Raw genomic sequence first — 136,196 nt, 5'->3', positions numbered from 1 at the left:
CAGAGCTGCTCCTGCCAGACCATCAGGAGGAGGCTGACCAGTCAGAGACAAGACCCTGTTTCCCAACCTGAGCAGCCCCCAACAAACCCTCATGGAAACTGCTTGTTCCTGTTGAGCTCGTAGGATTTGAACAGAGGACGGTGTCAGAGTTCAGGTTCAGTATCAGCATGTAGCATGTAGCATGGTGAGCTGCTGCTGCTTACACAGGCTTTAATGTAACTGTCAGAAAACACATTTGATGCCTTTAACAACCAGTGTTGACGAACAAAATGCAGAACTGTGATGTGCTAGCTCAGAATGTGAGCATCATCTGAGCCATTATCAACCTTTACCTGATTTTATAACCTGTTACCTTGTCTCGGAAATTTGAAACATTTCTTTAACATTATTTTTTTTATTTTAAAAAAAAAGGTGTTTACAGGTGGAATGCAACTATCATGGCTCATGATAGCTTTCAAGCTATCAAGCTGTAGCAGTTTTAATGTCACTGGATCATTGTTGCACTGTTCTCTATGGACTGACAATGTCAACATGAACTTCTGAATAATCAGTGATGTGACAGGCTGTACTTGGTATTTGATTCTTGTGATTTTGTGTCAATTTACCCAATAAGACATGACTTAACTGCTTGTCCTAATATGACCAGTAGGTGGCAGTGGAGGTCTGAGTTCCGTTAGCTGCATGTTTCCACTGTCTATACAGTGTTTGGAAGAAGTACTCAAAAAGAAATATTACTGCAGGAGAGGTCAGTGTCCTTACATGAAAATCTTGGTTAGGGCTAAAGTGTTGGCACTGAAATAAACAAGCACCAAAACAGTTTAAACATGCATTTGTTAGGACAAAGCAGACATGGACGTTTTTTAAAACCTTTTTTCATGCTCCACATTTTGTCAAAAGTGTCTGGTGTTGAAGTTAAAGAAGCTATCTCACAGTGGTGGTACCCTGAGGAGGGCTTCAAAATTAGGAAACGTTTTAATAGTAAACATTGTGGCTTCAAGTTAAGTAGTTAAATACTTAATTCATTTTTCATCACTAAATAAGACCAATAACTATGAACCAATAAAAAGGAGCTATTTGTAAGTTTTCATATTGCTACATAGCCAACATTAGCATTCACAGCTGTTTACACATCAGTCTTCACAAGAACTTCAGCCTTTGTTGTGATAACAATACAAGCAGGTAATAATACTACCTCTGAGCAGCACTACTTCTTCAGGGCAGCCCGGACGCCACAGTGACTCGGTATCGGAAAGTGACGAGATGGGCTGACAGGGCCCGAGCTAGCTGGTTAGCATGCTAACTTTAGTACAAGAAAAGAAGAGATAGAAACAGACAGCTCTTGGCGAGTCAAGGAATTAAGTTTTATGCTGAACTCGGGTTTCTTTTAGACTGGTAGTTAAACAGCTGTTAATGCTAACGTTAGCTATGTAGCAATAGAAAAAACTTTCATATAACTCCTTTTTAAAGACTATTTACAAATATTATTTACAAATTAATGATATAGATTTGAAATTCTGTGCTGTGATTACATCTTTATATTAATATTCAATCTCATGTCAGGCTGAGGATTAAAACAAATGTTAAAATCTGCAATAGTGATATTTATTCTCTTGGTTCTCATTCAGTTGCAAAAGGACAAAACACAAACAAGTATCAATTTGTGGAAAAGCCAGTGAGCTCAAAGTCAGACAAAGAAACAGACCCAGTCAACCGTGATGGTCTGCTCCTTGTCCAAATAGCAGCTCCTTTTAATCAGTTCTTCTGTCAACCATTTAAAAGCCCCTCAACACCTATAGTCCACCCACACAGTTGTTTTCACTTATGTTGCTTAATTAGACTTCTCAGGAGTGTGTAGGCGTGTGACAACCTGTGTTTGACATTAAGTGAAAACACGTGTGAACACCTTTCTCCCCTCACCGTGAGAGGATCCTTTTTAGAATCCATATGCAGCGCAGTGTGCGGAGTTTAATACGGCGTGTGAGGGCGATTCCTGTTTTGAAATGCAGGTTCCACTTGAACCGTGCGCCTTTTTTAAAAAACACTGTTTCAAAATTTCAAATTCAGCTTGTATGAACAGGGAAGCTGCTCAGCCTCTTCATAGTAATGATTTCATAATACACTTAAACATGATAGATGTTACCGCTGCAGGTTACTCAACACTGTGAGCGTGACTAAATACTGAATCTATAGGTGGAGGGAAACAGTCTAAAATGCCTCGGAGCACAGATGTTTAGCGATGCTCACCTGCGGCATCCACAACATATTCAACTCATCTACAAACCAAAACTGGTGCTGGAGCGAAGCGAAGCACCAACACCGTCAGAGCTGTAATAACAGGCAGTAATTAAAGCTCATTTCACGCTTCTGCAGTTTGTGATGCCACACACACACACACACACACACACACACACACACACACACAAACAGCTATTTGTCAAAATTAGTTGTGATGTGTGTGTGTGTTGTCTGAGAATCCCATCTGTCAATCAATCTTTCAAATCAATCTCTCTGGTCGCACTGATCAGGAACACTGACGCTGGCGAAGGCCGCGCAGCCGAGTTGAGGGTAATGGACAGGAAAAACGCAACTCATTCATCTTTGGAGAGAGCTGTCATGCTTTTAATGATGTGATCAGCCATGTTTTATCTTTTTGTTGTTGTTTGTAGTATCTCAACCTTCATTTTCTGCTGTCTTCTGTTTCTGTCTCAGTGCTCCAGATGTAAAGTATTTATTTATGTTAAATAATGAGAAATCATTTGGAAGGGAGCTCGGCTAATTTTCATTTATTGAGAATAAACCCAGAGAATATTTGTTTTTTTCTGCCTGGCTCTGTGGGGAAGGTTTTGACAGAAGCACTTAGGGCTTGCACATCTGGGATTAAAGTTCACTGAAAGTATAAATGAACAATTAACCAAATGAAGAATATAAGAAAAGTCCTTGTTTTATTTCATTATGGCGTCCATTGCCCGATCAGATGCAGACTGGATGTTGCATGAGTGAGAGCTGGTTTTGCTCGGAGGCGACTTACACAGTCGGTGCTTTAGAGTTAGGACGGCTGAGAAAGGAGGAGAGAGCCTCCATCACTGGAGGGTCACAGGGTCTATTACTCCACAGTTAATGTGTCCATCAATGTCACGGAGTCCTTCAGGGAAGCACTGAACTGTTTCCTGAACCAGAGCTGAGACAACAAGCTGCCCCTGATCTCTGGGTAATGGAGGGTACAGTGGTCATGTTTCCACACAGCTCTCAATAAATAAAACGTCCAAAACCAAATCCAGAAACAAACAATATTGTTCAGTATACATTGATTTCAGTCTCATCTCAGGATAAAAACAAAACAAAAAAAAAAGTATTATTGCTTCAACTAACAACATGGCACGATGGACGTCATGGACAATGGAGAAAGAGAACAGGTTCAGCGTATAGTCATGAACATTTCATGATTTTTAGAGCCACTTTGGACGCTTCAAACTAATGAAATAACTCATTTTCCCCAGTATTAGGACAAGTTTAACTATGCAGCTCAACTTCGCTCTTTCAGAAAGCTTTTATATTTGTTTCAAATCAATAACCCTCGAACCTCCACTCCCACACGCCCCAGTTGGCCAAACCAAATATTATTTGTACACAGTAGCTCACTGAAAGAAATGAAAGTGAATTATGAGACTAAAAAAGCTTTTTAAAACATGGTATATAATAGATTACAAGAGATTTTCCTGGAGATCGTGCGTCTCTCAGAAATGTGCAAAATGGAAAATGACTAATCAGCTTGTGGCGTCCAAATGAAGGTCTTTAAAACTCCTGAAATCTTTCTGAGTGATAGATGCAGGTGTAGTCTGAGTCTCTGGAGCTGATGGCAGTGACAGCTATCAAGATGCCTGACAGCACACAGACAGGTGGAGCAGGCTTATCATAAGGTGAGTGAGAGCTGTTCATGTGTCAAACTCAATGTGTCTTCATCAGTCAGACACGAATCCTCCACTGTCGCCGCTTCTCACAATACGACACGTGAAGGACAAAACAAAGGCTGAAATATTCACACCGCATAACTGTAGATCTTGTCAGTGTGGTGTTTGTTATGTACAGCACAGTCTGGCAGTCACTGTCAGCCCCGTGTCTGAAAGGTACAATTTTAACTTCAGCGTTTGGGGCTGATGTCTGTTGAGATCTGCTCAAGACATTGCAATTATAGTCACAACAATGTTTGACAGTATTCATGTGCATAATAAACACTCTGTCATATACTATATGGAAGCTCCACGAACAGCAGTGTATTGGAGCGCGCTAGCTTTCACTCTGATTTACACGGTCGTTCATACCCATACATTTAATAAGTAAAATGGTAATAACAAAATAAAAAGACTCAAAGTTCATTCTTGAGTTTGGAAACTGGAGTTGACAAAGCAATCTCACTTTCATTTAAAAGCAGTTCTGGAGCTTTCAATTACATCACATGATCTTCAGCAGGAGAGTTTGCTCAGTTATCATTGACTGAAAGCTCAAGAGCGTCTACTCTACAATACAGACTCACCTCGAGGTCCATTTAGTAAATCACAGTAAAGCACTCAGAAGACAAAGAGACGGCCTCCAACTCAAGAAGCCAGGAGACGACTGCCGCCTCGAGCTTCCCCCTAGACGCCATAGAAACGACACCGAAGAGCAGGCTCTGGTAACGGATGATGGCTACCAGTGCTAGCTGGCTTAGTAGCTGCTGTTAGATTAATGTTGCTCTTGTTGCCACTGTTAGAGTCACTGGCTCAATCCCAGTGTTCACCCTCAGACTGAGGCCTTTATTTACACTTACCGTAAATCTGCATTTCTGCAGACTTTGCCTGAGGGAATTATCAAAAGTTCATAGCATTGTGACATTAAACAAGGGTGTTACCATGGTTACCAAGGGTTGCCCAGAAGTGTAAAAAAAAAAAAAAAAACAGTAAACAACGGCCATTAAACTGAAAAAATGATAAGATATTATTATTTTGTTCACAAACGGAGCGAGGAGGGAATTAAAAATGTAAAACCAGAAGTCCCAAACCCACAACTGTAGGCAACATGTTTTATATGATATGAAAGTGTCACAAAGTGCTGTCCCATTCCTCTTTATACCATTTTGAGCCCTTGCAGCCTCTCACACTCAATCACTTACCAGGTGACGTCAATTAAACCTGTGAGGGTTCAGGGCCATTGTGTGATTCTCCACCTAAGGGGGAGGAGGAACCAGACGGACGGACAGACAGACACTCTTGGAAAAGATATCTGCAGAGATGAGGGAGCTCTTTCTGGGAGATGGACAATGACTTCAATAAGTTAAAATGACTTTGGTTGTTGGACCAGTGGGAGAACAATTGAGACCAATTTTTCATATACTCCATTAACTTCATAGTATATACTGTTAGAAGTATATTTCATTTTTGTATCTAGACCAAAAAACAAACAATACCGTTGTTGTGACTGATCGGAGGTTGGTGTGTATAATCAGTAGTGTATGTCAGCAGGTTTTTGACCCCGTCTTCAAGTATGGCCGTTTGGAAGAAGCACTAACACTTTTGCCTTTAGACATGGTCTGACGTCATTTGTTCTAGTTTACTAAAAGCATACCCCGGCCTTCACTCTCCATAGTTTTAGCAAGTGCGGGTACTTCTGCGCTAGCCTAGCAACCCACACCCATCTTTGGTTGATTTACTTTCATTATTCTTTAAACCCACAGCCTCTTCATCACCCAAACTGCTTCTTGAGCAGCTGAGAAATCTGGAGTTTGAGCTCCATCAGCTCTCACGCAGAAGAATAAGTTCACGAAGGGGGAGTTTGTCCCTTGCTAAAATCAATTGAGGTTGGAAAATTACATATGTGAAATTACTGGGGTTGACGTGTCTGCCAGTAAAATTACACCAGTGTTTTGAAAAGGTAAATCGATGGTGGAGGGAGAAAGACTTGAAAAGTGAGGACCACATGTAATCTACTGTAACAGAAAGGATGACTGTCCTTATCACTCCTGCCGCCGAGCTTCATTTTGATTCATTGGTGAAAAACTCATTCAGTCCAATAAACCATAAAAACTGAATTTCATCCCTGAATGAGGGACCTGAAAGGTGAGCTCGGCTGGATGGACATTAAAAAGAAAAAAAAGGAAGACGTACATTTGGCTTATATATTCCTCTGTGTGTGTGTGTGTGTGTGTGTGTGTGTGTGTGTCCCCTATATTTTCTCTTGCTTTTTTCATGACCATTCACAACTCAGACAAAGCAGATTTCTCAGGTTTTATATGCAGTATTATTCCTATTTGACGACCCCAGCAGAGTTATAGATTTCCAGCAGGGAGCAGTGTTTGTGTGTGTGTGAGTGTGTGTGTGTGTGTGTGTGTGTGAGAGAGAGACAGCAGATGCCTGCTGAGGTTTGTCCCAGTGATTTGTTTGTCCTGCTGAATGAGTTTGCTGCCTGTCATTAAAGCAGCCAAGCAGGGAGAAAGAGTCCGTCTGTTACAAAGCCCCAGTGTGGCAGCGCTGAGTTCAGCTCTCCCCCCGGCTCCGTCTCTGTCTGCCTCTGTCAAACTCAATCTCTTTTGCAGACACCATCTCCACATTTAACTCTCGGTGTCTAATCAATGTCCTCATGCAAAACAACTCGCTCAACTCAACTCACAGAATGGCAAAACAAAGATCTAAAATAAATCTCCAAGCAACAAGCAAGTAGTAGGCAACCAATAGTGCAAGGGAAGCTAAAAACAAAACAATATTTCATCCTTTTATGCCTCACAAACACAAGGGCTCAGAGGCAGGCTTTGTAGCTGGTAACGTCTCATTACTTCTACACACAAAATGTCTTTCTCAGCAAGAATGTGAGTGTAATATACATTTGGATGTAAGAGCCTGTTTATTTTCCATAAATGTTTTCCTAACCTCTTGCGAACACAGATTCTCCAGGTTGAGGGGAACAGCTGAGGCACACAAGCTTTATCATGCAGACACAAGAGATTTATCTGCAAAGCAGTATTAAAATAAAAATAACAGTTACAGTTGAACAGCTGCAGAGGCTTTTCTTGGAAATATCCTAGTTATTAACAGCTAAATAACTACTTTCGAAAAATTAGGAACGTTTCCAGGGAATTATTTGGGAAAATATTGATAAAATGAAGCATTATTCAACTAAGATGCAACATCAAATCATTTGGAGAAACTCATCACCTGGATTATGTTATGTCTACTTTTGGTGACAACAGCACTATCACATTTTTTTATGTTTATGTTTAGGAGAAGATTGTGCTCTGGTTTAATACAGAAGAAGTCTACAGTGAACAACCAACAACATGTTACATAACATTTAGCCAAAAGCACGATCTTCCCCCCTAGACTCACTAACATCGAACGTTTGTCAGCAATGGAAAAGGGTACAATTGGTAGTCACACCCGGGTTAAATGACTCTGCAGAATAGACGCACCAGTGCAGCTACACTGCGCTCAGGGATGAAGGAGTGAGCTGCATTTATTGTTTGGTGGATAGATGGCCGTACAGACGGCTGAGACATCTCAAAGTTGTCAGCATTGTAAACTTGGATTTTCGCTTTTGCCAAGTAGCGCAGCGTTGCGAAACACTTAATATTAGCACTGATCGGGTTGTTTCGGTTAGTAAGAGATGTTATTGCGTCCTTTATAAGCTCCATGACGATCATTATTCCCTCGCAATTCAGTCGTATCTTGTAAGTAATTCAGCATCGTGTAAGGTTTCCAAAACATCACAATGTGGAATGACAGCGGCCCTTTAAGATTCTTTGTGATTTGGTCTGAGTGAGTTAGGAGTCCTCTCCACTACTAACTTCTCCCAGACTTAGGAGCCACTTTTAGAGTCAAGTGGTTATGTGAATTACTTTGTCGGAAAAATGGGAGTCCTAAAGTTAGGACTGACACTCCCAATATTTTTTTTAGGAGTTTCTCCTGAATCAGCAGCTACTTTTAGCCTTAAGTTGCTTTGTGAATACGGACCCAGGAAGATCTGTCAGAGTGCTTTTAATGCTCTTTGAGTGAAACAGCCATATAGTTTTGGGCCTCTCCGCTCCCATTGCATCAGGGACTTTATTTTAAAGGGGTGCTGGCTTGTGTGTGTGTGTGTGTGTGTGTGTGTGTGTGTGTGTGTGTGTGTGTGTGGAAATAATAATATTCATTTCATTTCATTTATTCTCAAAGTAAATAACAGCTGTTTATTGCTGATTCCAGTGTGATCTCTGGTAAACAAAACCCAATAATCAGGGCATTATAGCTCATTAGGTGATTAAAGAGACTCAAGACACTTTAAAGTGTATAGGCTGAAGAAAAAACAGGACAGCCTTAATTTAAGTATTCTTATTTGTAAACTGAATTAGGGAATCAGGGCCCTTACCTGATTAAAATTGGTTTAGGTGGGCTACACACATTTACTTAACAAAACCTTTACCAAAATATATCATGAATAGCTCCACCACTATCAGGCCCATTTGCAAGAGCTTGGTCACTATGATAGGTAAGACCTCAGAGAATGTATTCCATGTGTCAGTAACATTGTGACTGTTACTATAGCTGAGTAAATTGTGATTAACCAAAGGAAACACCTTTTGAGTTGATATAATGAATTTGGTAGCCAACAGCTGCATTTCACACATAGCATACATTCGGACGTCCATCGTTAGTTCCGTTTTTGGTCTCTATACCAACTCCTGGAGGAAATATCTGGCTTTGCTAGTACTAAATATTCCACTATGTTCAGTGGTTGCTAACTGTTTCAGTCTGTGGTTAAAGCAGACCAAAGACAAATTGCCAAAAAGACTAAGGTAGTAAATACTGATGTAAGTTCTTCATTGTGACATCGTTAAAAAGGTCCTCACTGGTAAATGTCTGAAAATCTTTTGCGAGAGCCATTAATGGGAATCTTTAGTCAAAGTTAGAGCATTTAAAAACTTACATGTCACTCTACAGTAGAAGTCATTAACAGTGTGAATAGTATAAACCCCACCCTGCTCTCCTGCTGTGAGGCTCCAGCTCATTAGCTTCTGCTCGTCTCTTCCTTCTCTTCCACTTCAAACCTCTTTCATCCTCAACCACCTCTCGCCAACCTTCCTTCATCTGACACCTTTGCTTTAACCATCTATCCTCTCTTCACTTTTTTTCCTTGCATCCCTCCGTCTGCGATGGGAGTCTTGCCTTCTCTCCAGCAGAATGATGATGAGTTGGCTCCACTCCAGCTCATTTTTTCCCCCAGTGAGCAGTAGGCAGTAATTCAGTCCTGTGAAGCAGTTGGGTGTCACAGTGCAATCCCTGCTCTCAGTGTTTGCTGTCACAGTTTGTCTTATAACCAGAGGAGAACCCCGTTTTTTTTTTTTATATATATATATATATATATATATAAATGGAACGGGGAGTAAAATAAGTGTTTGCTGTCTCAATCTGTCTTGTAAATGCAGTGAGGGTCAGTGGGAGGGAATAAATTTCTGTGCCTCGGTTTTCTTGCAGATGCAAGACAAGAAACAAGTTTTACTGAAAGCAAAGTTAAATATTTATGTTTACTCTTAAAACTCATCTTGTAACTAAAGCTTATGTTTTTTTAATTGCTGGAAGACCAGATAAGCTCTAGTGTCTCTTACTTTGCCTTTTGACCCACAGCAGAATGTGGATTTAAGAGAACTTAATGTGCCTGTAGTGAGAAATGAAAAAGCCAGAGAGAAATCGACTTGTCAGTGCTGCTGCTTAGAGAACTGACTGACTAATGAGACACTGTGTGAATGTAGGGAAATGTTTGGGGTTTGTAGCAGCCATTAAACAAAGGTCTTTGTGTGAATATGTATTCAATTAAACTTTTTTTTACACAATTACCATTTTTTATAATGTGTAGAATTTTGGCTGGATCGCAACAGCGGGAACATGACTGACAGTGATTAGATTTCCACCACTGGTCAGCTAAATGCCACTTCACTGAGTTGGAGTTTCTGGTGCAAACAGGTTCTGTTAGGGGGGTGTTTAGAGCTGCAGTGTTGCCAACTTTGCTCATTCTCGCTTTATCCAGAGACATTTTTTTAAACAACACTGTGTATAAACCTAGTATATGACTTGACTGTGCATCGATGCCAACTAGGGGCTTAGAGCTACACCTCTTCTTACAGGCAGTCTACCAAGCCGCCAAGTCTACCAGGCTGCTCGGGAACTGCAGGGAAGCAAAGGAGCGCTTCAAATACACTGAGCCTTGCCCCCATTATGGCAAATAAACTACAGAGAGAACTCATTGGTAATGCTTAAGAAACGAGCTGATCTGAATAGCATGTAAGCAACAGAAACACCAGCAACCAGAAGTGACAATATGCTTACTGCAGCACAGCAATACAAGCCCTGTTTCTGCTCACTGAAACGCTAGAGGGCTTTTAATTTGAAATTATTACAGGAAGTGTTCAGTTTGTATTACCATATAATGCAGCAACTTTAACACGGCAGACGGGAGCAACCCAAAATGAGGCTTTGTACTGAAATATCAGAGTTAGAAATGAAGGTCTGCCTCCAATAAAAGTCTGTTACACTCTGGAGTTGAGGATCCCAGACAGAGGCTATGACCTGTGTGAGAGACACAATATAGATATATTGACCACAGGCGGTCCAGTCAGATACTAGGTTTTGACCTGGTCTTGTTTCTGAACATTTATGCATGAATATGGTAGAGGTTGTAGGAAAGAAAGTACATTTTCAAGATATTTAGAAAATTTCTATTTTGACCTGCAGGTGGTGTTAGAGGAAGAAATTAGGAGGAAATCAAAGTAGGAAGGATTCATCCTCCATGGACCATGAATGTCCGTATAAAAATTATATTTTACTGAGCTACTGATTCATCTCTAGAACCACAGAAAGACGAGTAAGCCAGTTCTCATGTTACAAAGCACCGTGGTGGGTCTGGAATTAGTTTCTCAGTGTCTGACCCTTCCTCTTCACCTTAGGAGACCCTGTATATTTTCCGTCAGCATTTCCAGTGAAGAGAGAAGAAATAAACGGAGCTGCTGAAGCTTGAAGACGAGCGTGCAGGGCTGACAGCACTTCAGACTCTGGCTTAAAAACAGGAAGATGACAGAAAAGTCCTTCTGCAGGTCAAACATTGTAGAAAAGCTCAAGTCGTCAGACCAGCCAAAGGTCATTCCAACAGCTTCTACAGAAAGTCCTCTTAAGTGCAGTGGATTTAAAGTTGCTGTGGCTTTTTCTTCAGACTCCACACTGCTTTCAGCCTTGGGCTATATTGGTCTTGACCTTTCCGTCCAGCTCCAGGCTGTATCCTCTGTCCAGTCCCTCTTCACTCATCGTTGTCAGTCAATCTAGTCCCCATTGTTATCATCCCAAACATGACTGATGGCGTGCTGGCCTCTCAGGGACACAAATTAACAGCCCGTGGTGCAGAAAGACCTTGAAACTTTGCACAAAGGTGTAAGAAACCCATGTGTTATAGTAGGCACAGAATGCCTCCAATACATGAGGACGTACTGTGGTATTTCACTCTTTACCACTTTTTTTTCCTCTAATGCAGTTGAATATTTTTGCATGAAAGTTCCCTCTGCACCTTGGGGCCCCATTGTGGGTGATTTATGAGACCCTGCAACTGAAATAATATTTTCTTCGCAATCCAGATGTGAAAAATGATACAGTTTGGTCAGAAAACAAACATATGTGCAGCCTGAAGCTGTGACAAAACTCTGCAGCACACTATTGTGGTAGCAGAGAAAGCAGATATTAGACAATAAGATTGACTGTCAGCAACACAGTAAAAATATATAATGGTCTTTCGTAAGAAATCTTGTCTGTAGAAGGGAGAAAAAAAGTTAGATTTAGAGGTGCTAGTAGACACTAAAGTCTCAGTAATTAATGTTATATATCTTGTTTGTTATATACATACACACACAAAAACTGGAGTGTTAACATGGGTTAGTCAGGCCACACATTTTCAAGGATTAAAAACAAGATTCTGAATAATGTGTTAGTGAGCTTTAGAGGAGCTGGTAGCTAACCAGCTAATATACAGCTATTGGCTTCATCTTTAGCGTACGGACATGAAAGTGGTATTGATCCTCTCGTCTCTTTTAGCAACAAAGCTAATTTTTCCCCAAACTGTCCCTAAGTTGAAAGAGTTGAAAAAAAAAAAAGTAATAAAGTTAACTGTCCAGATGAAAAATCATAGCAGTGACACAAACCCCTCTCAATGACACAAGTTCCGACACCAGAGAACAGTCTGGGTTCACTGAGAGAATGAAACTGTAACCCATCATGACCCTTCCCTGGGTCCAGTCCAGCCCTCTGGCCCACTTCCAGCCTTGATCCAAGCCCAGCCTCAACCTGCACCCCTGGCCTCAGACCTCTGCACCTTCCTGGGCATCAAACAACGCCTCCACCTGACCCCCACTTCAGCCTGAGCGCCGTCTGTTAGTCCTAACCTGTCAATCACCTGCAGCTGCAGTCGTGGATCCAGTGGACTGGTCGCTCTTGTTTTCCACCTCAGGCAGCAAATTCAATTAGTGTCTCCAACACTCAGCCACAGAGCTGCTCCTCAAGTTTCCAAACTGTTTTTATTTTCTTCTCCCCCTGACCAAAAACAATCTGGTCCATTGACCCGTGTCAGCTCAGGTCAGCCAGAGAGGAGATGCTGCAGGACACCTCAGTGTTGCTGTGATTCATTCGTCCCCGGACTGTCCAAATCAGATTCTGTTCGGCCTTTTGTGTTTCCAGAAAGGCTGTTTTAAGGTCTCTGATGAGGTTCATCTTCAAACATTTTCTCATCTACTGACTTAATTTTCCACTCAGAATAAATCCCATAGAGGATGTAACGATCACAGCAAAATTACCAGCAGAGTTAGTGTGAGCTTCCTAAATTGAGACAAGCAGACACAAATGACCCTTGTGGAACTGTTAATTTCCTTCAGCTGCATGTGTCCGTTTCATTTGCATATGAAATCTGTTTTATTGTTCTCTGATGAGTCTTTCAGCTCTGTGGCATTTAGAAAACTCAAGTTTCCACTTTTTATTCCATTTGGCAAACAGGTAGTAGTGAGTGAATGTGCAATGTCACGTTGGACCAAGCCGACTACAAGATGCCGAGCGTGACAGCATCCATTGTTTCACATGAATCATTTCTTTAACACGTCTTATAGTCGGGAAAAAGGAAATGTATTAAATCCCTGCCTGTGTTTTATTCAAGCTTTCTAATCACAAAGTGTGAGAGGTGCCCTGGAGGCATTTCTCTTATTTAGAGAGAGTCTTGCTTTATAATGAAATATCCAGTGTCTGTGCACAATTCATTTGTTTGCACCGGCATCAGTTGTTTCAAAGTCCTTAAATGACAACATGATGAATCTTGGAGCCTCTATATAATTTTTTTAATATTCTAGTTAGTGGACGGCAACCTTTTAAGAAAATCAGCATTTCCATCAACTTCCATTTTCTTTCACCTGCTTCTCATTCAGAGCAAGGTGTGTGTGTGTGTGTGTGTGTGTGTGTGTGTGTGTGTGTGTGTGTGTGTGTGTGTGTGTGTGTGTGTGTCTGTCTGTCTGTCTGTGTGTGTGTCTGTCTCTCTCTCTCTCTCTGAAGGAGCTGTATTGTACGTCTGCAGAGTGGGCGCTCTGATTACACTGTACATCAGTGATAGCAGAGGTAGCTGGAAGACAAATAAAGATGTTGTCATTGGAAAGATAAGTGCAGGTACAAACTCTTAACAAAGTCCTTGGGCGTAAAAACAAAAAAGTTACAAACTGGAGAGAATCAAAAATGGGGAAAAATGAAGAAACAGACCTTGAGTGCTTTTCACCGGCTTTCTCATTGTGCTTCTTTCTTCCCATTATTTCTAATCTCACCCATTTATCTGTCAGTCACTTTTCTCTCAAACCTTCCCTCCTCTTTTTCTGTACAAATCCGACTCAGCTGCCTCAGTGCCATAATCACAAATGCTCATAAATACTTTGATTACCGTTTTATTCCCTCCACACTAAACACACAGCAGCATTTCAACATTTCAAAATAAATGATATTTTCTGAATCTCTACCACTCCTCAGTTAACTGGAAAATTAATATGCATGCTATTATAGGGGAAAAACATTATTCACTGGTGTTTTGACCCCAACCATAATTACCCGCTATATGCTAATTATTCATTAATTTATTGCTCTTCTTTGTCCTTAATGTTAATTTGAATTTTAAATCATCCATAACAGATTAAATGTTTTGTTGAATATTCATCATTTTCCTTCTAAAAACACTTTGATTAGTTAAGTATGGAAGATGTTCACGGTTTCCAATCAGACAGTTTACATATTTACATTCCCCACACAACGTAATCAACTTAATATATTGTCTCTAAACCATCTGTCTGTCACTGATTTGGATTAATATATAGATGCATTTAATATATTTACGTTCACACCATCGATGCAGATTTTAAATGCAGCAGTTTTCCCCTTTTTATTTGACATTCTTTTCCTTTCTAAGTCTTGTCCGTCACTCCCTCTCACTATCTTTCCCTCTTTCTTTCCCCCCCGTAACAGGCTGCAGTGGGCTGATAGCAGGCCTTCGGTCAGAGAGGATGGAGCTGTGATGCTTCTATCAGTAGAGAGAAGAAATGAATGAACTTCTGTCTCTGAAACTACATTAGGCCCCCTCCTCCCCCTCCTCCTCCTCCTCCTCCTCTCCACCACTCTGCACTCTCACCTCTTCTGTCCTCTCCCTGCTCTCTCTTTGTCTGATTTGATCTTCCTGCCTCACTCTGACTCCTTTATATCTTTTATATAAACTGTTGCCACAACCAGAAAAAGATTTATTCCTGATTTCCTCATTGTGTGTTGTTCAGTATGAATCATATCAGATAGCCAAGTACTTTCAGTGTAATGAACCCAATGTATTTGTAATTTCCAACGGCTGGAAATGTCAGCATAGTTAACCCTTATTCACCGTACTGCTGCCAGTAAAGTGTAGTGTGCATTGTTTCTTAGACGTATATGGGTAGTAAGCTGTGACCTTCATCAGTTAGCATGGTGCTACCTTACCAGAGCCGTAAGTCAGTTAGCGTTAGCCAGCCCGCTTTCCATGTGACAAACTGGGCTCACCAATTCATTTGGGCAGTGGGAGTGGAATAGAGTGGAATTAGTGGAATACAGGAACATCACAGGGCCATTCGCTTGGCTGTTGTGTGCTGCAATTTACTTTATTGGACTAGAGTTTCCATCAATGCAGGACTATGTCAGACAGTTCAAAATGAAGTATGTTGGAAGTTGGGCTACTGAGGTGGAAATACAAGCTGCTGCAGATTTGTTTGTAGATATTTACACATACAGTCAGCAAAAGTGGTTAAAGTTTAGGTCAAACAGTGAGCAGAGTACAAACAAAGGGATTTATCTGAAACGCTGTAATGAGTGTCATTATGAACCCATTGCTTTTGTGAGGGAGAGAGACAAACGGTGATGTTATTTCCCCACGTAAAATGAGTAATGATAGGCTTGAGAGAAAAGAAAGAAATTTGCTGAGGACAGTGAATTCAGGCAAAAGGGGAAAAAATGAAAGTACTGCCGTATATGCTACTGACAGTGAATATAGACTAAGGACACAACAGGTTAGCATTGAGAAATATGACAATAATAAGGAGCATGCCCAAGAGTGCCAAAAAGAAATGATTGATGACTGGTGATCAGCGTATACAAAAGCTAATACAGAGGGGTAAAGATGAATATGCCACCAAATAATCAGTATAAAGACCAGCTGAAATAAAGGAGTGTCTAAAAATATACTTAAGATGAACAGCACAAAGCGAAGGTTAAAGACGTGTTCAGAAGTATACTATAGTCCTGATCATGAGATAAATCATAATGTCAGAGTTTATGAATGACCCTGTTTATGCATCGTCTATTAAGCAGCGTAATCAGCAAAGAACATAATGAAACACTGCAGAGGCAGAACACCGATGTTGTAATTCAACAACTCTAAGGAAAAGTGAAACATGGATGGGGATAAGTTTGCTGTGTGTGCCACAGATTATTATTTCACCACCATGTACTTATGTGTAAAAAAACACCAGTATAGAAATGAGGGTCCTGTGGTCGCTTCAGTAGCAGAGAAACGCGTCACATCAACGTATCTTTGTCAGTGTGGTGTGACGGCCCCTGTGCTTTGTTTCCTGCTGTGGCTGCAGACCAATTGAAGGCCTTAAATCAGCAGCATGGGACACGCCTCCACCCGGTGCAGTCTAAGAGCTGGGCTGCAACAGTGCAGATGCATGTGATGTTGACTGTATATTACAACTGACACATGTAGCTAAATTATGGATGTGTTATACCTGCCACAGATAAATTCTTACAGGCAAAAGTACCAGAAGAAAGTGGAGCAAATAATATGCAGTTAGATCCAATTCCTGAAGAACTACACACACTGGACTCTTTGGAACAACATTTAATTTCCCAGCATATTCCCTTCATGAAACTATTGCCCTTACCTATAAGGGAGGACAAAATGGTGTCCATGGGCCTGTGACTTGTGTTCCACCCAATAGTGATGCAGTTGCCAACGTTCTTCCCAGGTTAGAAAATCAGGATTTAATGATTTGTGTGAAATTAAAGAGAAAACCTGCATCCAAAAACGTCATTATGAGTACCAGCATGTCCATACACAAAGTGCACAGTGCACTTGAATATAAAAAAAAAAGTATAAAATATGGAATTTAAAAACAGATTGGACAAATCCTCATGAGAAAAGAACTAATGATCAGGAGTGTAATGTCAGTAGTGATAAATCTGAACTAGATGTAGGTGAAGATAAAAATGAAGCTGAGGTTTTAAAAGACAATGATGTAGATGAGCATATCAACGAGGGACAGCAGCATGGCATGTCTATGGATACATGTATGCAGCCGTGTAGATGTTGCACAGGAAGTACTGGATCAACACTTGTTACAGTATTTTGTCAGTAGCTCCAGCTGAAGGGAACAATCCTGTGAGGTTGCTTACAGGCACTGTGATACAGGTTATAAGTTTCTAAAACCTATTAGAAGTACACCTGTGTTTTGGCAGAGTTTACAGAAAGACTTGTTTGCAATGGTCAGGCATTCCTACATGGTTCTGTTTGTTTTCTTCAGCAGATTTACGCTGGACAGAACTAATGAAACCTTTATGAAAGTTCAAAACTTAAATGGAAATGTAGCTGATATGGATTGGTCACAAAAATGTAGTTTGTGGAAAAATAATCCAGTGACAGCAGCAAGAATGTTTAATCATAGGTTTTGCTGGTGTATTTATTTTTATATTTTTTAAAAGAAGCCATCATGTCTCCTGCGTAGCCAATGGGAAAGATTAGAATAGATGAAATTTCTATGGGTGATCGTAAACGATCGAATATCCATGGCAGACCACGACAAATTAAACTATCTGCTGTTTTTTCTCCCTTTGGCAATGTTTGTTATAGCTGTAGGAGATTTTTTATCAGCTGCCACCTGTTAAAGGAAGGCCTCTGTGCACAGAGCACATACAGACCAATCTCTGGGTCAGTCACAGAGTCACAGATCTGACAGAAATAGTGCAGCAGAAAAGTCAAGAGTTTGCCATGACTCTGAATCGTATCAGGAAACAAAGAGGAGAGTTCGGTAGTCGTTTATTCAGTCCAATTTCAAAAACACCAGGAAATCCAATCCACGGGGCAGAGGTACAAAATCACTAGGCGAGTACTCGGTATCCAAAAGGCAAAACCTGGTCAATAACACAAGGGATATAGATATATACGTAGAAAAAGGCGCTGGACCACTGACAGGAATCCGACAAGACGATCTGGCACAGAAGGGAAAAAACCCACCACATATACACACTGAATGATAACGAGGTAACACAGGTATATCACATTAGGGGAAGGGAGGCGATCAACAGGAGGGAAGGAAGCTAGACAATACAAGGAAGAACACACATCAAAATAAAACAGGAAGTAGACAAGACACAAACGCAAAACCTACCAAAATATATTACAAAACTACCTGGGCCCTGATAATGTTCGGATATATATACACAAGCTCAAGATTTTGAATAAAATAAATAAATAAATAAATAAATAAACAGTGATTTGGCACATACCTATGATAAAAATAAAATAAACTATTTGGATAGAATGTTAAGTGTTGGTCCCAAAGCATATGTTATGCTAATAAAAAAAGATAGACATTTCAGATGGAGTGTTTTTGGTTCTGTTTTTAAGTTGAAATTTGATGGAAAGGACAAATTTCCAAAAACAATTTATGTCAGTTGTGATGATAAAGATTTGCAGAGAACTGAGGCTTAGATTTCTGTGGTCAGGATGTAAAAATGCAACCCCAACAGCTGCTGATGAGGACAAAGTTACAACACAGTGGTGGAATTAGATGTCAATTTCCATTGCATCTAGCCTGGGCTTGCGCTATTCATAAAGTGCCAGGCTTAACCTTAGACAACAGCAGTGGTGTCTTTTTAAAAAGATTCTCTCAGCTGGGCAAGCATCTGTTGCCTTAAGTCGAGTGACATCTTTAGAAAATATTATTCTTCAAGATTTCAAAGCCACTGCTATGTATTCAAAACATGATATTGATGAAAAACTACAACAACAACAAAAAAAAAGCCAAATGTTCTCTGAAAGTCTGTCTACACAACTTTCAAGGGCTAGATGTTCACGTAGCAGAGATAAAATGTGATCGCAGGATACTGGATGCTGACATTATTTGCATCAGTGAAACATGGCTGAAACACAATGCACCAGAAAATAACACCAGGATGGAGAGGTCTCAATCATACAGCAACATGGCAATTTTCTTTACAGAGCGAACAACAGGGTATCTCTCACGGTTTAGGGCTGCAGTATGACTTTTACCAATGGAAAAAAAAATCTGGACAAAAACAATAGGGTCCCCAGCCCCCCCTCGGACTTGAACCCCTAAAAATACTTCTGTTTACTCACTGACACTTGATCACATATTACCCATTAGCCTCTGGGGCCAGGCTAAGGCATGAGTCGAAGGTGGTGAGCAAGTTGACACAGTAACAAGCTGTGAGCCAGTGGCCTTCTGGGAAGAGGCAGCCATTACAGACTGCGGGCTGAATGAGATCAACCAGTCTGAATGATGAGACTATGATTAATGTCTGCTGGTGGTTTTACAGCAGTGAAGAATATACAAGTGAATGACACGATAGGAGAAGCAGCAAAGTGGCTGGTATTAGAACAGATAAATGACAAGTATTATAGGAGGGAAATCAATGGAGCTGCAGAATCATTTGTTAATCCATATGTTTTGGTGTTGGGCTGCAGAGTAATGAGAAGGCCTGAGAAACCGGACAGGAATGACCCAACAAAGAGCCGTTCTGAGGAGATATGAGGCTCCTGGGAAATCAACATAATAAAACCTTCTCACCTGAAAACACAGACTGCAGAGCGATTACCTTTCATCTGGTCATCTGGATCAGATGGAAAACTGAGCTGGTGACACTGTGGACAAACAGAGCGGCCTTAGAGAGGAGGGTTTAAGAGGCCTGTAAAGAGATCTACCAGTGGTGGTATACAGTGTGTGTTAGTCTATAACTGCTCTGTTGCTTTAGAAGAATACACAGAGGGAAACATTTGCTTAGACTTATGTTGGCTGCTATAAAGCAGAGTGATGGGAACAGACTTAAAGGAGTAAAAAATACCTGAGTAGTAACAATGGAGTGAAGTGAGCAATGTGATGTTTTCGATCTATAATAAAACTGCCATCCAAAACAGAGTGAGGACTGCCAGCGGCACATAAACTGACCGCTGGGGAACATGGATGTAACACCCGACACATGTAGCTAGACTTTAGAAAGGTGGACTATAGCCAAGGTCCCGCATCTTAATTGTAGTTTGTTGCTCTAAAACTGCAATAGTAAATTAAATAAGTAGCAGTAATCTTCCATATATAAGAAACATTGCCTTTACTGGTATCAACAGTTCACACCAAAGCTGTGGTTACATCTATGTGGTTGTTTTGTTTGTCAGTGGCTATATGTGGGCTACCATTGTTGAGAGCTATACTATTACCATTCATTAGCATCACAGCTTCTTCACACTGCTCCAGATACTGTACTGTGTTGAACTCTCTGCAGATCAATCAGGTTGGTGTAAATCTGCTTTAACTGAAGTTACTGACAGGTTCACTCTTTACACGGCTTCATCTGCTCCGCGTACAACTCACCTGCGCCCCGAGTCTGCGTCAGAGTTAAGTATCTGGCCGGCTACAGGTAATGACTCCTCACACAGAGAAAACAGTCACATCCATCTCTGACTGTAGCGAACAGGAATAAACCACCAAATGAATATGGAACAGATAACATTGTGACTGCAGGTGTTTTCTTTCAGCTGTGTGTGAATTCATTCCCTCTAATTACCTGTGTGTGTGTGTGTGTGTGTGTGTGTGTGTGTGTGTGTGTGTGTGTGTGTGTGTGTGTGTGTGTGTGTGTGTGTTAGAGAGAGAGACGAGAGCAGATTCCAACATGGTGTTAAATACGTGGCACTTTTCATCTGGGCAGAGAAGGGTGTTTGGTGTCAGACGGCTGCTGTTCCTCCTGAATGCGATTGTGAAATAATGCACGCCCAGATCTGTGCCACCTGCTCTGGTGGTTTCACTGGTTTTTATGGATCAGAGGAGGCAGAAATGAAACAATGGAAGAAAAATACTGTAATGAGTGTGTGGGTGTATGTGCGCATATCCTTATCCATTTGTTATTTGAGGGGTAAGAAAATAATAAATTCCACATTCAAGCTTTCTGCTCTCGTTTCCTCCCACTGAGGAAGCTTGAGCAAATTTTATTTCAACTCCTTGACAGACAGGTTTCGTCTTTTTCCACCGTTTTCTGTTGAGATCAGTTAAAATCCCTCATGATTCCCCATACAGAACTTTCAAGAAACCCATCTTTTCTGATCTTGCGGTCATTTTTCTGTCAAACTGTTTGTGGTGCTTTGAAAAGTGCGAGGAGCGCTGAGCCGTGCCAACTCATCAGAACCCCTGACACCGGAGCTGAAAATAGCCAAACCACAGCAGGCCCGTCGAACAAGCAGACATGGTGGTGATGGTTCATGTAACAAGCTGCTATAATGTGCAGGTGTGTATTCAACCGAACCGTGACTGGACATGAAGAGTCCACAGCAAAAACTGGTTGTTGTTTTCCTTCTCAAGCGATTCCCCCCAGAGATCTCTCCTCTCACTTTTCATACAAAACACTAAAAAGATGATTGTAGAGTTGAGAGCAAACCGGGGCACAAACAGGAGTTAAAGTTAAAGTGGTGGGGAAACAGTCAAACCGCCAGTCATTTTGAATGTTTGATTCAAATCCTTGAAGATGCCTGTTCATTTCAATCTGATAGATTTCAAGGGACTCAAACACTATGGAAAGATTTTTAGCTCTATATTTTCTAAATTTTCTTCCTCAGTATTTCTACGTTGAACGGCAGTTTGCCATTTCATTGCATTGGTGTGGAGGTAGGCAGTTGTTTTGTAGGGAGGACCAATGTTTCAGACCTTCCTCAGGCCAAACCGCGCACGACTGCCACACTTCCCTTTATAAACCCAATCTCCTGACACAGGCGTGGGTCCCTATTAGCAATCAGCCAAGTGACGCACCTGACACACTTCCTGTTTCTTCCATATATGGTCACAGAAGTCTTCTTAGATATACAAAAAATGTTTAACATTATGTAATTGAAAATCACAAAGAAAAAGAAATGTTTCTTTTAATACTATCCACTGATTTGTGATTAATGGCCATTAAAATGTGCATCATGAAGGAGAAAGTTAAAATCACCAATAAAAATGACACCAGAGGTAAAAGTAAATAAAAGTAAAGGATAACTACAACCACCTTGATTAAAGGTTTTACACACAATCCTAAATAGTCCATATATTAGAATATTAAATATATTCACCAGCTCTTTCCATCGTCTTACACCTGATTTTAAAAACTCATGTAGCTGGCATCAGCTGGCAAGCTGTTCCAAATGTTGGCCTGTTGATCTGTGAATCTTTTGTCTCGTATCAGCATCTACTACACCACAGTACCTGTGCTGGTCTCCAGTGTGCTAAAGCACTTTTTATTCTGTTTCTTCAAAGTCTTAAGACTCACTGGCCTTGTTATCTCCCTGTAAAACCACAGTTTTACAGGGAGAAAACTGAGAAAACAGGAAGAGGACATCACACAGACTGGACTCAATATTTTTTCAGGTTTGAGCACATAAATTACCATAAATGAAGTGGAAATCTGGATTCTCTACTTCTTTAATCAGGGAGCATTGTGGATACAAACAAAACATCATCACATTGATACTCATGCAGGTGCATCTCAGGTATTTTCTTTAAAAGTAACTTCTAGACAGTTTTTAATTTAGTTTTTGTAATAATATATGATGTTGAGTTGTAGTGTGTATTCTTTAACTCTGTTAGATTTTTAATAAAAGGAGCTTTTGTTTGAAATTGATACTAATTGAAGGCAGGTGGAGCTACAGGTGACACAGATGACAGCCTGATCACACACAAATCTTTTGTTGCTTCGTTTGATTCTCACAAACAAAGAGTCTGTGTTCAACATGCTGCTGAGGAGTTCTGGGAATATTACTCCAATGTGGAGAACCTTAAACTTTTGACTTTTCTTGAGTGATTATGCTTTCAGATAACTCATCACTTTCTGCTGTGGAGGTTATGGATTGTAATGCAGCTTTACATCCAACTGAGCTTTGTTCTCTGAAATGCTTCAGGTTGGTCAGATCACACAACCTGTCCAAACTAACTTCCAATGCATTCAACCAGTGTTAACTGCATGAGTTGCTAAATCTGGCAAATGAATAACCTTTTTTGGTTTAAAATGGTGGACGTACCTTTTTCTAATACTTGAAGTCTGTCGATTTAGAGCACAATGTGTATATGGCCAGTTTTTTTTTTTTTTTTTTTAACCTGACATGCTTGAACAATGAATTGTATGTGGTCTGGGTTGGGGGGGGGGGGGGGCTGACAAGTCCAAAGGAATTACCTCCAAAATAACCTGTAAAGCTACAAATGGGGGGGGGTGTATATCAGCCTGGTAGCAAATGCTCTGAGGCTCAGTGCTGGTCCATGACCTGGGGGCTGGAAACCTTCATTATAGATAACTTGCAGGATTGGAAATGCGCTCTAAAAGAGCTCATGTTGGGACGTCTAAAACAGATGTTGAAATTAAATTGCATCCATTTCTTTTACAACCCCCTTGGCTGCTGCTGCTGATACTCGCATTGTTTTGTTTTTGTGCATTAGCAAATATTGACATGGCACCTTTTTTTTTTTTTTTTTTTTTTTTTAATATATAAAATTTTCTCATTAAAAATCAACAGACAGTGAGTTTTGGTGTGATGTAAACATGACACCTGCGCTAATGCGTCGCTTGCTCACCTCCCCCAGTTTTCCTTTACACATGTTGTATATAAATGTATATCCAACAGAGGTGAGAATGCTTTCTTAAACTGTCATTTCAACAAGGCCAAATCTGCCCTGTGGGGAAATTAATCTGAGGCTGTCGGCTCCACCTCAGCTGTGCTGCTCCCTGTGTGAACACACAAACAAGCAGAGAAAACCTATCTTGGTTTAAATAGATCCATTTGCAAATACATTATTCATGTTCCCCTGGTAAGCACTAATATATTTTTACCTGCTGCTATGTTTAATTCATTACTCTGAGACATTTCTCTTGCCTCTAAACTGGGTGAATAAATTGTGAGATGTGTGATATTTCTCAGAGGCCATTGTGTCCACTCAGTCTCAGGCCTCGGGTAGCACTAATGATTCCTTCAGCACCAGAATCAACTTTACTTTAGCAGGATATATTTATCCAGGGGCAACCAAACTGACGACTGGCAGGTGCTACAAGTGTCGGTCTGCGGCATAACTTATTTTCCCCTGAAAGCCAAGATATGAGTAAATGAGGCACACACACACAGTATCTACCATTCTGGGGGGGGGGGGGGGGGTTAATGAGACACCTAAGTGGAGGAGCATGAAGATCTACAGAGAAATAAGAAGTTGGAGTGAAAGCAGAAGTTTTTCATGACGTGTTACAGGGTGGGGTTTTTTTGTTTTTTGTTTTTTTTTTTTTATCCTTTTAGCTTTATCAAAAAATCCTATGCAAATAGAAACTATCATTGACTTTAACTACTCTTGTCTTGAACATGTGCTCCTGTGCCTCCTTGCTGCAGAGCTGCATTGTTCAAAAACTAAATTTTGTATGGCCATTGTAATTTATTCCCCTCAGCACTGCAGCAAAAATAATTCATGAATTTAGGGGAAATGTAAAACAGAGTTACTACAGCTAATTTAAGTGTTTGTTCACAGATAAGTCTGGAGAGTGGTGGTCTGCCAAGGGCAGTTTCTAAACCAATGAATGCATTTCTGTGGACGGATTAACTGTAAATGAGCCATGCGGCACAGAATCTACACAATTTTTTATTTTTTTTTAGACCAAGATGTGAGGGGAAAAACACAAGGCAGCTGAACTTTTGCATGCACACATTGCAATAATTGGTGCACAAAAGACTGCACTGTTAGACATGGAGGTAGATATGCAGCTGAATCCAGGAGACTAGACAATGCTGTGTATATAATTCACAGGTACAGCTCAGTTAAAGTGGGCAGACCAGTGTCAGTTTTTGCGTCTGCAGTCAGTAGCTCACACACAATGGGTGACACCAAAAGTACAAGCGAAGTCAGTCTTACGATCTCAAGCCTGACTGTGCAACTCTGGAGGACCAACACACACACTCAATCGACCATCCCTAGCAACGTCATGTTTTATGGTGACCTGTAGGCACAAAGGGACAACACTCTAAGCTTAAACGGCTGCTGCACCCAGCTCCAATTTCAAAGTATCCAGGGAGTGGAGTCGTCCAACGGGACTGGGTCAACTCATGGGATAGGTTACGGTTAGGTTATGGGATTACCCTCAGAGGGCGTATACAAAACTTTATTGTCCAAGGCGTTTGATTTCAATCAATCTATTTAGTAGCAGAGGGTGTATCTGAGCAGACAACATTGGAGTGTCGAGTTGCTGAGGAGCCCTTTAATGGCAATGCTGTGAGATTACATGGCTGTAAGAAGGAAGCCCTGCAGGAGACTTGGAACTTTGGAAGGTTATTTGTCTTTGCGTTTTTTTATTTCAGGGTTACAAGTTCTTTGTTTTAGACAAATCACCCTTTTTTTTTTACATGAGCTGAAGCTGAGAAGGCATGGATGCATTACAGGAACAAACCCAGGGGGGTCCTGGGCCAGAGCATTTTTTATATGAAGTGACTGGTAATATTTCTTGACATCAGAGGTTAAACGACCACAATTACATGCAAAAGAGAATAAAACAGATTAGTTTGGGGGTCCTATGTAGGAGAGGTATGGGCCTTATCTGTGCCAACCGTCCCATTTTCTCATAATCCATCCATGGAAGACGGCTGTATAGGATCCTTCAAGTGTTTGTTCATCGAACATCAGTAAACAGGAGGTGTTCAGAATTCCTCACAGCTCTCCACCTGCCTCACGAGAGTGTGCAGACGTGAAACTGAAATGTTCTTGGAAAATCAATTTATTATTGGATAGCGAGGCTGTAAGGCGGCTCGGCTGTGATAACTGCTATGTATCACGCTGAACACTGACTCCTCTGTGTGGAGGCAGACGGAGAGGAGAAGCAGTGGATAGAGTGAGTGAGTGAGTGAGAGAAATGCTGTGGAGAGAGGTGACGAGTGTGAGGATAATCCTTTAAAAGCGCACGTCGTCTGTGGACAGCCATGTTTAAAAAGTTGTCCTCCGCTGTTACTTCTGTTACAGATTAGCTCTGCTTCTCCAGGGACTATTATTTTTCCATTGGAGATTAAACATGTGTTATCTCCTAAGAAGGAAAGGTGGGAAGAGTCAAGGTCCTCTTAAACTGAATCTGAGACTGTAGAGGAATTTTGATAAATATTCTCTGCAGACGTACAAGACACCAACTTGATGTGTTCCAGGAGAAATCTTCCCCTCAGTTCTCATTGCTTGTCCTACTTCTGTCTCCTCTTGCATGTTCTCCTTACCCAAGACGTCAGGTGGCGGCCCTCGGCCATGGAGATGTAAAATAATTCACTGAGAACATGGACCTGTGTTCAACGTCATTACAAGAATATATAATAATATTTGCCCAGGCCATTGGAATATCAGCTGTGACTGGATGGCAGGTGAGCTTCAGAGCCAGACATAACGGCATAGCTTCTTTTTTTTTTTTTAATTGATCTCCAGTGTGGAGTGGTCTCGTTGCTTCCCCCTTTTGGAACAAAACCGTGGGTGATTCTCCTTATCTGCATCAGGAGACAGTAATGAGTCCATTTCAGCTTGGCTACCAAATGCTATCAGAGAAGGGGTGTCCCTCTCTATCTTCAAGCTCTAGGAGACTCATTGCATCTCTGCTGATTGTTCGTAGTGTATTTTCATTTTATTTATATATTTATTTATTTTTACGATTAGTCAACTGCAGAGAAGACAATCTGCTACACTTTACACTGGCTTGCGCATGCCCAGTGTATATGATTCCTCAGGTGTGTATGTGTGATAATCTGGATGGAGGTTGTGTCACAGTCTGTAATTGGAGAGAGTTTATGACTTTGTCTGTGTTTGCTCTTTAATTGTTTTTTTGTGTGAACATTGTGTGCTGTGCCAGTTAACTCTCCCCAATACAGCTGTGATGCATCCCAAAATTAGTGACGACACACCATATGAGGTCTCCCCAATCAGTGGCTGGCAATCTGATTGGACTGAGGATATTATATAAGGCCAGAGGATCTGGCACAGGAGGGCCCTTCTTTTTTCCTCGGGTGGCAACAGAGAGAGGGGTCTGCCTGTGAGGGGCAGCCCAGCCGGTGAGAGCGACTGTGGGTATACGGAGGGACTACGCATAGCCTGTTTCGAACAGCACCATCCGGCCGGAGTGGAGAGGCAGCCAGCTGAGGGCGTGGCCAGATTGAGCTCCACGAAACTGATATGCTTCAAGCCTTATTGGCACCAGGCTGATAGGAGCAGTCACCGGGGATCCGGAGAGAGAGAGTGGTCTGCAGACGGGCAGACCTGCTATGCTCCAAACTGGTTGACACCAGTTTTACTGCGGGCTCAAGAGACGCTTCCAACTTGGCCACGCACAGCCACGCACTCGAGACCTCCTCCCCAAGGACGCATGGAGCTGTGATTGGCCAGTGCACAAAAGTATAGGAGTAGTACCAAGGACTGTGCCCCCTTTTGGTTATCCCCACACTAGACAATTTTTAATTCCCTTTTTCTAGTTTTCTAAGGATGGCCCTCTTTTGAAAATAAATCGTACAGTGACTTTACATATTCGTGGTCTGTGTATTCTTGTGATCCAGAGATTTTAAAGAACCTTTTGTGACAGTTGTTCATTTGAAAACACCATTCTAAAATGAAAACGCAGTAGAGTACTAACCTCCTGAGGGGGTCCCTGGGCCAGCTCCTCTCAGCGGAGGCCCAGACTGATGCACCATTACTTTGGCTCTTTACTTGCAATGTCTGAACTGAGGTCAACACTACAGGTCCCTGTAAAATATATCATTTCCAAAATGACTGCACTCGTTAATTTTGGAGGTACATCAAAAGATTGTACACCCTCACAGTAGGACTAGTACTCGGCTAATATTTTCAATGTCACATTCTTAAATGTTAATAGATTTATGAGCTGTTGGAGTCGAGGCAGGTTCTGAATTAACAAACCCACATGAACAAAATGAGAGGTTGTTAGATAAGAGAAATGTGTGGGTTGATAGTGGACTGACTCCGCTCTCTCCTGAATACTGTAGGTGGGCTGATGATGAGCAGGACGCACTCTGTCATCTAATTACTCATGTGATTGAATTCAAACTCCACAATGAGAAACATCTCCACAGCCGCTCAGATTGTAAACTGTAGGTGGGCTGGATAATTACCAGCCGCCTGCTGGGAGAGAAGCGAGCTTTTCCCTCCAGCAACATCATGGCAGAACCATCAAGGGTTTCAAGCTGAAGCTGAAGGTCCACTGTTTCTCTCACTGCTGTGTAATGAAACAACCACCCCAGCCCCCACCCCCTGACAAATACTTTAAAACAGGAAGTTGCATCCAAAACCTGAAAGTTGATGCTTCTTAAAGGAGAAAAAAAATCTGTCAAGACTAAAATGCATCTTCAATCATTTAATAAAATAATCCTCAGTCAACTCACTAACTTTTTCCTAAACTTCAGCCACCTGTGGTTTTCACAGGAAATAGTATTTTGTTCTGAGCAAATCCTTCCACACATCTTAAATCGCCTTTTTTCAGACAAATTGTGTATTCTACACAAGACCAACATCTGTTTTATTGTCCCACAGTTTTGCATCTTTCAGCCTTAAACTCCACTTCTTTGAAATGAACTCCCTGATTCTTCTGTTGCTACATCTCCTGACCTCAGTCCTGTTTACATAAACATTCTCACCTGTATGTTTGGTATTCTGCCTGGATGTGTATCTGTATCATTAAATATATTGTTGGAACTCCTGACAACCTTCCTGCCAGAGCTCTTTGGCAAGTATAATAGAGATGTCTTGTGTTTGGTATTGACTGTCAAAATAACAGCATAGAACATTTGTCCCAACAAGGGCACAATATCACATTTTCACTACATGATTATTGTGGCCAATTCAAATAATATCACACTTTTTTTTTTTTTTTTTACTTTCTCTTTTGGCAAATGAATTGATTGTAAGGAGGTGGAGAGTCTGTAACCATAACTGCACAAAAGCATAGAAAAAGAACAAACACGTTTACCCTTTTTCTGACAGTGAAATATAGCTCCTAACCCATATTGTGTAGGCTTACTTGTTCCAATAAATCCTGGTAATTCTCCATCATGGTTATATGGCGTGTGTGCGCCGTTTTTCATCCACCACTTAGAAATAATACTTCACTGGTCTCAAATGTAGTTTGACGATTACTTTCCCGTATGAGAAGGGTATATAGGGCTACAGATTTTGGTCGTTTTTCAATGAGATCTCAATATCATAAGTGGTCGATTTAGACAGCGATGTGTAGTGTGGCTTGTACGCCGAACCTCATCCGAGACATTTGTACAGCGGAGGAGCGGCACATATCTGTCACCCACTAATTGATAATCCAAATTGTACAAAGGCTTAGACTTCTGCTGCTTAGCTGTGCTAGGAGAGGTTAGGCCCAGTCAGTTAACGTTACCCAGTCCTTGGAACAAAACAAAGAGGTCCTTTCCAGTGTAAAGTCCAGTGAGTTGGGTGGCTTCCTGGTGGAGTATCGTCGTCCTGTCTGGTTGTGTGACTTCTGCTGTTACCCTCCTCACGGAGTTAGCTGTTCCACGCTAAATCTGCTGTGACTCCTGTTGCTTGGAAAATCAGCTGGCTGACCTTGTGTTGTAGCCGCTGATTCTGAAGAGAACTTGGTTCACCCTCAGTTAATCCTAAGCAGGTCGCTGCTGTTGAGGGGAGTGTTGCAGTCTGCTGTGAGCAGGCCGGTAAGAGCTGTTGTCTTGGTGCTCCATGAAGAGCAGAGAGGGGAGAGGTTGGTCTCCTGAACAAGCCAAAAAGAGAGAAGACAAAAGGAAGATCTGGTTTTGTTTGGTGACACCCTGGGGGTCACATGAACACTGACTGGACAAGGAGGTCCCTGGGGGGGAGGGTCATCCCCAGGTGTGAACAGTGAGGAACTGTGGCGAAGTGAGTTCCTTTGTCCGTGGGGTAAAATCATGTAGTCTCTTGAATGAGTCCCAACACAATAATTTCACACTGTTGCTGTAGCTTCCAGTAAAAAACACCTGTGTTCAACCTTTACTGTGCAGCGTCTTTAGCGTGCTGCAAAGCTGTGTACCTGGACGCACAGTGAAGGCAGACGAGAGGATATCAATGCAAGAACTCTTGTTGAACTGATATACATTGAAACGACATTGCCCGATCTCTCCAAGTCGGACACTTCGGTTTAAATATTTTAACCTTTTTTGATAAGTTTGGGAGTGAGATCAATACAAGGAGATGCAGATCCATCTTATCAGTGCATGTCATAAAACAGGTCTCATCTCTAATGCCCGACAGCTGACAGGAGGTGATGTTGATACTTTTCACTATGAGCGGTCGCTCTAAGGAACTTTTTAATGTCACCTCAACCTTCTGGATAACTGATGATCCAGTCTGATGTGACACTGGAGGTCTGGGTGTTTAGAGTCTGTTAGCTTGTGAAAGTGGTTCACATAGGTAGTGATACAGCCTGTCACACTCCAGCTAATTCACCCTTCTTTGTGTATATTTTATTTTTGTTTTTATTTTTTTAAAACCCGTCATTTCTGAAGCTTGACTCCTGTCTTGCCTGGAGCAGCTGATTAAATTCAATTCTAAAGTGGACCATTAGATACGCAGTGTCCCCCACCTGTATATCAGAAACAATATCCTATGATATTATGACAGTGTGGCACCGTGTAACTGCAGCAATTATCCTGAAATGGTGATAGCTGGTGGTTGTGATGACTGTAGATAAAACGGACTGAAAATGAGGCACAGACGAGAGTAGCTTCAGCTCCTGAAGGACTCACGAATCAAAACAATGGATTTAACTGACAGCAATATTTGGGGTCTTTCTATTACCACTTACTTACCTGTCCTGTTAGCATGCTAACAAGTGGAATGAATGTCACTGATTTTGCACTTGTTCACTCCCACTATCAAAACCTTTCACTTGGTGACACTGGAAAAGTTGCTCTGAATAGACGATGATAAATAGTGATAGTGGGGCTGTAATTCAAAGAGAAAATGTAGCCTATTCCATCAGGCTGTATTAGAGTGTCAAACAGTAGTTCTGTTCATTTCCTTTCAAAGACACTAAAGGTTTGATCATGATCTTTAAATTACTTTTAAGAGGAAATACTGCGTGTGTTGCAGCACATTATTCATCAGTAGTATTCCAGCAGTAAATGTTGGCTATTTAAGATCTCTTCTGCTGTATTCGGATAATTCATCGAGTTTTCTTCTTCCACCTCAACGAATAAAATAACAGAAGATTTCCTTCACTTTTACATCTTTAAGTCTCAAATGAAAACCTGTGTCTGTACAGATGAATGAGCAGGTGTCATTCAGCAGGCGCCCTCTGGGTTCCTAATGTGGGCTTCAAGAAGTGCTGATGATGAGAGGATTGGCCCCCTCCTGCGAAACATCTGCATCATCTGGAGAGCTGAAGAAGAGCCTCTGATCAAGATTAGCTGTAGGGAGATTCATGTAGAAGGAAGACAGGGAGAGAAACAGAGGGGGGAGATTGACTCCTGGATCTCAGCAGGATTCAGATTTCCTTTCCTCTGCTTCATTAACACTAAGCAACAACACAGCTGTTTATTGCATTGCATCGTTGGCAGATTGCAGTTGTAGCTTCTCTTAAAGAAGAAATCATGTCATGGTGTGAGTAAATATCAGATGGGGCAAATTAAGTTTCTGGGTGTAAAGCACTTGGATGTGGTGGTTGTAAAAAGTTAGCACATCTCAAACAGTTCAATTACTTGTGGTAAGGCATCCCAAAGGTGCAGAGTCTTCACAACAGAAAATCAGAGTTCATGGACGTGCAACTTCTCGTCCATCCATCAGTTAACTTCGTGACCATTTTGACAGAACTGCAAAATAAAATATTTGACCAAAGAGCCATATATAGGTCCATCTTAACAACTGAGCAGACTCCCTCTATTTGAAGACCATGGGATGGTGGCTGAAAGCTCTGTAGTAGCCCTTGTGTTAAAGAATATTGTCAAAACAAATCCCACCATTTTCAGTTACCCTCCTCAACCCCTTACCCATTTTGATGAGGATGTTTTACTGAGCACATTGATGCTGTGGATCTTGTTGTTGTTGTTGTTGCTGAATAGTTTTGTCTGTTATGAAAACACAGCACAGCAGAGCTGGGAATTGCATCCATTTTAGATGATTTGGTACTTCACAATTTACATCCAATTCCACTCGCTCGCTCTCTAACCTAAACCATACCATAGATGCAATGCACTTGATTTCAAAAATGACACAAGACATAATCTGTGATTTTGCAGCATCAGTCATTTCAGCATAAGCCACTAGGTGACACATTTAAAGTGATACAGCCCCCCAGTGGCCATAGCAAATAGGACCAGGGTGCTCACAATAAGGTCAGGGTGGATGGAGGTCTGTCTTTTAAAATCACAACCATGTTGCTCCCTAACCTTAACCCCGTGTTTAGTACTGTGACCCTGATGATTCCCCCTAATCTTAGTGAAAGGGCTTTTTTAACTCGAACCATCTTTCCCAAAACCTAACAAAATATTAGGCACAGAAATGAGTTGGTTATCTAATTTTGAGAACCTGTTGGACAACGGGTTTGGAAGACATATCCCAGTTGGAGTCCACTGTCCTGACCTGAATTGATACTGACCAGCTGTGGATGACCATAAAGACTGGAACTCCAAATTTCTCACAGCGATCAAATGACGGACTCAAATTTTTGACAATGATAATCAGGCCTCCATGAAACTTCCAGGGATTTGGTCTCGTCCATACAGGTGGAGATCAGGGTCCATTGTTGCTTATGCTTTGTAGATGGAGGCGATCTCAGGCAGTTAAATCAGCGTGTGAGTGTTCAAACAGGCAGAGAGGCTAAAAGGCCCTTCAGAGTTTCACATTGACATCCTCTGCTCCTGAATGCTTCACAGCTCTGCATATTTCCCTCTTCTCTGGTCTGCAGCTAAATGTGTGTTAACAGGCATCAGAATTGACAAGTTCCCATGCTAAACTGACAGGAAGAAACAAGGAAAAATGTAAAAGTTAATTGCACTCACAGAGGAGTAAATTCTTGCTGTGTCGGCCTCATTCAACAGAAACAGAACTCAGTGATGTGAAACAGTGATGTGTTTTTCTTCTTACCCTAGATTTTCTCAAACAACTGGGATTATTACAAGAAAAACATATGTTGGATACTTGTCAGATGTTTCCTATGGCACAGATGTCAAAACATTGTAGTGAAGAACAAATTATTGTACTGGAGGGAAAAATCACGTTGAGAAATGGTTTCATAAAGCACTATAATAACTTTTATGGATGTAATACAGAAAGTATTACAGTGACCTCTTCAGCTGATGTGTTTTTTTCTGAGGAAAAATCCACCTGATTCATTGAAAATCATACTCGTTCTCTGAAAAAACAACTTTATTTTCATCAAACAGGATTTTCTCTGTAACCAAACGACCAGAACATGGTTAAAATCTTCTGGGTATTTTTATTTATTTATTTTTTTGTATAATGGCATGTCACTCAGACTCACTTACATCACTCACCAATAATATGTACCATCAAATCATTATTATTATAGCTACACTGATCACCAACAAGAAATCAAACCATCAGAAAAATCTTGATTTTTGAAATTTCAAATTGAACAGTGTACAGATGCACCTATGCAGCCAAATACAACATGAAGACACTGTTGTTCTCTCCACTCATTATGGTTTGACAGAATCTTTACCTCAGTTATTATCCGCTGACAATTCGAGTCTGTTTTCTGATTGCCATATTGGTATGATCAGGTGCACTTTATTGTGTTCTTGCCTTTTTTGAAGGATTTTTTCAAAAGCAAAACCATCATGACAGAACTGGAGAACAACAAAGCTGGGTGAGTTTCCTGTCGTCTGTCTCAGATAATCAATACATCTGAGACGGACACAGCCACGTAAAGGATCGCGTTTAACTCGTGCAACCCCCAAGCGTTGGACTCAGAGCAGCCAAAAGAGGGGTGACCTACATTCAATACGGTCCCTGAAAGCATCGCGTGTAAACTGACTGAGAACTGCAGTTACTGCTGCTCTGCTAACGTGCTGCTCGTGCTACGCCACCCGTGTAGACACAGGAAGTGAAGCTTAAAGAGTAGCTCAATGCTCACATCAGCATGCTAACATGCTCACCATGAAAATGCTAACATGCTGAGGTTAATTTTGTAATGTTTAATGTTGTTCATCTTCTCTACCAGATTAGGGTTAGCATGCTAAATTTGCTTATTAGCACTAAACACAAAGTAGCTACAGCTGAGGCAGATGGGAGCGTTTGGTTTGTGACCAAATAACTGAAGAACTAAGTATCGAACAAAGATGAAAATGAAGTGAAGTTATTGCAATTTATTCTCTGGGGACCATGAATTTTAAAGCAATCAATCAAACAGTTTTTCTATATTTCATTAAAAAACAAATGTCAAGCTCAAGTTGAGACTAGAGGCAAAATCAGGGGATCACCAAATTCTTTAGGATTCAGTCTGGGCACGAAAAATGTCTAAAAATCTCTCACACAGTGGTTATTTCAGTGTGGACCCAAGTGGTGGACGGACTGACATGACACCCACACATGCTTTTAAAACGTTTGTTTTGTCAGCAGATGACAAAGATGAAAATAATTAGTCATTTCAAATTAGTTGGGTTTGTTACATTACCTCTTTCTGAAGGGCAGAAATCAGCAAGGTTATTACTTTGGTTTTACTCATCAGTGTGAGTTGGAGTGAGCTGCTAATGCAGAATTGATGCACAGCGGTGGTGAGCACTTTATAAAATCAGGGACAGAGAAACAGCTGAAAACAATGCCCGCATCAACTCCTTGTTGTGGGGTGAAAAAATAAATAAGATGCACTTTGAAGTTTTAGCAACTTTTGTCATTAAAATCCCATCTGTGCTTTGGGGTCTCGCAGAGAGACGGTGGTGTATGTTTGATAAACAGCTGCTGTCGATGCTCTTTCTGCTTCTTGGCTTCCCTCCATCAGCAGCACTCTTTACACATGAGCTGAATTATCACATGGAGGGATTTGCTTCATTTTCAGTGTTAATATCAGAATGTGTTTTCATTACATCCATGTCTGCCTGACACTCTGTCTCTTGGATTATCTCGCGGTCTCATTCTGATCATCTTACTGCTTTCTATCGCGTTACAATCCACCTGTCAGACCGAAGCAGATTAGCATTTCAAAAACACATTAACTGTCTCTGCGTGCAGTGAACGAGGTGACAGACAGCCACAGTGTTACAGAGCCTGCGCTGCTGTTGCTGTTAAAAGCTTCACTGTTCAGAGAGCTGGGGGAGGAAGCTCCCAGCAGGCGGCATGCAGCAGGGAGGACAAAACTGAAGTGGGGGTAGAATGTGAAAGGGAAGTGAATGTAATGGCTTTTGAACAAACCGCATATGGTAGAAGTCTAAAAATGATCAGGATTCGTGAGTGTGATGAGGTTTCCTGCCTATGCTGTGTCTCCATCTTTAGAGGAGATGATCTTTATCTGCCACAACCTGAGGGCCCCTGTCAGCCCACCTCTACCCTGATTATGGCTCAGATTTCTCCAACTGTCATTGCAGGGAACTTTCAGTCATACACATACAAAACTCCTTATAAATTAATCCAAAATACAGACTAGGAACCAAAGTTTACTAGAACAAAGTTGTTCGAATCACTTGAACCATGGGACGGTGAGAAGTCTCACTCCGGTGGTAGAGTTTCTGCGAGAGAAGCAACTTGAATTCTTCATATGGAAATTTTCAGAAAGCATTCCTCAGGCTACATTACATAAGTGAGGCAACTTTTGATTCACTTTTGTCCGCCGTTATTCAGAGATCTGCAGTTTTAATGAAACCTTTTGCAGTGTTTTGTGTAACTACAGGGGTAAAGGTTAATTAACTGATGTTACAGCTTTCTGCTGACCGCTTCAAGCTAAGTTTTAAAATGTATATTGTAGCTGCTTGGCGTGTTTATTTACTTCTGGTCAACTGAATCCACTCTGCCCTTTTTTAAAAGGTAAATAACAGTAATGTTGTGTTTTCAAAAGTGAAACATCACGACTGAAACTAATATCTCAGTTGTACTGATTTGTGCACGCGGACAGCTGTGGACCCCACAGAGGCATAGTTGTTTTCATTTACATATAGTTTGTTTCGTAGTGCACTTGCCCGGAGTACGTAATCAGTCAAAATGGCGACATCCATGCAAGAAGAGCTAATTTATCTGCTGTACTTATTATTTTAAAGATGACTTATAGAGATGAAGGTAGCAGCCGATCTCTTCACACAGCTTCTCTTCAAACAGCGTGCATGTTGGTTTTCTACCCTTGCATAGTGATTTATGTCTGTGCAAACATAACAAATTGGTCGCTACACTGATGTACACCCTCCCATGATGAAATTCACATAACACAGACCCTCGTGTACTCATGGAGGCAGAAAGTATAACAATAGTGTAAGTGTCTGCAGCCATGACGGTGGCTCTGAGAGGGCGGGGCTTACATTTATATAAGATTTTCATTACATCAAACTCATTTTTTGCTACTGTTTCGAGCAATAGCCTTTCAGTGTATTCACATTCATGTATTTTCCATTGGTGTCAGACTCTTCCCGCCCTTTTACCTACAATATGAGGTTGTTTGGCTGCACTGTAAACAAATACACCAGTTGCTTCTCTGTTATGACAAAGCTGCTGCTCAGGGAGTGTTTGCTGCTCCTGTAACCTCGCATGTCACCAACTCGATCTCGACTGAAATATTAAGGATTCTATAAAGAAAAGAAAAACCTTACTGGAAGTTAGAGACCATGTAAAGGTTGGGGCAAAACCTTCCAGGAGAAATAAAGCAGCTATCTGTTAATTGGGAGTTTGCCTCCGTCTCTACATATTCCCATCTCTCCAGGAGAAACTCAACCACAAGAGGGTGTAGCTTCACATTTTATGTACTGATACACCATAAAAATACTGATACCTCTACTATTCAACATTTCAATATGACAAAGTGACGTTAGCCAGAGGTTGTTACAAAGACTTGAATCAGCATTTACATTTTTGAATGTTTACACATGAAACGACGATATCAACACCTTAAAGTCCGACACTGTTTCCTGTTTGTATCAGTATTCACAATGTAGAGAAAAGCAAAACAAAGACAACACTGTGTATTGTTCGTTTTTGCTTTCCATATAAAGAAGAGCCACTTCCACCAGTGAAGTCTCAAGTGTCTCTGAGTGCAGTGTGAAGTCCTGAGGCGTGGCAGGACACTCCCGGTCTGCACCCTCAGCTCCAAAAAGTCCCCCAGTTCACCAGGCCTTTAGTTAAATGAAATACTCCTTTCGGCTTTCGCTGGAGACATTTTGGGAATCAGTCGTTTGGTTGTTGAAAGGAAAATCTTGGCTGTCGTCCTGTTTGACTCCCTTCACTTCCTGATTTCTATACGTCTCTTTTCTCCGGTAGAGGAATCTGGCAGTTATGGCCAGGACAGTCACAACCACGAAGATCACCACCGCTATCACACCTGCAGGGTTAGAGGACATTTCACAATGTAAAAGGCTGAGATATCAGATAATTGTGTGTGTGTTTTATTTAATTTCAATATGCATGAATGCTTCAAAGACAATCAGAACGATATCTTTCCCCTGTGGTTCAGTCATTTCGTTTCCCAGTGTTCTGATTATCTTGCTAATCTAAAAGTACATTAAACATCATTTTAAATCTATTGGGCTCCAATGCTCTGTTGAGCACATTTGGGGATATGATAGCAGATTGCATTTAATTGGAATCCAAAATACATCTAAAATTTGATAGCACATTACATTATACAGAGCCTGATTTTTAAGATAACGGCAAGAAAGCTTTCCCATCAGCAAGTCTTTCCTGCACAGGTTTAATTAGGTGAGCTGCCCTCTGTGCACTGAGACAGTCAGGCCAGTTTAATGGGCAGTTTTAAATGACTTTTCTCAGGGTCTCACCTTTTTCTTTCTACAAGATTATAGATTGAAGCTTTTCAGTCTTCACTTTGAATCAATCTGTGCTGGCAGGGCAACAAAGTTTTAAATGAGTTTTTAAATGGGATCTTGCCTGGCACATCACTTTACACGTCACCTTTTACTCAGGTCAACAAAGTTGTGGACAGATGTTGAACTCAGAGAATAAAGTCTTGTGGCATCCATCAAAAACAGCAACAATTATTAGGTTATAGATGATCATTATTACAAGATTACAGATCAGTATAATCAGCTTAATTTAATATTTAATTCAATTTAATTAAAAGTTTTCCAAAAACCAAAGTCTTGGTGTTTACACAAGTGAAATTGGTCCCTGTTCAAGTACAGTGAAAGATGGTGAAACAGTTCAGTACCTCCAATCAGAGCCGAGTCAGTCCTGATGGCATTGACTAAAGGTTGACCTGAACCCACTGAACCAGACTGGTCTACAACAGAGACAGAGAAAAGGAATGGAAGGAAGGAGGTTATAAGGGCAAAATGGGGGAAAAAAAAAAAAAAGTCCACCAAGAAATGTAAGAAATAATATTGAGGGAAAAGAAAAGCAGAAATAATATAAAGGAAATATGGGAAGTAGGGAAACCAAGAAAATTTTTTTTTATAGGGAACAAAAGACAATGGAAGGAAAAAAAAACAAACGGATCAGATCAGGAAAAAAGCAGGGGAAAAATCCAGATAAGAAGATAATCATTCAGATCAGACAGGGAATAACTGCAGCACCTCTCCAACTGACTCTAATAAAGCATCACAAACTGGATGAGAATTAAACCAGAGGAAAGAAGTTGCAAAGGAAACTCCCCCTCCGTGGTCTGAATTAATTAAATCATTGTTCACACTGTCATTAGTGTCCCCAAAACAAGAAGCATACTGTATGCCATTAATGAGCCCCTCATGAGCATGAAAAGCAGCTTTCATGCAATTTACACACACAAACTGAAAGGCAACAGGAGGTGCACGCCACTAGATGAAACCCCTGAGCAGACGGATGGGGAAAAAGAGTTGAAATAAGCACTTTCCTCTTTTGAACTAACTCCTCATCAGTGATGGTTAAACTATATATAATAAAAACGTCCTTGATTTAGAGCAAAATAGTTCATTGGGCGTGATTTTAAATTTGTCGTTACTCAAGTTGCAGAGTGTTAGCAGAAGCAAAAAGCCATGTCAAATCTGAATGTGTTGAGCAGAACAGCTTGTCATGCTACATAATAACAGCTTCAGGCTTGACGAGTTAAACCAGACATTTTAATGACTCCCAGTCTTGCATACAACACCCCACCATTGTTGTCACTGTCAGCTGCACTGCCTGCGGCTTCTTATTTAATACTGACGGACTGATTCTCTAGTTTGGTTATTGTCAAGACCTTTCATGAAAAGACCGAGATCAACAATGTATTAGTTCGTCTCTCAGTACGTCCTGTCACACTCGGCGCCAAGCCCACTGGATGCTAATGAAACCCTAATCCTTAAAAATGGGTCAAAAATACACTTTCATTTCTTGTGTTAAAATGCATTACAAGTTTAATTTTGAATTTCTCAGACCAAACCGACTCCACCACTTACCTGACAGGTGGTGCGTGTCCTCTGCTGCGTAGGGATTGGCTGAAGCCGAGGAGCCACAGTTGGACTGCACTAAAGGTCCAGTGATGACGACGGGGCTGGTGTCTGGATGGAGCAGAGCAGCTTTCAGAGGGCTGATGGAGTTAAAGTGGACCACTGACAGACAGCCGGTAAAACCCAGAGACGCCAACCTGGCCAGGTCTGGATCCAACTCTTCCGACTCTGTTGAAGAAATGTATCATTGTTTCAAACCTGTCATTTGTGTATACTTAAAATGCAATTTTACATTGTATATTTGAAAGTTGAAAATGGATGAAAAGCTCATTTAAATATGATCCTCGACCTTTTTTTCTCCCTTCAAGTTTCAAGATGTTACAAACTACAAGTTAAGTTATAAATCACCAACTGATTCATAACTTCACAGATAAAATGAACTAAAAGACTAGAGCCATGTGAGCGGCCCTGTGAGGATGTACTGTGCTTTGAGCCAAGTCCATGCTAACATGCCTACAATGATGATGCTAACACACTGATGTAAAGCAGCCACAATGTTTACCATGTTCACAATCTTAGTTCAGTGTGTTGGCATGCTAACATCAGTCACACAGAACAGCTGCTGGTGTGAATGGCATTAGTGTTGCAGGTATTTGGCACTAGCTAAAAAGTGAGTAGCGATGGCACTGTTGACAGATTGACTGAGGGATAACAGGCGGCTGAGTGGAAGTATGTTGACGTGAACTGACTAGTACAATAATCTTTTTCAGTTGTATGTTCATTCTCCTGAGTGCAGCTGCAGCAGCGGGACACAAACTGACATCATGTCAGGATCAATTATGCTCATCCCCCCCTAAACATACAGTCACACACACCCTCATTACAGTAGACAGACTGTCAGTGATTCCAGCCTCCGGTCTCCATCTATCACTCCACGAGACAGATGTGCACTCTCACCCTCTATCTGTTCATTTTATTGACTTAAATCCCTTCATTATTCACTTCCACTCCTTCACAGCAGTGTAAACGGCAGCTGTGGAAAAACATTACCGCGGGAACCGGCTGCATCACTGTCAGATGACTGAGAGGTGACTATGGTTTTTACCGGGACACATCTGCATGTTGACGAGAGCGGGCAGGAAACATTACTGCAGCCTGTAAGCTCCGCTCAGCTGATCCACCCCTCACTCCATCACCTCTCTCCCCCTCTCCGTCTCTCTGTATTCCTTCCGGGTCCATTAGTTAGGCTGATGGATGATAGGGTTGGCAGGGAACGACAGAAAATCCACTTTCCTGCTGCTTTTCTGATCCTGATCTGACTCTCTGCCTCCTCTGGTTTGACAGAGATGAGGACCGGGGTTCAAACACACTGTGCTACACCCACTGAGTTACTCACTGAGGATTTACATCCAAAAAGACGAAAGATAATCAGAGAATTGGTATTTGTTACACCATCAAATGTGTGGTGTGCATGCGTGATGTAAAATGTAGATTTATTTGGTTAATATTGTTGCTTTAAGTAGTACATAAAATTTGTTTTTGACTGATATGGATATTTGAAGGCAAAAACCAGAACTGATGTTTTTAGAATGAAGCTACTGATGACAATTCTGCATTCAATATTTTTAATAATGATCAATTTCATGCATAAAAACTCCAGTAATTAAGACTTGAGTGCCGATTGACTGTCTCAGGCTGTAACTGATGTTTCAGAGGCTTTTTTACTCAAAGTCTCTATTGAAGTTAATGAAGAAGAACAAATAACATTTTCATGCTTCGCACAACTGGAATGCTGAATAGTAGAGAGAGTGCATCATATCAATGAAAATGGAAAATATTGATCACTTTCTTTTTTTTAAAGGTCAAACTTTAACACTGAAAACTGTATTTTCACATACAGTACATTTTTAGCAATTTGCAGTACCATGTTACAACAGCACATTGCTGCTTTTTATCTTGCACATCACTGTTACATGATTATAGTAAAGGGCCATAAAACACTGACAGGATACACCTATGCAAAATTAATCATCGTCTTACTCGCTATGACTTAATACTGCTGAAGGACACCTGGGGAAAGCTGGTAGAAAAAGCTGACTCAACTATTGATAGCCGATGTGTTTTACTTTTTGAATTGACAGTGTGTTGCTGTGACTTGGTCTCGGGGAGCTGTGACTGCGGCCTCTCAGCCCCTCATGTTATTAACAGCTTATATCTGAGTGTGTCTCTGATGGCTCTGCTCACAGAGAACATGAATAAGTCATGACAGAGCCAATTACTGTCTCATCCCAACTCTGTTACATGTCCCTGTCCAGGACTACACAGCTAAGTGGATAAAGCATGGCACTAAAGCACCCAGGGTTGGTGAAACCTTGTAATAAAGTATCCATTATATAGACCCCTCTTCTGTTCACTCCTGTAGAAGTGACGAGGAAGAGACAGCATGTGATGACAGTTGGAGTTTTACAAAGGAAAACTAACGCTGAATATTTGAGGCTGCCAAAAATGCAATTTTGACAGTCTGAGTCCTTTAATTAGTGCTGGACAATAATCTAAATTTATGAAATGACATTATGGATCCATTAGTGCATAAATATCCAAGTAAAAATCACATATACAACAAATGATATCTATCCAGAAGTTTAAACTAACAAAATCAATCACGCACACATATTACTCTTTGTTGTAATTTGAGCATGATTGTCCTCGAAATCAAAGGTTTGAACTGAGGTTCCCACAATGTTTTGGGGAGTCAGTTAGTTGTGGACTACAACTGAAGGCATGTTTGCTTTCCTTTTGTTATATTTTTGCAAATTGGCTCCATTAAATGTACGCTGAATTTGCTGTTAGTTGTATCAAATGTATCCATGGATGTCCAGACAAACTACTATCTTTGGTTATACTGAATCTAAAACTAGAGACCATCTTGCGATGGGGTCACACCAGCTGCGACACCCATCAACATGTTGATATTCCAGCTTGACAGAAGTTTTCTGTCGACATCTCAGCTCAGCCCAACTTGGCACATGATAAAGTGATTTTAATTATCTAAGTACTAACAGCTCTGGCTGTGTTTACTTCTGTAGATTTTCATAAACACATGTCAGAGAACTCATCAACACTCATTTGATTAACAGCTCTAAGAACTTTGGCCTGATCTAAGTAAAAAGGCTTTCTTTGTTTTTACTGCCTCCTCACTTACCGTGCACCCTGCCCAACACCAGTGACTTGATGGCATTGAATTCTCCGTCTGATGTCAGGTTGAAGTCCTCTCTGACATTTTGGTCGACCTGAAACAACCAACACATTCCCCTCATTAATATTGGGGAAAACATTTTAGTTGTCTCATTAGATGCTTCGAAGTTTTCTCAGTGTAGCGTTCAAAAACTGCAGATGTCTGAATTTAAAACTACACTTGTTCACAGTTGAATTTTTTGGAACAGTGTTCAGATTTTCTTTTGTTTCATCTCACCAGCTCAGTGGGAGAAATGAGCAACTGAGTCCAAACTTTCAGTGAAAAACATTCAGTCATCTGGGGCGAAATTCTCCACTGGAGATTATTTTAGTGAGAGCTGCTCTACAGAGACTCGCAGTGTGTGGCTGTGGAGAGGAAATCTAGTCAGAACCAAAACTTTAAAACTTAAAAGTTCCAAAATAACGTCAGCATTTAAAGGACATTGACCACCAAAGCTTGAGGAAACTTTATTATGGGCTAATACTTCACTTGACTTGCAGACCAAACAATCAGCTAGTTTGATGCGCATATATTTGTGAAGAATGAACTTTAAGCGGTACAACTGGTGCAACTCGAGTAAACGTGAGTTCTCTGTAAGATGGTGAGTTGTGACAAAGACATGTCTGTGCAATCTTTTCACTGTAGTTGAAAAATTTGCATGTAACCTTAACCTGTACGACTTCATGAATAGAATAAAGAGTAAAAAGGAAAGAGGGTGGAATAAAAGAGAACTGGTGCCTTCATATAAAATCTGTCAAAGTCTGAGACTGAGGTACAGATTCAGGCCCAAAAATGTATCTCTAGTGATGAATACAGATGGTTGCAAGGAAAACTTATGAGAAATTGTAGATGTTGCAGAGAGAGAACAAAAACGTTTAAGAACTTTTAAAGGTACAATTTTCTAAATAGATATGATTTATTTTACAATAGGTTTCTGGATATTATATCCTGGAGTATTTCTCCTCCGGTGTTTTGAACAGAGTTGACTAACTGGAGCATGTTGTGAGATGAACAGGAAACCCTCAGAGGAACAAACTGCACTCTGGACTCTCCGATAACAGTGCAGGAACAGAGGACACAGAGTATTAGTAGCCCAGAGTGAGTCATTTTTCACCAGGACATGTGCTCAGGGAACAGGTTATGACACTGTCCACTTGTGAGACCAGTGGAGAGACTGGACGCTGCTGGCCATCAGGAAGCAGCTCGGTGAAACTCTTGTCGAGGTTCAGCTGATGTCCCCACAGTATGTCTCTAACGACATAATGATTCAAGGTGATGGAAATCGCCAAGATGAGGTGCACCTCATATTTCATTGGAGCTTCGCAAAACAGTGACTCAGGAGGGTGAACCAAAGCAATATGAGGTCACCTTATTTCATCTCATTGTGTTGATAATTATGCAGACGTCGGGGCTGCTGGCCCCTGGTTAGATGAAGTTAGCCTCATATATCATCTGATGTTGTTAAGAGATTCAGTAGATCCAGATATGATTTAAGACGCTTCATATTTCATCTGCAGCTGTTTTAATGTGCAATTTGTCCCTGCTGCCCTGCCGTAGCTCTGCTTAATTATACCTGAGGGGAACAACACAATGCTGTAAAGATGGGACTGTTTATTCCTTCCTCTTTACTGATTAATTATACACAAACACACACGTGATCAACCATGTGTTTCTGGTAGATCATTAGTTCCAGTATTCTGACATTTTAGTCTACACTATCTAGAGCGACAGCAGGCGGCTCATTATCACAAAACTGGGAAAAACAAAACATTTTAAATGCCACATGCCGTCACTTTTGGGTCACGTTAAAGGTGTAGTAGTTTCTGTCAAACTGTTTTTGTTTTTTTGGGGGGTTTTTTTTGAGTGAGCACAAAACCAAAAATAAAACTCATAAAACTTGATTCTGAGCAGGAGGGCCCTTGCAAACCATTTTCAAATAGCAAAGTGCAACAGGATGTGTCTACATTTAGACATTATCAAAATTGATGCCTGGTGAAACAGGGTTGGAAACCAGTCAAAACATTTTTATTTCTTAAATGATGCAAACCATATTGCTCTTTGTCTCTATCTGGTAGTTAAAAGATACCCCTGTTCCAGCTTTTATTTTGAAAGCAGGAGGAGGAGACTAACAAGAGGGCCCTTTAAACAGAACAGGTTACTCTCTGCTCTGTTTCAGACAGCTGAAAGTGAGTAAGCAGTTTTGATAGTAAGAAACCTTATTGATCACTAAAATGTAAAAGACACAACTCTTTTTGCAGGTTCAGATCATATGCTATGCTCATAATTTTGTCCTTGTGCACATGCACGGACGCACGCACACACAAAAATCTAATTCTGCAAATCTTTGCTTGCACGCTCTCAAATATTAATTTGCAGACTGAGTATTGCTCAGGATTAGCATTGCACGCTCTCAAATCTTTTGTTACCTATACACTTCCATACATTTCAGGAAAATCTCTCTAAACAATGTATTGTGTAATCATTCAACTCTCTGCAGCAAAAAGTATGTGGTGTAAATGGTGCGTGTGTGTTACCTGCACAGAGACGGAGTCCGTCAGTCTCCTGATGGTCACAGTGTGAAGTTGTCCGTTGGCCAGACTCCTCACTCTGCTCCTCAACACTTCAGCTTCTCTGCTGCTGTCCAGCTTGTACCGCACCTCCAGCTTATCTTCACACACACAGAGACACACAAATAGTTTCTTTTCAGTTGAAACTTTTTCTCTTGATGAAAACGTCCAGGTCTGCTTCTCTAATCTTTACTTATGTTTTGTTTGTTTTTTTGCCTCAGTGAAGAATCTGAATGACAAGTATCTGATTTAATACAGCTTGAGGATTGGGATTTAATTCCCTATCAATAACAAAACAAATCTAAATTTAAATGTAATTAATCTTAACTAATATTCAGAGTATTAAGAGCAGATTTAATGAAAGCCCTGTGATGTCTGTGCACTTTTAAAATTCAAAAGAAGGATAAGAAATCACACATCGTCCTTCAGGTGCATACATAATAACATTTAGCATAATTTTCAAGTATAGTAATTAATACCACAAAGAATATCTCATTAATACGATTCACTATGTTCATTAGATGTAGATTTACCATGAAGGAATAATTATTTGTTATTCATGCAGTTTGTTTAGGAATACATGTATTTATTATCTGAACAACAGAAGTCAGTGATTGACAAAGAGCTTCTGTGTTTGGTCTGAGGATGTTTAGCTGCAGCAGAGGGCATGAGAAATAAATTAGCCCAGCAACACAAAGCTCTTAGGGATTTAATTGGACGCTTCAGTTTAAGAACATTTACCTGACCAGTCCACGGTCACCACGAAACCTTAACGCTCTGCTGTCCATCAGCTTTGAGTCATTAACACCAAAAAAAATCCATTTACAGCTAATCTAGCAGCAAGTGCCGGTTTTATTAGACTCCTGGACGGTGAAAATGTAATTTAAAATTCAAAGTGCCTCCTACTACTCTTAAAAGCCAAACTCTCAACATAATTATTTGACTCAAAAGTTTCTAAAACACATGAGTGAGTTTTCTGCTGTTTTATTCAGCAGCACATTGACCGGCTACATTAACATCCCACCAAACCTTTATTCCCTCAGCATCACTCATCAGGTCTCACCGGTAAAACCAGAGAGCACTTTCTTTTTTCAGCCGGAGACAAAACACAATAGCCGGCCCAGCTGGACAGATTAAAAGGCAGTAGAGGCTGACGGGGTGAATCCAGAGAGAGGAAAGGTCTGACAGATCCTGATAGATCTGGTAAAGCTGCAGAGCAAAGGACGAGGAGGAAGGAGAGAGGGAGAGGAGGAGGAGGAGGAGAGGTCGATATCATGAGGAGATGACAGGAATGGGAGAGATGATGAGATGGAGAGGGGAGGAGAGGTAAGATGAGAGGCTGGGAGGAGATGTGAGGAGAGGAAAGTCACTTAAAAAAAGTTGAGGGACGAAGAGGATTAGGAGAAGTCTTGACAACATTTTTGATTCAAGGGTTGAAAATATGGACGAAAATAAAAGAACAGAGAGCAACAACCAAGAAGGAAAATTAACTGATGTTCAGAGGGTGAAAGACGACTCGGAGGGAGAAACAGGAAGAGAGGATTACAAGAAGCTTTTTATAAATAACAGGACAATCTCAAGTCTGAATGACCTGAGCAGACAAAAGGATGAGAAAAAGCCCTGAAGCATGGAGGTAAATAGGAGGAGAGGAGTTTAAAAGGGTTTTTACAAAAACATGATGCACTTAATCTTGTGTTCAATCTTGTTAAAAAAGCATTTAAATAAATAAAAACTGCACGAAACCGAAGTCATGGTGGGTAATAAGATTTAAAAACTACCACACAAACAAACAACCTTCAAAATAAAAGCCCTATGTCCTGCTCACCGTGCTTGTTGATGAGCAGGGCCAGGTACTCTCTGTAGTAGGAGGTGACGTAGAGCAGCAGAGCCGGACTCTGGCTCGTCCTGAAGCTCAGAGAGACGTTCTCTCCTCTCAGCGTCATGTCAGAGTAGATGGAGGACGGCAGGGCGCTGCTGTTCCTGATTAACTCGTACGGCTCCTTGAAGGTGTAGCTGACAGACGTGCCTGACTTGAAGGTGGCTGACACCTCTGGAGGAAGAGACAGCCACAGAGAGGCTCATGACAGACTCTTTTTTTTTTTTTTTTTTTTTTAAGCAATATCAGGAATGGAAAAGCAGATTTTACATTCAAATGACGTTCTTTGATCATCAAGGCAACAAGGCAACTACCACATTAAAAAACTTAAAAATATTTTAAATTTTACATTAAAGACAAATGTATTTATCTCTCAAGCTTCAAGAGGTTCAAAGGTTTGCTCATGTTTTCAGAGTACAGCCACATATTTTTCATCAAGGAGATAGTTGTTTTTCTTTCGTTTTTTTAATACCTGTATATTTTTATTTGGATGATTAATCGGTGTCATCAGGCATCAGTGTGTTTATGTGATCTAACAAATAGGCAATCACCCACCGAACTGCTATGGAAAGGTTAACCAGTCCTCCTCTGGTGTTCCAAATATAGCTGTCAGGGGGTGGTAGCTATGTGAATGTGAAATACATTTCCATAGCTTTTAATATTTCTGACCAATAGTCAGTTAACCTCGAGCAGGTCCTTAGTAAGTGGATGAGATTGGCAGGGAACTGTCACTTACTTCTGGGGTAATCTTAGCCAATCTGGCATTAGTGTAGTGAGTTTTCTGGAGGATCTTGCATTGCATAACACTGCCTTGTAGAAATAAAAGAGGACTGAGCGAGTTTTGAAATGTGTTTCCATTTGACGTCAGGCAGTTCCATTCCCAAGTCGTCCTCCCGTGTTCTTTTAAAATTTAAAGAGCATATTAAATTAAAAATAACTGAGGTGAGATGTCTTTGCTCGAGATCAAGATTCAGAAGGATATCAATTTTACAGTCAGGGTTGCAACAGGGGAAGTGGGGAAACTGTTTCTGTGCCTGTTCTGAAAGAAACACAAAAGATGGCCTTTAGGCAGGTGAAACTTTCAGCGAAAATTCAGCGAAGGACAAGAAAACCTCACTATTATGGTTTCTGGGTTATACCGCAGTATTTAGAAATCCCAAAGGTGCGAGCTGGGATGGATGGTTGCTGTCGGTGGAGAAACAGAACTCCCTGTTTGTGAATATTTTGGGCTCAAATCTGATGATACAGATGAGTCAGCCAACATGGATGATGCTATAGGCATTATTTGCTACAAAAAAAGTCAAACCCTTATGGTCCAGGGGGGCTGGCAGATCATGTGGAGTATCTGATCAAACATTCAGCAAAGCGGGGAATGCAGTCTCTCCATAACACTCACATCTAAAGACAAAGAAAATGTCTTATCAAAAGCTAGATGATCAGGTCCCCTGGGGCTTTATGCACTAAACCAAAGCTTTTTTTTTAAATTACTTTTTGTCTTCTTTTATATGTCTAGGTTTAGGCTAAATGACTGCGTATGTTTTTTTTCTGGAAATTAGGGCTGAAGAAGTGGGTCTTGATCGTCTTGACAATTACTGTTCATCAGATATTGTCTTTGTAGAGGACCGTGTTACATTTGTATTCTCTCCATTCAGAGTGTTGCATGATGAGTCCTTTGTAGCCCTAATGTTGCTGGGCTATCGTGTGTTTTTAAGTCTGTTTTATAGTGAGTCAGTTAGTCAGCCCTGGAAAGCATCAGGCTCCTTCTCTGGAACATAGCATCCAGTTTTCTAACAGTTGAGCCTGATGTTTTAAAACATTAAACTCTGCTTCACCTACACATCACTCATGGACTGGAGATATTTTATATTTCATCAAGCCTGAAAAAAAGTTGTTTGTTTCTTCCATATCAGTGACTTTCCACTTTTGTTTCAATATTATAATGAATTGCTCTGGGTCATTTTAGCTCAATCAGATATTTAAAGCATATGAACAAATTTATATGGCCTAATTAGACTGCCAGAGAACACAAGGCTGTTCTCAAAATACCAGCACAAAATCAAGAAAAAAACCCACTTTAAACCAATTACAGAAAACGGTGTTCAACAAGTTTCCTGACAACTATAAACATAACTATATCCATGCGGTGTTTCACAGATGCATCAAAGCAACTAAAATGTACTCTCTGTGCCTCACCATGCTGACGGAGATGCAGATAAGTGCATTAGATGGATGGACAGAAGAGGGCATAGAGAGTCCTCTTAAAATCGCGGACTAACTTAAGTTGTTGGATCCAGATATAAAGTTCAACTTGATGATGCAACTAATTTGACATCAAACAAACTACTTAAATAGACTCCAACACATCAAACAGACACTATTTGCATGAGACATTTGATTGCAGTGAAAGATACAGTGGAATGACATGCAGTCTAAACACAGCAGCAGAGAAACACCCCCGCAAACTTGTTCTCAATAACAGTATCTGTCTCTTCTCATCTTGTGTTGACTGTTATTTATATTTGTAAATACAATGAGAATTATATCTTATTGGAGTCCTATAGAAATGAAGGCTGTGTGGAGATGCAGATGTTCAGGGTTAACCTGCTCTGACTCTGCTCAGGCAATAGCCGGCTTCGACTCTTTCGTTCTCCTCCTGAAGGAGCCACGAGCTGACACATGATGTCAAAGCAGCTCTGACCTTGTCTGGTGAGATATATGAGCAAACAGTAACTGTAAAGCAGAGCGGGGGGGTTCGGGGGTGGTGGCGGATGTGGCAACATGTTGTCAAGTGGTTCGACAGGTCTCACAGAGACGGGTCAAGGCAGGTGTCCCCACCATTGTTGTCTATGGAGAAAAGTATAATATAAAAATGGCTTTGGTTTATATGAAGACTGTGATAACTTTGTCAGCTGAACTCTTCCAGCACTTTACTTCTGTCTGTTTTATAGATATGGTTGTCACAGTTACCTCACAGTTAACTCCTCCCACATTCATTTTTATTCAGTACAAAAGAGTCTCTTAAGTAACTTCCAAAGTAAGTACATTCTCCAGACAAAGAAAACCTTTACAGCATGATGACACTGGCTGGTATACTTTGCCTACAGCCCTAAGATTTGAGGTTGAGTGTCTTGCTCAAGGACATAACATGTGGACAGTACCTGTATGGCAGAAGACTCCGGTGTTGGCTGACAGGCCACAGTCACAGTGGAAGCCGTTGACCCTCTCCACACAGCGGCCCTGGTTCTGGCAGAGCGAGCCGTAGCTGCTGCAGTGACCCGGGCAGCCGGGTCGAACCCCGGGCGTGATCTTCGCCCTCTCCTCCAGGTCAAGGGTGACGCCGTTCAGCTGCAGAGAGCGAATACAGCCCCGAAAGCCCTTCTGCCTGGACGCTGTGCCTCCTGTCAACATCAAAACAGAGAATGGTCTTTAATGCTTTATATTTAATGATTTTTTTATGTTTCATGTCGAGATGTAAAATGCTACACTTTAAATTTCATGTGTAGCTGAAACTGCAAACATCACAATCAACGAAAGCATGTAGCAATCAAAGCTAGCACTGCGAGAACAAAGACAGAACAAATCTTCCTGTCTGTCTTCTTTTCACCCGCCTTTCTTTCATTTCTTTGGGTGCTGACAAGTCTGTGTGCTTTCTTTTCTCTTTGGTTTTTCTTCTCTCCTCCTCCTCCTGTCATCTACAGCAAATCCACGTCGCCTCTGCTCCTCCAGAAGCTCCAGACTGTCAACACTCTTCTTATGAAATGACACAACGATGAAACGGCAATGAGGCAACAAGCTGTAGGTGGAAAACTGATCTGGGAGCATAACTTTCATCAGCTGTTTTCAGGTCTGTCTGAAAAGCATCATTCTAGCTGTTGACTGGCTAACTAGGTGGTTGGCTGCCATGCTAAATTTCTGCCTGGCTGTGTATCTGGTCATACATCTGTCTGTGTGGAGCAGGAAGGCAGATCTCCTTCCCTTTCCATCACCTTTCCTTGCACATTCTCCCGCACCTCACTTGCAATTTGTCAGATTTTTTTTTTAAATAATGGCTACAAACCAGAGGACAGAGAAATAATATCAAAAGTACATGTCCACCTTTACACCCACACATACTGTAAACTTTTGCTGTGCCATCACATATGAGAGCAAACCAGACAACCTGTCATTTCTGCAAGGTTCACAGGGTGAAATTGTGCACTTTGCTCTCAGCGCCCCAAAGCTGACATCTTCCTACTGCACAGCAGCAGCAGCTTTTCACACCAATAACTCACTGAGCTCTGTCAGACTCCTCTCTCTGCTGTAATACAAGTCACAAACTGTAAATTATTGAAATAGGTTTGAAACACAAAGGGGGAAATACCCACTTTTTTTTTCTTTTTTTTTTTTTTTTTTTATGAAACAGGGAAGAGAACTTGAAGTTGACTGAAGCATGGATTCAAAAAAGTTAATATTTTGAAAATATAAAAATGAATCTTTGGATGAGTATTCTTTAACTAAGTTGTTGGCTAACAATGAAGAAACATGCAATGTTTGTGACTAAACAAAACAGGAATCACTTCCAGGATGGTAAGACTGTTTATAAAAAGCATAATGAGGGATTTGTGGGGTGAAGATCAAAGCAAAGATCAAAAAATCCAAATCCAGATAGCCCTGCTCCTTTGGTCAGAGGTTATCAGTGAGATCTTCAAGATCAGTAAGAATTTTAACCTCCTATACATCCTCAGCTGTAACAAGATGATTATAGCATCGCTATATGAGATCAGACTGTGAGAACACACTGAGTATACGGTATGAGACAGGACTGTGAAGGGAAAAACAATTAGTGGAGCAGAGATCAAATAAAACCATCAAAGGCTATGTATGTGGCTCAAAATACATAGAACCTTAACCTGCAGGTCCAGAAAGCAAGAGCATGTACAGCTCCTGTAGCTTGGAGCAGAAAATTATAGTGAACATGAAAGTAGGACATTATGCAATAAAGCACACACAGGATAGGTCCATCTGCCTCATATTTGTGGGGTAGAGTTGGTTTGTTCAAAACTTTAGTCCAGACTGAAATATCTCAACAACAATTAGATGGACGATGAGATAATGACATTTTTTAGACATTCCCCAAAAGACAAATGCTAATGACTTACGATCTAATTTTCTACCAGCACCATGAGTTTCATATGGTGCAGACTTTTCATCAAACATCATCTTTCAGTCAAATCTTGATTTGCCCAAATTTTGTTTCGGACCAATTAGCAAATGCTAAAACAATGCTAACACCCTAAACTAAGAAGCTGAATATGGTAAACATCACACATACATCAGCATGTTAGCACTGTAATTGCAAGAATGTTAGCATGCTGTCGTTAGCATCACTTAAATGATGAATACATTTAAAAACATTTTATTTTAATAGATTTTCTGTTGATTTATGATTTGTTTTAGCACTTATCTGGACTGCAGTGTCTACAGCAGGAAAAGCAAGAACATAAAATATCTGTACATCATCAAGTATGAATAGATTAAAGGATCTAACGATGATCGTCCACTGGGATGAAGATTTGCTGGAATCCAACAATACCTCAAAAGCCAGATGATTACACCAGGTTTTTCTTTTGAACTAAGTGGAAATACTGTTTTCATGCCACCACTCACAGGATGCAATGCAGCACCAATAAACTACAACTTATCTATCCAAACCAGGCAATACAACAAATAATGTGAAATGCTGCTTGCAATGAATGCGAAAATCTTTCACTTGAAACTGCTGCATGTGGATATTTTACACCCACAAATATCAGGCAATGAAGAAACTGCAAAAGTGATGTTATGGCTTATAAATCCCTGCTAGGCAATAACACAAGTTATTAATTGCGACAATGTAATTCTCTTCCTTTATAAATCTGTACGATGAATACTTAAGGCTCATAAATACAATGTTTGTGGAATTATGGCTTATGTATTCATACAACACTGTGCCTTTTATAATAAATAGTACACTGACTTAAAAGTCTGTGTCTCATAAAGTCACTGCACATGATAACATAGCTTAACTATTCAAAATGCATGCAAGATTAGAAATCCAAACAAAAGTAAACATTTTTCTATATGAATTTGTTGGAGGCATATAATAAAATGCATATAATATTATAGCTCGCACATCATTGTAGTGGCTTTTTATTGCAGAAAAGCTGAACTGATATCAATGCTTATTTTTACACAAGTATATTGTGTATTTTATATTTATATTTCGGGCATACAGCCGATGCTCTGAATAGCTCAAATCATGATCATCAAGTCAGATATTCTGCACATTCCCATTCAAACACACAAAGCTGCCAATATTCCATTGTACTACATAATTCAGAGGTAAACACATGCGGGTTTCGGCTGATGGCGGCAACCTGTTGGCTATTCGGAGTGGATAATTGGCTAAACACATTCAGCCAATCAATCTTCACCCTGCTGCAGACGATGAAGCTGAGATAAACAGGGTATTGATCAAGTTGGATATCCTCAGTGTGCAGTGTGTTATTTACATGACTACTGATGAATAACTTACAGCTTCAGATTCATTTACAGATTATTTAAAGACCCTCGCTGCAAGAAATCACACCACACACTATATATAATCACTGCTCCCTGCTGCATGTTTATTTATTGAATGCGATTATTGCTCAGTGTGGTCAGAAACCACCGACTCAGCGCTTTCATATCTATAGTAGCAGCTGGTGTCATTTGTCCAACAGCAGTTTAGGATTCTTTGAATCAGAAGTTTCTTTCTCTTCCTCAGTGCGTGGGACTGTGAGAGGAGGTCAGACTTGCTCCCGCCTTGAGTCCTGGATCTCAGTCTATCAGGAGTTTGTATTGTGGGGCCGTGGATGAAGAACTAGTATAAGCCCTATAGAATAGATGTGCAGACTCAGCATCTTTCATATCCAATACCGCTGAGCAGACAACAGGATTCAGCCAATAGCAAATTAACATATGTAAAAGAATATTTTTAGCCCTTTTTCTGAGGATTTAATCCCAGTCTCATGGGGACACACAACACATCCTGTACAAGCTGTTATTGATCTCTAAACTTTACTTTTGGTGTCCGGTTTAGATCTATGGAGAAGTATGGTGTCAGACCCCCCTATATGTAAATGTGTCAAACTGGTATCTTCAGTATTTAGCACCACTTGATAAGTGGAGTCAGACTAACAGTGTCTCTCTTCAAAACCAAACAGCATAACCTCCATTTACTTTCAAACAAACAAAAATGATCTACTTTTCTGTAAGGCTGCCTTTTTTACGTATGCCTAGAGGGTAATACCTGGCAAACCTCAACCTGATTAAACTGGTTTCACAGGCTGCTTATAATCCTTTGCAATTCACCTTCACAAGAGTTGGTTAGCTATGCTGAGTATTTTTGTGTCCTTTGTTTATTAAAGGTACCCAGTGAAGCTTTTGACCAGTAGTTTCACAATCAAGCAACGTTTTTAAGACTGGGTTCCCATATTGTTTGGTGCTTGTACACATGAGATATAAAGTCCTAATTTTATGCTATTTCAGTGATCAGCAGTTGGTGACAGCAACATGCCAAGGCAATGTAGAAGAAACTAGCTTAGCAAACGTTTTGGGGAAGGAAGTGCATTCAACATGTTCACTTGGCCTTGAGAAAATATACACTGTGCTTTGTTGAGAAACAGTGGATGTAAAGATTACTTTCTTAACCTTTAGTTAGGGTACCTTTCATTTTTTTCCTTCTCAGTAATTTTTTTTGATTGTGATTTACAGTAAATAACCTTGACCTAGGCTCATGAGTGATGAGTGAACGCAGAAGGCTCCTGTGTAAAAGCTGAGTAACGAGACACAGCTCCGAACCTGTCTATGGTTCATAAACTATTGTCTGGTGAGAGGTTAAGAAAGAAAACAAGTTTTACTTCCAAAATAGAAAGAAATTGGACTGAAAAGTTCTGTGATTAAAGCTAGTTCAGGAGCTGCAGAGACAGAAACACTGAGCTACTGGTTCTCTCAAGAGCAAAACGGATAAAAGAAACGAGGCAAGTAAAAGACGGAGAGAGACTGGTGTTGTTCCAATCCCAGAAGATTTAAGAAAGAGCTTTGAACCCATCAGCCCTGAGACTCAGGCGAAAATTCACACAGAAACAGAAAAAACTCCAGTGTAAAATTAAGAGCGGTTGTTTTTGATCACAAACAATGAAACTCAATCGATAAAATATGATGGTTCAGGATTTTCCTCCTTGCTTGACTGTGAGGTCATTTGATCGTAACAAACACAGAAGAAAAAACACGCCTCTCACCTATGAACAGCTGGCTGTTGAGCTGCAGGTGGAAGTGTCCGTCAGCAGGAGCCTGCTGCGTGGCGGCAGGAAGCTCGTCCAATCGAAGTGACGCCTCCTTGACGTTGCGCTCGGCTCGGACTCGATGCCACCGGTTGTCGTTGAGTGGGACGCTCGACTCCACGCGAACCTCCAGCGGGCCGTTACCCACATCGAAGGAGAAGAGCACCAGAGTGGAGGCTGAGGGAGGACGAAGGGATAGAGGAGACAAAGAAAACACATTTTAATAGAGGGAGAAGGTGAAGATGTAGATAACGGGGAAGAAGGAAGAGGACATAGGGAAGCATCAATAGAGAAAGAAACATAATTAATATGCCATGTGAATCACATTTAGATGAGTATTCAACATCTTGAAACAAAACCATACAATTACTCTGTTGCCTGGTGAAGCAGATGTATTTCATTGTGTGGTGATGTTTTTGAATCCTTATACAAATCAGATTACAGATTCAGATCATACAGTTTAATTAAAGCAAACATTTTCCAAATTTAATCAGGGAGATTGATTTAGGTTTTTCAATCACCCAAATAATTTGTCACAAAATACTGAGCAGTAATGAATTCAATAAAGTAACTTTCAATGAGGTAGTGAAACTAATTTAAATGCTTGACAGAAAAAAAGCAGGACAGAGAGGTCTGTCATTGCTACTGTTAAGGAGACAATTTAAATGTTTAGAAGCTACAGACCCAACACAATCATTCAGTTTGTGCAAACAGGACATGTCCACATCTCAATTAAAGTCCACGGGACACCTATGCTGAAACCTCCATTTTATGATTTAGTATGGGGGCACAGGTGTATCTTTACATAAAAAATCTTGCCAAGTGCAGCTGGAATGAATCTTCATTTTACAGCTGCATATTTTCACACTGCTCCAACCATTCATCTCAGACCTGCCAATGCCACAACTGGGAACACAGACAAGAGCTTTAACAAGCAGGTAGGCTGGACCCAAGTGTATGGAGACCAAACAGGCAGACGGGGGGAGGGAGGTGCAGGACTCTCTGGATTGAAGTTTAATTACTCTCTCACAACAAAACAACAAACACAAAAGCCAGCAGAGCTTTCTATCTAAGAAGACTGGGAACAGTTCTCATAGGATAACAACAAACAAAAGACTAGAGACGATGTGCTGCTTCTTTCCAGATTCTTATAATGCTCTTCGTTGTAGAACCTTGCTAAGCTTTACAGTTACAGTCTAGTAAGTTAACATCAGGTCTACCATTATCCAGCTATAACAGTAAAATGCTATTTTTGATACCTGATACCATTTTATTGATAATACTTTAAAAAGTGTGTGATGATTTAAGTATAGCTCTGCAGTGGTAAGTGGCCACAAAATGTGTAACACTCTCTGAGGTGTCCTGATGTACAAAATTAGTTTCTGTATGGTAATCACTCCATTGTGAGTACTTTATTTTCATACATCAGGCCACCTCATTGTATTTTATTGCTTATGTGCTATCGTTAGGTAACCCCAGGAAGTGAGTGCAAGTGCATGTGCTCAAGTACCCTACCAAAGTAACTGTACTCTCCAGGTAGTTCACTACAGTTCATGAGGAAATATTGTGCTATTTCCTCAGCAACATTTACCTGGAGACCAAATGGACAATTGGACACAATGAATGGTATCATCATCATCACATCAGTTATACACTTTATTTTGCTTATTCAAATGTTAAAATAAGGAACAAATTTTGATATAGTAAATTTAGCAAAATTTTAGTCAGTATTCTTTTACTTTTATTTGTACTTTATTTTGTAGTATTGATACATAAACCTGCAATAAGCAATTTTTTTTTTTTTATCCAATTGCAGTCAGCAGTGTTGTGGGTAAAACATTCCCATATCATCACATTCAAGCTGATTGGAGATCATTCATTTGGACTTAATGTAAATCCAATATTCACTGTCTTTTAGCTGTTTTTGGTCTCTACCAAGTGAAATATCGGGCTCTTTTGCTGGTGAACATGTGGAGCTGAGACTCACTGTCGAGCTCTGTTTCCCCTTTTCAAATTGTCTTCACATAAAAAAAAAAAATTTAAAAAAAAAATTGACCCATTATAGCAGTGGTCCCCAAACTAAGGCCCGCGGGCCGGATACGGCCCGCCCCCACATTTGGCCCGGCCCCCTGAACTATTATTATTTATTTCATTAATAGTGTTATTATTTATTTCCTGACTTTTTTTTCTGTGAAGAACCCGGAAAGGGTTATTTGGTTATGTGTGGCTTTCTGGAAAACAATAAATTTTTACGTTTAGGCACCCCTGCGATCGTCACACTTTTTCTGTTACAAACTGAACCCGGCCCCCCATCAGAGAAGGGAAAAGTTATGTGGCCCTCACAGGAAAAAGTTTGGGGACCCCTGCATTATAGGATCTGAATACTTCCACCACTGCCCTCAGAAATGTTTCACTCTGAGCCCGAGCATTAGCTTCAGGACCACGGCCAGCGCCTCAGCTCTGTTAATGCAGCCCTGGTTCAGCACCACGGACAGCACCTCAGTGCTGCATGACTGTATTTACTCCTTGAGCTGTCTGCTCAGCTCTCTTTGTCCTCTCCACCAACAGCAACAGATTTAGGAGGGTACAGACAAAACAAAACCATCATTCTTCATGTTGTGCTGGTGGAAGGTGAGGATGTATTACTGTGGGACAACAGAACAAGATGAAACAATATCCAAACATCCTACAGTGACTTCATTTAGAAATTGTTTTCAGGCCTGGCCACAGTGTTACCGAGCGACCACACTAACAATAATTTCCAGAGGAGAGAGGCGTCTGTGTGTGTACCTGAAATCCTATTTTGTAAACAACTTCCTCTGAACTTCAACACAACACGAAAACAAGCAGCAAACAGAAAGCTAATCCAAACTAAAAGGGTGAAGTGAGGTGAAAGAGCTTCAAAAGGCAACCACCGATGTCTCTAATACCATAGATTAGAGACATCAAGGCATCTATACATGCCTCACTAAATGACTCACACCATTGCTGCCCATAAATGTCTACTTCATACCTTGCTGCGTTACTGTCATAACCATATAAGCACGAGGTCACCTTGTTGGGTAATACAGCTATATTTCAAATGACACAATCTATGGTAGGCTATAAACATACATCTCACACCTCGCCACATTTCCATGGCACCCATAAACTAAATAACACCCTGTTGGTTATTACTGTCTTAATCTAAATGACACACTGTGGTGTGTGCATAATGCAGGAGACAGAAATTAATGGAGGGTCATGGCGAAAATGCCCCTGGGAGTTTACAAAACAAATGTAAAATTAAAAACAAGGTTGCAAAAAAATTGCCTGAAGTAATTATGAGTTCCTCTTTATGGGTTTAATCTTGTTCACGTTTTATTGGTTGTGTGGTTAATACAAGGCTGTCTCCTGTGGGCCAGAATGTGCTACCCACAGAGGCGTATACAATGCATTCAACTGCAGTCTGTGTGGGGAATTGATTCAAACAACAATGCAACCTAAAGCAGAAAAAAATAGAGGAAAACAAAAACTCCACACAATCCAGCCTGTCAGTAAAAAAACTGAACAGCCGGTTTCATTTAACCTCAAAATTTAAAGAGTAAATAGTTGGAAAATGTCACCACCCTCCACTATAAGGCTTCCAGACAATTTCAAACACTTCAGCATGGGGAAAATACATTAAAGCAAATTGTAAGGATACAAGTGTTTTTGTGAAATGAAAGTGTTCACAGTTTAATTAAAAATAAAGAAAAAAGGACCAAACTTGACCAAAAGTGAATAAAGTACAATCCAAAGTAATCTTCTAACTGCATCACTAATAGAGCAAAAAATAGAAATAAAAGAACATTATTAGTTTTGCTGGCATACTATAAATCACGCTGCCTAAAGGGCTTTAAAATGCACACGCACATTCCCTTTAAGTGTGTTTGGATTTAGCTCCTACTCACAGCTCAGTTCGATGCGGATGAAGTCTTTGATGCCCAGGTTTTCCAGGAAGACACCAGAGGAGGCCGTGGTTTTGAACAGGAAGGAGATGTCCGCGCTCAGCTCCCCGTGGAAGGTGGGAAAGTGGAGGTACGATGTTTCCTTGTCGAAAAATGCAGCGTTCCAGAAGTTCTCTGAAAAAAACACAAATGCACTTTCACATCAGAAACAAATGAGCCAAGCAGGCTGATTAGATGAAAACTGAGTAATTTTAGCAATGCTTTGGCATTAATAGCGCATGTATCAACTTTTAGGTACTTAAGACTGCAATTACAAAATCATTTCAAAGAGGAAAGAGTGGTTGCCTTGATGAGCTTGGAATAAAACTCAAAAGTCTCAATGATGTAATGTTGCTCAGTGACAGTTGGAATACAAACACATAGAGTTTGTGTCTCCAGGGGAAACACAAACTGATGAACATGCTCTACCATGCGAGTTTGTATAATAGACTACAGCATTATAACATACACTATAGATACAGTATTTACTACACAGTAACTGTATAGCAAATATCTGCATTAATATTTAAATCTTGGTGACATAATGTTAAGACTGTCATATACCAGTGTTGTTTAGCTAGAAAGCATAAGAAAGTGACAACAGTACATAATAGAAGGATTTCCTGATCTGATCTTAGAATCAAGTGTAACCAGGCAACTGGAGTTTTTGGAGGGCACTTACTGTCTCCATGACAACGGAGCGGTCCCACCCTGTAGGCGGCCTCTGACCCTGGCCTCTGGATGTCACCCAGCACCAGAGTCCTGACTGGGAGGCTCTCCCTGTGGATAAGCAGGCCTGAGTCTTCAGCCCTGGTGGAAGAAGGAAAGGATGAGGAGGAGGAAGTGAGGAAATAGAATAAAAGCAAAAATAAAGAGGAAAGAAAAGAGATGAAAGACGAAAAAGGTTTACGGAGGAGATAAAGGCAAAGATAAAATGAGGAAAACGATGTAGACGAAGAGGAAGCAACAGGATGAGCAGATAGATTAATATGTAAAAGAACAAAAAACTATGCAGAGAATGAACAAAAACACACCAGTCACCGAACCCAAATCATGCTCATTTTCGTGCATAGATTTACTGGTGTGTATATTTTTAATGTTACATCAGTCTTGTGACAACATTACATGTTGCCACAAGCTGATGCAAACATTGCAGTGTGTAGGTGTAATCTCTCAGGAACCTGTTTATTCCAAAACCAAATCATAACCATCCTGACGCTCAGCACTTTATGGAAGTTTATGGAACAGCTACTCCCAAAACACCTCCTGTCCATCCAGGCCCACACCCGGCTTTATGCACTGAGGATTAATATGAATGTTAACCTTGTTGCTAAGGAAAGCTGTGGATAAAAATACATTCAGCACTGGAAGGACTGACGTATGCAGCAGTTTGAGGGTCTGATAAAATATTGAAGAGCAGCTATGGCAGCTGAGGTATGTAAAAATAGAGGCGCCACTGCACAAACAGTTTGGACTGGTGGTAGAAGAGTGACAGAAGACATGAAGTGAGGCATGGAAGGAACCTTTACAGCATGAGGAAACATTAAAGCAGTTTTGTTTTTTACTCTGCTCAATTTATCCCCGTCGACTGGATGTTTGCCAAAGTTTCAAGTTGAGCAGGGACAGCATGTTTGTTCAAAGTCATCAGACATGTTTTCATTTTCCTGAGGAAATTACATTTAGTCAGACGACTTTGCACATATGTTTTCTCTTCTTATGTCTCGTGTCTATTTTTTGTATGTGTGTATGAGTGTTCCTATTTTCTTCAGCCAATCTGATATTGACATGTTTTGGTAAGCAACACAGATTTTCTTTTCCTTATTATTTTGTGTATTTTATAAGAAATGAAATCATTTGATGAAAAAATTTCATCAAATGATCTTCACTTTTCTTTAAATTGGTCACACTGAACAGATTTCTTTTTCTTCTTCTTCTTTTTTTTTTATGTTAATTCTCCCTAATAACTTTTTTACATTTTCTGGAAAGGCCAACACTGTATTACTGAACAAACTGCTATGTAAACTTTTACTTTTCCTTTACTTTTATGTCAATATTCTATTATTTTTTTCCTGAAAAGCGAGCATGGTACCAGTTATTACAAAAGAAATTGACCTTGTGTAGCAGAGCATTCTGCCCATAGTCTTCTGTTTTCCTTTCATCAGACATGATAGTTGGTTGATGGTGGATGCTTGAAAGAGACACTTAAACTTGAGGTGCGTGACCTTATAAGCACAAAACACACTGAAAAAAACATTACCTTATGACTATAAGTACTGAGAAAAATATATGAATACATGTAAATATGAGTTTATTAATTTCAGTACCACTCCATGCGGTCAGCGTCACAGTTGCAGTAGTGTTGTGGGTCCACACAGTCGCCCTGCAGCCCGCAGGCACACTGCTGACTTCCTGGTTGAGCTCCGCCCCAGTAAGTCTGGACCCGACCGGAGCCGGGACCACCGAGCCACCAGCTGAACGGAGACCCCTCTGAAACACACACGACAGCTGAGCTAACACATGAGGAACCAGTTTGTTGTATCAGATTCAGCCTTCAGTCGCACTACTAGAAACATGCTGCTGAGAGAGGATATCGTGCTGTGTAAAACTAAGGAGAGAAGCACATTTACCTCTGTAAACAGTGCTAGAAACACCCCTACAAAACCCCAAAGTTACAGTATCTCTCAACATTTCACTGGCAACACTACATGAATGCTGCAGCACTATTTACGAGGTAAATGTGTGTTTCCTCAGTTTTATACACCACAACATCTTCACAAAGATCACTCAGTTATTTTCTCTCAGGTGCACATTTCTTTGTCTTGTTTCCAAAGAAGACACATTTGTGTGAGGAATAAATAAGGGAACAGAAACTTCTCCTTAGAAAGGCTGCCAAGTATGTCTTGGCTTTTACATACTGAAAACGCTTCTTGGACAAAACATTGTGGCCACAATATAAAAAAATGTCTTGTATTGTAAGTTGTGAGCATCATTAACAAGAGAACATTGTGGGTGTAGCTACTTTTTCTCTTTCCATCCGTTTCCTCATCCAAAAAATAAAACAATCTCCCTTTTATCCTTTTGTTTACATTTCATGTGTTTTACTGGAACACAATACCCCTATAATAAATCCTAAAATACTGTACAGACTGAATCTTTTGCACCAATGCAACCAAGGTACAAGGTTCTTCATTTGTCACATGAACAAAGATACAGAGTAAAATAAGCAGTGAATGAAAGCAATATAATCTAGTCAGAAGATAAAATGAACTAAACTCAATAAAACTAAAATAACTATATAACTATATGAAACTATATGTATAAATACAAATCTATACAAACATATAATATAGATTGTATAGATGTGTAGAACTCTATACACATACAACAAATATAAATCTACCAGTATTTACAGTTAGAGTGTGAAAGTGGCAGAATCAAACAGAGGATGTGGATGTTTTAGACATGTTCACATGTGTGTGGAAGTTTGTTAAAGTGGAGAGTGTGTGTTGAGGATCTGGTCTTTCGGTTTAGGTCATGTGACAGCAGAGGTGTCCCCCTGACCTCCACAGTCTTAAGAGTCTACTGTTGGGGTGTGTAGTGTCTCTCATGATGTTCTGGGCTCTCATCTTCACCCTCCTGCTGTAGGTTGTCCTGCAGGGGGGCTGTTCTGGTGGTGTATTCAGCCGATCTCTGCAGGGCGCCTGTCATGCTGCCTGTCAGGACTGTCTAAGGTTTTCAGGATGGAAGCTGAGACCTTGAATTAGTGCAGCTGTCAGAGGAAGCAGAGCCCATGTCTGGATTTTTTTAGTATGTGCTGGGTGTGAGGAGCTCAGGTGAGGTTCTCTGTGATGTCTACACCCTCTCCAACGACTCTCTTGATCTTCAGCCGTGTGCGTGTCTGCTGATGTGCTGTCTCCTAAAACACTTTACTGTAAGCCCCTCTAAAACCACAAACTGAATGCCAAGTGTTGTGGAAATCTTGTGAGCTGGAGAAGAAGACGATCACCAGGAGTTCAGATGTCTCAGGCAGAAGTATTTACGGTAAACTTGGCAACAAGGGTGAAAATGATGAGCAGTACAAAGCCAGCATGTGAATCGAGTTGTGAATCTTTCTGAAGCTGTCTGGTCTGTATATATTCCTAGGAAGCACATGGTTACAACACTATTCTGTAGCTTACCCAAATGAGGGTAAACTACAGTCTAAACCTATGTGTGTGACGACGCTGTCGGCCCCTTTAACCTGGTCACTGTCACATGTTCTTACCTTATGTTACATGTGTCGTGCCCTTTGCCTCTCTTCACTCATCCTTGTCTAGAACTGGATTTGGGCAGTTCTCTCTGAGTTATGCTTTTCCCTGCCTCCTTATCTATAAGACCCTGGTTTCCCTGGTGACAGAGGATAAAGATGGTTCCATCTAGACATATCAGTCATAACAGGAGTTAAACATTGAACCACTGTCTCACAATGTGAGTTCTTTATGAATTCTTGGACTCAATTTCAATATAAAATAAATAAACTGGCAGTTTCTGCAACATGTTCAAGTGGAAAGACCCACTAGTAAAAGGGCAACATGCACAGTGTGCAAGGCTCCAATTTCAAGTGGTGGCACAAGTGTTAGGACGAACAGGGTAGGAAGTGATTACATGATTTACATCAAGACTTATTTCTTTATGAATGACAGTCATATTAGATAATAAAAGAGAAGGCATTCGTGTGTCCATGTTTTACAAAGGGTTTAACCAGAGTCACACCATAAAGGAATGACAGAAATCATACCACATCCATACAGGGTTAGTAATATTCAGCTGTTATTCTTTTATTTTTTTATATGTAATGTTATCGGATCAGTACTCAGCCGATACACAAGTATAAAAAACGCTATTGGAGCATCTCTATATTCTTTCCTTAATCCATCTGCCCTTAATGGTTCCAGCCTTGTTTTACTGCAAAATGGCTGCAACCAGAAAGAGGCTGAACAGAAGACATTAATATCAAAGATTATCCCAGTGCCCTGCAGCAGTTTTCTTTAAAGTTGTAAAATTAGAACCCTGTATGCTGCTTGAATGCAAAAAAAAAATTCAAGATAAATGTTGAAACTCTGTCTGTATAATGGTGGTCATAAATCATTTCCTAACCACTTTCTCACAGGCAGTGTTTGCCACAAGAAAAATTCATGTCTACACACTTTTGGTGGTTTAACTGATTCTCAGTCACAGCGTTAGGGTCAATTAATGACTTGTAAGACCATGAAAAAGCATTTGAGGAAAAACAAAGAACAAAACTCAGACAAACTAATTGGCCTCAATGCTGAGTCTAAAAGGAGGAGACATTTATACAAATCGTACACAGTCCATTTGTCTGACTCGCTGGTAAATGGGAAGAAAATCCTTGGAACCTGATTAAGTGTGCAGCAATGAGCGTAACAATTATTTTGTTTTGTGTGGTAGAGCGGGAAAAATGTGTGGAGCTCCAGGGAGTTAAATTGTTTTCTCCAGAGCTTTTGGTTTTGTTCAAAATGATGTATGGCTGATACATAGCCCGCTCCTGTTAAATTGGATTCAAAGGCGAGTGTGATTTAGTGTTTATGACTTCAGTGAATCAAGCCCTTCAAAGACAAAGATAAATAAAAACATGAATGCATACTTGACTATCTTAAAGCTAACTGATAATCTGATCTAGTAGGAGTGGGTACATCCCAGTTTCCTTATTTGATTGATCCTCAATCCCCCAGTCCTCCATCTTGAAGGTTGTCCCATAGCTCTTATGAGTGAGGATACACAAGACCATGGTTCACAGCAGTCTTTCAATGGTCTGACACAGCCTTTCTGTTATAAATCTGTCAGTCATTCAACACTGGAAACAACGTCAGTGTTTTATGCAAGGAAAAAAGGCTTTACCTGGAGTGTTGAGGAGGCGGGACTTCCTGCAGTGGTAGGACAGTTCCTGTTCACAGTGATCTGATTGGCTAATAGCAGCCAACAGCTGCTCCTCTTTAGTCGAGTAGTCAAAGTGAACTGAATGCTGGTTCACACCAGGAGACGGTCGGACTCTGGTCAGGTCTGTGTTGTTGTGCTGGATCACCATCCACGTGTTCTCCTCTGGAGAGGCAGACACAAGGAAACACAACCATTGCTGTGCTGCTAATGACACCGTGTGGTAAAAGATCATGGAAGGGAAGGTTTCTCTTGTTCTTTCCTTTTTCATTTTTTCATTTTGAACTTGAACTTTTCTGTTCTCTCTCTATATCTTGTTGATTTTTTTTTATTAAAAAGATGGAAGAAATAGGGACAGAGAAAGAGATGAATGGAGGAAAAAGAGAGACTGAGGTAAAGATGGGAACAGAAACGGAGCCTTGTAGGGAAAGGAGATGACATCATCATTTACAATTATGTAAATGTTCATCATGTGAAACGCTGAGTGATGATGGGAGGATGAAGGGGAGTGAATGTGTGTGTGTGTCACCTGTCATGTTGCAGTAGACCAGCTGTGGTTTGATTGGTCCGCTGCCGTCCACGTCGATGTAAAAATGTCCCGAGGAGTTGCCGTTGTGTTTGTACGCTTCACAGGACTGTTCATACACAGCTGGGAGGAAAATAATAAGATCAGCTTCAACATTAATCACATCAACATCAGCACATCTGCTGGCACACAGGAGCTGTGAGGGGATGGAGATCACACCCTGTGGAGGATTATGGGTGCTTCTTCATACGTATGTATCACCACTGAATCATAACCAGCATGAAGTGTTTTATTTCTGCAGCAGCGTCCCATAAAGTCAAGATCAGTCCAGCTGGAGAGGACAGTAATGACTGATGGGAAGTCAATGACTCAATAAATAAAACCTTTATCAGCCCCACCTCTTCCTCTCTATCTCCACAAGTCTTCCTCTTCCTCCTCCTCCAGTCACACACACACCTGTTCTTCCTCTGCAGCCACATAATCGAGCCCTTCAAGTCAAATCCATATCTAAAGGTTCCCACACTCTGCTCACCTGTTTATCTCGCTTCTTCTCCACAGCCAAAGGCCTTTTATTCATCACATTGCCTCAGTGTAGTTAGAAAAAGGTTTTCACAGAAGCGTCAGCAATAAAAAATGAGAGCAGAGGTGAGGTGTGTGGGAAACTCTCCTCTTTTGGTCTTGAGGTGTTTGGCTCAAAGGGAATCGGCACAGAACCAGTAAATCCCACCAATGAGCTCACCTTACCTCTGCAGTTTTATTTGTTCATTCTGTATTTGGAAATTTAGTCACAGCTACAGACTCATTAACCTCCATCAAAACCCTCACACACAAACAGGTTTTAGAGGTACTCTGCAGTGGGCAAAGAATATTATGCAGGCATCACATGAAGCTTGCAAAGAGGTTGCTTTATTTAAAAAATGTCCCCAGGCTGCAGCCGAAACAAAAACCAAGAATTTAAATTTTTTTGTTCTGACAAAACTCACACTTTGCTGCTCCTACGCTAAAGGGGGAAAAACCCAGTACAGCTGTAATTACTGGGCAATATTGCTGTTAAATGCATCTGTGATTGCCACCCTGAGAATAACAGGTTTTCTAGGTCTTGAAGGTCGAGCTGTAAATGGAGCTGCTGCCTTTAAGAGTCAACTTAAGAACCCTTCACATGAATGATAGAGAGAACTGACGTGTACATTAAAACTAGTAACATTAATAGTACTCCCCAGGCTGTTTTTATTCATTCATTTTTAATCTCCGTGCTGTCTCACTGAGTGCTCTATTTCTGTTATTTCATTTTCTCTTCAGTTTGCCTCTGTGCTAAAATCCAGTTACTGTGTGTAAAAGGAAATTCATTATCTGCTGCTGTTGCTCTTTCTCACATTTTACCTCTCCATTGATTCTAATTTTTCTATTTTATCTGTCATTGCTCTCTCGCTCTCTCTCTCTGTCTCTAATCCTATCTCCATGCAATATACGAGTCATTTCAACCGAAAATATATCTTGGGAGAAATGTATTGCCACCGTGATTATCTTTTTATATCCACATAATGAGGAACTAAAGCAAGATTAAACTTTTTTTATGGTTATGTTTAGATTCTCAGAGCACTTGGTTAAGGTTAGGGGAAGATCATGGTCTTGGTTAAATATTGAAAAAAAGTGATTTAAGCATGAGACAAAACAAGTTTTATTCATTAATATTTAACCAAAACCCTAACATTGTCTAAATCAAAGTGCTTTTGTCACCTAAGCATAACCACACCATAGTAATAGTAGTAGTAGTAGTAGATTTGCCAGAGTAGAGTGTGCACTCCTGAATAAACTACAATATAAAGACCCTCAAAGCAAGCTCTGTAGTACTACGTAATCTTGTGGCTTTGTGTTTTAATCTTATCACTGTTGTTATAATTCAGTTGATATTATTATGTTTACATGATGCTCATTCCTAAATAAAGGTCTGTTCAGTAACTGACACACAACTAGTATTACCACCTTGTGGTTGTTCGCCTTTACCAACCAGTCAAGTTGCAGGAAATTTGGTCATTATCTTTGCAGAACATTATGATGTCAGAGTGAAGGTGACTTTTGACCATTTGGATAAAAAACATCATCACTTCATCATCTTATTTCACATTTGTGTTAAACTGTGTCATACCTAGCAAAGCAATTAGCTAGTTATCGCCAAAAACATGTTTTGAGAGGTCACAGTGACCTTGACCTTTGACCACCAAGTTCTAATCAGCTCATCCTTGAGTCCAAGTGGATGTTTGCGCCAAATTTGAATGTTAGTGAGATATTGTGTTCACGAGACAGATGGACAACCTGGTAACATAACGCCTCCAGCCCCGGCTATCGCCAGTACGGAGGCGTAACAATCCTGCAAAGTACTAGTGTGCTCTCTAGCGGATTAATTCCTAAAGGTAACAGATTAAAGTACAGTGCACAATGAAAAGAGATCAGGAGGAACCCGGGGTGTCAAATGCTCCAGCTCGATAGCAGGTTAATCCGGCCCTTTTGTCCAAGAGCCATGTTTGTCTGACAGGTGACTTACAGCTGTGGCAGGTGGCTCCGCTGTAGCCACTGTCAGAGCAGTTACAGTGGAAGACGGTCCAGGACTGACTGCAGAGGCCGCCATGTTCACAACGACTGGGAGAACACCTGAGAGAGAGAGAGAGAGGGAGAGAAAGAGAGAGAGAGAGAAAGTGTTAAATAGTCTCCATAGTTCATCGTAAAGTTTCCCAAGAATTTTATTTCAGTCCCCAACTGATGGACTCGTGTGTGGGAGGAACTTGAAGGTTTCATTTCTGCTGTCAAGAAAAAAAATACAGAGAAATGTATTACAACATTCTTCTCTATACTGTATATTGAGACAGCAGATTTACAAAAGAAAATCAATGTTTGTTTTGGCAGCCTGAATATTTGGGAACAATTCACCAGGTTTTGCTGCCAAAAATCTGACATCAAGGACAAAAGCAGTCGATGCCAAAAACCAGCCCTAATCACTTATTGTCAAGAAAAGTCCACTTTTTTGGTTTGTTTCAAAAGCAGCTGAAGAATCTTTCTATATTTCAGCTGAGTCATTTATCTTACAATGAGTGAACACACTCAGTGGATAAATTTCAGACTTGGTCTGTTACATAAAGCTATTTTCATTAAAAGGGACAGAAGGCATTTTATATTACGCATAATATTCATTTTATGGCCAAATGTGTGTGTAGGAGGATCAGAGATAATGTAACTACTGGACGCAGAGAGTATTTCATTTTTAACATCTGGAGGTCATATTTTCCATTTTGGCAACATGTTGTTGTGGGAGGTTGTTGAACTGAAAAAGAAAAAACTCTGTTCTAAACATTGACTGGAAAACCACTGCACCCTTTCTGCAAAAGATTAAAAACTTTGTTATCATGCATCTTGTGTGGCCTGAGCACCATTGCGGAGCACAAATCTAAGCTAAACCTTGTTAAAACATCTTGATAAATGTATCAGGACAGCTGTGATTTAGAAAATACCTGCCTTAGAGTTTGACTGGATAAAAATAAACTCCTCCAGAGCATATCACTCCACGGTTCATCTGCTCTCTTGTAACATTTTCTGTGCTTGAATTTCTCCAAACATCTGTCACACACTGTCAAGCTTTAGCAAGATCATCCATCCATAAATCCATCAAGGTCTTTTCTTCTTCATCCATTTTTACACCATGTGTGCCCGTACATCAGACGTGTTTCATCATTAGACACGTCATGACTGAACTCATTTTAAATCCTTGTGGTGTCAAATAAGGAACAAAACCTTTTACATCAACTAATTTTACCTTCCCTTTACTTTTACTTTCACCTTTGAGCATCACTATTTGTTACATACACTTTTTCCTAAGGTGTTGTCTGCTTAGTTGTGACCACATCCAGCTGTGATGTAACTTGGTACTACAGCACACTATCCTTTCAATCCCACATCAGTAACATTACCCGGTCTGCCTACTTCCACCTACGAAACATTAATCGCCTCCGCCCCTCCCTTACCCCCCACACTGCCGCCATCCTTGTCCACAGCCTCGTCACTTCCCGTCTGGATTACTGTAACTCTCTCCTCTTCGGCCTCCCTCTTAAATCCCTCCATAAACTTCAATTGGTCCAGAACACAGCTGCCCGTATCATTACTCGTACCCCCTCCATCCACCACATCACTCCTGTCCTCCAACAGCTCCACTGGCTACCGGTTCAGTTCCGTATTCATTTCAAAGTCCTTCTATTAACATTTAAGGCCATCCACAACCTCGCCCCCCCATATCTGTCCGACCTCCTTCATGTTCCCACTCCCTCCCGCTCCCTCAGATCATCTTCCTCCACACACCTGTCTGTCCCCTCTGCCCGTCTCACCACCATGGGGAGTAGAGCATTCAGCCGCTCTGCTCCCCGTCTCTGGAACCTACTACCACCCCAACTCAGAAATATCGATTCATTCCCCCATTTCAAATCACAACTCAAAACACATCTGTTTAAAACTGCCTTTTCCATCTGATGCCAATTGCTCTGTCACTTTTGTATTGTTTTTATTTTTATATTTCATTTTTATTATTGTTAATTAATTAATTAATTCTTAATGTGTTTTAATCTCAATTTGTGTAACTGTGTACGGTGTCCTTGAGTGCCAAGAAAAGCGCCTTTAAATAAAATGTATTATTATTATTATTATTATTATTATTACAGTGCCACCATACATCACAGCTGAGTGATGAAAAACACACGATGTCACCACTAGTTAACAGGGTCAGCCGGATTGTGAGACTGGGCGAAGTTACTCTTTAAAGTCCCGCTTCACTTGTTTGGTTGTTGGGCTCTTGATTAAGCTCAGGCCGATTCTGAGATGATAAAACACAGTTAACATTCTAGGCTTATATATATATATATATATATATATATATTACCCAGTGTAATGAGACTTTTCTCCAGGTTGTGTTAGTTTACCTGATTAAACATAGCTGAGCCTGTGGTGTACACTGTCACTGAAATGATAAAGACCTCACTCTACTAAACAGGGGTGGGAGAACCAAACAAAAGCAGATAATAGGTCTTTGTATTTCTACATGAGGAAGCATGGTGCCTGAATGTTACATTAATGCCACTTTGTCATTTGCTCTCTGTGCGGTTTTGTTGACTTGTGGGCAATAGTAGCTTTGTATTGTAGTATAACTTTGTAAGCAGTGTGTTTTATATTTATCCTGTCTTGGCCTCACCCTGTTGCATTTGGCTTAGCTATTTGTATTCACATGGATTGCCTCCATTTGTTCCAGCAGGCCCGACTGATTCCTACAACAAGGTTTAACTCTCTCTCTCACACACACACACACACACACACACACACACACACACACACACACACACACACACACACACACACACACACACACACACACACACACACACACACACACACAAACAACAACAGGTCTATCTTTGTGAATGACTTTGTGTGTTGGTAGTTTGTGGGGCGGGAGACTTGACGATTCTGTATATATCGTAATATTAAGAGATGCAAGTTTTGAATACTAAATATAAACGTATGTGACAGTGTGTGAGTGTTTGTTTGCTCAAACCCAGGCAGGAATATTGAGGAGAAAACAGATGACTGTACAGAATCTGCAGCTTCCCTTTTTATATAGATAAAAGCCCTGAGTCAACAGCCTGTCAACCTGCTACAGGCTGATTTTTACCTCCATCTATCTCTATACTGCTTTAATCTAAAGTCAGTGAGTTAGCATTCACATTAATTTCACCATATTAACCCAAAATACCACTTTATGCTGCTGACTTATATTTTAGTGTGTGTACAATGTGGGTTTTGATTCTTGGAGTGGCGTTCATTTCTTTGAAGAGCCATGATTACGATGCTGATGATGACGATGATGAAGAAGAAGATGCATTTTTAAGACGTAGAAGGAGGAGGAGACTTGACTTCTAGCCTAATTTAATGAAACACCCCACAGAAAAAGAAGACAAGAAATAAAAACCCTAACCCCTGCCCCCCAGTCTGCACACACCAAACAAATACACACGTCCGACCCACACATGCAGGTGTATACATCATTTTGGGTACCTCCGATGAGATTACTTTCTTCAGCTGTTAATGCATTCTTGCTTTTATTTCATGAATTTAAAAACTAGAAAAAATTAAATGGTAATTTCAGCATGTGCAAAAATTTGGGCACCCTACTAAGTCAGTACCTAACTCCCCAAATCCTCCTTTGGCAGATATCACAGCTGACAAACACTTTATAGCAGCTAAAAGTCTTTTTATTCTTCACTGAGGAATTTTCGCCTAAGGATCCTTAAAGATAACTTCAAAATCTGAAATATTTTTACGCTGTCTTGGACACACAAAATCAAGATCTACCTTGCAGTCAGGGGAGCCAAAAGCTTCAGCTTATGTTTCTTGGAGTGGTTCATGGTTGATTTTGAGCTCTGCTTCGGATCACTGTCCTGTTGTACAAGCCAGCCTCTTTTCATTTTCACTTTCTTGACCAACTGCAGGACATTTGTATCCACCATCTGCTGATATTTAGTGGAATCCATTCTTCTTTTGTATTTGTGAAATGTTTCCTGAGCTACTGGCTGATACACAATTCAAAAGCAGAATATTTCCAACCCCAGTAAAGTTAATGAAACAAAGTAACTGCACATTTGTATTTGAAGAAAGACTCATTTTTAATATCTGTTTGCTGCAGAGTCAGTTTTTACTTCTATTCATTTCAATAATCAATAAAATATGTAATTGCCCAGCGGTGCCAAAAGTTTTGAAAACAACTGTATTTCATAAAAAAAGATAATTTAAACCAGTTTCTTTCACAGAACCAAAACAACAACAGTGTCACAGACTGATAACTAGTTAAGTCCACACTCAAACTGCATCACAGCCTGATCTATGCCACAACTCCACTGAAATGTCAGACACAGAAACACAGACACACACTCAGCCCTGAGGCCCTCACAGAGCAGCACTTTAAACACTGACTCAGGGTCCATCAGCTCGCTATCCTGCAGCGCCATGTGAGCCAATTTAGCCTGACAGCACTTTTAACTTCAGTCCTCATAGACCACATTGATCCCAGTACGTACAGCCATTCAGAGAAGCCTCCTCCTATCTCTGCTGTGCTCCATGTGTTTGTTGACAGTCAATAAAAACCTGGTGTGCACGCTCAGAAATTTAAAACAGCTTACGGTAATCATGTTGATGGCAGTGAAACACAAAAAAACACACACACTCCGACTCACATTTTAACACTGATTTTCTGATGTGTGTGTGTTAATCTAGCATTTTACATGAACTCAAAATAATCAGGCAGGTTTGGTATAAAACAAGGTGTTGATCCGATGATATAGTAAAGAGGCTCCTTGTTCCATAGGTGCTGTTAATGGAGTGTTTGCATTGGATAATTGTACTCTTTGGTACCGGCAACACACCCAAACACACCCATACACACCACTGCAGATATAATAACCTGGTCTGAAGTACTGCCACAAATAGAAGCCGTGTCGTGAGTCCATTTTCCACCTGACTTTACATCTCATGGGACCAAAATTCAATCAGCAGGATTACACTCGGAGAATATGGGGTAGATTTTTTTTTTTTCGTCTTTACTGGAAAACAGGATTTTTTTTGTAGGTTTGTTTCAGTGATCAGTCAGATCCGTGCAAGAACTGCATTGTACTGATTTAATAATCTAATGAATGCAGAGAAAGGGAGACATTTTAATTAAAATCACTGGAGCAGATTCTCTTTATCTACCAAAGATATGTGGTCGGTTCAATGTTGGTGTTTATGGTAGTGCTTACACACAATATGCTGTGTGTGTGTGTGTGTGTTTGACTGTGTGTGTGCTATGCCCTAGAGGCGAGTGTATAATTGTTGTAATTGTCTCATTAATTGTGCTGCTATTTGCCGTGACTGTTCTCTCTCCCTCCCTCCTCCCTCTGCCTCGCTCATCTGCTGAGCTTGAAGTTATTGCTCTGATCCTGCGCTGTCACTGACTGTCATTTATCATCTTACCATCCATGAATTACACCCAAAATATTTATCATGAGGTCTAAACTCGATCTATACATCATTTCATTTCAGTTCAGCTCTCTGTTCACTCTTTGACTTACATGAATTTTGCTGAAACACAAGTGCCAATCGCATTAGATAGTATTTAAAATCTAATCATAAGTTTAAAAAAAATCATAGAAGACATAATCAATATCTTTATATTAACAATTGGTCACATGGCTACTTGTATTTAAGCTCTACAGAGCTTTATAGCGACTTTCGGTTTTACTGTTTCTTTACTGATTTGTTTCACTCTCACTGCTGTCATCAGCCTCATTTCCAGCCACAGCAGGCAGTGAAAAACAACAGCAAATCTACTGCACACCACCTGCTCAGCCGCACACCGTAGACACACAACGTTAGAGACTAGCTGGTGAACATAGCGGAGCATTAAGCAGCTGACGAGCCAGATATTTCCCTCAAGAGCTGGTGGAGACCAAAACACTGAGCTAAAAGGAGAGTGAATGTTGGACCTGCATTTATCAGATGGACACAAACACAAACGTGAGTCCAAATGACTCTGTATCTGCTGAACGTGTAAATAAATCAACTTCAAAGGTGATGATCAGTTTGACCATTAAAATTTTACGTGAATGTCTTACTTGTGATTGTTTCTACAATGGGAGAAGAAGCACATCTTTTCTGCGTCTCATGTCATTGGACACAAACATCAGATAGACACAAACACACCTCTTGTGTTCCTGTCTTCTGTTTTATAGGTTGAAAATGTTTTTTGTTTCTCTTCCTGTCGATGTTAGTGCTATGATGTTTGCATAATTAAAGGCCCCGAGCCCACCTTTCCACCAACATATCTTTATCTCTCCCTCTGCCTCCGAGATGACTGAAATGACATTTACATAACTGACATTATAACTTGACATTCTTTATATTTGCATTAATACTGATATATGGATCAAGGTGCCAATCAAAGCCTCTAAAAAAACTCTATAATCTGACTTCCAGCCTTTTGTCCATCTTGCAAGTTGTTCATGACTGGTGGGTTCTAGTAGGAACAGAGCAGAAGTCCAAGTGGAACAGAAATCAGCAAGAATACAATTGTCACACCACTGGTCTCCACTGAACAATAATTCTGTATTTCCCAGAGGAGGTACTGTGATAATGTGAAATAATAGATATGATATCTTATGATTCTTTGTGTGTATCAGTCTGTGTGTGTCCTACATGGTTCAGTCTCTGTTTCTCAAATGTCCCCCAGCTTCAGCTCACTTTTAAACTACTCTGCCAGCAGAGAGAGAAGGGAAGAAAAATGATCTACAAAAAAGTTGCTTTAAAAAATTGTGTTAAAAAAGAAATTAAAGAAAAAACAACTCCAACTTTCATGGTAAGATGTTGTGCCACCATGTGCTGCCAGAGCAGCTCCAATGCTCCTTGTATAAGTTGCTGAACTCTACTGGAGGATGAATGTTCCCTCAGTTGGTGGTCGAGAGCGCTATCTAACACGTCGGTCCAAAATCTCCAACTTGTGTTCAACTAGGTTTACATCTGGAGACTGTGAACATCAATGCATATAATTAACCTCATTTTCATTCTAATTAAACCATTCACTGACCCGTCATACCCTATGAATGGAGGCATTTGTCTTAAGGACCAATGGACAAATGTCCTCATGGTGTCAGATCTCACTCCCAATAATTTTTCTATTGAAGGCTTTCACTTGGTTACTCCGTAGTTTAGACACTGAGACTAAAATCCAATCAAATAATAACTTGTAATTTCAGGTTCTAACAGTTATTCCATCTTTATCGTCAAAAGTTTTTTTTTTTATTGATTTATGTCACCAGGATGGCCGAGTGGTTAAGGCGTTGCACTTAAGATGCAATGGACGCAGAAGTCCTCGTGGGTTCGAATCCCACTCCTGGTAGATGGTTTTCAATTACTGGGACAATCACTTTTGTTATATGTATAACTATGTATTTTATATATATATATATATATATATATATTTAATGCATTAACTTATCACAATATATTATATGAGAGCTACATCAGAGGTACTAGCAAAGCAGCAACAATGCCATATGCATCTCAAGAAAAATATCAACAATAAAGGAAAATTATTTGTTTTTTAAAATCAACATGCAAAGACAACTGTGTTAACTGACATATAAGAGAGACCGCAGTTATATTTTTCTTTAACAATGAAAGCTAAAAACTGCAGTCACGAGGATGGCTGAGTGGTTGAGGTGTTTGTCTTATGAACCAACGGACAAATGTCCTCATGGTGTCAGATCTCACTCTTACTCATACTTTTCTAATGAAGGCTTTCACTTGCTTACTCTGTAGTTTAGACATTGAGCCTAAAATCCAATCAAATATTGACTTCTAGTTTCAGGGACTCAGTTGTTTCCTCTTTATTTGGCAAAAGATGGTTTTTGACCTGTTTGCTTATGTCACCAGGATGGCCGAGTGGTTAAGGCGTTGCACTCAAGATGCAATGGACACAAAGTCCTCGTGGGTTCAAATCCCACTCCTGGTAGATGGTTCTCTTTAAGATACAGATGGAAAAACCAACATAAAGTGGTGCTGTGATGCTACAAATTCCAAAAGATATTCCCTCATTTGGTGCTTTAATGAAGGTGGCAGAAAGTGCTGTCTAACATGTCGGGCCAAAATCTCTCATAGGTTAAAACTAGATTGGGATCTGGTGACTGAACGCCACAGCACATGATTCACTTTCATCAAACCATTCAGTGCACTGTCACCCCTTTTCAGTTACTCACATTTGTTGCCTCTTTATCATCAAAAAGTTGTTTTTTTTTGTTGATGTCACCAGGATGGCCGAGTGGTTAAGGCGTTGCACTTAAGATGCAATGGACACAAAAGTTCTCGTGGGTTCAAGCCCCACTCCTGGTAGCTGAATTTTAATTACAGGGAGTAACAATGAATGAATGCATTAACTGAATGAATGCATTAACTGAATGTCAGACAGATGCTGCCAGATCTCACTCCTCGTAATTTTTCTATTGAACATTTTCACTGTAGTTAAGAGCCTAAAATCCAATCAAATATTGACCTGTAGTTTCAGGTACGTGCAGTTTTTTTTCTTTATCTGCAAAATCTAGTTTTTCGTCTCTTTGTGTATCTCACCAGGATGGCCGAGTGGTTAAGGCGTTGCACTCAAGATGCAATGGACACAAAGTCCTCGTGGGTTCAAATCCCACTCCTGGTAGGAGATTTCTTAATTGGGGCACTTAAGAACAGAGGTACATTATCTTTGCCTGGTGACCAGCAAACGGCAGAGCAAAATTCATTCATCCTCATAAAACAGTTTCACCTGGAACCTTTGTGACTGCTTGTTGCTTCCCTCGGAGGTCAACATGGTTTGAAACGGGTCAATAATTCCTCTGTCAAAGTAAGCCATTTATTATTTCTGTCACCTCCACGAGTGAATGTACTCATCACGGAAACTAAACTGATGTGAAAAAGCTCATGCTGTGCAGAACATGAGGGAAAGCTTATATCAGCTGTAATAGAAAAATAACAAAAATGTGCCTTAACACACTGAATATTATTGAACTGTTTTTTGGAAACTGACCTGTCGATAATTCCACACATGTCAATCTGCAGGTTGCTGTAGTTTCCCAGCTGCTTTTGCTGCACCATGATCAGGTCCACGTTTCTGTTGTCCACAGTTAAGAGACGCATGCAGCCCTGGAAGACGTTAAAAGGGTTTCTGCATTCCTGACTGTCGTCTACAGCAGGACAACCTGAACAGAAGAGAGAGGAGTTAGATCAGTTGGATGGAGCGCACATGACAACTGTTAGCTGATACTGATGGATATTTAATGATAAACTGGGACATTTACTGTAAATATTCTGGCTGAGAAATATCTATATGTTATACCCAGTCTAGTGTCGAGCAGCTTCCATTTGGCTGTTTGACGCGTGGCAGATTTGAATTGTTCACAAAGATATAGCTGACCTATTTTACACTTACCACCAAAGAAGAGGTGACTTTCAACGGCGACAGGAAACGAGGGGCTGGCGTGAGCGGAGCCTCCTTCCTCTTTATCCACAGCGATGGTCAGACGTCCTTCTCTGGAGTTCAGCTCCACTGAATGCCACTGACCATCATTCAGAGCAGAACCTGGGAAACCAAAACCTCATTAACACACACTGCTGTGGGAAATTAGATTTGTTTTTTTTTCTCAGGTGTTCATGGCTGCACATGGAGCCATTAAGACCTGCAGCAGATGTTGCAAGAGCATTTTTGTTCCAAGGAGGAAAGGGCAAGCATGGGCATTCATGTAGTAATGACCAAATTAGATATCCGATCACTCCACAGCCTGCCACACAGGCACCATGTTGCTATTTGGAAACAGCTTGTAAATCATGTCTTTCTCACAATGAAACACTATTTAGAAGAATATTATGAGGCAAGACCAAAAAATAATTTGCCCAGACAAAGCATCTACCTCCTGCATCCTCTGTGTCACTGGCTTCATTCATTTTAAGGTTAACATGAAACTATGGGGTATAACTCTCATAAGGCTTGAAACAGCAATACTCCATAAGAGTAATCACTAATTAAACTGCTAATGGTTACGGGGATGATGGATTAAGGTTCTGGGTGTCGCTACCTTACCTGCACTTAGCTCCAGCAGTGCCCTGCCAGCCTTGTGGATCTGTAGCCGGAGCATGGCTTCACTCAGGTACAGCCATACCACTCCCCCTTGCTGAGGGAGGTCAAAGGTGAGCAGAAGCCCCGCCTTGTTCCACGTCCTGAATTGTAATCCAACAGACACGTCCCCTGAAGAGGATGCCGTCGCACCCGGCAACTGGAGGAAGCTCTGGGGGCCGGGGAACGTCACTGCGACGGAAACTGGCTCAGCACAAGAAAAGGTCACGTTGCCCTGAGATGGAGAGATGCAGAGTTGAGAGAGAGAGAGAGAGAGAGAGAGAGGAAGTGAGACAGGAAAATGATTATTAGAGAGATAAAACAACATGAAACATGAATATTAATCAGTTGCAGAGGGCGTGTCGGTGTGACCTCATGTCGCAGTGATCTCATCAGCAAGTCTCCTTAAAGAGGACATCAGTATTACCATAATGATAACAGCAAAGCTTAGGATAAGACTAGGAAAGAAAACTGAAAATACCAAAGTCACCTAGCTTGGATGTAAGAGAGATAAAGACTGAAAATGAAAGAGGGAGAGCAGACAATGTGCCCAGACCTGCTATATCTTGACATCTCTGTTACAGTCTATTGTTTTGAGTAGTGGTAATGACTCCAGGCCCATTGCTAAAGCTGCAGCAGTAATATATTACAGTCCCAGCTCTCTTCTGGGAACATCAGCCTGCTATCATCTAAAAGCCCTTTGTGGTGAAGTTAAAGTGATGTACAATAATTCATGTTGGAGTGGGATGTGCTACCCCACAACACAAAGTAAAAAGTTACCTTAAAAACCCTGAAAAGCCATAAGACTCCAGCACCAACACACCAACCCTTCTCCATATACATCTATTTTCTTTGTACTAATTCCTCCCCTTGCAGAGCCACATGAAATACTATTTAGTCCCTGTATTAAACTGGACCATAACTTTGTGGCAAGGAACCTTAAGAGCCATAGCATCATTACAAAATGGCCTCTATTAGATCTTCAGCCATGCATGTGAATCTGTGTACCTCTTTACTGAGAATTCATGTTTTTTTCTTTCTGCATTCTGGATCTTTACTGTAATGAGAGAGCGTTTATTACTCCCTGCAGAAACGCTTCACAGCCTCTACATGATGAGCTCGCTCCACTCATTGTGAATGTAGAATCATCTGAAGGTCCTAATGGCCAAGATGAGGAGGTATTAGTGAGAATCTAACTGTCTACACTCCTGTGCCCTTTATTAACCTGCCAGCGGCTGAGTGGTAAAGCCAATATTTCACCACTAAGATTGAATTCCAGTGGGTCCAAGGGGAATCTAACACATACACACCAGGGGCATTCCTACAGGAGTGGCCAATAAAAAAAACAGATAAATAAGCCAAATACAACCCAAAGCTAAATAAAACTGAAGAAACCAAAGACAATTGTAAACAATAAAATTTACAGTATACATGCTGCTCTGTGGTTATGTAATGCACTGGTTATAGATAATTGTTTAGTAGTTAGTAAACAAGTCACAAAAAAAGCTTCAAAAAACACTGAACAGAATATTGTGTCACTGAATTTTATCGACAGCCACACTCTGAGACAGACTTGCAGATTTTGGTTTCATCGGCCCTTCTCCAGTGATTGATGCTGCACTCTCTCACACAAAAGCCGAACAGCCAAGAGCATTAGAGAAAGCTTAACTTTAAAAACACAAAGCTGCTTTTCTCTATTCATGCTGGATAGACAGACATTGCATCGCAGTAAATACTTCAGTATAGGATACTATACTGTACCACTGTGAGTCCACACAGGGTAAACACCAACATTTTGTCACCTACATTGTCTAGACAACCCCATGTTTAGCTAAATGAACTTACCATAAGTGTAACTTGGTGGTCGTTGTGTTTAGCTCGTTCTATTAGGTTGAGGTTGTTGAAGAGCAGGTTTTCCAGGCAGCCGTGGAAGGTCCTCTTTGAGATGAATGGTTTCTGAGAAGTGAGGCTCTGGACTCCCCCTACACTCAGCTGTATGGGCACAATAACACAGAGGATTACATGCTCATGCATTAACATAAGAACAATATCTACGATTATAATGTACTGTAGCTACAGTAGTTTTAAACTTTAATAGTTCTTTGGATTCCTTAAAAAGTATTGTGCAGTATGTATCTGTATTCTGTTTCACAACACCTGTTCGATGTCCCAGTGGTTGAACTCTGCAGGGATTTGAACCCTCTCCATGTGTTTGTCCACAGTGAGGTTGAGGTGAGAGCTGTGTCTCTCCAGTACTACATGATGCCAATACTGATCATCTAACAGGCTGCCCAGCGAGGCAAGGCGCCGGGGCTCAAAGGATGAAGTCCCACCTGAAACAGAGGAGGTGGAGGAGGAGAGAGCAGTCAGCGGGGTGAAGCTGATATAAAAACAGGATTTTCTGATCTCACTATTAAGATTGTTTCTCGTTGTTTTATCTGACCCGGCGAGAAGTGAAGACCAGCCCAATAAAAGCCTCTTTACTGTTATGAATACTTAAAATTTTTTCAGCATCCCACAGAGAGGATCACACTGAGGTCACCGTTCCTTATCTCATAGGGGACTACTGGATGTCTGCATATTTGAGTTTGAGAACTGAAGGCAAATATGTGATGAAGGCTAATCTGAAAAACTGCAGAGGAAACATAGTGAGACATCATTAATGATAGATGAGCACCAGCAGGTCCAAATTAGTGGATACATTTCTGCATCCGACAAAAAAAAAAAAAAAAAACTTTGTTCTTCTGCTGAGAAAAGGAACTGTAGAAAGAGCTGAAAACAGTCAGTCATTAAAAATGTATTAGATATTCTTCAGGGAGAGACAATTCCAGCTTCAGAGAGACAAACACAGACAGTTTGGAAGATGATGGACAAATGTATATTTGATATTTCAGCCAGTTTTTCGTGAGATCATATATATTTGCTGCTTGGGTGAGAAAAATAACTTCATCCGAAGAAACTCAGTTAAGATGTGCACGTCATGATGAAGTGGAAGCCTGTCCTGTCAACACAATCATTGTGACGAGTTATTTGATCACAGTCTGGGCGAGTGGAAAGAGACAGTGCAATCAATATGAGAGGAAGGATGGAAAGACTTAAAAACACATAAGATCGCTTTATTAGCACTGATTCATTGAATAGTTATTATGTTATTGGAGATGGAGAAGAGACAGAGAAGACTTTCTGATTGTGTGTTTCATTGGATGGATGATTTGATTACTTGGTGAATGGCTGAGAAGAGAAAGAAGGAATCAATATGAGAGATCAGTGGGAAGGCAAATAGAAAATTATATTAATATACAGTGCTCTCTCTCTCTCTTTCTCTCTCATTCCCTTTCGTTGTTGCCGTTTGTCTTTATTTTCCTCTGTAGTTTTTAGAAGTGTTGACGAGAAGAAATTAATCTTTTCTTAAGCAGCAATGATCAAACATGTAGGTTTATGACTGGGCAGGCAGTCAGTTTTATTTTTTTTGGACCATGTGAGGAAAAAGTGTGGTGTGGAATATGAAACAGCAACTGTGTCCCCTGTGTAAAAGCTACTGTCAGTGAGTCCTTGAGCATGACTGTTATATGAATTGAGATGGGGGTCATCAAAAATCAATAGATCACTTCCTGATGGGAGCATGAATGTGCACAGAAAATAATAACAAGCAACGGGTCAGCAGATACGAAAAATGTAAAGATTAGTGTGCTATTGGCACAGAGGGAAAGTCATGGGGTCTTAAAAAATCAAGACATGTTTAATCTTCAGAGCATGAATGTGCACAGGAATTTCAGTGTGGTATGTTTTCAAGGTATTGGTCTTACTAGCTCCTCACTAAAGTGGCCCAAAGTCAGACTGTAGTTGTGAATCAGGATGTGTAAGACGATACGAGGAAGTGTACTGCTGAATGAGAGCGAGCACGTTCAGCAAAATCGAAAAATAAATAGCGGATAAAAAGCTGCTAATGACTACAACATTTTTTATGTTGAGGCGGGTCAGACTGGACGTGTTTGCCTCTGCTGAACACTCTCTGCTTTTTCTCTCCAAAGTAGCACAGTATTATATCCTGTCTACAATTTCATTAAAGCTGTTCACTAGATCTGATTACACAGGAAGACAGTGGCCTTTATCGATGGTTGCTGTAATCAGCTCCAAACATCATTTTTAAACTGCGAGCTACTGCTAGCGTTTGCTCAGTTTCTTTCTCTGATAACTCCAGACGTCCAATGACTAAAATTGTTAATCCAGTTAAAATATATAATGTAAAAACAACCAAGATCTAAACAGTATATTATAAAAAATAGGGCTTAAACCTAAAACTCAAACTATGTTTTGACTGCTTCTGTCAGGAAACCACAAATGCTGACACACACCAAATGAAACGGACCGTTACCTTGATTAAAATTACAGATTTCTGTAACTGCTGGAAACATTTGGGACAATGTCAGTGCATAAAATAGGTCTAGTCATTTTTGTAAATTTTAATTCAAAAAAGTTATTTTTCATTACACCTTTAATCAAAGCAGTGCCTAGGCTTACAGCTAACATCAAGCACTGGAGCAGGACCCTAAAATTACTGAGGTAACAGGAAAGGACTGGCTGAGTTATGAGCCAACAGAGACACAATATACCGACCTGACATTTTGATGAATGTAAAGCAGAGAGGGAAGGGGATGGTTTTGAACAGCAGACATAAATCTTAAAAACCAGCATGTTTATTCTAGCTGTTTAGACAGCAACAAGCAGTCTGAGCTGTGTTTAATGTTTGCAGTGAAAAGCTTCTGCAATTTAGTTACTGGACTGGATTCTCTAAAATTATCACTGAGTAAAGATCATGTAAAAAAAAAAAAAAAGACGATTTAGATTTTGGTTTGATTTGTGGACACAAGGCTGAAGCAAACAGAATAAAAGAAGAACAATTCTCCAACAGGACTTTTATTTAGAGACCCTGCGGCTCTTTAAAAAGGCATCTCACTTGGAAAAATTTGGTGAAAAAATGACAACATAAACGAAGGTATGTAAATGTTGACAACGAACTTCACCTCACTTAACAGTTTACTAAACATGACGAGACAAAACTGAACTGCACAAGAGTCAAGCTCTGACTTAAAACTGTTTCATCCGTCAGTTTTTTTGTCAGTGCTTTGGTTTCTCTGTTTTCCGGGACAGAGCTGCTGTTTCTGTTTCTGTGCAGGGCGGTTTCTCAGAGTTGCCTCATAAAGCAAACCGCAATATGTTCGGGCCTGGATGTGTTAGTGTTAACAGAGCGGAGCAGAGCAGGCCATGCATGAGCTCAGGGTCAGTGCACACAGCAGATGACTTAAATTACACAATCAGTAACCTAAAAAGCCAATGTGGAGAAAAAGAGAGAGGGAGGGGGTGGGGGATACACAGAGCGAGGAAGACAAAGAGGAAGGTGGAGACAAATAATGAGAGAACAAAGATGAAGGGCATCTGACCATGAAAACAGAGGAGAAAAGTGTGAAGAATTGCAAAGAGACAAAAACACACAACAATGTCATGAGAGAAAAACAGAAATCACAAGACAGAAAGATGGGGAGTGAAAAGCTGAAAAGGGCAAAAGGCCTCTTCTGATATGAAATAAATAAAGTAACTGGAGTCAAGCAAAAGGAAAGGCTGGCTGTACTGTAACATGGCACAGTCTTCTTCATGGTGGAACACTGACATTTGGTTTTGTTTACGCTGACACAGACTCTCTCTGTGACATATCTCCACAGGAATCAGAAGATGTGTGCAGATTGTAGTTATGAGAGGGATTTAAATTGAATCTTTCCGGTTTGATTGGCTCACTCATATGTGGGTGTGGTTTAGCGAATACAGCAGTGCTGCAGTGAAATCGGGATGAGGACAGGAGAGACATGAATAAATTAGACCTAACCACCGTGCTCTTTTGAAAATGTCAACAACGTTTCGGCCAACTAATCTCCAAACACAGACACCTGACCCATGATAACGCTCTGCTGCTAGTTTTATACATTTCTCTATATGCCCCCAAGTTGAAGATAAGATATTAAAAGCATTTAATGTCTTACAGGAAGAGAAAAAATAGGAACTTTGATATTAAAACATACTTAAGTCATTTTTTGACATATATACAGTACATATATTTGGCATATACCAAAAGAGAGTTAAAGAGCTGGTACAAGGAAACATGATTAGTATGTGTAGGTGTGGTCTCTCTTCAAGATGCATGTCCTTTCCCTTAAAGGGATAGTTTCGGGTCACTTGAGGGTTGTGTGAGGTTGACTACTTATCTATAGTCAGTGTATTTATTCTTTTATCCACTTTAAAAGAATATCCACTCAAAAAAGCCAATATCAGTTTAGGTGTACGCTATATTTTTAATATTTTTACCCCTTTATATTGCAGACAAACAGCCCTTTCCTTTGGAACAACCTTTTCTCAACTGTTGCACTACCATATTCCTATGCATAGCTACATATAACTGATCTGCGTTGTAATATGGCGTACACGTCAACTGATATTGGCTTTTTTCTGTGGTCACACCAGTACATCATCCGCTTCTGTGCCGGTACTCCTGCCTGCCCTTCCAAACTGAGAGGGTGCCCATCCAAATCTGCTGCAGCTAATACACTGACTATGTATAACTACTTCACACAATCCCACATCAAATAACCCGGACTATCACTTTAATGTGCTGCTGTCTGTCTTTACAGGACTTTGTAGGTCTTTCTGCAAGAGTTACAAGAAGTTGGATACGGTTGGAGGAAGGGTAGAAAGATGGATGAGGGAAGAAGGGAGGAAGGGGAGAAGCAGATGGAGGAAGGAGTGGTTTGAAAGATGTGAAACGGAGAAAGAGAGAGAGGAGGAGGCAAAGAGAAGAGCCATATGGTGATGATTCAGCATGGCAGCCTGACAACCTCTGGTTTAACCCCGTTTACACACACACTTACACACACACACACACACACACACATACACACACAACTCTGTAGAGACAGTAAGCCATGCATGTAGTCTCTCAGAGCCCAGCCCTAACACATGCTACAGTAAACGGGAACCATCCATCACAGCTGTAACTAGACAGAGATGCAGCAGCAGAGTGTGAGCCAAGATTTAAAAACCAATCATGTGGTGGCGTGCGTGCCGGCCACCTCACCCAACCAAAACCAGTCTAAAGTTATTCCAGAGGGTTCATATTGTCCTAGGCCTGATACAGATATTTTTGTGCCAATATAACCATCAAGTAATTCACATATTACAAGAAATAAAATGTGTTATTGTTGATCAAACTGTTTCAGCTGAAGGTTTTTACTGGAGAACAGCAGAAATGTCTGGTGGATGACACAGATGGAAATGACATTCATGTGTTTTTCTGCAACATTTTCCTGTTTTTTCTGAAAATGTCAACAATATAAATCTTCTTAAACTCGGCATTTCTCCTAATAATGGTAGACTTGGTTTAGGTACCTTTATCTCCCACTATCCTTCTACCGATAAACCTGGTCTCTATACAGATTCTCATGTTATTCTCCAGTGCAGCAGATATGTATATATAGATGTCAGTAGATGTCAGTGTCTGGTATGTTGGACCTTGTCTGAGCAGCAGCTGTAGCTTTCCTCTCTCTAACTCCAGACTGAGGCTGAGGCCTTCTCGTCCCTCTGCGTGGAGCAGCATCCCAGCATTCTTCAGGGTTTTAAACTTCAGTGAGACGACTTCTCTGAACGTTTTCCTCGGGCCGGGACTGAACCTGTACACCAGGCCACTGCTGCCACTGTCAAAACTCACCATATCAGAGGCTGGAAAACAAAACAGGAAGACGGCCATCAGGACATTGTGGGTATGTATCAGGTATGGTATATGGGAGTCTCAAAGACCAGGAAATGCGTCTCTCTTCCAACACAAGGAACATGCACACCTGGAAAGTTTTGTCTGTTATTGTGATACAGTGTTTTGTTGATGAGGGAGAATCTCTGAGGTAGAACTGGATCTGTATTCTGTTCAGCACATAAAATAAAAATGTAGTACCCTCCTTTAGCTGGGGATTTGAGATGAGGTGAGCAGTCAGTGTGTGTGTGTGTGTGTGTGTGTGTGTGTGTGTGTGTGTGTGTGTGTGTGAGCAAGAGATTACTTCCCAACTGTGAACCTTGTGAATCCTAAAAGAGCAGCGAGTGACTTAAACATCGATTTAAATTTCCAAATCAACACAGAGCCTCAAACACGAGAACACACACCCTCCAACAAGTCTACATCAGAGCATTTTTGTAAACAGTGCAGTTCCTGTTGACTGCAGATACAAATACGTGCTACTACATGTGCAATGATGCAACGGTATAACTGAGTGAAGATTTGTGGCACAACTGCAAAGTAACTGAATCCTACATTTATCAGGCCCTTTCACACGGAGCAGGATTTTTGGCTAATGAATATGTTGTTTAAAGAAAAATCATATATAGATACACACATATTGTACATATACACATAAGGTTAGAAGGTTCAGTCAATTGTCCGATCAAATTGCAAAACTACTGACATAATGATGTGAGAATAGTCTTAAATTTGTGTTACAGTAGATATATTTCATATTTTTGTGCCATTCATCTGTGACACAGCTTTTGATCTTTGCTCAACAAATTAAAGTGACTGCATGTTTTTTGTTTAGCATAAAAAGACAACAGAGGGTGTGAAATGTGGTCATTTTAACTTTAAAAGCAAAAGGTTGATGGATACAATTGAGAAACTGATTTTTCCACTGGGAGTAGTAGTGATATTAAAAGAAGGTGAATGAGTTAAACATATGTTTTTGTGGCTGAAAAAACTGTGTGATGTGGGTTTATTTTCATTGTGTCGATGCCAGAGTTAATACATCAAATCTGTTGTAAAATACTCAAAATGGAAATGCAACCAATTAAACTGTTGACACAGTGTGTTTCCTGGCTTAGGGGAGAAAGGTGTGAAACACGATGGCTGTCAGTGTTGATTACAGAGGTGGGAATTAAAATGTGGAGAAAGTGTCAAGAGTTGGCAGTAAACCTTTGTGTTTCTTGGTGTATGGAAATACGGAAGACACACCAAAATGACACCGAAAGGAAAAGGCATGACAGATGATGTGCTAATGTAATGATGTAAAAACACAATGTAAACCGATAATTCAACATTATGAAAATAAGAAGGTTATACTGTGTGAAAATCAAGAAACAAGTGAACATAAGGCTCTAAATCATTATACAGTATCCAGAGGATACAAAGCATCACTGTAATTATTAAAGTGGGAATCAAGCCAATTAAAAGTCCACCATATGAAGCACGCACACACACACACACACACACACACACACACACACACACAACACACACACACACACACACACACACACACACACACACACACAGATGTATGGAAATCCTGTTACTATTAACAGTAGTTTGGCATTTGATGTCTATTGAATTGGTAACTTTCTCTTCAATTAATTAATCAATTAAAAATAATGTGGCTAGCTAGCAGTTATACATTCATATACATTACCTTTACTTACCTTAATTTACTGATAGTCACTCCAATAAATAAGATCAGACTTACTATAAGGACATCCGTAAGTCTCCAGCCTGAGTCCGATCCGCCCGCTGGGGTTCCAGTCCAGAGGAATGAGTCGGAGGAAGCGAGCGATCGCCGGCTGCTGCAGTTTGTACTGAACCACACTGTCTGCATTACTGTTACCTGGAAAAGACTGAAAACACACAAACAAGGATGACACTTTGACTATGTTCAACTTACATGAAAAGGCTATGAGACATGAATACCGCTACTTTCTTCTCACTTTCATCTTCAGTTCAGTGACTAAACATGAACTCTTCTGATATAAATCTGACATGAATCATTTCCTGTAGATTCCTGTTGATATTTTGCCATCAATAAGGAACGTATACACATACAGCACACAAACACATAGCCATTACTGCAACAAGACTAATAGTCGACTTTAACTAACATCAACATGCTAACGTGTTCACAATGACAATGCTAACATGCTGATGTTAAGCAGGTATGTTTGCCATCCTCACCATTTAAGTTTAGCTTGTTACCATGCTAACATTTGCTAATTAGCTAAGTATTAAACAAATGATTTCTTTTTTTAGGTATGACTTTGGAATTTTCCTTTACGTAGAAAACTAATGTATCAACCAACTGTTACCTTTTAGTGATTAAAGAGTAGATATAGACAAGAAACACAAGGAAAGAGAGCAGTATACACAAATCAACCCAGGAATGCCACCTGATAAACCAGACAAAATATAACTTTTAACCTGATTATGTTGTTAGATGATAAGTCAGGGAATCACTAAAGCAATTCATCTTGGAAGGGACCTGTTTGTCAACTACAAATGTCAACCTCATGGTGGCGCTAAAGGAAAATTTAGGCATTCACCATTATCATCTGGGGACCATGAACAGTCTGTCCAAACTGTCATGGCAACCAATCCGATAGTTGTTTAGTGGTGGATCAACCATCTGACAGTCTGACATTGCCACCTGTAGTTACGGTGCATATTGTGGCTATATAGTGGTATTATGGATACACCAGACTTTTTTAACAATATAATGCTCTTGATCAGCAATAAACAGTCTGTTTACAAGATCTGGAGAACGAACATGAAACTAGATGGGTCTGTTTCTTTCTGACACTGGGCTTAACGCCTGATGGATCGCTCTTTTCATCTCTTTCCATCTCTCCCATCTGGCTATCTATCCTAATTATATCCCTCCCTTGAAGTTGACATGCAGGTTAACTGGCTCTCCCACTGCTGAATAAAAGCTTAGACACATAATTAACTTATTAATTCCTCTGGAATCATTAGAGAGTGGAGCTGGATCTCCTCATATGATGAAAAGAGATACTTGTGTTGGGTAACTATAATAATAGTGTGTTTTATGTGTGTGTCTTTCTATGGCTGTTGGCTGTATGGCTGTTTGATGGTTAAGACTTGGTTAAGGTTTAGGTTAGAATTAGGTAGGGCTATAGGTTGGGGTTATTTATTTGTGAAGGTTAAGGTTAAGGTAAGGGCTTAAGGAAGGCATATGTTTGTATTACGACAAATGTGTGTGAGTGTGTGTGTTTGTGTCTGGATCCAGATTGTGTCTTTTTGTAATAAAAGCTTTTGTCATTCTTACAGCAACAAAGGACCAATGAAATTCACTCCCAGTTACACAAATGACACACACAAATAACATCAGACACGCAGCAACATATTATAACCCTAAAACCAGACAATGTGTGATTTTACTGTACATCAAGTGTATGTACTGTACGTATGTGAATATACAGTGCGGCAGGAACTCATCAGTTACATTCCTGGAAAGAAACACGACAGGAGTAACAGATGTTTTTTTCACACAGAAACAGCTAAATATCTCCCACAGTGCTCTGCTTCCTGTGTTCACACTATATATTGCGATCCATACTGTTTAAATAGTGAATTCACACATTAATGTTGTCAGTGCAATGTGTTAACAATGTCATGTGACAAATGTTTGACTCCTGTTGATATTAATGTGCATCTCATCCTCCCCTCAACAGCATCTTTATTTCAATTTTTGCCTGATTTCCAGTCGTTTCTTTATACAAAATGCTGAAAAATAAGAGAGAAAGAAGACAAAAAGAAGTTATAGTGATACATTAAACTTTTTTCTGTCAAAGTTTAAAAGAAAGAAAAATGGGAAGAAAAAAAGAAGAAGAGAAAAACTTCCCCTCACTGGTTTTCAGCCCAGTAAGCTGACAGCAGAAGCCTAGTATGGTGTGGTTGATCCACCAGCCCTGCCATCAACTTTCCCCTCTGACAGCCTCTCTAAGCCTGGCTGACTAACACACAGGAGTTCATAAACACTTTGAAATGTGAGTTTGATTGTGCACAGTTTATGTAGAGTGTAAGATCAACATGTTTTTAATCTGTGAGAAGCCGTTCTCCGCTCTCACAGAGAAGATCCTCAGTGCTGAGATTCTAGCTTGATTCTCTCTATATGAGGAAATTGCCTCAGCTCGGCTCCTAATCAAAAGCTCTTCTCTTAACTATTTCAATAAACATAGTTTTACTCTGGATGTGTCCGTGCTCTCTGTGGGTTAAGAAACGTGACTATTAATTAAACATATTTTGACAGGATTCATCACTGTTTGCTCTCTACACAAACAGGATCAAAACTACTCAGTATTCCAGTGTCTGTGCTGAACCGTGTACCACAGCAGTCAAACACAAGTCCAACATGACACTTGTGTTGAGAAAACAATGGAGGGAAGTGGGAGGTGATGCCTCACTGCCTCTGCTGCCCAACTGGATGATGTCTTTATTAATCATTTCAACAAAGGCCCACTACACTTTAAAGTCATACTTTGGAAATTATTTTTGTACAAGTACATCTAGCCTAAATTGATTAATATGTCCTTGAGTGTGTCCTCAACAGTTAATGTCTTGGCTAATTTGTTTCTTGTTAAAGTGAAATTTGACAATAAGTTAGCAAAAGATTTCAAAATATTTTGACATATAAATGTAAGTTCATGCTAACCTACGTTCAAGACCATTTCTAAAGTCCCCTCTAATTTGAGAACTGGTGTTGGCGGCCAGGAAGCTATTGGTTAACTAGCCAGAGCAACGTGTCACTGCACTAACAGGAAGTTGACCCACACTAACTGTGCCAGACTTGATGTTTAGTGATTCAGGACAGAACAAGAGTCATGCATGCTAACATTTGCTAATTATTACAAAACAAAAATTACTGCTGAGACTGGTGCGTTGATTATCATTATATATTACATTATGTTTGGTCATAAAGTATTGAACTCATTATAAACTTTTGACCTGAGGGTGTTACTAGATGAAAAGGCAAGAGACAGACATCCGCAGAGATGCTGCTACCATGGCTATCAAGCATTGAGCAACAAAAATAATAACACTAAGACTAATCATTAGTTGACGATAATAAAAAAAAAAAGAGAGAGAGGAAATTGAAGATGTAAGTGAAAGCACCACAACTTTGTGTTTTTATGTTTTTTTTCTAGCATACACACCGGACTTTATCCTCATTGATTTCAGCATCCGGTTGCACTCCAGACTGCACTGCATGGTCTCAGCCAGAAAAGTGCCGCTCGGCTGATCCTCTGTTCTGCTCTGTGTCCATCAACAGCAGCAGAAGTGTTTTGGCAATAGGTCCACACAGTCAGCAGAGCTCTTTCATTTGTTCATACATTATTAATGGAGAGTCAAAGGCTCCTGATGGCTGTGATTATCTCTGCAGGATGGACTGATCCCTGCAGATCAGCCCACTAAACACCACGTCCACTGTAAATATGACTGTTATAGTCCAGGAAAATGAGCTGTAATAAACCTGATGGGTGTTCATTTTTACATTTATCACCTACAGTGCAGCACACTTAAAGTGCTTCTGGTCTATTTGTGTTTAACAGTTAAAAATAAATGCACTGCTTATCTTCGGATTTGGCTCTGTCTTTATGTGTCCTGTTAAATTATATTGTTATAAAGGAACCGTTTATCACAGATAAGTCATATCTTCAGTGTCTTCCTGCCAGTGTGAGATGTTAAGGACAATACACTTTAGAGGGATAGTAAAGTAATAGTCTGTAATATAACTGTCATAATGATTTGTTCACTGTGAATTCAAACACACATGTATTTCTACAGTTGTTTGTTACATTATGTATATTGTAGTTTTCTAAGACATAGCTACATGCCGCTTTCCAGAGACAGTTGAGAATGTAACCACTGCAGTCTCAGGTAAATAATGTAAATAACTGTAACTGCAACAGGGCAGATTTTCCCAAGAGAAAGTCTTGTTTCCTATAGTACATATGTTCATTTGAAATTGTTTATGTGCATATTAAATACATCTGAAATCACCTTCTCAGTGAAGAAACACTTCTTCCTCTTGTCATTATCTGTCAAGATATTTGTCGTATTTAATGTCGCAGTAATCTGACAGCCCTCTGGAAAAAATTTTTTGATTTACTGCATTATAGAGGAACTTCACTCGACTTGACATCACTGTTCTGTTTTGTTACTGTCTGTTGTTGTTGAACAGACCCAGTATTGTATTGTGTTTACACAGAGCGAGAGACAGCGCTAAGTGAAATAAAATGAATTTTAAAAATGCAGTCTAATCATCGATTTCAAGGAAACAACCTTGAGCAGAGGCCTCCAACAAAAAAGAAAGCAGGGTTGTTTGGCACACAGTAGAACTTTTTTAATTTGTTTATTTGTTACTGCCCCAAGGTCTCACTTTTGAAACTATTTATTAGTGCCACGGGTGCTCAGCTCCGAGGCACTCCTCTACAGCTAGAATAGCTGAGTGGAGTGCCTCGGGGCAGTGTCTATTAATATTCTGTTTCGGGTTTATTATTCTTCCGCTAAATTTCGGCGCGTAACTCGTCCCGCAGCTTTGAGAAAACCCCGGTAATATATACATCAAAACGTGCGTCTTGATCCCGAAAGGGGTGCTATGACTTTTGGTGTTAAAATTCCAACTTTTCCCAAAGTTATTCCCAAAAAACTGGGAATAAATAATGCATTGGAAATGCATTGGAATTTTCTTTAGAAACCCACCTTTTTTCTACAAAATTGCACCTTTTTTCTGAGTCACCCAGCTCTCTCATACCTGCACGTAGAAATGTGATTCAAACTATAAAACGGAGGAAAACTTCTGCTCTCTAAAAAAGACAGGAACTGTTTTTACATAACATGTAAACTTTTCAAACTGTGAGCACTCAAAGGAGGAGTGCAAATCACTTTTTCTTCAAAGTTAGAGTGACAGCGTCAGTTGGCTAGAGTGCGTGAAGCAGTAAAAAATAACCTTTATTTTTATTTTTAACTCGAGTTCGCGGCCAAACCGTAAAAAGGAGACAAATAATTCTTTCTGAAAATGTAGACATAGTTGTTGGGATTCATAAAATGTAACTTTGACAGGCAGGGTCTGCACAAAATTTAAACGGGGGTGCCGAGTCCGGCAGCAATACCTGTCTCACTCTCATTGACACCTAATGTAATCGTCTTTTTTTTTCAAAAGAATCTCACTCTGTCTTCGCACTGAGCTTCCTCACTCATTTTAAGGAATATCTGAATAAAATAGAGACTGTAAGAAACTTCTGGCTTCAGTGTCTGGCACGGTCTTTTCGGTTTATGAAAAGAAGTAACGGTTTTCTCATAATTTGCAGTTGTTTGAAGCCATGTAGAAGCCAAATTCTGGGCAGATTTTCACATTGCCATGGCAACGGCAGCTCCTGACCTGTGTGCGTGCGTGCGTGCGTGCGCCTAGCAACCAGATAACCAACTCTCCAAGCTCTGCTAGCTTTACATTAGCCACATGTTAGGTCTTAAATTACATTTAGTTAGGTCTTAAATATGTAAGTCCATTTACTGCTTCCTTCGTTGCTTTTTTTTTTGTTTTGTTAAAAGAGTGAATGAAGTTGTGACGGTCTCCGCTGAGACAGAGGAGAGGAGAAGCTACTAGCCCTCTCTCGCTGTCACTTCTAGTCGCGTTGCTCTCCTCCCCAGTAATGTTAAATTTAGCACAGAAAAAAACATAATAGTGGTAATTTAAATAGCGGTTCATGGGATTTATTAACCCTCAGGGGTCCCTCTGTCCTTTTTTGGACATTTTCTTGACTTTTCTTTTTTGATTTGCTGATCATTTTGGCTGAAGGTATGGATTTCTGCAAGAAAGTGTCTTTTTTGACATATTTTTAAAATCTAATGTCAGTTACTGTTACAGGTCTATTATACACTGGTAACACATTTTGTACCCTCTGAGGTTCCTCACATCCAAAAAAGGACACACAAAGAAAATGCTATAAAATCATCATATATCAATATTTTTTTCTGCTTTTTTTGCATAAATCTCTTAAACCACTTCAGTTCTGCTCAAACCTACCAAATGTTTATTAGTTTTCAGGATTTTAACCCTTTAAATGCCAGTTTGAAGACATGTTGCCTCTTGTTTTGTCAAAAAAAACAACACAGAATATGAGATATTTCCCACATAATACATGATGGAGGAATGTGACATTGTTTTATATCAGAGTCTTTTATATCAAGACATTTCTCAAAACCAGAATATGATCAGGGTGACTTTTGAACACTGGAAATAAATCATGTACTCATCCCGGCAGTAGCCCCCGTGGCACTCAAAATTTCCCTGGAATTTTCTAGTTACACTATACTGTTTTGGTTCTGTACACTCCAATACGGACTCACCCCTAAACTGTCCTCCTGTCTGTACTGTTTCCAGTTGTGTCCCGTGTCGCTGAACATCAGCAGGTACGACGACAGCCAATCAGAGCTGCCGTATCGCCCCTGGGTTGCGACAGCTGTGATCTTTGTCCGCTCGCCCAGGTCGACCTCCAACCACTGATACCTGTCTGAGGTGAGAGGGGACCAACCTCCAGCTCCTGCAGAGAGTGAAAATTAAAGGTTAAAAAAAAAGGGTATAAAAGTAAAAGTAAGTTGTAATGAGATTTTTGAGTCACCAGCGCCTGTGTGTGCGTGTGTGCACGTGTGTGACGAATGAATTGCTTGACCTTTAAGTCAAACTTATTTTGTTGTAACAGAGCCAGAATAAAGCACATTTTTGCCAAGTACATACAACAGTTAAAAACCGATTTCAGTACAATGGTTGGACACCGTGTTGTGTATTTTTCTTGTTGTTCTGAAACACAGAATTGGTTTAATTTCAAGAAACTGCAGGGGTGTTTTTTTATTTAAAAATTTGACTTTAAAGAATCAGAGGCAGTCAGATTGCTGCTGTGTTATACAGAATTGTATTTATAATTTATAATTGTATTTTAGCCAAAGTACGTGATGGAATTTCATGAGTCCATTAAATAAAAAAACAATGAATAATAATGAATAATAACCTCCAAACTCCGAACAGTTTTCCAATTTACAAAACTGCAGCCTCCAAAACTTTCTTTGAGAAAAAGCAGTGTTGTTTAGCAGACATACTGGATGAATAGACTTTCTCACCTTCTCACTAACTTTCTCAGCACACAAATGTGACCTATAAGTGACCTCTGACCTCTGATCTTAACTGACACTATACAGCAATGGATTGCAGAATGAAATGCAGTGTACCCTCCTTGCTACACACGTTTACAAAACGTATTAATAAGACTGACATAGAATTAAAAAAAAAAAAATGTGAAGGTAAATAGAACAATTACCTTAGTTACTACTTAATAAGGCTGCATTTATTACTGTAAATCAAGCTTTGATAGGAATAACAGTGTTATAATAATAACAGTGTACCACTTTTTTGCTAATCACTGTGTCATCAGTATGCAAATATTTGGTCATGAGCAAAAATACTGGACAAAATTTAACCTGATGATGTTGCACGATGAAAAGTTAAAGTTGGGTAAAGTCCTTACAGTTCATCCTGAGAGGATCATGAATGTTTGCAACAGTTGTCAGGACATTTCACTTGAAAACACAAATGTCATTGCCAGAGCATCAAGGTAGGTATTTCACAGGTTGGTGAAACTTTTATCAGATCACCAAAGTCAGTCAGATTCATCCTCTGGTGACCAAGAATGTCTGCGCAAAATTTCATGACAATCCATCGAATACTTGTGGTTAAATAAAAAACATCCACTGAACAGTTGAATTGCAAATGAAACAATGCAGCTAATGTTTAAAGATATCACTGTCCCTCATGCTATGTTTTCTATGTATACTTCATAATGCTTCTGAGGCTGCGGTCTAACACTGACAGGAGAATCATTTCATTCTTTCTTTTACATTTTTTGTGTATGTATGATTTCTGCTCTCAAATACTGACATCCTCGTGGCGAGATCCTCAACTATCCTCTTTGAGTTCAGTGCTGAGATGTTTTACCAGAGTTAGTGTAATATTATTGTGCGGCCCCTTATTATATTTCCCAAACAAAACATCAACAAGAGGTCGTGCATTGCTTAGTTGCACAGACTGCAGCACCATTTTCATCCTTTTCCAGATATAGCCTTACTAAGAGGTTGTGGCGTGATCTATTGATTCGTTTTACAGTTTGCCTGCAACTCTGCACCCTTTGCTATATAAAATATCATCAATGAGAGGTTGTGGTGCCAAGCATTGATTAGTTTTACAGTAGCCCTGCAGGTTCCTTTCCCATGTTACATATCACCACTAAAGAGCAGTGTTGTAACATATTGATCGGTTGTGCTCTGGGCCAGTAAGCTGAGAAAATAAAAAGAGGGCGTTCAAAACATGTTGATTAGTTTAAATAAAAGTGCAGTTTTTCAACAGGTTGGAGGCATTTCCTCTGTGTAGCACTGTATAGTACTAGTATTGCCTAATGTGTCCTATCCCCCAAAATACTTTGAGAAAAGGCTGTGGAGTAAGTTATTGATTAACCATATACAAGCTATTTGTCATTAAACTTGCCTCTGTTTTCAAATACAGACTGAGAGAGAGGTAGCCAGAATCTTAGTCCACCCCCCCCACCCCCCTTTTTTTGTGTGTGGGAAAGTGCTTTGTCAGGCCAAAGCGATGCCTCAGAGCTCAAACACCAGATGGACGCTTCTGAAGAAGAGGGCTGCTCACCTATGTCCCACTGAGCACACACACACACACACACACACACACACACACACACACACAAACACACACACAAACACACACACAAACACACACACACACACACACCACACACACACACACACACACACACACACACACACACAACACACACACACACACACACACACACACACGCGCGCACACACAACCATCCGTACAGTAAAAAAGAGAGCAGAGACACAAACATTGGACGTGGATAAGCTCCTGGAAAGCATTAAAAAACAAACAGTTTAAATGTCACTTGTCCTCATGTTACCTTGCTGTTGTCTGCTTTACGCTTTACCAGCGGAAAACGAACATTTTGAAACAAAGCAGCAAACAGAATTTATCATAAGCCTCCAGGGGACAGTGCTCGGTTGTTCCACTTTGGTCTAAAGGCTGAAGTCACAACTGCAAGCCATAAGATACCCTTGGGTCCAAAAAGTCTTTTTTGTGTCATTTGTGTGGTCCAGCAGTCAGAACAACACAACAGATGCCTGCATCTGGGCCCAACAAGCACAGATCACAGGGACGTGTAGAAGCTTTTTCAGCGAATGCACTGAACATTGATCAACTGGTAAATTGAAAGTTTCACCTTCAAACTCACCCTAGTCTTTTCACCATGATTCTCAAATACCATGCATGCATCAAGTAGGCTGCTACTGTCACTGAACCAGTCTGGCTTTTCATCTCACGCTCAGTTTTACCAAACTCCTCACATTCTGTTAAAATTCTCCTCACATCTGGATGGAAACTTGACTCTTGTCAACTGACTGAAACCTCCTTTCCAGCACCAGCTGGCTTTGCCCCTCTTTCCTAGCACATTGAGCAGTGTGTTACTGCAATAATATGAGCTTCATAGATTCACAGCACTCACAGATACAAAAGACAAAGACCATGTAACAGCAATCCCCTGGTTCAAGCCCACAACAGTTACTTTTAGTAAGATGTCCAATAAAGAAAACATGCCAAAAAAACATATAGATGAATAAAAATTAAGAGGAACAGGTTCACATGTCAAGGTAAACTGTTTGGTCCACTACATATTAGCTGCTGGAATCTAGCCATAGGAAAAGGTCAGTGTTATCTGATTTGATATGATTGTGGTTAAATCTATCGTAGCTCTTCATTTGTATGTTCAAGTAAAACTAGTTTCTCTTTATCTGGAGTGTGGGAAATATGGTTTCAGTATGTCCTCTCTTTTCTTTCAGTCAAAAAGGGGAGTGAACAATGTGCTGTGGCAGAAAATCACTGCAGTGAAAATGAACCAGTGTCGCTCCGGTGGCTGGTGGAGCCTGATCTTTAAAGAGCTAAAGGCCAAAGCTAATAAGTACTTGACTAACAGACGTGTCCAGTGACAGCAGAACGGAAAAGAGCAGACACTCTGACCTTTACTCATGAAGATTAGACTGTAGAGAAAAAAGGAGAAAAAGATCAGAGGAAATGACTCAGAGGCCGAGAGGGGTTGCGATTTACTGTGTCCACCCTGTCAGTATAACTGAAACAGGGGCGAACTGACGGCTGACGCTCGAAACACTTCCTTTCACGGCTGTCGCTTTAAATCAAAGAGATCTCCCTGGTTACTCTCTCCCTCAGTGTCTATCAAGGAACTAGATCTAACCATCCACTGGGAAACGTACTTACAGTTAATGATAGAGAGTGTGTATGACATCACTGATCTGCCAGACAATTACAAGGCCAAACTCTCCTTCAGTTTTCACCAGTCAGGGGACAGTAGGTGGTTGCCAGTGGCGACACGCGGCTCATTATCTGGCATTTCTCGGCTTTGAATAAACCAGCATTTTAACTTGCTTTTCATTTCTGAATTTTATCAGACAGGCTACATCCAATTTCACCACAGCAATTACAACAACCATGTCACATTTGAGTAGTGCCACTGTAAGACTGACACTGTGTTGCTAAATGTTAGCAATTAGCTAAACCAGCCAATGGAAAATTACAAGCACTGAGCGCTTGTTTCCTACTGCACAAAAAGCTGAGCGCCGTGCTGCATTTTCTCCTCCATTTTGGATTATCTTTCAGTTTGTATTGGTTTGTCATTATTTCTCCACACAGCTGAATTTAAAATTCATGATTTATATTTGTACTTCACTTGATTGTACCATAGCAATGTAGCCTATTCATGTAGCTGCTGCAGCTATACTGTTGACACAATGACACCTGCTCTGTCTCCCTTTCTCCTGCATTCAGGGTGCTTTCCCTTCTGGTAAATTATGTTTGCTCCCCTCCTTGCTCCTTTGCGATCTGGTCCTCCATCACTGTGAATGTTACAATCCCTGAAATGTGTCTCAGAGGAGACGAGGAGTGAGGAGAGAGGAGGATCCCAGAGGAGCTCAGAGCAAGGACTCACAGGCTTTGTACCAGAGGGCAACAAAACCCTTTGATTGGAATCTGTTTATTGATTGGTCAGCTGATCAGATGGGGTGGGGGTGGGGGGTGGGGTTAAAGGGCTGGTCGAGCTGTGGTGAATTAACATTGCATGATTGAAATGCTGCAGGCAAAACACCTGTAGAAACAGGAATGGGACTACCAGCAGCAGCTATTATGTTATTAATGTTTATTCATAACATAAAAACTATCCGTGTGTAGAATCTGAATCATGAAGCTTTGCTTATTTTTTCCTTCATAAGCCAAGAGGCTTTTCTTTTCTTCTTCTCCTCTTATTTTTCAGTCCAAGTTTATCTTGGCTGACTCAGAAAAAAAAATATACAGATACAGTGTTGGAGCAGAAGTCAACAGGCGCCAGATGTCCCCTTTGTTACAGTCACTTATTTGTCCACATTTTACATTTGAGATGCTGTCCGGCATGACAAGTTACTGTCTCTTTGAAGTTTGTGAATATATGTCTTCTGTCCTCACATCTCTCTCTGTCATCCTCGCCGGGAGGAGCTAATACATGAGGAAGAAATGTGAGTGAGGGAAGCGAGGAGGCGATGGACGTCACCCTCAGTCCAACAAACCTTTCTTCCCCAGCCCTGGCATCTCATATGACGCTCTAAATCGGAATGACAGGATTTAGAGATATGAGATGCCAGGGCTTGGAAGACACCACCTGTCCACCAGAGGCCCTCAGTCTTCCTCACTTTCCCAGTCACCTGATCACCATACCCACCATGCACACCTGTCCCTCATTGCCTAGATGAACACACCTGTGCTTTGTTCACTCATTAGGCCTCAGTATATACATATATCCAGTATACTCACCCGGATTCAAGTGTTGCCCAACTGCTGTCGTGGTTAGCTAGTCTTGTTTATTTTTGTCTGCTTGTTGCTGACTGCAACTTTCTACCTGTCCCTTCTCCAGCTTTGTTTACCTGTTCAGACTGTCTTCATGTCATGCCACCCATAAGCCTGTTTATTGTCCACAAATTTAAGTTAAGTCCATTTAATTCAACTTGCTCTGCCAGTGGGTGTCTGTATCTGTATTTGGTTGCTCTTCTCTGTTGCCAGCACCATGCACCACTTCAGAAATTTAAATATAAATTGGGCTATGGTGGCTGTGGAGATCCCATGTGGCGAGCACAAGAACCGTGACTGTTGTGTTTTCTCCTTCAACTTTCACCTGCAAAGTTTCAGAAAGGCTCGATAATCTTCTCCTTTTCAATGACACAAGACATTGTTTCCACAACAAAGTCCAATTTCCTTGACTGAAAGAATGTTAACAAACTACTTCAGGCTATATAATTATACAGCAATATGACTTGCTGTACAACATATCCAGTGTTGCAGTGGTTCTACTGATGAGCAAAATCCAACACTGAACTAGAAATCACTTCCCACGCTTCAGGCATGATAACACAGAAAAACAAATGCTCTTTGTGTGCCGCACTTATTGACTCAGGTAGAATCATAAAGTTGACACTGGGGAAATAGGACCATGGCATATAAATTAAAGCCAATGTGCTGGCTTGTATAGAAAACAATGCAGCCTGCATAAATTGCCATTATACTAAAAATCCACCCTATCATTGGAAAAACTATCAACATCAAGGACTTGATTACCTGTAAAACAAAAACATTTTACATGATACGATGTCCACGTGGTAAAATAGGTGAAAGCTCTCGTAACCTTTAAAAAGCATATCACTGAGTATTGACGCTCTATTAAGAGAAATAATATGACTCGTCCTGTTGCAAGACATTCCAATGAAAATATGAAAGGATGATTCATCTCTATTCTTTTTGGGCATAGAAATAATTAATCCCAGCCAAAGAGGAGGTATTGTTGATTTTCTCAGGAGGAAGAGGGAAGCATTTTAGATTTTTTTTTTTTTTTTTTTCTTAAAACTTTATTTCCATGAGGCGCGAATGAGCCAAATAATAATTATTAGACAATAATAAAGTTCTTCTGTATACTGACAGTGTTTGGAGTTGCAGCTCTGTAGAAAAGAACGGTCGCAGGTGTTTTGACAAACATCATTTGTTTCATTTCTCATTATCACATGCAACACAAATTTCACATTATCGCATGTTCAGCTCACCAACTGGGCACTCACTAAGAGATCCCTCTAGATTATTGGCAATTCATCGGAATTTATTCATTGTAGAATACTAATTGATCACTCTCTACTTTCCCTACAATTCACACCACCTTACATATCTTTTTTAGGAAATTTCCAATAAATTATAAGAAAATTATTGGGAAGTTACGGACCAGTAAAATGCATTTAATTTATGTAAATGCAATTAATTTATGCCTGTTTTCCCTTAAAAGTCCCATCATCAAATACTGTTAGTATGATAATAAATAGCATGATATATAGATAGGTATAGTTGATGAAGAGGCAATTCTTTTCCACAAAACAAAAAACTAAGTAGGCTACCTTGAGGTGGGTTTAACCTCTCACTTCATCCCTCATACTTCAGTAATCCACTTCAGCTGTAAGGACTCTGACACTTGAGACCAACTCAATTTGTCTCCGTCTTGTTATTAGAGCAGTAGTGTATGTAACAGGTAAAGACGAGAGCTGGTCAGGCTGCACAGCTGTCCTTCTGCTTCACTGTTGAAGGGAGACCAAGCCTGACATGAGGCCGCTGTGGACAGCAGCTTCACTATATAAGGAGCAGATGGATGGATAAGTAAAGAAAGGACTGCTGAATCATTAATAATGCACCGAAATTCCACCTGACAGGTACAGAGGACAGAAGGGAACATACAAAGAGAGAGACACGGGTAAAATGAAGAGTCAAGTGGGAAGGAAAAGGCCGGGCAGGCAGCAGAAGAGGAGAGCTGTTGTAGTGAGAGACGGGTCGAAAAGTGAAAAGGCATTGTTACGCACAGACTGGCAGCTGAAAGGAAAAGAAGAGACTGTTATACCGGCCTGGAATGAGAGCTCGTAATTTGAATGAGAATAGGAGCAAGCCTGGACGGTAATATCAGCAGCTCGATAACATGTCAGATGGACAGGGAACCTAATGGGCCCGATGCTGCAGCAGGCTGGGAAACGTCAGACATCTCCTGCAGGCAAAGCGCAACACATTTCCACTCCAGTTTCAAGTTTAATATTGGAACTTTGTGGAAGCAATAGAGCGCACAAGGAACACACACACACACACACACACACACACACACACACACACACACACACACACACACACGTAAATCAATACATGAATAGTTGGCAATCCATACACACAACCAGAACAGGATCCAATTAAAGTTTAATTCCACTTTTAAATCTAATTCATTTAGAGAGTGATTACTGTTCCGCAATAATTCTTAAGTCTATCCAACATAATTGCACAGACATCACTGATAACTGTCAGTGTTGCCTGAGAAAAGGAAACGTTTAAACATGGGAGACCGCTATTAAGTTTTGGCAAGAAGACTGAGCTGACTGAATTAGTTCCCGCTGATGAAAATGTGACGGTGGACGGAGAGAAACTAACTAATGAAGAATAAGAGACTGAGGATGAAAACAGAGAGAGGTGAGGAAACCCAAATAGTGAGTAATTCATCCTGCAGGTTGTCAGTAAAAGAGACTAATTCATCTCCAGTCTAGTGCCTGCTAGAACCAGACGTTCCTGGGCCCAAATGTAAAAATGATGTGCATGAACAAAATATTGAGCGTGCCACCTTTTCAAAAGAAACTGCTATGTATAAGAAAGTATATGTGTATATCTCCACGCATGCTTTACCTCAGACATAAACACATTTATCACACTGAGCTGAGCGCGATTAAAACAATGTGGCAAGAAAATTGACCTCAAAGAGGGAATCTGTGGACATTTCAGCTGAAGGCTTTATCCGTTCAGCATGTCATAATCTGTTAGGCACACCATAGGTCTCAACAATTTCCCACTAACTGGCACAGACTCTATCAACTGGCTGCGCACACTGACACATAGGCTGCTTTGGCTTCAGTTAGAAGATGATTCTGTTGGCAGCTGAAGGAAACAACAACTGTGGTTTATATACAGTCAAGCAAGGTGAAGTAGGAATGTGTTACCAGCCATTAAAGGATAGAGTGGGCACTGGGCTCATGAGTGTGTATGAGTGCAGGGAGGGGGGGCATTCAATATCATTAAGTGTCTTCTTAAATATCCACAAGTCAATAGGCAGCTGGACTTGCTGCTTTAGATAAAGATCAGCTGAGACTGAAACTGAGAATCTTCACAGCCAGTGCAGTTCTAACTGCTATTAATGCAAATCAAGTATTTTCTAAAAATGAAGTCATTTCGACTCTTTGTTTTTTATTCTATAGATCAGCAACCTTAATTCTTTTGTTCTTGTGACACACTGACACATTGAAACACACTGCTTTCTATTTAGTACATACGTGTTCCCCACGCTCTAGAGGTGAGCGGATGGATCCCAAAATATCAATACTGCAGGTACTACATCTTGTGTTTGAAGATCAATTCTAGAGTCAATAAGATTGATACCAGTTACAGTTTCTCTCTTCTATGTTGAACTCATTTCAGAGTTAAGATGCTGGGAAAAGACATGAGTAAGGGAATAATAATAATAGGGAGTAATAGAAGATTAAATGGTTGGTTTATCATTTTATTAATTATTAGTTGACCATTCATTGAGTCTTGAGTTCTCCTGCTTCACTGATCATCATCAGCATCATTAGCAGTAAATGTGTTAAAAGGGTACACAATTCTCCTCATCCTGTTAAGGGTCAAAGAGGTCATCTGAAAGGTCAAAGGGTTGCATGTGGGTTGAGTTTTTGAGTAAGGTGTCTTGTGTTCAACGACATATGTGTAAGTAGTAGATATGCAAATGTACGTCTCGTGGTTGTTGCTATTGGTTGTAAACAAGATGATATGTATCTCGACCAGACGTGTGTTCACTTCTTTTCCCCCTGTTCTTGAACTTGTATAATGGTTAGTCTGACTCTGTGTTGGTTGGACAAGGACTGATTATACTTGCCAACTTTGTGTTGGCCTTGTCAACCTTACTGATCAATAGTAACCTTTTTTTATTAATCTTCAGTCTGTGTCTTTGTTTTCTTTTTCTGTGTTTGTGTCCAGAATATTCACCACAATATCATAATGATATATCTGAAGCAGCTGTACCAGTCGTGCTGAATCATGTCAAACTTGAGAAATACACTTGCAGATAATCATACAATTTTGTAACTTCTAACGTGAAGTCTTCATGTAATAACATATACACTATATATCTGGCTCTTTGAGTCAAGCCTCCAGTGTGATCAGCTAACCAGTTTAAAGTCTGAAACACAACATGAGCTTAGTTTTATTGAGTGGGGAGAAACAGAGCTGCAGAGTTGTTGTTAAAACTTTTACCATGAACAAAATTTGGATTATTGTCCATTCTTATGATTGACTGACTAGGATGCTAAAGCCCACACATAAAATGCCTGCATTTATTTTGTAGGTGATATTTCAGGGCTCTGCTAATCTGTTCATTTAGCGAGTAAATGAAGTGAGAGTGCAGCAGCAGGAGATGGAAATGAGATGGAGACATTCGTTTATTCATCGATTTCCTCAGCAAATAGCTGGGATCGTGTGGGCTTTTCACGGTTAATACAGTTGGTGAAGAAATGTGACAAAACCGCTGCCAACAGCTCGAGCTGGGTTTGAAAAATGCTGTGGTGAGATGACAGAGTTATGACGCTGACAGCAGTAGGCTGGTCATTCATTACACTCAAAATCTTAACCCCGGCATTTTCTCATCTTGACATAATTGTGCATAATTATTGTTACTGAATTGAATGGTGGGTGAATCTGAACACAGTCAGTCTAAGGCATCTACATGTGTCAAAGCTGTGTTATGGCGGTAACTACACTACTGAATTTTAAGCAGAATTAATTGATCAAATGAGCAGTATTCTGCAGGTTCGTCTTCCATCAGTTTCCCAGGTAGTGAAAATCATTCAGATCCAGATTAAACTCGTCTCCCCCTCTCAGCTGATCCTGGGCTTTGATGTCAGGATAAAGCAGCGAAGCCTGTTCCCTGCAGAAATCTCCACAACAAACCGTCATCTTCATTTTGTCAAAGCCTCACATCAGCATCCAGCACAGGACTCCCTGCTGGGTTTCCATGCTGGACGAACAAACACCTTTCACATTTATCCTTCTGATATAAACCCTCAATACAAACGGCCCCTATAGAGAACAAAGACGAGACAAAGCAACTACTGCTTGTTCTCTCTTTTAGATTGTCTTGTCTCTCTGAAATTATTCTGATCCTCCGTCTCCCTCTAAACTGGTCACCTGTGAGTTACCTGTAAGTCTTTGTGAATCCACTAAAAACTTCTTCTATTCATTATGTGTTGTGATGGACCCCTGGCCCATCTTTGTGATTTCTGTATGAGTTATTGTTCTGTTCTCTCATTTGTGCAGCAGGTGCTTGGAGGGTGGAGCTATATATAATGTCTACAACAATAGCAACAATCCCTGCCATCTCGAAGTCCCCAGGCTAAAGGATGTTATACACCAACACTAGAATTACCTGCTCACGGTTGTACACCTGCACCAAATTGCAGTAAATAATCATAATCTCAATTAAATAATGGCCAGTGTTTTTGCAGAACATTATGAGGTCACAGTCTAGTTGACCATTTGGATATAAAATGTCATCACTTCATCATCTTATCCTGTTAGACATTTGTGTTAAATTGTGTCATAATTAGCAAATAAATTCTTGAGTTGTGGCCTAAAACATGTTTTTTGAGGTCACAGTGACCCTTACCTTTGACCTGTGAGCACCAAAATCTAGTCAGTTCATCCTTGAGTGAATGTTTTGTACCAAATTTGAAAAAATTCCCTCACGGCAATACTGAGCTATTGCGTTCACGAGAATGGGACAGACGGATGGGCTGATAACCCAAAAACATCATACCTCCGGCTCTGACTGTCGCCAGTATGGAAAGTGTCATAACATGACAAACAGGCATGTTGCAAATGAGTCATGTTAAGTCATGTGATGTAGCACCTTCAGTTATATCCTGCTGTACATTCTTTTCAAATCCAGTCCAACTCATCAAACACAACAGGATCCAGTCTATAACTCAGTCAGTCAGTGTGTTCTTCCTCACCTTCTCTCCTGTTGAGTTTGGCGAATCCCGGCGCGTGGCTGCTGGACAGCTGGGAGGAGCTCCTGAAGGACGATGGCGGCAGATTGGATACCAGCGGGCTATCACACACCTCTGTCAACCAATCACAAAACACACATATTTAGGGATTTACACTTGATTAATACCTAACCTGTTTGAACATAGAATTTTTTAGGAAATTCAGTTTCACTAACGTTATGGGAAAAGACGAAGTTGTTTTTGTAACCAAAAGATTTGAGTTTTCATTAGAACTGGCAAGATTGAAAACCTTTCCTCACTATATCTGACAAAGAAATCAACAAACTATTTCAAAACCATGTGGGAAAACTAAAGCATGTTTGAATGGTGTCTTTATTCCAAACAAGTTCCAGTAAAGTTGAGATTTTGGAAATAGTGAGTTTTCATCAACAGTAACAACATATTTTGTTAACTTTCACCAGCTCTCAGAAATATTACATCATTTCTCTTCTTGTGGTTACATTATTCCACATGTTAACATTCATTATTCAGAATTTACTATTAATAATTTATGTTTCAGCCTTTACCGTCTTCCAATTTCCCCATATTTTATAGGTCAAACAAAAATATTTAGATGAGGGTAATTTGAGAGAATCCACAGACATCTGTAATCAGGAAAAGTCTCTCACAGTGAAAGCGTCAAAATGTAAAAGCTCAGAAAAGTAGACATGGTTGAACAGAAGTACTGCAACACTTATCGTGAGTGATACAGCACGTAGAGGATGAGAAAAGCAGCATACCAGAAGTTATTTGGTGGGAGCATCGCATTTTTACTCTCAATAAACACCATTGAGTGGATAAGGAGAAGTGGAGTTGTATCATTGAGCAGCATGTTTAACGTCAACGAAGTGAAAAAAGGCTGTTGACTTCACATTCCAGTCTTTCATTGCACAGTAAGAAGTTCCCAGTGATACAAGCGTCCCCTGTTCGCATGACTCTAAACTTATTATGTCCAAAATTGTAAAAGTAGTTGGAAAGAAACGTCCAAACTCTTCTCCAGAGTGAAAAACAAAGCTGAGTAGTTAAGAGAGCAGAGATCAACAGTTAAAAACCAATAGGGATGACTAGAGCTGATACTTTGGTTGCAAGGCGATGCTAGAATTCTGAAAATATGACTTATTTTCTACAGTACTATTGGTACCAAAGGTAAAGTAGCTGTTGTAGGTAGTGAACATGTGATTGTTCTTATATAATAACCCTACAAGTGTTCCAGTCTGACATCAAAAGAGAAGCAGCACATTAAACAGTAACAACAACTTGTTGAATGGCAGCCATACTAATGGAAAAAAAACACAAATGGACTTATATTTTATATTTGTCATAGAAGACCAAAAGGCAGTGAGCAAACAGAGCCACAGAGCATTTTGAATGAAATGAGGAAACACCTCAAACATATCCAAGCAGCTGTTCATGGTGTGTGAGTTTCAGTTGATAACTTTGTATTAACAACATGTCAAAATGTTCATGTTAACATTATTGTTTGTGGATTGCAACAGCTGGTACTCACAAAGGCTAATGTTAGCTTGTTTAGGCTAACGTAGCGACAGGGTCCTCACAATATTAGCAGCCTCCTGTCATCATGTTCACTCTTTTAAATGAACATTTTCGTCGTCTTGTCAGATTAAAATGCTGCTTGCACAGACTACACGGAGATGTGTACATGTTTGTTAGCACACTCGGCATGTAGCAATGTAGCTGTTTTTTGCTGCGGTATTAAATTTGGTATTGAGAATTGTGGAATTTCAAATTTCTGGTATCATGACATCCCCAAAAACCAGACTGAGGATACCACATTATCAGACACAGCAGGAGATGGATTATTCTCCGTCTCTTACTCTGAGTGAAAAACTGTTGCATTGGTAAAAACAGCAGGACGGGAGCTCACTGATGGTGTGACATGAAAGTCTTGTGCCTCCAAATTATCCAAGCTTTTCAGGAGCAAAGAAACAGTGCACAAGTTGTTTTCAACTTGAGCACTGTACATTGTAGAGTTTATCCAGTGGAGTCCGTAAAGGATTTTTAATACCATCATACAACACAGAGAGAGAGAGAGAATCAAAGCACCGAAATCTGACAAATGAAAGTTTCACATGACAACAGTTTCATCATCGTTCCAATCAAGTCTCTTACTATTACAACATGAGTGGCAGAGCAGAGTCTAATCACTGAGAAGGAAGCTTAATGTTCCCCTGGTGGAAACAGGTCTTTCAGCTGTAATGGCACCATATTAGATGAATGAACAGTGTAATAATGTGCAGTTGGATGAATTAATGGTGTAATTCTGCCTAGATGGATAAATGAACATTGTAATCATGTCATGTTGTGGAGATGAATGGCGTCCTGACTGGCTCATTGCAGGTCGGATATTGATGGAGAGGGATCAGTGTTGTCAGAGGAAACCTGCATGTTCACACAATTTAATGGTTTATGGACGATCGACTGCAAAAAATAAACCCATTATATGTTATACATACCACAATGATTAACAGTAATTTAGCTTGTTTTAATTGGCGTATCCACCGCATTACACAGGAGCAGCTATTTCATTTGTTTGTTAAATTTACATTACACTGAGAAAACACAGTAAACAGTAAAAAGTCACAGTAGAAATGAATGTTTGTTTTATGAGATGTTCTGAGGTCTGAGCAGTGTAATTATATCTCACACAATAACACACACACACAGATTCATGAACATCAGCTCAATAAATATTCATAGTTTCCCTCTCCAGCTCCGAACTGTAAGTTAAAGCCAAACTAACGCTGCCTCCATCTGAAGCCTCTCTGTTAATGGATGTTGTTCTCCACCGCTGAGACAAGAGCCTATTACTATGATTCACACTGCGGTCCGATCTCGGCCCACAGCTCTGACAACAAGGCTTTAGCTTCGATTACTCTGTCAACATTAGTGTACTTCACCTCAACAACTCAAGGTCTTCATCTGCCTCTCAACATCCTCCACAGACTGATGATTTCACTTTTTAAAGAGGAAGAACACTCCAATTAAACTAGTGAATGACTTTGACTTCATTAGAGAACTACACTATTTACTTCTGTAACAAAAAGCAAAAAGAACATGTTAAAGATAAGTGATACTGATAGAATGTGATAGAATTAGGATGAACAAATGAGACACTTGATGAGCAATTATAACTATAAAGACCACATTATGGAGTTTGTCTCACTTCAAAATGATGGTGGTTAGTAACTTTCAGAAGGTTGGAAGTAACTTTTCCCTGCAGGCAACAGATGACAATGTAAGGTCAGAAAAATAATCGACTCTCAATGTTGGTTGGAAATGAAAATTGATCACAACTAGAATGTCTGTATTTTAGACGTGGTTTCTTGCCGGGAGCAGGTGGTGGTCACTTGCCAAGACCTTCAGACGTTGCTGTGTTTACAAGACCAGAGGTTAGAAGACACCCTTTGATCAGCGCTACTATTTCATCTTCTCATGCTAAACTGTGGGCAGACTGGATGCTACAGCGACTGACTATCGCAAAGTAGTATTATGAGACGAGATGGGTCGGGGCTAACTAGCAGATAGCATGCTAACTTCAGTAGACGAAAAGAAGTGATAGAAATAGAAGCGATACAAGAGAGTTACTTTCCACCACTGGAGACAGCTCTTCATGTGAAGCAAACAGCTGTTAATGCTAACTTTGCCATGTAGCGATAGCAAAAACATACATATAGTACCTTTTTTCAAACCAACAAAATATCAAGGTCAGCTGTCGTCAGTGTTCTATGTCAAACTGACGTTGACATTAGACATCACAACCTTCAAGAAACCAAATATCAACATCTAATGACGTCGGTGGCCAGCTGCATGTCTGCAGGGTTAAATCAGATTTTTCTTCTTTTTACAATCCTCTGATTCAACAGACAAGCAGCAGAAGTGAAAGCAGTGCATAAGCAAAAAACAGAAGCAGTTCCAGTGTCTACTAAGACTGTGTTCAGGCACAGTGCTGTGTGTCTAACACACACTCACTGTAGTTACACACATGAAATGGAAGAAAACACACTAGAAGCATTAAAATCCACTTTTGGGTTTCAGCTAGGTACGAAAAGCGCATGTGAAACACGAGCTGTTACACAGCCTGTGTAGACATCTGCACTGCTTTAAAATAGAAGCTTATCTTTTATATTACATATACATGAGACTGAAAAACCCCAGCTGATATATCCCGTGTAGACAAACCTTTACAAATCTCAATTGCAAAAATAAAACCTTTCTCTGATCTGACACACCATGGTTTTCCCCCTTAAAGGCACCTTGAAGGATTAGAGAAAGATCATAGGACTACAGGGTTGAGGAAAGATCTTAGTTTTGTTTAAAATTACTACATCGACCCCACCTCCTCCCTCTGCGGACTGTGGCTCATTCACACTACAGTATATCCTCCTCGCTCAAGAGTTATAATCTTTATGGCCATTAGAAGGCTTTATCACTTGAGAGTAAACAAATGTGATTATTGGGCATTTACATTTTTACTGGAGGACAAAAGACAATAAAAACAAGTGTAGCAGAGGCCTGAGGTCACTGTCAGTCTCTGATGTGACGGTGCCTGATGTCTATGAATATTTAAGCTTGATAACATCAGGAAACCTCCAGTGTGGCCTCCGAGTAGTTTCTTTTTGATGATGAAATTATCTGGTATTAAGTTTAAACTCTATTTATGACAGTTTGTCACAGCAGGTATCACTCAGTACTGAGATGTACAGTCACACAGTCAGTCTTCAATAATTCAGTAATTCTGATAATCTTGATCATTGCAGGCCTTGGCTTCGGAGACACTTGTTACTGTGGGTGGTGGGGACTCCTCAGTGTGAAATGAGAGGCACGGCTCTCCACTGCTGAGTGCTGTAATCCCTGAGGAGATAATGTGTGGTGAGAGCGCAACCTCGCTGAGGTAACACTCCACAAAGAGAGAGAGAGAAAGAACCCGCAGATTAAAAACACCGGGCCACTTTTCCACAGCGGAGGTTTGGCATTTAAGAGTGGACGCCGCTGTAGGTGTGACCGGCGGAGCACAAACACAGACAGCTCAGAGGAAAATGGAGCTAAATGTTGAATACCTGTTGGACTCTACAGCCGCTGAACCTCAACACTGACCCCGGCTGAGAGAGCTTTCCTGAATATTAAACTACTGCACCGTCCTCCCCAGCAAAAACAGCACAAAAACAAACGCGCCTCCTTTCTCTTTCTGTCGGCCTCAACGTGTGATCGAGGGTGAATTCACTAAAAAACCCTTTTCTCATGACATTTTAAATTTTGAGCATCCAGGTTAAAAGAAGAAACAACTGACATTTCTGAATCAGTAGCATCACTGGAAACCAAGGAGTTAGGAACGAATAACACTTACAGAAGATAACATTAACAGACATTATTGTGGAGCATAAAGCTAGGGAATGATTGCCTCAAGGTGTGAGCACTTCAAAGGAAAAGAAGAGAATATGTGAGAAAAGCTGACAATAATAGAATATGGAATGATTCTGCTGTCTTGAATCAGCTGTGGTAGAGAATAACACTGTCCCAAAAGCCTCAGCTGTTTCTTCCCCAGGTGAAAAAATAAGAGGGGAAGTCACAGTATAACGGAGATCTCCTCCGACAAGAGCAAGAAACCGCTGACATCTGAGTAATGGGATTTAGCTTTTCATCTCAATAAAATATCCTCCCATCAAATGAATGTTTAATCGTTTCTGGTACCTAAGGAGGATTTAGAGGGAGTAAAAGAGTCAAACATCTCTCCTGCAGCCCATCCATCCACCCACACAGTGTCAGTTTTATCATTCGAGGTGAACAAACTGTGAATCTGACAGCAGTGAAAAGTCTCAAAGGATGAACAAAAAAAGTCTCTGGAGTGTTGAGGCCTTGGCAATGTCGAGCACAATTAATCAACGCTGACATGATAGCTAGACTAATACTTGGCACTGGAGAGACAGGGAGGGAGGCCACAGCTCATTCACCTGCATTGTCCACTTCTTTACTGTTTTGCTGCGAAACAAAGTGCACACACCGGAGACCCTGAATACTGATGAGCTCCATCCATCACCTCAACAAACAGCAGTGAACAGGAGGTCCTGCACTCCAGAGCTCCATAAGCCCCACAGACCCAGAGTTCAGTGCTTCTCAGTGTGAGCCGAGCCGACTTTTTTACCCATTCAGAGCACATCGCAGTAAGCAGGATAATGAGGCTCCAGCGATGGTGGTTTTTGCTCCAAAGCTTTAACAATCATCCTCGTGCAGAAACTGTCAATGTTCATTTTACTAATCTGCATGACTTCTACCTCCTGTTTGACCCAAAGAGATCCAACTACTACTGAAAGTGTGTTTGTAACTGGATATAGCACAATGGGCTGTCTTAACAAGCTGATTCCAACTTTTGAGTTCATGCTGCATCAGACAATATTCTAATGAAAGGGAAAAAAAAGAACATAACATTTTTACCCCACTTTTAGTTTCATCTGGCACATATGAATACAGAGCGTGTTCTTGGTACACAAGGAATGAATGAAGATGAATTATTGCATCTATAAAATGTTGGAAAATAGCAAAAAAACAACAAAACTCCACAGATATTCAATATGCAGTGATATAACAGAGAAAAGGTAAAAAATTCTTTAATTTAATAAATACCAGGCCGTTCACTCCCACTGATTCATTTTTCTTCATATTATGGTCCAACAGAGCGGGGTTATATGCTGTAAAGCCTCACACATACTTTTCGCATCTCTGGACAGCTGCAGATGTTTCTGCGGGCGTGGGAACATGCACACAACTCTATTAATGCTACAGCTGGGGTCAGCTTTGGTCTGGTGTTCCATGCATTCGCATTTCCGGTAATGCACCACAACGTTGTTTGCCTACCTCTCTAAAAATCAAGAAGTAGGACTCCACAGGACAAATTTTGGGCTGCAAACAGAGGTCAGCGTAGGAGTCTGTGCGGACTCTCGTGGACATGGGCAGATAACAATATTTTACCAAAGCAGACCCTCCTGAACATGTGGATACTGAAGGTATGAACTGGCCTTAAAAGTGGAGGTTGCAACAAAGCTCCATTTTGGATTCTCCAGCTTGAGTAAAACATCCACACTGTAAGCGAATCCTCTGACCGAGCAATTCCATTGGAATGAAATAATTTCACCTCAAACCTTTGCAATTTTAATTGCTGGTGTGAAGGAGCCTTATGTTTCCATTTGCCACAAAACAAAACACTAAGTTGAAAATTTCCTAATCCAATTTCATCATGTCAAACTGTAATTTTTCAATATATTCAGAACACTTCACCTAATTAAATGAAAGACAGAGCTACTGCAAGGAAAATGACCTTGTTGAAGAATCTGTGACAACATCAGCTTTGAAGATACACTAGACCAAAAATAATATAACAGTTGTTCTTTTTTGCTTTTATGTGTACACTAGGTTGGATTTATATTCTGGCCGTGACAGATACAACAAGCTGATTAAAACTGCTGAATAATTCAACAGGAGCCAGTATCTGTTCTAAAGCTGCCTGTGGCCCGACTTGTTAATTGATTAATTGAAATGCAGAGCAGTGTACTGTGCTAACTAATACCCTGAAGGTAAGGACATGGCAGGAGCTCTCCTCCCCTGGTTTAGTTAGCACTGTTTTGACACATAATTAATAGCACAGGATGAAAGGATCTGATCAAGCTGCAGAACAGCATATGGCACCGACCAGCCACACTGCAACTTCAAATACCCCATTCAGTCATTTACTGCTGTTTATTCTGGATATATAAACTGACACTAAAGGAATGATTTAACATTTTACAAGATGTTACACCGTGAAGGGTTAGGGCTAAACAAGTACCAAGGACAACACACTGGATGACAGACTTTTTACTCACTCGTCGAACAAAACCTTTCCTTTTCCTTTCCACACAACACAAAGTATTATTTAACTGTGACTGTTATTAAATTCTGTGACTTTTTGACATTTAATTTTCAGCCGTACCCCACTGTACAGTGGGTAATATTCAGATGTTAATTCAAATTTGAAAACTGAAATGCAAAATGAACGATGATCTTTCATTTATGCATTTTCATTTGTGCAAGCACTTCTCAAGATACAATAAAAATGAAGATGTAATTTTTCTAAGAATTTGAAAATGGAAATGAAAACAGCATTTGACATTTCAAAGACATAACCTGCTGTTAAAAAAAAAAACAGCTTCCCCATCTATTAAGTGTACCTAAATGTTGTTAAATATGTATCTAACACATTGAAATAACATCCATAGATACTAAATCTGACACACCTTATTTTCCACAAGCTACTTGATCCAAATACTGAACTAAAATAAAAATATCAAATCTATAAGTTTAAATTCTTGACACATTATGAAAGAAAATTTGGCTGGACACAGCACCCCTGAAACTCTGTTTGTGAGGGAAGATACGCCATTCCAACCCCAGCAGTCTTTGACAAACACAGACACTGTTTTTCAGAGTGCAACAAACCAGACAACGGACACGTTTTCGTTTTGTCCTGCCATCAAGGTACTTGTGGAATCACCACATCGCCACCTACTTTCGTCATTTTATGAAGCACCAACTGAAATCGACAGGCTGCTGGCTGAATGTTTTCTGTTCACTGCTCTCTGCTGATGATAATTAGCGTTGGTGATTTGCAAATCTGTGCATTTTGCCAGCCTCAGTGTCTGAACTCAGTCATTCACAGGTGCACACGTAAAACATTTCACACTCTCTAATTTTCACTGTTATGTGCGAGCAGAATTCCGCACTGTAGAGCCAGAGTGTAATAAAGGAGAGGAGCTGCATTGAGCCAAACAAAGCACAATACAGTAAAGAAATGCAGGATAGGTATCGAAGCTTAACAGGGGTGTTAAAGTGATCTTTGAACATTTTAACACCACACCCTTTTTATATCCAGTCTGGATTGGACTCGGTTAAAGGTCCAGCATTGTATAAAGTGAGATTTCCATTTCTCTTTTGATCATAGAGAAGGTCTAGGTTGTACATTAATAGTGTGAAAGTATCAAAGGGCTCCGTCTACAGAGAAATGCACACAGCCTCCCCTCTGATTGGCTAACTAACCTGTTGTTACTGGAGCTCCAGAGAGAAGTCTGAGAGAGGAGATGTAAAACTACATTAAGATGGTTTTTGATTCTTAAAACCAAAAATATATCTTCTTATAGATATCAACAAACCACATCACTCATGATGAACCAAATAAGAATAATCAGCCCAACAACTGTAATGTGTGTCCCAACTTTTAAACAGTGCAATAAAGATGAAATCACTCATTAAAAAGTCATTTAGTTGAGGCAGAAAATTAGTCCTCAGGAGACAAAGTCTAATAATAGCTTTTCTCCTTTAGTGTCAAAAGACCTTTCAAAAATGCACTTTAATGCATGCAGAGTGGACAGCCAGCACAAACACCAATCAGCATAATGCCAATGTACCACTGCCTTTAAAGGGAGAGGACAATCATCCTTCTCACTGAGGCTCATCACACTGAGAAGTGATGTGGGTGGCCGAGTGGGAGACAGACATCAACCAAATGAAGTGATCCCAACAGCGACGAGCCACATCACGGCAGCATTTAAAATCTCTTCATCTTTAAACTGCCAGGTTTTACTCACATAAACACAGAGAGAGTTGAAACAAGCTGCTGAGAATCAAGACTTTCACCAGAGCCCAGTTCAAAGACTGCTGAAGCCCAAAAAACATTCACTGTGAAGCGTAATGCAAGAAATTATGCAGATTTTAGAGGGAATGCTACGGGCTACATCACTCGTACTAATGGCTTTAGGAGAAGATATGTATAATAAAATATCTACTAATCCACCAGCACTAAGTAAATGATTTGAATATATTACATCTTAATTGAAAATATCAACACATGTCCATAGAAAAAAGGTTATTTGTTACTGTCATTCAGGTATAACCACAAAGACATTCATATCATCCAGGCATTTTAGCAAAATTATATTATTTCAAAAAAGAGGCATTAAATTTAATGGGACCCTGGGGACCCATAAAATGGAAAAACAGCACTGATTCAGTTGAGAGAGTTATAATGCAGAAAAAATTATATAATTCATATAATATTACAATATTATATATAATTCGAACATATTATTTTTCCAGCACAGTCCATTAAGCTAAAGCTGGATTGCACCAACAAGGTTTAATTTAATCTAAGATTAGCTCTAATCAGAGTTTTGGTTTAGTAAAGCCAAGTTTATTAGTTTAAACTTTAAAATGTTTTAACAAGTATATCAACATATCAAAATTAAAATTAAATAAATAAAAACGTAAATAAATGTATAAATAATCTGCATGCATCAGGACCTAAAAGTAGGTATAAAAGAGTGGTGGAGGGGGGCCATTAACTGCTTATGGCTGCTCTTTTTTCCAAAACAAAACATCACATTTTTGCTAGCTAGCTAACTAAAAAAGCTAGCTTGCTAGCTTAATAGTACTCGTGATGGCTCGACAGAGGACTCAAATTCTTCCTCCTTTTGAGGAAAACTTGATGGCTGAATTAATATTATTATATGGCCAAATCATAGAAGATAAAAAAACGGATAACAGCACGGAGAAAAAGAAAGAGACTGCTTGGCAGCAACTGGCTGACTGTTTTAACGGATGTTCGGCGTAAAAGAAAAAAGGGAAGTCGCTCAGCTTAAAGCTTGTTGCAAAAACATAAAGACGAAAGCCCAAAAAGATGCGTTGAGTGTGAGACAGGAGATGTTCATCACAGGAGGAGTGCCTCTGCTGACAACAGGTGAGTTGTGTAGGCCAAACAGGTCTCCATCCACCCTCTGGAAACAACCAGTAGTGTAGAATCTCAGGGCCACCAGGAGTTTGAGCATCGGTGGTAAAGCTGCATTTCTGTCACTGCCATGTTTAACAGTTGGCCCAATCCTCCTGTCCTTTGTGAAACGGTATCTTCACAAAAGTTCATCTTCATCATAAAACTCAAGTGGGTTGAGTCTGTCTCTCAATTTTCTTTGAGGAAAGTTTGAAGTTAGCGCTAGAGCACAGTTTAAATTGGAGTTTAAAGTTTTGGTGCTACAAAATTAAATTTAATCTTGGTTTAAATTAAAAACTAAACTGACATTAAAGAGAGGTTTAAATTTATTCTCTTAATTTTAAACTAATCTGGTGCAACAGAATTTCAATTTAAACCATGATTTAATCTGGTTTAAAAGTTAAACCGTGTTGGTGCAATCCAGCCTCAGGGTATTTTTTCTTTATTGTAATAGAAGTACAGTCACACCTGTTGTGATCTGCCACCATAGACTGTATATAAAGATGGACATGGCCTCCATGATGTCACCCATAGGTTTCTGAAGAGCAGTTTTTAAGCTCAGAGCGAGCTGCACTGTCGCCACCATTTTGGCAGTGCCTAACTTTCAGCTAATCCAAAAATGGACAAAGAGGTGGGGCGTGTGGAGCCTAGACCTCGGTGCATGATGGTTTGTGGCAAGCATAGGCTCACCCACCTGTCACTCAAAGCAACCACACCCTGAAATATGCAGAATTCATATTCTCATACAGTTGTCATGAAGGGGGGAATTAGCTCTAGAGACCAACAACACCCAAGAGAATGGAGACAGAAACGCACCAATAAAGGAAGAAAAAGGGAAGACGGCAAGTCAATAGACAAACAATCAAGACCACACCCCACACTACTTCTATACACTGCTTCTACAACAGAAGACTAAAGAGCTAAAGTTATTTGAATAACAAAATACTCCTTACATATTACTCACTACAGTAATTATAGTACTTCACTAATTGCTCAGAGGCAAAAGTAATTAGTTACATTCGATATTACATTACTTTCATGACTCAGTCCAGCTCTGTCAGCTCGTTAAACAACTTCAGAGCCTCCACACCCACATGTCGCACAGTCTGTATTTAAACCTGCAGTAACTGTTGGCCACTTGTGAGCAGAAAAATTAAGATGTGAACACAAGAGAGATTTAATCACCCTTTCAGTTGATATGGGGAACCTGTCTACACATCAAGCAGTTATGGAGCACCATTAGCATTAATTTCGGGTCATGTTTCTGGCCACCTGTTGAATGGAAGTCCAATATTCTCTCTCTTTTAGGCTCTGGTTTTGATGTCTTCCGACTCCTGAGGGAAATATCTGGGTCTCTAGCTGCCAAATGCTCCATATGTTCACCAGCTAGTCTCTATCACAGTCTGTCTGCCATTTGCAGCTAAGCAGGGAGTGCACAGTGGGTTTTTAGATCTTTTCATTGAAAACAGCTGCCTGCTGCGGCCAAACATTACGCTATGAAAGCGGTGAGTGTGAATCGTAACTGTAAAATTGTGGCTGGGCAGCTGAACAATGAGCTGAAACTCAAAGCTGAATAAAGCCAAGGACAGCTGTATATTTGGGTGATAATTTTCTGTAGCTTCTATGCTATGGGGGACCCCTTTCGCATTGTCACACGAGGTGCCACAGGACGTAGTGTAGGGCTGAACGATTAATCACTTTTGCGGTAATTTGATAAAACGCGATTTTCTAACCACAAAGGCTGCAATTACACTCTGGTCATGTGACATGCAAGCAGGAGTAGAGCAGTCAGCTAAAAGAGGGCGCAACAACTTGGCACACTACACTTTCACCTGTTGTACAATGGCCTCAGGCTCGACAGAACCTGGCACTGCGGAAACTTTAGTGTCAAAGAGGAGCAGTACGTCAGTTGTGTCGAACTATTTTGGCTTTAAAAAAGAAGATGCTGCACAGTGTCAAGTGTTCTGCAGAACCTGCCTTGCTACTGTTGCTACCTCACAGGGTAACACTAATAACCTGTATCAGCACTTAAAAAAAACACCTACTTCCCAGACAACCACACATGGGAAAACATAGCAGCCGGAAAATGAGAGGGGCTTGCCAACTGGGATCTCCATGAAGAGAACCATGTCTGCATAACGACGGACAACTTTACATGCTTACAAGGCTGTAAGTTAAACCAATCAGTCAATATACTACTGTGATTGAAGTAGTTAAATAAAAATATGTCATTCATATCAATTCATGCATCATCTAATTTCATCATGACATATAGGCCTGGCCTACAGGAAAGAACAGTTTATGTTTAATCTATCTAATAATGTGTTAGTCATAATATAGAATGATTTATTGCTTGTGTTTGTTGAACAATACAGAAGATAAGGAAACCAAAAAAAATCGCAATTAGATTATTTTCTTTAATTGCTCAGCCCTAACCTAGTGTGAGAGTGGAGCTCTCGGTTTCTCAGAATTTCCTCTGTGTGTGTGTGTCTGTCTGTCTGTGTGTGTCTATGTGTTTGTGTGTGTGTGTGTGTGTGTGTGTATTTGTGTGTGTCTGTGTGTGTGTGTGTCTGTGTGTGTGTGTGTTTGTGTGTTTGTGTGTGTGTGTGTGTGTGTGTGTGTGTGTGTGTGTGTGTGTTTTTGTGAGGACCAGTGGGTCAGTATTAGAAATTTAGTTGTGATGGTTTAGGGTTAAGCTAAGGGGCTAAGTAATGTAAGGGAAAAGTGCAAAGATATAAGTTTGTGTGTGTGTGTGTGTGTGTGTGCAGCCTCTTCACACCTTCACTAAACCACAACAGAAGCCGCAGTCGCAGCATCTACTTAGTTTTACTTTACAGCCATCCTCCCTCAGGAGACATTAGAAGATAAGTGCTTTTTAAAAAACTTCTCTGCAGCGAATTTGATGTTCTCCATCTTCCTCTCACACACTCACAGCTCAGTTTTCCTGAGGCTGGAAACACAAAGGCTCAAATTTCTTTAACTAACCAAGAGAAGAGTTTCTATCCTTTACCAAAGTTGTTGAGACGAGTGTTAACATAGAACTTTTGGCCTGAACTATTGAACCTTCAAAGAGCAGAGGAATTGGGGGGAAGCTGGGGGTAAAATCCGGACAGTCCCCAATTAGTGCACTGCTCAGACATGGAGGATGTGGTGGTGAATATCTCCTGTCACAGCTTGTTGGTCACATCTTTCTCACGACAGACTGATCCTACAAAACTTTGAAATGTGAAAAACCTGCAGTGACCACGCTAAAGACACATAGGAGGACTTTCAGCTGGCAGGAACAAAACAGAGAGGATCACAACCTTTACACTTGATAACACATAAAACTGAGAAACTATCTTCTTCACAGCAAAGAGACACACCACTCCCTCTTCAGAAAGATGCTGGTTGTAAGGATTGTGCTGGTTTGAGAGCAGAGGATTGTAGGTAGCATTGTTCCGGACCAGTATTACACACATTTGTTCTCTGCCTGCCTTAAATTTAATCTTTGGCTGGAGCTTTAAGTATTTTATCTCCAAGTTGAAAATGCACTTCACAGAAATCCATTTTTTTGTTTCATGGTACACTGGGATTAAAATTTATCAACCTGTTGTGATATGACCAGTCAAGAAGTGAAAACCTCCTGCTGCTGCTCACTGCTCCCTGAGGAGCAACAGACTGTTCTGCCAGAGCAGTAGCATCTGCTCACATATGAGTTGTAATTGTTTTCCAGGACTATGTTTATGATGACACATGATACAGTATAAATCCTTATAGGAACATCATTTTTTTTCTTTCCTTTGCTACAGGAAGGTTCAGGGTCAGGTACAAAATGTAGTTGGTGCTGATTCAAGTTCAAGTTTTATTGTCATGTATCTTTAAAAAGTAGGCTACAGTTGCACATTCAAATGCAACGAAAGGCATCTGCCCTTAAAACTAACGATTAATAAAACTATACCTAAATGAGTGAGTATAAGTTAAAAAAAATGATAGTGATTGATGGGATTAGTTATTTATTGTTGTGTTTTTAACCGTCATGTCTGATACATACTGAGTTATTTAAGGTGCATCAAGAGAGCGAGAGAAGCTCATAGCGTGTAACCATGTGTCAGCGCCATGTTGGTACATTATGGATGAACCCTTTTAAAGATGACCTCTCTAATCTTTGCACTCCTGTCCCATTAACTAATGTACTGGAATGGGACATAATGTCATCTAAATGTCTAAACATCAGTAGATGTAACGATGTGATATGACTCACTCTTAAACTACGGGCAGAGTTTTAAGAGATATACAGTATGACAGTAAGTCTTATTGCATTATTGCAGCCTCGCAGGTTGGAGGGTCACCTAACAATTATCTAAGCAAGGTACCTTTTAAAGATACACTTCATATCAGGCTAAAAAAACAGTGTACTGTCTGTGTACTCAGAAACGAGCTCTAATCACATCTTGCAGTGATGCTACACGACTGACAGACCCTCAGGTATACTTCACTACAGCAAGCCAGTCAGTTAGAATTAACAACCTTGAGTGGTCCTTTGACACTTAACTAATGCTCTAGGATTCATGACATTAACATCACATCAGGTGGTTTTCCTGTCTGATTTCTTTGGATAACAAAAAAAATAGAATACTTTTTGTTGAATCTAGATCCACTAAGTTCCTTAAAGAATGTGAAGGTGGTTGCTTCAGAAGCACGACATGCACATGAAGGCAGTCAATGAAAATACCTAATGTAATCTTAACGTTTTTTTATGTGGAATAGCATGAGAAGTTGTGTCGTAGTCTTTAAAATTTTTATCCAGTCTTTGTTTAAATGATTGAGTTAAGCAGTGGTTCCTTCAAATTTCAAGTATCAGTAGAATGGTTTTTTTTGGACAGACATTAATATTAATACCAGGGCAGTCTTGCAAAAACCCACAACTTGCAGGACTCAAAAACACACACATAAATGCACACACACACACTCAAAAGGCAGCAGGGGGTGAAATTGTAGAGGCTGTTGAGAATGTCACTGCAGGAAAACAGACAGACAGGAGGGTGCTGCTAAATTCTCAAAACTCCTAAACTCCTCATCCCTCCAGTGTCTTCTTTTTTCATAATCCTTGTTCCTCTTTTCACCTCCGTTGACCTGTCTACTCTCCCTAATATCACAGTCATGCTTTTCCAGCTTTCCCCTACTTGTCTCCCTTCTTCTGCCCTTTCTCTCTCCTCTTGTACCTGCTGTCATCCCCGTTATCCTCCTCCTCCTCATCTGCTTCCTGCTTCGTCTCATGAAGTCAAATCATCTCCTAAATGTGAGGCGGTGCGTCCAGAAAGCAGATGGTGGCCCGTACACACAAACAGTGAAAAATCAGTGAGGGATAAAATGGGAAAGGCGGCAGAAAATGTCACTGCAGTTGTGAGAAACACAGAGGGAATACTATGACCAGACAGCCTGCAGACTCCTGACCCCTAAACTTTATCCTCTCACACGTTATATTGCTCTTCCTCCCCTTCTTCCCTTTTCTTATTCGTGTTTAACCCTCCTCATCCTCACCTCTCTCACCCTTATCTTCCCCCCTCTTAACCTCTGTTTGACCTCAAAGTGTTTAGCTCTGATTTAGTTCTGTCTTGTTGTGTTGAAATTCAGCCTTACCCTGCCGTCTTTAATGGCCACTGACTCAGCTCAGTCCAGCTCTCTAATAGAAACTGACCGGCGCTGCTTCGTCTCATCAGCAGTCATTGCAGAATATCAGAGCAGCGGGCCGCAGAGCTGTAGTCACACAGCACTGACTTCATAAAAAAAAAAAAACAACAACACAGCAGTGACAGCAATAAGCAGCGATCAGCATCTATTTTGGTGTGTAACGAGGTCACGTTAGAGCCGGGACTGCAAGGTATGAAGTAATGTAGATGAGCTCATGCTGAAGAAAGATATCAGCTAATTAGCCTTGCAAAAATTTAGAGTAATGCACACTTCATAAGCACAATATCAAGAGGGCAATTTCCAGATTTTGAAGGTGACACTTATTCTAATGTGGGAAGCACATAGGAAAATGTGACATTAAAATTCCCACAGCAGTCTGTGTCTCCAGAGCTCAGTGACACCACCTGTCTCTCTGCCTCTGGCTTGATGCAGAGCCTGTACTTCATCATTTTTAGTAAGTGTAAAGGTAAAGGCAATGTCAAAATGTCACAATGGAGGAATTGTTTTACCATACTGTTACAGCAGCTTGCAGTCGTAAATAAGTAAACTAACAAAGGGACAAGTGGCAACTGGAAATGCACCGTTAGGTCATGAATAACATACAGACACAACACATTTTCAAAAGAAAAACTCACTGTTGTATTCTCAGCATTAATTCACATCAACATATCAGTGAGTAGTACCAGGAATTACATGGACTTTGTATTCTGTGACAAAGTTCAAATTTGTATTAAAGGTCCCATATAGTATGAAGTGAAATTTGCATGTCTATTTGAGTATCAAAGCGCTCAATCCAGAGAAATGCACTCAGCCTGTATTCAGAAAGTCAGCCTTAAAATGACCTGTCAGGACTTCTGTAACTTTGTGATGTCACAACAAAAGTCACCAACCTCAGCCATGTCCCAAGCCTTAGTATTTACCTGAAATCTGCTATGTTTTTATTTGATCACTCAGAAAACAGTCAGCCAATCAGAAGAGAGGCTCAGAGCTTCTCTTCTGATTGTCTCACCGACCTGTTGTTACTAGAGCCTGCGAGAGGACATGTAAAACTACAGAGATGGTTTTTGGTAGCTAAAACCACAAATACATCTTATGAATCAACAAATGAAACAGTAAAAGTGTCAAATATAGGACCTTAAGGTAAAACCACAATCTTTTCTTAACCATAACCATACCATACTTACACAGATATTGTAACGAGCCAGAATTTTATATACATTTGCCATTGCATGTTTAAAAAAAAAGCATAGCAGCTGAACATTATCTGAGGGTTTGCAGAATAGTTCAATATCAACATTCTTGGCAGGAGGGTTGAATAATGCTATATATAGTGTTGAGCTATTGATCCATTGACCCTGCCCATGCCAAGTTATTCTAGCTTTTCAGCAATGGGAGAATGGCTTTTACTCACAATTGCAAACAAGTCTCAACTCAGCACTGAGCTAAATCTACTCAACTGGGAAAACAACCAGAGAAAAAAAATGCTGGGGAAGGTGAGCCCTTCAACATCATCCTTCAACATGAGAGTGACTGAGTATCATGACCTCCACAAATGGAAGCAGATCCAGTATTCTAAGCGACAAGAAGTCATCTGTGATGATGACAACCACACATGATGAATGGCTTCATTTTTTGGGAACCAGACGTCTTCTGGGGACGGCCTTGAACAAATACAGCAGTCCAGCAGGTCCTAATATCAAATGGATGGACTGCAGGCGTCTGTCAGCTCCTCACTTAACTACCTGTTCCTGGGTTAATAACCCCAGATTCATGGCTGGTGGCTACACGTTGGGTCTGTAACCTTGACTTCATCAGATCCCATTCATGGCTCCACTTTGCCTGCACACATTTCCATAAATGACACTAAAGAAGAAATATGAAGGGGGATTTACCCTCAGCTACTTCCCTTTTTCCTCATCCCGGCTCACACTGATGCTGTCCTCTCATGAATCATAAGGGCCTGGGAGGTTTGCAGGGAGTTTCACCACATATTCACACCAAATAGTTTATATTCACAGGTTTATGTTCTCCTCGGTGCAAACAACTAGCTCATTGAAAAGCAATAAATTCCCATGAGACAGGGCTTTGCCACACCTGAAATAGGCTGCTGAATTTACACCGTCCTCAGCATTTTCTTTACCAGCTTAATCCTGGAAGAGCTGAGGGATTCTTCATGAGCTCTGATATTTAATCAAGCACCCTTAATATTCCCCTGGAGCTCCCACAGCTTAAATAACCAACATTGTCTAAAGGCATCCACCAGCCTTCATTGAGGGAATAATAACACCCTTGAATTTGACATTCAGCCTTCCGGCATCTCAATAACTCCCTTCAGCATCAAACATGTAAGTTACCGGCCCATGCTGTCTTTAATTTGATGTAATTAGCGGAAAAACTAGATTGAGTTTAAGAAATCACACGATTGGAGGGCAGGTGGCAAAAAAAAAACCTGTCTGAATATGAATTCCTGATATGAATTCATCCTCGACTTTCACAACCGTCTGTTTCACCTGTAAAACATCTGACTCCCAAATGGCTTCTCAAACTCAGCAGCTGACTTTGAGGTAGGACAGGACGCCTTTACTTCCTTCTGCAGGCAGACAACAAGCTGACTACTAATAACAGATTCAGGTATGAAACTTCACTGCTTGAGGCCAGAGTGGGACTCAGAGGAACCAGTGAGCCACCGTCACTTTAACACCCAGGGACGAGGAAGAAAATGCAAATCAGTAGGACTGTAGTGGTATTATCTGTCATTAGGCTAGGATTAAAGTCATTTAGTGTTCTTGAGATTATCTGTCATTAGGGTATGATTATAGCACACACTCCAGTGGCTCTAAATCAGCTCAGAGGGGAGATAAAACCCTCAAGGAAGACTGATGAGACTGGGAGAGAGGGAGAGCAAAACAGCAAGACAGACAGAATACCTGAAGATGACAGTTGAGAAAGTGAAAGCAACCATCTATCTTCCATCTGTGGGTGATAAGTAATAATGATTTACTAGATGAAAACCCTTTCATTCCTGCCATGGCAGAGCCTGCAAGGGAGGATAGCATTATATGAATAAATGATAAACTGTGCGTCATCGTAACCTGACCCTGTTTTGCTCTCTACTTTGTCCACAACCAATAACCAGCATTATTTGGCGATGAAGTCGAGGAGGAGGGGGGCATGTCTGGCTGTGACCTCTGGCTGTAACTACAATCTACAGCATAATGTTTTTCATGTATAAGGCCTCATTTACAATTGCAGAGATATTAACATTTTCAGTTGAGTTCAATCATTGGAAAAGAAATGCATTTAACACAGTGACCACTCAATATTACCCTTATTAGGGATCAATCGATTATCAGCCTGGCTGATTATTGGTGGTAAAATTCTGCATTTTCCAATTATCTGTATTGTTATTTCTTTTAACCGATAACTAATAAAATAAATTAATCTAAAAATGTGCTACTTTGGCTCTGATGCAGCCACCTGTCTCTGGTCTGTATTCAGCACTCTGTGGTCTGAAGCAATGCCCCACCCACAGCATGATCTGATAGGCTATTACTTGTGTAACCAATCACGCTGAAGGCTGCTGTGTACACAGTCATGGACACGGACACAGTTACGGTGAGTGAGGAAACACAAATATCAAACCTCTCAGGAAGAATCTTAGCTCCTTCAGTTCACTCTGATAAACAGCCTCAGCCAGACCTTGCTCCTGGCACCAACAGACCACTGAACCAAATGACGTGTGGAGAAAAGTCGTAGGTGATTATTAAGTGAATGGTGAACAAGAGGTGGGCTCTCTTGAGGAGTAAATGCTTTAAGGACAAGTTATTGGTTTGAGTGAGCTGTGGATTCTTTTTTCCCTTTTTTGTTATGGCTTATAAATGCCAAATATCTTGCTTTATCCAAAGCTGTTTCCTTTGAGGCAGTCTTTGCTTTTAATTTGGATTCCTGCAGTCTCTAACAACAGTATTTCTATTTCCAACTGTTGTATGTCAGTACAACCATAATACGATGGCCTGTATCATGTTTTCTGTCCATCGCTCCGTCGTCATGATGTCGGTCTGATCCCTCAACAAGTAATTTGCTTTCTGAAATCCTATAACACGCCTGGCTTGTTGTATTCACCATGATGTCTGCTTACCATCCATCCCCTCAAATTTTGTATTGAATCTGAACTTCTATTAATTTATGTTTGTTCCTCACTGCTGATCAAGCAATAGGACCTTTTTATGAAAATGATTTTTTCCATTGCACGTAAATGATATTTTCTACAGAAATTTTTAATGAACTATGGCATGTTACCAAACAGCTTAAAAAATGAGTTGTCATTAAACTGTTTATCCATATCAATGCAATATTTACATACCATTTATATAACTTACCAATTAAGTTATTCAAAATATTTGAAGAGGCAATCTACTGTGTTTAACAGCAGGTTAGATGTGCCTCCTTTCAGTCAAGGCAGCTACATCTTCATATTATCGTGTATACATAAACTTTAACCTCATGTTTGCTTAAAACACCCGGGGTCAATCCAGCTCATTTAAACCTACACTGAGCAGAGCAACATAAATGTATTTATTACACATACACACTAACTCAGTTGCCAGAAAACACACATACTAATTTCACATGGTTTTAAAACTCTGAAATGCTTCTTTTTTTTTTATCACAAAAATATTGCATCTTAACACATTCCTGTTAAGTCCTCCTGTTTGCCAGATGTTTGATTTCATAATGACCTTGGATGCTTTCATTGTTTTGGTTTTATGAAGAGTATCTGAAGCTGAGACTTCTGTGCATGTCGTTTTAATAAGGGTGGCAAGCATATGCATCCATTAGCATTGTTAGCACAGCTGGGCGTCTGGGGCATCTTACTCGAAAGCTAACCCAAGGCTAATCAATTTGCTGGCTAATTAGCTAGTAAACAACCTAATCTATTATGCCAGGTAATGTTGAGTGCTGACACTGATACCTGATGATTAGTGCTAACATATAATTAAAATAATACTGGAATTTCACTCAGCTCAAAAAGACAAGAGTAGACTGCCTCACGTTCTGTTAGTCAATCAACCGCATGAAAAGCTATTTATCTGATATCTGCATGAAAAATCCACAAAAAGGCACCAACACCACAAACACAGCCAAGAGGTCATGTTCAGTGACTTGAATTAGCTGAGGTGACACCAAGCAGACAGCTAGAGGCCAGGCAGTTTTCATGAAGGGGGAAATTAGCTATAGAGACCAAGACTGTTTTCTGTACCAGGCTGTAAACTGTAAACATGTTTATTTCTGGTGTAAAGTTGGACATTTTAACATGTTGTCTGAACCAAAGTGGTGGATCAACCGATATTACCATCCCCAGAGCCCACCCACTAGTGTGACTGATTTAAAGTATAAACATATTACATTACACAGCATCGCATCAGTTGACCAGAATGCAATGCAGCTGCAAGGCAGGGCAATTACAGCGAAACATACAGCATACTGTGTATATACAAGTTCTGGTTTGTTCTCTTATGAATGTCAAACAGTCTGGAAAATGAGAGGAATGACTGAATTAGAAACAGATGGAAGGTGAGAAAAGGAAAATGAAAAAGGTAAAATATAAGACATAATCACATGATAATTCCTTGAATGGATTGAACGTTAGTTAGCTCATGTGTTACAAGCAAAACCATGTTTGAATAATACAGACCTTTGTGTTTTACTATTAGCAGCAACAATGGGGAAATCAAGACCTGTCGGTCATTAATTGAGTTTACCTCAATTATATACATTCACCATTCTGTGTCCCCCAAGCTGATATTAAACTTTGTATATGAGCACAACAGTGGCCTTCATGTCTGATTACACGGCAAGGCTAACCTTGACATGTCTTGTCTGCACTGAATTTATGCTTTGAAAAGCAGTTGATTTGTCTAAAAGCAGCACAAGTCCAAGAATGAGGAGACAGCAGAGACGTCCAAAGCTTAATCATAAAGCATAATTAATTAATTAATCCACTAATTAATGTAGAAATGTATTAAAGTCAGTGCTGTACCAACTCAAATTATGCTTAAAGAAACAGCAAAATATAGCAAAATAAATCACAAGGGATCAAAACTGCCTATGGGCATGATTAGAGACACTGCAGAGCACCACTAAACAACACAATAAAAGAAAAAAGATTACAGGCTGTACCTGTGTTTCTCCGCTCTGTGTGAAGAGGAATACAGCAGAGTTCATGTTATTATTGATACTAATGTTATTCAGGAAAGGTCTGCAAAAGCCTGCAATTTTCGATTTCATTTTGTCTCAGCGCCACACACTTACTTTTATTAGCCGTGATGGACATGGCTTTATGCATGGTATATCAGTTCACCACTTTTGTCCAGACTAAATTACATGGATTGCCTTGAAATTACATACAAACATTCATGGTCCCCATAGGATCAATCCAACTGACTTTAATGTTGCTGACTTTTTGTCTAAGGGTCACCATAAGATTGAAATTATGTGGATTGATTTCCATGAAATCTGGTTCAGATATTGACGCTCCCCTCAGGATGAAGTGTAATAACTTTGGTGATTTACCTACCTTTTTTTTTGCCATCATCAGATAAAAATTTTAATTTGGTAATAGTTAAATTAGTGGACAAATACCTGCAAAACTAACATCATCCCCATCAGCTTCAGTATTTTGAGTATAGTGCTAATTAGGAAATGTTAGTATGCCAGCATGCTAAACTAAGATGCTTAGCATGGACATTAGAATTGTTAAACATCATCATGTTCTCAAATTGTCACTGTCAATCACAGCCTCAAAGAGCTGCTAACATAGATGTACTCTCAGTCTTGGTCCAATATAAACCCAATTTTCTCCTGCCACCATCTTAGCAACTTGATTAGGGGCACTCTCATTAGCAAAACGCTTTGGTCTACAGCCGTCCAAGCACCTCAATTAAGAGAAAGAATGTATTCCACAACCTCAAAGAAAGGTGTGGATACATGTGCTGCAGGTTATTCAGGTGCAGCCGTGCATCAAGAATTTCTTTTACACAATTTACAAGATTAGACAGTTTGTGGCAGCCTGCTCACTTCTTCAGCTCCTTACTTGATACTGTCTCACAGATTTTATAGTCAGACTTTCTGAAGTTAAGTTCCTGTTCAGCTGCTGGGAAACAACCAGCATCTCTCACAGACTCACGGAGGTTAAAGCCTCAGTTTACAGGAACAAAATTGGAAAGGAACAGTCCATTGTGAGATACTCTGCAACTCCTACATCTCATCAGTCTGTGATGTTCAAAAAGTTGTAGCAATTTACTGCTTCAGCTTCCAGAATTCCTTTCCACAGTGGCCAGACATCAAGTGATAATTTGTTTCCAATCAAAGCTGAGCGTATGGGCATACAAGCAAGTTTAGGCTGGCCGACTTGTTTGTGTATCATATCTAATTATGACGGCCTCATGCTTTATTCAGAGCACAACTTGCCCTGAGGCAACTGTGGATTTTGGTCTTTTTTCTGCTGGAAAAAATTGGTCTCTTTGTGATAGATTTCTCACTGTGTGATTCTTGAGTGTAAGTGCAAAATTGTTACTAATCGACACAAGCCCTTGCTCTTTTACGATGATAAACATCTTGATGTTAGTGTTGATCTTTAAAAATTTGTTTTTCTGCTCTGTTTGGGGTTTCTGGTCTTGCTTTCCGGTTTCCATCTATGTTTCGTCACTTATCTTTAAAGGTCCCATAGTTTACACTTTTCATGTGTTTTCTGTGAGAAGATATATTTGTGGTTATAAGCTCCAATAACCAACTTAATGTAGTTTTACATCTCCTCTCTCAAGCCTCTCTTCTGATTGTCTGATTGTATCTTGAGTGATCTTGTAAAAAAATACAGCAGATTTCAGGTAAACACTCCGAGGAACCAAATCCTGCAAGGCAAGGAGCATGACTGAGAGCAATGACTGTTTTTTGTGACATCACAAAGTTACAAAGTCCTAACAGGTCGTTTTAAGGCTCAGTTTCTGAATACAGGCTGTGTGCATTTCTCTGTGGACTGAGCGCTTTGATACTTTCACAGTATCAATATAGAAGCTAGACCTGCTTTATAATCAGAAAAGACATGGAAATCTACATTTCTGCAATATGGACCCTTGAAAAATACAACAACAAACAACAACAATATTGTGCTAAAAATGCAAGATACATGGCCAAGTTACATTTAAAGCTGCACTAATAAATATTTTATATATTAAATTAAATTAAATGACTGTTTGTGAAACTAGAAGTGTTTTTGCATCTTTAGCTCATTGTTTTAGTTCTCCTGTTTTGGCTCACTCTCACCGCTCTCATCTGTGTTGCTTTTGGCAGCTATTTTCAGCGGAAGAAAAACACAAACCTCAGTAACCTCTAGATCACCATGAGAATCAGTAATGGGGATCAAACCTTTCAGTTACATTACAGTCTCTACAAACACTAGGCCGACCTGCCTTCATTCAACCACCTCCATGTAAGAAACACGCCTTGACTATCAAACTGTTAATATCAAAAACGATTTAACGCACACTGATTGCACAGCCCTGCAGGTAGCTGTTTCACACGATGAGTACCTTGAATCTCAACACATAAACCCCAGCGATTCACTCCTCCGGCTAACGAGTCATCAGAGCACCATCTGCGGCTGTTAAAATATGTATTTCTACTTTGTTGTCATTTTGTACCACCTCCTTAATGAACAGTGAACTCTCAACGGGGGGGGGGGGGGGGGGGGGGGGGCGGCGGCTTAGTGTGAAACCTGCAGCTGGGATCCCTCCACCTTTGCAGACTTAAGTTATTATGCTGTTGTGGTTTATGGTCCGTGCATGATGAGTGTGCTGCTGGGTCAGGTCGAGTGAGAAAAACAGAAACAGTAAGAGGCTGAGCAGCCGAGGCAAAGAAAGAAACCAAAACCAAAGTGGAAATATGAGAGTCACGGCAGAAAACACTGATTGTATCTCGTGCTGGACCAATAGAAAGCTGATACTTTGGGCCATTACATGCATTTAATTACATATTCAGTATTGATCAGTCCTGTTTTAGACCTCTGATATGATGGAGATTCCTCCCTGCCCACGACTGCATGACAACATGCATGTGAATTTTTTATTTCATTGCTCATTTTACACATTTCCTTTAAAGTTGGTCAATGCACCAGAGACTTTTGATTATTGTTGAATAGGTGTGGTGCTGCTTACTTTAAAACTATTTCAGAATTTCATCAGTCTGGGTTGCAGTGGAGACTTCTATTATCCATTAGTGGTCTAAATTCTGTTTTGTAGGCTTTTACAACCTGACAGAACTGAGATTTGGAAAAGCAAGTATCAGCATTGGTCTGAGCCTTCAAAAAACACACCTTGTTAGTCGAGCAAGAGTCGAAACAGCAGCAGAGATGAGGCAACAGGAGAATCAGAAAATAACCTGAAGAGCCATAGAGAAAGAAAAGAGCAGCAGGAGTATACAGACAGACATACGAAATGATGTGGTCATGAAACGGGAAGAAAACAAGCAGGAGCGGGGGGACCTAAAGAAAGAGGAAGAATCGGCAAGACGGGGAGAGCGACACAGCAGCAGCTCTCCGATTGAGATACAGTAGGAGGGCAGAGATCCAGGCAGCAGACGCAAGGAGGACAGAAGCTAAAATGAAACGGCAGGAAGAGAAGACCGAGAGAAAGGAGCAGCGAGCAGGAAGACCAAATCAGGGAGGAGAGGATGGAGAGTGAGCAGCAGATCTGAGTAAGAACCAGCAGGGAGGAGGAGAAGCAGCTGAAGGAGAGGCGCAGCAGGAGGAAATGAGCTTGCGAGGAGAACGTTCAATGGAGAAGCTGTAGATTTTTTTTTTTCAGAGAAAGAATGAAAGAGAAAGGAAAGCTGAAAAACTACTGATCTGTTCAAAACTGCATTCCCCTCCCTGCATCACCTGGTTTCTCCATTCATCTCTCCAGCTGCAGAAGAAGCAATGTATCTCTCACTCTTCTACCGTCTGACAGCTGACTGCCTGCCTTTCCATTAAACAGCAGCAGAACCAGCACACCTCTATAATTACTGAGCATGTTGCTTATCTGACATTTTCACAGTGATGTGTGTGAGACGGTCTGTCACAGAGAGGACTAGAGGGATGGGTGTGAAGAAGATTAAAGGCATGGGATGATGATGATGTTGGTCACTTGGCAGAGGAACTCTGGCTATAAAAAAAGAGGGGGGTCCAAATAAAAACAAAAAAGAGGTTAAATAAAAAAGAGGGAAAAAACTAAGGGAGGATCAGGTAGCAATATCTAGGGGTTGTGGAAGAGGAGCGTAAAACCAGCATGGATGGAGAACTTTTACAGCCATCTGCTTCAATTACATCTCCATTTCTCTCCTCCCTTCTCTCCATTTACCTGCTTGGATCTGTGTACCTCTCCTGCCTGCACATTCATAGCTGAGCTAAACGGCCTGTTACCACTGTAGTATACTGGCACAAAAAAACTCAATGGTTGAGATGAAAAAAAGACAATTTCTCCTTCATCTCCATCACAGAGGTCAAATAATCAAACCAGCAAATTCTCAATCCCTAACCCACCTCTCCAAGCTGCATACAATCCTTTTCTCTCTTTCTCACACACACACACACCGTCAGTCCTGCCTGCTCTCCTGAGTGTGTGAGCACAAACGTGGCTCAGTCCCAGGGTGCTCATCATGCTGGGCTGAGCACCCAATTAACCAGAAAACAAAGCCATAACGTTGTTTTACACACAGTGGATGAACTGACTTCTTGCATGTTTGAGTGACAACCTTTTTTTTTTTTTCTTTGATAAAATGGGGGTCTGTCCTGGAGCAGAAGCATCCTCCTCTGTGCAAAGATCCCCATAAGGGAATGGTTGTTTTAACCCTGGAAGTCAAGCAGCTAATTAACTGCGACAAAACCCAGTGAATTAAGGGAGGTCGGTTACTAAATTCCTTTGAACAGGCTACCTGCTTTCAAATATGTGCTATAGTGATGGACTGATTCATAAATAACAGGAAACAATCACCATTCATGTAAAACCACTTAAACTGCCCTTATTTCTCTTTTTACAGCCGAGCACCAGTGCGCAAACGAGATGCGCTATATCCCACACCCTTCACCGGAAAATAAATACCTGTACTTTATCCAACTTAACATAACAACTAAATGTGACAACTGAATGTCACTGCATCCAAGAAAGGTAAAGGCAGGGTGACAGGAGCATGAATTTAAAGCTTCCTCTCCGGGTCTGGAGCTGCCCGGACTGGCTGCGTCTCCTCCAAGAAAAGTATAAAAAAAAGAAGCGCGCACAGCCTGCTCACCTTCTCCGGTTGTCCCGTATGAGCTGGAGAGAACCAGGGCGACCTGAGCGATAATAATCCCAGCGACTCTTTTTTTAGTCCCCAGATCCATGATGAAGCGGCGGGAGGATGCAGAGAAGCCCGGTGGCTGCCGGAGGAGAGAGAGACGGCGGACCTCTCCTCTCCAGCTCCAAGAGAGATCTCCTCAAACCCCACAGACTGGAGGAGGGGGAGAGAGAGAGAGAGAGAGAGAGACGAGACAGAGAGAGAGAGAGAGAGACAGAGAGAGAGAGCGTTTTCAATTTCACACTTGCAGGATAAAAATGTAGTTTCACCACGTCATAAATTCAAATCAAAAACTTCGACCCTTACTCTAATCTGAGTAGTATAGTTGACACTGATTGGGAGGGTCTGACCCCAAAAAGAGGTAAAAACGACAGGGGGGTCTACTGTGAGGGGGTCGAAACATTCATATATCCTTCTTAACTCTAACTGTACATATTACAATGAGAGTGCAAATTATACACTGACAGTCAGGGGGATCAACGAAAGGGGACCCAGAACAGCAGCAGGCAGGTGCTTCAGACAACTGAAAGCTGCCAAATAAATGTAGTGGAGTAGAGAGAACAGTATTTGTCTCACTACTCATGACTGAGCACCAGTGTTTGTTAAAATTAGATATGTGACATATATATATATTTGGCAATGAAATAACAAGGCTAGCAACAAATAAAATGGCTAGCAGTTAGCTAGTACGAGTTAGCTAACATTGGTTAGCTAAAACTGTAACTACGGCAAAAGTTTGAACATTAGCATTCATCCATACTTGACACAGTCTAATTCAGAAACTCTGATGATAAGACCATTACACCAGCAAGATCAGTTTAGTTATTTACTGCTACTTATATTTACCTAAAGTTTCTCAATTTTATTTCTGTGACGTACTGGCGTAGGGACTTCAGGACAGAGCACGGATGGCTTGAGGCACTTAGACAAGACGTGTAACTATTGTTAGTTAAGAAATGGTACGGTCCACTTTAGGGGTGTCTGAAATTACAAAATTCTTCCAGACATGGTACATATGGTATAATATATTGTAATATTTACATATACAGATAAATAGGGTATATCAGTGTTTCAAATCCCCCCAAACTGTGTTTTTTACCTCTTTTTTTTTTTCTTTTTTGGGGGGGGTCAAAGTCTTAATCAAGGACACAACCCCTCCTATTCATCAAACCCTGGTTTTGGGCTGTGATTGAGCAACTTCTTGTTAGTCTAATCTGGCAACACTTGGGGTACTGGAGATTTCTGACAGCTATGCTGGCATGTGATGAAAAACTGCAGATGTGGCAACAAAAACCTGTCACAAAACAGATGCAACGCCACTGTCACTGGCAATTGTCTCTAAAGCACAGTATAAATACTATAATTTATTCAGCATCTGAAATATAAAATGTATTTAAAAAGGGGTTCATTAACTACTGTTATCAAACCACTCCAAATATGCAGCACAACTGAGTTTTTCTTTTTCTCCCTCATTCCGTCGAACCATGAATGTCTGTACAACATTTTGTGCCAGTCCATCTGTTATATGTTGAGATATTTCACTGGACAATTGAAAACTGACCTGCTGGTGCAAGATGGAAATTCAGGGAATAATCAAAGTCATTAGGATTCATCCTCTGGGTGCAATCAATGAACTTTCATGGCAATCCATCCAATATTTGTCAAGATATGTCAGTCTGGACCAAAGTGGT

The 136,196-nt window shown here is 40.4% G+C and overlaps 1 protein-coding gene and 4 non-coding genes across 5 annotated transcripts; 4 read left to right on the top strand and 1 right to left on the bottom strand.

Moving 5' to 3' along the window:
• Positions 1 to 33,164: 33,164 nt before the first annotated feature.
• On the bottom strand, positions 33,165 to 135,411 carry LOC130178811 (contactin-associated protein-like 4). The gene is made up of 25 exons (XM_056391309.1): positions 135,352 to 135,411; positions 134,461 to 134,658; positions 106,623 to 106,733; positions 94,734 to 94,927; positions 88,060 to 88,207; positions 86,072 to 86,278; positions 80,672 to 80,847; positions 80,360 to 80,506; positions 78,482 to 78,749; positions 77,834 to 77,983; positions 77,432 to 77,603; positions 68,342 to 68,448; positions 65,803 to 65,922; positions 65,238 to 65,438; positions 61,664 to 61,826; positions 60,022 to 60,149; positions 59,304 to 59,474; positions 55,330 to 55,548; positions 50,188 to 50,427; positions 46,979 to 47,203; positions 45,121 to 45,254; positions 42,554 to 42,641; positions 39,361 to 39,579; positions 38,157 to 38,228; positions 33,165 to 37,313 (listed from the first exon to the last, which is right to left on the bottom strand). Exons 2-25 carry the CDS (start codon positions 134,549 to 134,551, stop codon positions 37,114 to 37,116), a joined length of 3,951 nt encoding a protein of 1,316 aa, XP_056247284.1. The 5' UTR covers positions 134,552 to 134,658; positions 135,352 to 135,411; the 3' UTR covers positions 33,165 to 37,113.
• Positions 75,673 to 75,757, top strand: trnal-uaa (transfer RNA leucine (anticodon UAA)). The gene has a single exon. It is a non-coding gene; the product is annotated as a tRNA-Leu (tRNA).
• On the top strand, positions 76,289 to 76,372 carry trnal-caa (transfer RNA leucine (anticodon CAA)). The gene has a single exon. It is a non-coding gene; the product is annotated as a tRNA-Leu (tRNA).
• trnal-uaa (transfer RNA leucine (anticodon UAA)) lies at positions 76,665 to 76,749 on the top strand. Its single transcript has one exon. It is a non-coding gene; the product is annotated as a tRNA-Leu (tRNA).
• On the top strand, positions 76,982 to 77,065 carry trnal-caa (transfer RNA leucine (anticodon CAA)). Its single transcript has one exon. It is a non-coding gene; the product is annotated as a tRNA-Leu (tRNA).
• Positions 135,412 to 136,196: the final 785 nt, after the last annotated feature.

Source organism: Seriola aureovittata, chromosome 12 (assembly GCF_021018895.1).
Source record: "Seriola aureovittata isolate HTS-2021-v1 ecotype China chromosome 12, ASM2101889v1, whole genome shotgun sequence".
NCBI classification, from domain to species: Eukaryota; Metazoa; Chordata; class Actinopteri; order Carangiformes; family Carangidae; genus Seriola; species Seriola aureovittata.
This window is presented reverse-complemented; position numbering and strand designations above follow the sequence as displayed.

Excerpts from the sequence above, each read along its gene's own strand:
- LOC130178811 (XM_056391309.1), bottom strand. The coding sequence starts at position 134,551 with ATGGATCTGGGGACTAAAAAAAGAGTCGCTGGGATTATTATCGCTCAG. Across the intron at positions 88,208-94,733 it reads GACAGGAGGACAGTTTAGGG|TCTTTTCCAGGTAACAGTAA; the intron begins GTGAGTCCGTAT and ends GTGTGTTTTCAG. Across the intron at positions 59,475-60,021 it reads GCTCCGTTGTCATGGAGACA|AGAACTTCTGGAACGCTGCA; the intron begins GTAAGTGCCCTC and ends TGTTTTTTTCAG.